General features: G+C 39.4%; 3 protein-coding genes across 6 annotated transcripts; 2 read left to right on the top strand and 1 right to left on the bottom strand.

The window, feature by feature from the left end:
* The first annotated feature begins 34,420 nt into the window (after positions 1–34,420).
* Positions 34,421–50,420, top strand: C2H2orf69 (chromosome 2 C2orf69 homolog). The gene is made up of 2 exons (XM_005895036.3): positions 34,421–34,877; positions 45,344–50,420. Exons 1-2 carry the CDS (start codon positions 34,533–34,535, stop codon positions 46,169–46,171), a joined length of 1,173 nt encoding a protein of 390 aa, XP_005895098.2. The 5' UTR covers positions 34,421–34,532; the 3' UTR covers positions 46,172–50,420.
* A 2,391-nt stretch (positions 50,421–52,811) lies between these two features.
* Positions 52,812–72,274, bottom strand: TYW5 (tRNA-yW synthesizing protein 5). The gene is given in 8 exon segments (XM_070388590.1): positions 52,812–53,223; positions 54,733–54,849; positions 55,246–55,333; positions 58,537–58,674; positions 59,272–59,316; positions 62,042–62,111; positions 66,527–66,681; positions 72,101–72,274. Coding segments are annotated over 8 exon segments (978 nt in total). The 5' UTR covers positions 72,179–72,274; the 3' UTR covers positions 52,812–52,936.
* Positions 72,275–72,353: 79 nt separating this feature from the next.
* Positions 72,354–84,028, top strand: MAIP1 (matrix AAA peptidase interacting protein 1). Of its 4 annotated transcripts, XM_070388571.1 has the most exons (6): positions 72,354–72,941; positions 79,706–79,777; positions 80,194–80,320; positions 81,833–81,980; positions 82,778–82,830; positions 83,720–84,028. In XM_070388571.1, the coding sequence occupies exons 1-5, from the start codon at positions 72,492–72,494 to the stop codon at positions 82,824–82,826; spliced, it is 846 nt and encodes a 281-aa protein (XP_070244672.1). In that variant the 5' UTR covers positions 72,354–72,491; the 3' UTR covers positions 82,827–82,830; positions 83,720–84,028. The 4 variants fall into 4 exon arrangements, 2 of the variants coding, with proteins under 2 accessions (XP_070244672.1, XP_005895096.1); XR_011467730.1 differs by lacking the exon at positions 82,778–82,830 and having other exon boundaries at positions 81,879–81,980; XR_011467731.1 differs by lacking the exon at positions 83,720–84,028 and having other exon boundaries at positions 81,879–81,980; positions 82,778–82,818.
* Positions 84,029–144,179: the final 60,151 nt, after the last annotated feature.

Below are 144,179 nucleotides of genomic sequence, written 5' to 3'. Positions count from 1 at the left end.
TGGCAAGACATGATGCTTCTAGATAGGTTTTCCAGTTTTTTTGTTTTTTTTTTTTATTGTATTTAATTATTTCTTTCTAGAAACAAGAACTCCTGACCTTTCTCTTTAACATGAGGATGACTGTTTGGTAGAGTACATGAACTACTTAAGTCCAATATTTAGGTACTATCAAAGATTCTGATATCTCCTGCTTACTGAAACTATCCCTGCAGGTAATTCAGAATTAAGGTAGTACAGGTAACTAACAACATGCCTGTGCGTGTGTGTTCAGTCAGTAAATTATGTCCAGCTCTCTGCGACCCCATGGACTGTAGCTCACCAGTCTCCTCTTTCCGTGGGATTTCCCAGGCAAGAATACTGGAGTAGGTTGCCATTTTCTCCTCCAGGGGATCTTCCGGACCCAGGGATCGAACCCGAGTCTCCTGCATTGGCAGGTGAATTCTTTACCACTGAGCCACCTGAGAAGCCCAAACTCAGAATATCTGAAACATATTTGGTGGGTTCCGTTGTGCTACCTTGTTCAAACATGGTTTTGGTAATGAAAATCCATGTCCGATATTCACTGCAATAAAAAGTACTTGGAGTGTGAGAATTTTTAAAGAATATACATACATACAGAAAAGTTACATATTTACGAGAACTAAGACCAGTTAAGGACTTGGAACCTGCCACAATAAGAAGTAAGAAGGGATAACATTTCTATTTAATGCTAATTTCCTACCCTAAACCCTAACCTACTGAAATAAGGTACTAACTTGGTGAAACCAGAATCCTGACCTGATTTATGTTGAGCATTAGGCAACAGTTGTAGCAAAGGTGATGAGTGAGTCAGTTAATCTCAAAGTCAGGCATGGTTTTAAATTTAACCTATAGACACATGATGATAAGCAGTGCTGGGGAAACTAACATAATTTATTGTCATTATACATGATGTTATATTATCAAGTATTTTGATTAAAATAACTAGTCAAAATATTTTTGGTAAATGAATTTCAAACCATTTCTATATCTTAATTAATGCCATAATATGGTCCCACATATTTTAGTTTCTTATGACAATTGTCATTGTGCTTATCATTAGTATCAAATCATTACTAATGCTAATTTTGCTTCTATTTAATATTTCAAGAAAAGATTCTTATAATGTTTTTCTCTTAAAGTTATACACATTCATATTATTTTTACCTTATTTACAAATTAAGCATACTTAAATTACTAATCTACTTATAATTTTAAATGAGAAATGCTTTTTTAAAAAAGCAACAGGAATTAGAGTGCCCAAAATATTGAAAACATAATCCCTTTAAAAATATCCACCATCCCGCTCCTCTTTCTCTTTCTAATTCAAACTAGTTTCCTTTGAAGACGTCTTTTGCCAATGTTTCTGCAAACTATTTTTGTTTGAAAATTTCAGGGTGGAATAGTTTTTAAGATGAAGGAAACTGTATTTGCAATTACAGCTTATAAAGAAAACCATAAACTCCTTTTGGCATCAATTTGACTGAAGGTCAAAATTAGATTTCCTCTTCCTATACTATTTGAATTATAAACCTCTCTTCTTGTAAGGAGATTTGAGGGATCAGCTGGAAACTGCAATATATTGTGTATTTGAATACTAGAGTTAAGGTACCATTTAAAGGGAACAGCTCACTTAATTTTGACCTTGTTCTGTTACAGTAATGATTTTTCACTTTTAGTACAGATGCCGTTGAGCGTGGGTGCTAAGTCACTTCAGATCAGATCAGATCAGATCAGTTGCTCAGTCGTGTCCGACTCTTTGCGACCCCATGAATTGCAGCACGCCAGGCCTCCCTGTCCATTGCGACCCTATAGACTTGTAGCCTACTAGGCTCCTCTGTCCATGGGATTCTCGGGGCAAGAATACTGGAGTGGATTGCCATTCCCTCCTCCAGGGGATCTTCTCAACCCAGAGACTGAACCCACGTCTCTTTAGTCTCCTGCATTGGCAGGCGAATTCTTTACCACTAGTGCCAGCTGGGAAGCCCATGCCATTGTATATTTTCTTAATTCAATAACAAGACTGGCTTTTAAAATTTCAGATTAATACTATTAAGGATTGGAATAATTTCATGTCAGGCTATATGTGATAGTGTTGGTAATAATTGCAAAGAAAGGTGTTGGGGTCTACCATTTAGCAGAATTATTTATTAAGTGCTATGAGAAAATGACAGAGAAGGCGATGGCAACCCACTCGAGTACTCTTGTCTGGCAAATCCCATGGACGGAGGAGCCTGGTAGGCTGCAGTCCATGGGGTCGCTAGGAGTCAGACACGACTGAGTGACTTCACTTTCACTTTTCACTTTCATGCATTGGAAAAGGAAATGGCAACCCACTCCAGTGTTCTTGCCTGGAGAATCCCAGGGAACAGGGAGCCTGGTGGGCTGCCATCTCTGGGGTCACACACAGTCGGACATGACTGAAGTAACTTAGCAGCAGCAGCACCAGCAGCATGAGAAAATGAAAAATGTACTTATGGAGAGATAATTCCTGCTCCTAGGAGTATGTAATATATAGCTGGGTTCTTTTTTCTTTTTTAACTTCTATGCCAAACACTTCAAATCAATCTTAGTGAAAATGTCCTTTGAGTAGGAAAAAAAGTCACCTAATTTCCTCTCATCAACTCTTATTTGAATGCATCACCTCACTTGTAATGGTGCCAAAAGATAAACTGAAAATTCAAACTTATTTTACCTTAATTACTTAATGTCTATTAGGTTGTTTGTTTATGAAGTCCTAAATCATTGAGGTGAATAGACATGAAAAAACCCTCTGAAGAGGCAGGAATATGCATGTGTCACTTGTTAAGGAGTTAGATTTTAAGAGAAATGGTAAATCACTGAAGGGTTTACTGTGGTCTGAATATTTGTGTCCCCCCAAAATTCATGGTTGAAAACCTAATGCGCAAGCTAATAGTATTAGGATGTGGGGCCTTTCAGAGGTGATTAGGTCTTGCGGATTGAGGCTCCTGAATAGGATTAGTGCTTTTATAAGAGGATACAGAGAGCAATCTGCAGTCTGGAAGAGGACCTTTCCTAGAATCCAAACATGCAGGCACTCCGATGTCAGACTTCCAGTCTCCAGAACTTCGAGAAATAAATTTCTGTTCTGTATAAACTACCCACTCTATAGTATTTTGTTGCAACAGCCTCAATGGCTTAAGACTGAATCCAGCACCTGATTCTCTTAGGCCACACCTAAGTCTTTTCTGCAGATGGCCAACAGCAGATGGGTTATCAAGGTTACCGTTATTTAGTTACTTTTCCAATAACTTAAGTTATTGGACTTCTTCAGCCCTCATCTAAGTGAATGTGAAGATGTGCTGAGGATGACTTGAAATTTGTGTAAAATAAGCCTATGCATAGCTCTTTAACTTTCCCCCATGATTATTAAAAATCTGATATTAGCAATATACAGAGGACGAGATAGCTGGATGGCATCGCTGACTCGATGGACGTGAGTCTCAGTGAACTCCAGGAGTTGGTGATGGACAGGGAGGCCTGGCATGCTGCGATTCATGGGGTCACAAAGAGTCGGACATGACTGAGCGGCTGATCTGATCTGATCTGATCTGAATGGGGCTTCCCTGGTGGCTCAGGCAGTAAACAATCTGCCTGCACATGCAGGAGACACAGGTCCAATCCCTGGGTTGGGAGGATCCCCTGGAGAAGGGAATGGCTACCCACTCCAGTATTCTAGACTGGAGAATCCCATGGACAGAGGAGCTTGGTGGACTACAGTACATGGGATCACAAACAGTCAGACACGACTAAGCCACTAACACACACATCTTTGCTTGTGCAGTGGAAGCATGGAATCCTCACACCTGGACCACCAGAGAATTCCCTTATCTATAATTTTAAGAGGAGGTTTTTGATGTCAGTAGATCACTGGTCTTTCCATTACTTACACCTGTTTTTCCCTCAGGAATCCCTGATCCCATTCATGGTTCTGTCTCTCAAATATTTTCAGTGTCTGTACTTTCTATCCCACTCACCGATCAGTGGGATTACCTTCAATTTACCCATGACTAATAATGTTAATTTGGTAATTTGACTTAAAAGATGTCCAAAGGGCATCTTCTATTCATCCATTCATTTACTCTTTTGTTCATTCAACAAATATTTGTTCTTCCAAACACCTGAATGGAAATGGCTACTCACTCCGATATTCTTGCCTGGAGAATCCCATGGACAGATGAGCCTGGTGGGCTACAGTCCATGGGGTTCCGAAAAGTCAGGCACAACTAAGCCACTTAGTGGAGTGGTACAGTACTGAGCAAATTAGACAAAGAACTGCTCTCTAAACTTATTTTCTAGAGTTTTGACAAAGAGGCAACCACTACTTGGAAGATTCCCTTTGTATGGGCATTGGTGTTCCTGATTCTACTTTCTTTGCCCTCTGGGAAACTCTTTACATCCTCACAACAAGCCCACGCCTTTCACATACAGGTCAACAAGCTTTACATGTGTTTATTGTCACCCACCCCCCAACTCCCACCCCTTGCCCTGCATATTGCTCCAGGAAGATCTGGAAAAAAATGTAAATGGTCACATTTTCATCTCAAGATAAAGTATTAATAGAAAAAAATAGAATAACCTGTGTCCAAAACTCATGGTTTTGAGAATACAGTTTCTAAATAATTATATGACAGAATTCAAAAAAAAGTATATCTTTACATAAAACTACTGTATAATTTAGTAACTATAATGTATTATTTTAAAATGAGTGATTATGCAAAATTAGTTCCCTTATATATCAATCTCCAATTTAAAACTTGTGTTTAAAGCTATAAAAGTTATCATAGCTTTTTGCAACATTGAATAGTATCTAATTTGAATCCCTTTAGAAAGCCATCTGTAGTATTTTGAGTTTTGGCTGTTTCAAAATGGACTTTCTTTCTCGACAGGTACTTGATAGAGAAAAACTCAATATTTAAGCACACAATCTATGTCTGTTGTGAAAAGAAGTAAAGTAATAAACTGTCACATAAAAGTTTTCTCCCTTTTTAAATTTAAATTAAACTGGCTTCAGCTATTTATTTTTATTTCCTCAATCAAAAAAATTAAATTGTAATATGTTACAGTATAAGGTACTTTCTCTTGTTGCTTTTTTGGAGAATGAGAATAGAAATGATTTCTAATTTTAAAGATTGAAAAGATTTAATAACTAGATGAATTATATTTTTTAATTCCCATTAATTTATTTTCAAATGAGGAAAACCCATAACTTTGAGAAACTGATTATTATGGGGAAAAAACCCTGATTTGCAATTGTACCCAAATATGAAAGCCTACATTTTGTAAGCATAAAGATTACATTCTCTTCAAAAGATTTGCAGTTCTCATAGGCCCATAACTTAGAGAATGAGAGGATTGTAATTTGAAAAATTACAGATTTCATTGTTTTTTTGATGTGTGAAACCTATAAACAAATATCAAGAGATTGTATTCCAAGACTGAAAATCCCTTGTTTAGTTTTATAAGGGACAGTGCCCTATGTGGCTTATAACCCTGACTTAAAAGAAAAATGCAGAGTAATGCAAAAGACACTCTAATCATTGCATCTAATTACAAAGAAGAATAACTCTGTAAAAAATATAAGTATCCTTGGGCAGGCATGTGGTCTGGTGGTCAGAGCATGGGATTTCAAGTCAGTAGTCTAAATTTCTATTTTAAACACCAGTTCTAAATTTCTCCATGATTTGGGAATGACACTAACTTTATTTTTAAATACAAATTTGAGATTTGTGCTTGATAATTACAAAGTAGCTTTTAATCCTCTATCAGAGGTATAAGTCTAATCCTGTAGAAAAATTGACAGGTGTTTTCATGACTTCTTGGTGGTAAGAAACTCACTTGACAAAAAGAAAGATCAGGTAAATATAAATGAATTCAGAATTTTTTTCTTTACCATTTGCCAGTAGCATTGCTATACCCATGTGCTATTTCAAAGTTAGCTCAGGTCATTATTTAACAATCAACCTACTTATAATGGGGGTATTTTGTATAGTTTTCCTCCAAATTGCTCCTTTGTTTTTGAGGAAATGGTAGTCCTCAGTGGAGCCAACATTGCTCTTTTTATACTAATTGTTATTGTCACTCTAAGGAACCTGTACTCCACAGTGAGGAGTCTGCTTTGTATTTTTGTTTATGTAGTGTTTTTTAAGTGTTCCTCCAAGTGTAGTAAGTACAGATAAATTACCATGTAAGTTTTATTTAAATTACTGATAGATTTCTAGGGATAAATGTAGGTAAGTAATTCAAATTCTAACACACCTCTATAAATCAATTACCACAGTAATTTTCACTGGGAATAATTAACATGTGAATTCAAGGAATGTGACCTGACTTACAGAGTTGTTCTATTTCTTTCTATTTCTATTTCTTTTCTGTTTTAAAGACAGAGTTTGAGTACTCTGTGCATTTTTTTGAGTATGATAATATTCTTCTATACTTTTTAGTCCTAAATTTAGCTAAAGATTATGCTTAATTGTTCGTGAATCCACCCAGTCTAATTTGCTAATAGTCAATGTACAAATTAGAAACAAAGAGCCAAATCAGATATATCGTGGAGTACTGCTACAGCAGGCAGGGAGGTTGCAAAACATGTGGCCAAAATCTCAACCCCAACAAGAACCTTCAGTGCCTGATCTATTGCACACTTTCCAGGCAAATGGTGATCTTTAAAAACAGCAATTTATCAAGATAATGCCTCATGAAAGGAAATGGAAACCATTATAAGGCAAAGTAAAACAGCTTAAGGACAGATCTTGTTTTATGTTTCTCTGATTAGAAATGCAGTGTAAGAATGCCTTGCTAAAGTACTTAAAGCACTATTAAATGGTCCAAATCTCAGGTAAGAAATCATGGAGTCAAAGGATCAAATCCCAACAGGGTCAGTTTGGTCTCCTGGTATTATACAGGAGGAAAATTAGAATTGAGCTTTCCTTAAATTTGTCCTCTAGGGGAGATCTCAGAATGGAATCCTTGTGTGGTGGTTTGCAGTAGCTCTAATAGCTTCATGGAGTGCCTGTATGTTCCAACTGAACTTATGTTAAATAAAAAAGGGAGAAATCCAACTTTTTTTTTTTTTTCCAACTTCTTAAGTTCATAAAATTAAAGTTATACCTATTTAAAAAAAAAAAAAAACTCGAACAAGTAGGGAAATAATAGTACTATCTATGCAAAATACCAACATTTAGTCCTGTAATAAGTCCACTAAAGTCCACTTCTCAATTCCCTACTTGGGTTGTTCAATGCATCTTACATTCAAAAATAATAGGAAGAAAGGGAAGATTCTTTGAAATTTGTCTTTAGTTATAAAACACTAAATTTCTCCTTTTTAAATCAAACTCTGAGTCTATGGGTTCCCAAATCAACCCCACTTTACTTCCCCATCGCCTAAAGATACAGTGGAAATAAGTTTAAAACAACAACATTTCCTATACATGTGATGCTGCACCTCTGAAAAGGGAAAAAAGAAAAAAAAAAAATTTAAACCATTGGATAAAAGTCTACCATAACAGAGTTAGATACAATAATTTGTCAATTTCTAGTATTGAAAATACAGGACTTTGACCTTCATTCCTCAAATATCCTTCATATCCAAAAAATAATGTTGGGAAGACATTTTTCTAAGTACCAATTATAATGATAAACTGTAATTCTTGACTAGTTTAGCTGTAATTCTTGACTAGTTTAGCTGACACTTGAACTTTCTCCAAGAGTTCAGATTTCCTCCCATTAGCACATTTTACCCAGTATTACAATGTAATTTTTGCATTCCAATCCTAAATCTGCTAGAGTACTTTATATGGATATGGGACATTTGGCTTGGTGTAACAGAGCCAGAAACCTGGTTGAAAACTTTGGAAAAAGAGAGAGTCCCTCTGTTGTCCCAATGTAGAACTCATCCTATAAAACTCAAGTTTTATTTCTGACATAGCAAAGCTGTCTCTAAAAGGTTAACATGGAATCAGAAACAATCATTTAACAATGGATTTATATCATTTTCATCTTGAGTTTATTTTAAACTGAAGTGTGCTATGAACAATTCTTATGTTGGATTGCTAATTACAAAACAGACTTTTAATGACTGTAACTGGGAACCTATAAAAATGGCAACGTGTATTAATCGCCATTAAAATACCACATTCTTATTGTTGGGTTAGACTTTTGAAATGGTATCAAATACAGCTGTACTGACTTTTACAATCATTATTTATCATGATAAAATAACTAACAGTTTTTCATGATAGAATTTTATAACAGAAGTAATTACTGTTTAGGATTAGGTTCAACTGTGAGACACAGAAACCCCAAATTACCAGGTTTAAATAAGAGAAAAATTTCTCTCTCTTATAAAATCCAGAAAGCAGTTCAGGGCTGGTATTATGGATGCACATTCAGACTCAGGCGCTTCATACCATCCTCAATATTCACTTTCCAAGTGATTCAAAGTGATTGCTCTACCTCATTATTACATTCATGGTCCAAGTGCTGCTACTGCTAAGTCGCTTCAGTCGTGTCCAACTCTGTGCGACCCCATAGACGGCAGCCCACCAGGCTCCCCCATCCCTGGGATTCTCCAGGCAAAAACACTGGAGTGGGTTGCCATTTCCTTCTCCAATGCATGAAAGTCAAAAGTGAAAGTGAAGTTGCTCACTAAAGCGACTTTAGAAAACACAGGCAGTAAGTTCCTTAACATCAGTCTTTATGATATTTTGTTTGGATTTGACAGTAAAAGCAAAGGCAACAAAAGCAAATACAAGTAAGTGGGACTATATCAAACTAAAAAGCTTCTGCTCAGCAAAGGACACCATCAACAAAATCAAAAGGCAACCTACTGTGTGGAAGAAAATATTTGCAAAACATTTTTCTGACAAGGGCTCAAAAGACAAAATATATAAAGAATTCACACAACTCAATAGCAAATAAATTCATTTGAAAAGTGGATCTGAATGAACATTATTCCAAAGAAGACAAACAGATGGCCAACTCGAACATAAAAACATGCTTAACATGACTAATGATCAAGGAAATGGAAATGAAAACCACAATGAGATATCACACTTGTTAGAATAACTATTATCAAAAAGATAAGAAATAATAAGTGTTGGGGAAGATATGGAGAAAAGGGAACCCTTGTGTACTGCTGGTAGGAATGTAAATTAGTGCAGCCATTATGGAAAGCAGTATAGTGGTGCCTCAAAAAACTAAAAACAGAACTACCATATGATCTAGCAACTCCACTTCTGTGTATTTATCTTAAGGAAATGAAAGCACTAACTCAAGAAAGATACACACACCTCCATATTCATTGCATCATTGTTTACAACAGCCAAGATATATGGAAAGAAAGTGAAAAGTGAAAGTGAAGTTGCTCAGTTGTGTCTGACTCTTTGCGACCCCATGGACTGCAGCCCACCAGGCTCCTCCCTCCATGGGATTCTCCCCAGGCAAGAGTACTGGAGTGGGGTGCCATTGCCTTCTCCAGGGGATCTTCCCAACCCAAGGATCGAACCCAGGTCTCCCTCATTCCAGGCAGACGCTTTAACCTCTGAGCCACCAACCTAAATATTCATCGATAGATGAATGCATAAAAAATGTGATATATGTAATATTCTATTATACAAATATATATGTATGAATATTATTCAACCATAAAAAAGAAAGTCTGCCATATATAGCAACATGAATGAACCTTGAGGTATGCTAAGTAAGTGAGACAGAGAAAAACTAATATCTTACTTGTATGTAGAATCTAAAAAACACGTTAAACTCATAGATACAGGGAACAGATTGGTGGTTGCCGGGGGGTTGGGGGGGATGTGGATGGGTGAGATGGGTGAAAGTGGTCAAAAGTTACAAAATTCTCATTATAAAGTAAATAAGTCCTGGGAATGTAATATATAGCATGGTGACTATAGTTAAGAATACTGTAATGTATATCTGAAAGCTGCTAAGACAGTAGAACTTAAAAGTTTTCATTATGAGAAAAAAAAATTTAACTGTGTGGTGATAGATGTTAACTAAACTTATTGTGATGGTCACTTTATAATATATACAAATTGCTTTCCTGGTGGCTCAGACAGTTAACAATCTGTCTGCAATGCGGGAGACCTGGGTTCAATCCCTGGGTGGGGAAGATCCCCTGGAGGAGGGCATGGCAACCCACTCCAGCGTTCTTGCCTGGAGAATCCTATGGACAGAGGAACCTGGCAGGTTACAGTCTATGGGGTCGCAAAGAGTCAGACATGACTGAGCAATCAAGCACACACAAATATTGAATCATTACATTGTATACCTGAAACTAATAAAGTTATATATCAACTATGTCTTAATGAAAAAACAAATTTGAATGTGCTTAATCAATTTGTCTGTTTTATTATTTGCTGCACACTATGAGATTAATACAATCCTATATACATATGGTAACATTTATTATATCTAATAGCTATTTATGCTAAATTCAAAACATGTGTCATGTCATAGCTCCTAAAATCCAGGGTAATGAAGTCAGATGTGGACTCTTCTAGACTGCCTCTTCCAGTTACCAGCTAAGTAGCCTTGGGCAGTTTTCCAACTCAAATCTCAGTTTCTCTCCTATAAAGTAGATATTAGAGAACCTACCTCAAAGGGTTTTTATAGGAGTAAATCAACTAATGGCATGTGTATGTAAAATTAGAGCATAGCATCAGACACACAGTATGTGCACAAAAATGATTAATTCCCTCACTATTTTTAGGAAGCAGAGCCAGAGTTGTGGCTTTTTAAAATTTTACCTTGCCTAAGAAGGACCTTGGGAGTTGTTAAAATGGAGATTCCTGGGCCATGTCTCCTCAGTCTGTGAATCCTCAGTTTGGAGAAGAGAAGCAACAAGAGTGCAGATGGTTCTTAGGTTCCCTCTTGAAAAAAGTATAAAGGTTCAGGTGATAAGGGCACCAGGTGGTAGATGTGGGGACAACTGGTCTCTAATCTAGTTTGGCTTTCTAACAGACTTAACACATGGTTTAAGGCAATATATTTTCCTTTCGCTCCTTCTTTTAGCCATTTGTAAAATGTGGATAATAATTACTTCTTCATGAGAAAATACTAAATGAGAACTTTGAGATCAAATCTATTGCTTTTATCCCAGGTGAAGCCTTTGTAAATAGTGACTAAGAAAAGGAGAATTAAAGTTTAAAAAGGAATAAAACCAGAAGAAAATGTGTTTGGTAAAGGGCATAAAATTATGTTTGGAATGAGGCTGGAGATGAAGAAACAAACTGAAAAGGGACTGGAGACAAGCAGCAGAAACATGGGGCAAATCAGCAACAAATACTAAGTCTTGTATGTTTCTTTGGGGAATTGGGAAATGAATAGTTACACTCTCAGAAAAGGGAAGGAGTTAAGAGGAAAAGCTACAAAAGAACAGAGAGAAAAGGAATGAACACACAGGGGAGGAAAACTGAAGGTCCAATGCAAGAAAAGGCAGGCAAAGTGGTTCTGGAATTTATATCTTGCCTAATTGTTCCCTTAAGATCCATGAGAAAAGAGAATTCTGCTGAAGGGAAAGAACTAAGCAGAATTTCTGAAGGCAAGAGCACAGAACCCATAACCTAAAGGCCAATTTGTAGTTGGGAGATTTTTCTTTTAAGCCAGCAAATACCCACACAAGGATTTCATTGAAGGAAATTTGATTATGAAGTCACTAGGGATGATTTAAGGCTTTTTCATTGACTCAGATGCCAGGATGGAAGACTGAATTTCAGGAATAGACCAATTTGAAATAAACTATCAAAAGTATTTGGGAGGGAAAAAAAAACTTCTGGCTATTAATGCTGTTTAAATAGGATATAGAGTTTTTAAATGAATATTATTTATAATAAACTGATGGGAAGGAATCAGTTTGGTTAAATATTCTGAAAAACATTAAATATGGAAAGAAAAATAATATAAAAATGTAATAGAACATCTATAACAAGGTAATCTGAGTTGTTAGTTTGCGCTTGTCCTCTTCATATTTCCCTATATTATTCTCTCCCTCCATTTCAAGCAGACAGCTATGCTTTAGATTCCCTTTGTCAGGGGAGTTTTGTAGCTGGTTTAGTTTAAAACCAAAAGTTGCTCTTTCCATCTTTTGTAAAAGCCAAGATTCATCAAGATATTACGTTAGGAATGCCATTGGAGAGGGGAGAAAGGGCAGCCAGAAAGAGAGGTTATCAACTATACCAGCTGAGTTTTGAAATGTTCTAAAGGACTTTGATGGTTGAAAAGTAATGCAGTACTTAACGTCTGTTGCACTTTCAATAGCATCCAATATATTCAAGTCGTAAGTATAAAACTAGTTTTTCTTAAGACTTGAAACACAACTTAGAAATCTAATAAATTCACTTTATTTTAATCTGCAGATTTTTTAAAATTATAAATTATCTCATATTTATAAAAGAATGTGTGCATATATGTATGTATACACACATACAATGAGACATAAAATAATATACATGGCTCAAAGAATAATAAAATACATATCCATGGAGCCACAACCCAGCTCAAGGAAAAGATTATCACCCTTGAAGCTTTCTGAACCTCTCCCTGATCAAATCCTCTTCCCCTACCATCTCTTCCAGAAACAACTACCTATTTTCTGTTTATAATCCTCTCACTTTCCATAACAGTTTTATCTACAAATGAGTGTGTATATGTTGAAATCATATTGTTTAGTTTTATGTTTTTGAACATAGATGACAGTATGCTTTATCTGTGATTTGCTTTTTTTCTTTATTTCAATTAATTTATTTTTAAATTGAAGAATAATTGCTTTATAGAATTGTGTTGGTATGATTTGCTTTTTTACTCAACACTATCTTTCTGAGATTTATTTTAGTTATTCCCACTCATTTTCACTGCTGTATAATATTCCATAATTTGAAAAACCAATAATTTACATATCCATTTGCTGTCAATGGACATTGGGTTGTTTTCAGTTGTTCTTCTGTTTTATTTTGATATTATGATCAAGGCTACTATGAACATTCTTGAAACATATCTCTTAGTGTATACATGTAAGAACCTTTCTAGGATAAATACCTAGGAATAGAATCATTGAGTTGTGAGGTCTGTCAAATTGTGTCTCAAAGGATTCCATCACTTTGCATTCCCTCAAGCAAAGAGATCTTCATCTTTCTAATACTTGATATGGTCAGACTTTTTCATCATTATCAATACTGTGGGACATAAAAATACATTATAAATCACTTTTATTCATTCCTTGCTTAATGTTCAATTAATTCATAAGTTCAACAGATTATGATTCCTTAAAAAGATAACTCCTCATTTACAAAAAAATTAAGTCTTTTAAACCATAATAACCCATTTAAGATATCTGATTATCTGAGCTACTTTACCCAACTGACAAGGCAGACAAACAATTCAACAGGCAAAACCTAAGATTTATAACTATTAAAAATCTAATGAATTAATAACAAGACAGACTCTATAGCCCAGGGAACTATACTCAATATTTTGTGATAACCTATATGGGAAAAGAATCTGAAAAAAAAAAAAATATATATATATATATATATGAATCACTTTGCTGTATACCTGAAACTAACACAACATTGTAAATCAACTATACCTCAATGAAAATGAATCACTATCAAAAAATCTAATGAATTAAACTCATACATGTGTTAAATTAAGGCTCTCAAACATTCAAGCACAATTCTTGTTCTTTTTACAATTGAAATTAGCACCTTAGGTCTAACATCTAACCTTCTTAACTTTTCTGATTTAGATGTTAGACCTAAGGTGTTAATTTCAACTGTAAAAAGAATAAGAATTGTGCTTGAATGTTTGAGAGCCCTAATTTAACACATGAATGAGTTTAATTCATTAGATTTTTTGATAGTGATTCATTTTCATTGAAGTATAGTTGATTTACAATGTTGTGTTAGTTTCAGGTATACAGCAAAGTGATTCATTTATATATATATATACTTAACTCCAGTACTTTGGCCACCTCATGAGAAGAGCTGACTCATTGGAAAAGACTCTGATGCTGGGAAGGATTGGGGGCAGGAGGAGAAGGGGACGACAGAGGATGAGACGGCTGGATGGCATCACTGATTCAACGGACGTGAGTCTGAGTGAACTCTGAGTTTGTGATGGACAGGGAGGCCTGGCGTGCTATGATTCATGGGGTCGCAAAGAGTCGGACACGACTGAGCGACTGAACTGAACTGAACTGAACTATATAGTATATATTTACACTCACAGGCAGACCAGATAAGAGATTCCAAACTGCTATATGGATCAGTGCATTGGGATACTCCAGTGTTCCAATGTTCACTCCAGTGTTCACTGCAGCACTATTTATAATAGCCAAGACAGAAGCAATCTGAATGTCCATCAACAAATGAATAGATAAAGATGTGGTATATACAGTTGAATATTATTCAGCCATAAAAAAGAATGAAATAATGCCATTTGTAGCAACATGAATGGACCTAGAGATGAACATACTAAGAGAAGTAAGTCCACCAAAGATAAATATCATAAGATGTCAATCATATGTGTAATCTAAAACAATGATGGAGAAGGCAATGGCACCCCACTCCAGTACTCTTGCCTGGAAACTCCCATAGACGGAGGAGCCTGGAAGGCTGCAGTCCATGGGGTTTTTAAGAGTCGGGCATGGCAGAGCGACTTCACTTTCACTTTTCACTTTCATGCATTGGAGAAAGAAATGGCAACCCACTCCAATGTACTTGCCTGGAGAATCCCAGGGACGGGGGAGCCTGGTGGGCTGCCGTCTATGGGGTCGCATACAAATGAATTTATTTTCAAAACAGAAACAGAATCACAGACATAGAAAACAAACTTATTTTTACCAAAGGAGATGGGGAGGAGGAGATAAACTAGGAGTTTGGGATTAACATATACACACTACTATATATAAAATATGTAAGCAACAAGGACCTGCTGTATAGCACATGGAACTATACTCAATGCCTTCAAATAAACTATAATGGAAAAGAATATGAAAAAGAGTGTATATATTATATATATATATATACATATACATATACCTGAATCACTTTGCTGTATGCCAGAAACTAATACAACATTGTAAATCAACTTATAAGTCAATAAATAAATAAATAAAACCCTTAAGGAGAAAAGGAAATATTCCTAACTTTCCACAATTTACTGCACAAAAGCCAAGTCAAATTTTAGAAATTACTACTTGTTTTGACCAACATAAAATTTTAGATGAAGGCCACCTTCCTTCTCAGGCTGTGACTTGTGGACAGCATCTTTGTTCCTCCAGTCCCATACATAAAGTCCAGAAGGATGGAGGTAGTTCATAATTTTTGAATGACAATTTGAGAAACTGATGAAGGTATATATACCCTCACCCCAGAAAAATGCACATGGTCTTTTTGTTTGTTTGGTTTCAGAGATTCACAGATTTCCTGAAGTCAACCATGGGCCCAGCTTTAAAATCCCAGTTTGAAATAGCAGTTATTAGAGATGGTTTAAAAGTTTCCTTTTTGTTCACCTTTATATTTTCCAAGATGAAAATGGATTATTTGTGTAAAACACACAAATGTTTTCTAGAAAATCACTTCGTGTCCTATGATAGTTAAAAGATCTAGCAAAATCAATTCATTTTGTGGTAAACTTGTCGAAGACTGACAGACTTTGAATTAGAAATGTTTGTCATATAAGGCACTCAGTTTTCTCATCTGGAAAATGGAGTAATTAATATTAGTCATCATGTTATATGTTAATACTTGCAAAATTCTGATAATTGTGATTTATCTTTGCTCCGTCGGAAAGTCTCTGTTATTTAGGTCGCAGTTCCCTTTCCTCTTGAAGCAGATAGAATGCCACAGCTGTTTCTTCAGCTATTCTGTTTTCTGTGAAGGAACACCTGCTTAGAATGTACCTAAGGAGTTATTTCTTTGTTTTTTGATAATTAAAGCACTGCCGTGGTGATGACTGACATCTGGATTCGCTTTTAAAGACTTCACTGTGTTTTTCTGGCTCCTAGGAGATTCATGAACCATAATGCATTAGATGGAAATGCGTTGATGTGCTTCATTTTGCAACAGCAATTTTTCTCTTGCTTTGTTACTTCCCCACTGCAATGAGTGAGAGCTGCCACTCTGTTACTGCTGCTAAGAGATTAAGGGAAATAAGTTGAGCTCCAGAAATTTAATATGCCATATAATGCCTGATTTATTTTGATTCTGGCTTTGACAGAATTGATGAACTCACCTGAGACTGCTTTGCAGAATCAGTATCCAGGGATTAAATTTTCTTTATAAACTGGTTCTGAAAGAATTTCTTTGAGGGACATGAAAGCCTAAGTTCTCTTAACTATTTCCAAGAGCTACAGAGAAAAACATTTGACAAAAGTATTCTAATATTATATGTAATTTCCTCAAAAGCTATATTCCTCAATCTCCAATTATAGTTCACAAAACTTTTCTGGGATATACTTTCCAGAATTATGTACTTTTATTTAAGGTGATTATAAATTACACTATTGCCTCTTCCTTGACATTCTGCTTAACCTGCTACTCAAAGGAAGCAATACTAATGATGAAATATGTATCAGTTAAGGCTCACTGTGGCAAGTAACATATGCTAATTCTTACTGAATGAGCAGAAAGGAAGTTTAACTGGCCCAATGAGGAAGTCAGAGTACTACATACTTCTGCAGCAACAAACACTAAAAGCAACTGCTGCCACTCCCACTCCCACCAAAGTGACTTCTGCCCTAGGAATTTAGCCTAACAAGCACTGCCACCCCCAAATGTCATATGCCTTTATCAGCAAATTGATTTCCAAACAGAATCTTGGCTTCCTCAAAGCTGCTAACTTCCAAATCAAAGTCTATGAAGGTGTGCTGAATGTTGAAGCCTAGGTCACATGTCTGTCCCTTTACTATGAGAGTCTGGAAATTTCGTTTTCAGAGCTTACCTTGGGGAAGCAGCACTTTAACATTAAGATTGGAAATTTCTCAAACATAAAAAATATATTCAAAATATCTTGGGAAGCTATAAAATATAAAAATAGGAGAGAATTAATATTGTTGAGAATATTTGCTAAGTGTCAGATACTTTAAATACATTATTCCCTAGGTGGCTCAAGGATAAAGAATCTGCCAGCAATACAGGAGACCTAGGTTTGATGCCTGGGTTGGGAAGATCCCAAGGAAAAGAAATGGCAATCTACTCCAGTATTCTTGCTGGGAAAATCCCATGGAAAGAGGAGTCTGGTGGAGTACAGTCCATAGGGTTGCAGAGAGTCAGACACGACTGAGCACAGAAAGTTTACATTATTTAATCCACAACAAAATAGGTATTTAAACCCTGTTTTAATAATGGGAAAACTGAAGCTCAGAGAAGTTGTTATCAGCCCAGATCATTTTGTTGGTGAAATGAAGAACATAAATTTATGTCCAAGTTTCTTTCCTTCAGTAATTTTCCCTGTCTCACAATGTATCTCTGATTTCCATTTCACAACTTCTAACTCAGATGTAGGCAGTGGTGTACTAACTGGGGCAGAGGGGAGAGAGGAAACTATCAGCTCTGAGAGCATATAATATGGGATGCATTAGCTGAAAGAAAAATTTAAAGACAATAATCAGATCAGATCAGATCAGTCGCTCAGTCGTGTTCGACAATAATAAAACCAACTAAAAATAGGTCTACTTTTTTATTACCATTGTCATTATGTGACAGCAGTTCTCAGGAATGTCAGCAATAAAATATTACTTCTTGGTGAGGTGAACCATTCCCTACTCCGTTATTCATCAGTATATATATAAGAAGACTTCAACCGAATTTGAAGTTTTTTTTAAAAGAGGAGGATGTTTAGAACTTGTCACCGAAGTGGCATAAACAGTTTTCATGTTCCTAGAGTAGACCATAAAAGGGACATTTAACACATGATATATCTAAGTACCTATCTTTCAACATTATTTCAAAAAAAGATAAGTTCTAATTTTCATTTTCGGAGTATATCTCGCTCAAGTTTGGCAATGTGAGCAGGAGCTCTTTTATCTACTAGAAGCGGACTCTGATAATAAGGCAGAACCTCCTCAGCAAGTTCCTTTGGCAATAGAGGCTCTTTTGGCCAGGAGGCTATTGGTGATGAGGAGGGAGATGGATTCTAGTAATTTATACAGTAGACTAGGAAGGAGTATCTCTTCAAAATATCAGGACAAAGATACTGCTTAGATGAATCCCCAGGTATAGAGAACTTGAGATCTTAAAGAATTACACTATCCCATCACCAAGTCTTATACATTCCACACTTGATCTTAGCCAAAAGGCCGAGAAGCAATATAAATTCTATCTCCTAAACATCTCTCAAATTAAGTCCTCTTTTCTCCTTGGACTGCTGCTGCTGCCTGCTAAGTCGCTTCAGTCGTGTCCGACTCTGTGCAACCCCATAGACAGCAGCCTACCAGGCTCCCCTGTCCTTGGGATTCTCCAGGCAAGAACACTGGAGTGGGTTGCCATTTCCTTCTCCAATGCATGAAAGTGAAAAGTGAAAGTGAAGTCGCTCAGTCGTGTCCGACTCTAGCAACCCCATGGACTGCAGCCCACCAGGCTCCTCCGTCCATGGGATTTTCCAGGCAAGAGTACTGGAGTGGGGTGCCATTGCCTTCTCCGCTCCTTGGACTATTCAGATCCAAATACTATACAGCCTAGACTACTGTAACATTCTGCTAGCTGGTCTTCCTTCCTCTCATTAGTCTCAGCCAATTCCGATTTATTACCCACATAACTGTCAGCATGATCCATCTGCATGAATGAGATCATGACAGATCCTTGTTTGAAACCTTATACTGAATTTCATGTCCTTCATGCTTCCTTTTTTGCAAGACTCAGACATTTCCTCAGCATGCAGCCCTTCTCTGCTTCTTTGGCGTCATTCTTTGCCATCCTTTAACTCAATCACTATGGTATAGCTAATCTGAACTACATGCACACCAAATGTGTTATGATCTCTTAGGCCTTTCTGCTATTCCATATATTGCTAGTCAAGATCCTAACTCTTATCTGTTGTCCTCTGATAAGTCTTCTCTCCTTTCCAAACTCAAACTGTATTAAGTACTCCACACTCCATACTCCATCCCACAGTATGAGAGGTTTACTTTCAAAACAGAACTTAAATTACAGAAAAGTAACTGCTTCCCTGGTGGCTCAGCTGGTAAAGAATCCACTTGCAATGCGGGAGACCTGGGCTTCCCTGGATTGGGAAGATCCCCTGGAGAAGGGAAAGGCTACGCACTCGAGTATTCTGGCCTGGAGAATACCATGGACTATAGTCCATGGGGTCACAAAGAGTTGGAAACAACTGAGCGACCTTCACTTTCAACTGCCTTCTGATCTAGCTTCTACTACTCTGTACTTTTTTTTTTTTTTCTTAAGGCAGTGGCCATGTCTTTTATCTGTGCCACTCCAGCATTCAGTGCGATTCTTGGTACAGATATTATATACTCAACGAATATTTTTAAATGAATGCCAGGTTCTATGTACTAGACAAGCTGTCGAGGAGGTGGTGGTCTAGTAGTAACAATAAATTAAATTCACATAACTAAACACAAGGCATATAGATGTGCCATAAGTGAGGTTTAAAAGAAATGCTTTGGTTATTTTAAGGAGAAAGTTCTCAATTCCAATTTTAGTGTGAAGTTGGGATACAAAATGGAGAAGGGTCAAGGGAGAAGAGTCATTTGAGATGAATTTTGACAAAAGGAATTTTAATACTTGGAGATGTAGCAAGTATAGGAATAGGTTAGGTCACATACTGACATATTAAAGCAGAGAGGGTAATATAAAATCATAGAGCAGTCCAACTGAGCAAGTAAGAATACTGGGGGAAAAAAGCTGGAGAAGTAGGTCAGGCTTTAAATGTTGGCTGAGAACTCAGTATTTAATTTAGAAGATAACTATAGTATAATTGGGCTTCCCAGTTAAAGGCAGTAATTAGCAGAAGAAAGACTATTAGAGCAATTGTAATAGTCCGAGTAAGGAGTAACAAGGTCCTCTTTGACAGATAATACAATATAGACAGGCAGAGTCTGGATCACTTATAAGTGGTATGATTTTGAACATGTTACTTAAACTGGCAAACCCCAAGTTTCCTCGTTTATTTCAAAAGACTGCTGTGGTTAAATTTATGTAAAGAGATTAGCACAGTGCTTGGCATGTACCAAGTGTTTGAATTAATCAGTGATATTTCAGCAGGAACTGATAAAAATTCAACTCAAATCAGCATAAGAAATTAAGGGAAATTATTAAAAAGCTATTGACAAGCTCAATAGAATGGGATGAAGAGCCCAGAAATAGAACAACACAAATATAGTCAAAATATTCTTTGACAAAGGATCAAGACAATACAATGGAGAAAAGATAATCTTTTCAACAAACGGTGCCCGCACAACTGTATATCCACATATTTAAAAAATGAATTTATACACAGATCTTATACCTGACACAAAAATTAACTCAAAAGATATCATAGTCATATATGTAAAATGTAAAACAGTAAAATTCCTTGAAGATAACATACAAGAAAGTCTAGGTGACCTTGGGTTTGGCAATGACTTTTAAGAAACAGTTCATGAAAGAAAAAATTAATAAGTTGGATTTCACTAAAATTTAAAACTTCTTCATTGTGAAAGACACTATTAACAGAATGAAAGACAATCCATAGGCTGGGAGAAAATCTTTGCCAAATACATATCTGGTAAAGGATTTGTATCCAAAATGTATATAGACCTCTTACAACTCAGCAATAAGAAAAAAAAAAAAAAAACATGGCAAGTAAGCATATGGAAAGACACTCAACATATGTCATCAGAGAATTGCAAAACGAAACAATGAGATGCCATTACACGTCTATTAGAATGGCTAAAAGCCAAAACACCGACGATACCAAATGCTGGTGAGAATGTCGAGCAACAGGAATTCTCATTCACTGCTAGTAGGAATGCAAAAATAGTAGTCATTTTGGAAGACAGTTGGCAGCTTCTTACAAAACTAAACATACTCTTAGCATATGATCCATCAACCCTATATGCCTTGGTATTTACCGAAATGACTTGGAAAATTGACGTCCACGCAAAAACCTCTACACAAGTATTTATAGTAGTTTTATTCATAATTGCCAAAACTTGGAAGCAATCAAGATGTTCTTCAATAAGTAAATGGATAAAGAATCTGTGGTACAGCAATACAATGGATTAGTCAGCAATAAAAAGAAATGAGCTATTAAGCCACAAAAAAAAAAAACATGGAGGAAACTTGAATACATATTGCTAAGTGAAAAAAGTTAATCTGAAAAGCCTACATACTAGATGATTTCAACTACATGACATACTGGAAAGGGCAAAACTATAGAGACAACAGAAAGAACAGAGATTTCCAATAGTTCTGGGGGAGGGAGGAAAGGAAGGATAAAATAACTGGAGTATAGGAGATATTTAGAGTAGTGAAACTATACAGTTTGTTACTACAATGGACACATGACATATATATCTGACAAAATCCACAAATATAAAAGACAAAAGTTGAACCATTATAAAACTACAAACAAGTAATTAACACTATTGGCTCATCAATTGTAACAAATATACCATTGTAATGGAAGATGTAATTACTACCATAATAAAACTAGAGTTGTGGGGAGGGGGAATATGGGAACTCTCTACACTTTCCATTCAGTTTTTCTGTAAATATAAAACTTTTCTAAAAATTAAGTTATAAATTTAAAAATTCACTAAGCAGGGACTTTCTTGGCAAGACTCCACACTCCCAATGTAGGGGGCAAGGGTTTGAGATCCCTGGTTGGGGAAGATCCTGCATGCCATGGAGTCAAAAAAAAGTAATATATATAAAATATAAATAATATATATAAAATTCATGCATTTTAATAAAATATGAAAAAGTTGTTCTTAAAAAAAGGCTAGTGAGGTAATTCCCAGAAACAAAGGTGGCCCAGGACCTCAGGGACTAAAACTAAGATGTGATTCTCTTTGCTTTCTTTTGCTTTCATTCTCTGGTAAGTAAGGACTTTCTTCACATAAGAGGAATAATGACATTTCCTTTCCTCTGCAAAAAAATGCCTAGATGGATTTCGGAGGCTGGTGGCAGTGTGGGGAATCCAGAATATTAATTCAATTACAATTAAATTGAACCCTTGAAATATGGTGACTTATGTTATGTGATAGCAAACAACTGGCAAAACTGTTGCCTGCAGTAAGATAAAAATTAGCCCAAAGAAATTTTTTTTTAAATTGAACTTATATCCAAGCAGTTGTAGAAGTAATAACAGAGAGATCCCATATATCATTTGCTCAAGTTCCCCTAAAAATAACTAAAGGTAACATCTTGTACAACTATTCTTTGTTCTGAAGTCTATTTTACTTGATATTCATATTGCCTTTATTGCTTTAACACCCCAAAAAGATGTCCTTTCATTATAAGAGAGTCATTTCCTAGGCAAGTTGATAAGAAGTCTAGGGGTCCCCAAGGAGAGAGGGGTCTGGAATTCTCAAGGAGGAAGAAAGGACAAACTTTTTTTCCTTCTATATTCTTTACGATTATATAACAATAATGTATCCTGCCTGAGGACAGTCTCTGGATTAAACCTTCTGGCTAATCCTGTTAACTTAAAATGTAAATTATGGGAGTAGCTCTGGTGAGGTCTTTCAGTCAGTTCAGTTCAGTTCAGTCGCTCAGTCCTGTCCAACTCTTTCCAACCTCATGCATGGCAGGCCTCCCTGTCCATCACCAACTCCCAGAGTTCACTCAAACTCATGTCCATCGAGTCAGTGATGCCATCGACTCGGAGAAACCCTCTCAAGTCGAGATCCAGCCATCTCATTCTCTGTCATCCCATTTTCCTCCTGCCCCCAATCCCTCCCAGCATCAGAGTCTTTTCCAATGAGTCAACTCTTCGCGTGAGGTGGCCAAAGTACTGGAGTTTCAGCTTTAGCATCATTCCTTCCAAGGAAATCCCAGGGCTGATCTCCTTCAGAATGGACTGGTTGGATCTCCTTGCAGTCCAAGGGATTCTCAAGAGTCTTCTCCAACACCACAGTTCAAAAGCATCAATTCTTCAATGCTCAGCTTTCTTCACAGTCCAACTCTCACATCCATACATGACCACTGGAAAAACCATAGCCTTGACTAGACAGACCTTTGTTGGCAAAGTAATGTCTCTGCTTTTCAATATGCTATCTACTACTACTACTACTACTACTAAGTCGCTTCAGTCGTGTCTGACTCTGTGCGACCCCATGGACTGCAGCACACCAGGTTTCTCCATCTATAGGATTCTCTAGGCAAGAACACTGGAGTGGGTTGCCATTTCCTTCTCCAAATATGCTATCTAGGTTGGTCATAACTATTCTTCCAAGGAGTAAGCATCTTTTAATTTCATGGCTGCAGTCACCATCTGCAGTGATTTTGGAGCCCCCAAAAATAAAGTCTGACACTGTTTCCACTGTTTCCCCATCTATTTCCCATGAAGTGATGGGACCAGATGCCATGATCTTCGTTTTCTGAATGTTGAGATTTAAGCCAACTTTTTCACTCTCCTCTTTCACCTTCATCAAGAGGCTTTTTAGTTCCTCTTCACTTTCTGCCATAAGGGTGGTGTCATCTGCATATCTGAGGTTATTGATATTTCTCCCGGCATTCTTGATTCCAGCTTGTGCTTCTTCCAGTCCAGCGTTTCTCATGATGTACTCTGCATAGAAGTTAAATAAGCAGGGTGACAATATACAGCCTTGACGTACTCCTTGTCCTATTTGGAACCAGTCTGTTGTTCCATGTCCAGTTCTAACTGTTGCTTCCTGACCTGCATATAGGTTTCTCAAGAAGCAGGTCAAGTGCTCTGGTATTCCCATCTCTTCCAGAATTTTCCACATTTATTGTGATCCACACAGTCAAAGGCTTTGGCATAGTCAATAAAGCAGAAATAGATGTTTTTCTGGAACTCTCTTGCTTTTTCCATGATCCAGTGGATGTTGGCAATTTGATCTCTGGTTCCTCTGCCTTTTCTAAAATCAGCTTGAACATCTGGAAGTTCACGGTTCACGTACTGCTGAAGCCTGGCTTGGAGAATTTTGAGCATTACTTTACTAGTGTGTGAGATGAGTGCAATTGTACGGTAGTTTGAGCATTCTTTGGCATTGCCTTTCTTTGGGATTGGAATGAAAACTGACCTTTTCCAGTCCTGTGGCCACTCTGAGTTTTCCAAATTTGCTGGCATATTGAGTGCAGCACTTTCACAGCATCATCTTTTAGGAGTTGAAATAGCTCCACTGGAATTCCATCACCTCCACTAGCTTTGTTCGTAGTGATGCTTTCTAAGGCCCACTTGACTTCACATTCCAGGATGTCTGGGTCTAGATGAGTGATTACACCATCGTGATTATCTCAGTCGTAAAGATCTTTTTTGTACAGTTCTTCTGTGTATTCCTGCCACCTCTTCTTAATATCTTCTGCTTCTGTTAGGTCCATACCATTTCTGTCGTTTATCAAGCCCATTGTTGCATGAAATGTTCCCTTGGTATCTCTAATTTTCTTGAAGAGATCTCTAGTCTTTCCCATTCTGTCGTTTTCCTCTATTTCTTTGCATTGATCACTGAGGAAGGCTTTCTTATCTCTTCTTGCTATTCTTTGGAACTCTGCATTCAGATGTGTATATCTGTCCTTTTCTCCTTTGCTTTTTGCTTCTCTTCTTTTCACAGCTATTTGTAAGGCCTCCTGAGACAGCCATTTTGCTTTTTTGCATTTCTTTTCCGTGGGGATGGTCTTGATCCCTGTCTCCTGTACAATGTCATGAACATCTCTCCATAGTTCATCAGGCACTCTATCAGATCTCGTCCCTTAAATCTATTTCTCACTTTCACTGTATAATTATAAGGTATTTGATTTAGGTCATACCTGAATGGTCTAGTGGTTTTCCTTACTTTCTTCAATTTCAGTGTGAATTTGGCAATAAGGCGTTCATGATCTGAGCCACAGTCAGTTCCTGGTCTTGTTTTTGTTGACTGTATAGAGCTCCTCAATCTTTGGCTGCAAAGAATATAATCAGTCTGATTTCGGTGTTGACCATCTGGTGATGTCCATGTGTACCATCTTCTCTTGTGTTGTTGGAAGAGGGTGTTTGCTATGACCAGTGCATATAATCATTAGTACAGAGCTTAAGGAAAAACAAAGATGGTAAAGCATTTGCCTACAATGCGGGAAACCCGGGTTCAATCCCTGGGTCGGGAAGATACTCTGGAAAAGGAAATGGCAACCCACTCCAGTACTCTTGCCTGGAAAATGCCATGGACGGAGAAGCCTGGTAGGCTACAGTCCATGGGGTCACAAAGAGTTGGACATGACTGAGCAACTGCACTTCACTTAAGGAAAAACATACCTTTGAGCAAAATGAGCTGTTTTCTTGTATAATCATTAACTCTGGGCTTAAAGAAAGTTAGTCTTGAAGATGGTTGTCATAACAACTCAGCGTTTAAGAAAAAACGTCTGATGTGACTAAGCTAGGACAAAGCAATATAGAAAAAACGTTTGTCCCTTTTACCTTGAGAACCCTGGACCCCTTTTTCTTTTCCTTGAGGGCCCTGAACTCCTTATCAACCTACCTAAGAATTAGCTCTCTCAATGGTAGCTATCACTTTCCTGGGGCTGGAGATGGAGAGGCTAGAAACAGAGCCATGTGTAAGTTGGGGATTGTCCTATGCTCAGTGGGTGTCACTACCTATTGGGGCAGTATAGGGTCCCAATGTGTAGAAGCCCTGAGGATTAGGTCTGAGCTGATTTTGTTCCTTCTAAGCATAAGATCTCTCGCCCCCTGGTAACAGCACCTTTGTCTCAGAGGGAAGGAGAGCTGAAGCAAGATGGGCCAGAGTGAATACCTAGTGCTATGTAGGTCTTTAATCTCTTTCAGCAATGTTTTATAGCTTTCAGTATACAAGTTTTTACTTTATTTATTAAGTTCAGTTCAGTTCAGTTGCTCAGTCGTGTCTGACTCTTTGCAACCCCATGAATTGCAGCACGCCAGGCCTCCCTGTCCATCACCAACTCCTGGAGTTCACTCAGACTCACGTCCATCGAGTTAGTGCTGCCATCCAGCCATCTCATCCTCTGTCATCCCCTTCTCCTGCCCCCAATCCCTAAATATTTTATTCTTTTTGATGCTATTATAAGTGGAATTATTTTTTTAATTTCATTTTTAGATTATTCATTGCTAGTGTAGAGCAATACAATTAATTGTTGTATATTGATCTTACATCTTGCAACCTTGCTGAACTTTATTATTTCTATTATTTTTTAGTGTATTCCTTAGGACTTTTGATATACAAGATCACATCATCTGCATGGTATTACTTCTTCCCTTCCAATATGGATGGCTTTTACCTCTTTTTCTTATCTGTCTCTGCTTAAGCCTCTAGTACAATGTTGATTGTTGTGTGTTAGTACCTCAGTCATGTCCAGCTCTTTGCAATCTCATGGTCTGTAGCCCAGCAGGCTTCTCTGTCCATGGAACTCTCCAGGCAAGAATACTGGAGTGAGTAGGCATTTCCTTCTCCAGGGGATCTCCCTGACCCAGGGATGAAACCCAGGTCTCCTACACTGCAGGCAGATTCTTTGTCGTCTGATCCACAAGGGAAGCACAATGTCAGTTAGAAATGGTAAAAGACATCTTTACCATGCTTGTGTTCGTAGGGGGCAAATATTCAGTCTTTCCATTAAAAATGATGTTAGTTATGGGTTTTTCACAGATGTCCTTTATCAGGTGGAAGAACCTATTGAGCTTCTATTTTGTTGAGTTCTTTCAAATGCTGTCTCTGGGTCTATTAATATGATCAAGTAATTTTTGCTTTTTATTCTATTGATATGGATTATAATGTTAACTGAACTTCTGTGACAAAGATTGAGAAATGCTGCATAGGAATGCTCTGATGTATTCAGCTTATAATGATTCAAGTGTTAATTTATATTTCCTTTTGATTTTATTACTAAGGTAAAGCAGAATAGAAATTTAATAAAGATTGTAACCTTGCTGAAAAAAAAAATGTGAAAACAATCTTGCATTGCTGGGACAAATTCTACTTTGTCAAGGTGTTTAATTCTTTATTGTATGTTGCTGGATTTGGCTTCCAAGTATTTTGTGGAGGATTTATTATGTTTCTAACTGATATTTCCCATCCTCTTCATAGTGGGTAAAGTACAATGCATGCAAATATGGTCAGCCAAATCATTGCATTTGAGAGTTCACTGAGTGTTAAAGATAATTCTTAAGGTCCTGACATGTAGCAATTTGTATTTCGCTAAAGCTTGGATTTTGCCATGCACATGTTTAAATCATATGCTATAAGTGTCACTTAACTAGCAAGATTAGTCAAAAAATAAGCTTTCAAATTCCCAAATAGCTTTCTCCTCTAATCTTGTTTTATCGGGCATTTGGCAGGCAAAATTATATGCTAGAGTTCCATACCTCATGTGAAGTTCATTCCTCTCAATGTCCAGTTTTGGTAGAAGCTTATTAAAACACACCAAAAAACACCTGTCCAAAACCAAGAAAAATTGAAAATAATTAAAATATTTATTGGAATCTCTCAAAAAATATCAGATGGGATCCAATTCAAATCCCAACAACAAAAAAACTTGTTAAAATCATCACCCCTCTCCCATTCCTTTCCATTAAATTCCTCACAGGAACCAATTTTAAGATTTCCAGTATCCATTCATTTTACCTTTTAGTAAAGAAATAGCACGTATGTGGCCCACAGCCCAAATTTGGCCTATGCATACATTTAATTTGATACATGTTTTAAAAATAAATTTAATTTGTTGTCAACATTGGTAAATTGAGAAATGATACATAAAAATCTGATATATCTGATGTCCCTTGAAAAATCTGAAAGTTTGGCTAAATGTTGCCTTCATTTTATAACTGGTGGGTGGTAAACAGTGACTGCCTCCTTCAAATATGACATGTCCTTTCAATCTGCTACTGTCTTTACCACTCCCTATTATATTACAGAGGGTCAGTTTTATTATTTATGATGTAGGCCTATCCTCTGTAGACAATGGAGTTTGTGACCTTTTAATGCTGTCATTTTCAATGTAAATTAGTTTTTCTAGGATTCCTTTCAATTTTGCAACTTTTTCTATTTATTATATTAAGTTATAAAACAAAAGTTCTGAGAGCCCAAAGGACTGCTTGAGAACTGTCAAGAGTCCAGAGATGAGCCATGGCCTTCTGGGCACTATAAGCATAATAAAATCCTTGTAGAGATCTCTATCTGTTAGAAAGGAGGGGTAAACTCAAACAACTGGTTACAGTAGCTTTGTATATGTAAGACATCTAGCGAAAAAGGAAAGTGCAGCTCTCAGAAAGAGTAAAGAGAAAGTAGGGCTGTCTGTGCCCATGATTGTTAGAAAAGTTGGTGCTGTTTAGTCACTAAGTTGTGACCAACTCTTTTGAGATCCCATAGACTGTTGCCTGCCAGGGTCCTCTGTGCCACAGGATTTCCTAGGCAAGAATACTGGAATGGGTTGCCATTTCCCTCTCCAGGGGATCTTCCCAACCCAGGGATTGAGCCACATCTCCTGCATTGGTAGGTAGATTCTTTTTTTTTTTTAATTTTATTTTATTTTTAAACTTTACATAATTGTATTAGTTTTGCCAAATATCAAAATGAATCCGCCACAGGTATACATGTGTTCCGCATCTTGAACCCTCCTCCCTCCTCCCTCCCCATACCATCCCTCTGGGTCGTCCCAGTGCACTAGCCCCAAGCATCCAGTACCATGCATCGAACCTGGACTGGTAGGTAGATTCTTGACTACTGAGCCACCTGGGAACCCCCTGTTAGAAAAGCACATGTGTGCTAAGTCACTTCAATTGTGTCCAACTCTTTGTGACCCCATGGACTGTAGCCTGCCAGGCTCCTCTATCCATGGGATTTTCCAGGCAAGAATACTGGAGTGGGTTCCCATTTCCTAGACCCAGGGTTCTAGGGATCAACTCAAGACTCTTATGTCTCCTGCAACAGCAGATAGGTTCCTTATAACTAGTACTACCTGGTTAGAAAAGTAGTGATTTACAAAATACGAAAAAAGAAGAGGGGATGGAGAAAGAAAATAGGTATTACAGTAATATTAATGGGACCTATGAGAAGGAATTACAATGTTAATGACTTACCTTAAATGACACAATTCATACAGACATATGATGGAGAGTTATTACTTTTTCCAGAAGTGGCTCCTGTAGGGTTGTGTAAATTTTTGACTGTGGGGGGAAAATCTTGTGCTTACTTTAGTTTGTTTCTTTATTCTGCCCTTTAAATCTTTATTTGTATTTCTCATAGACTTTAATTACCATAGAGTTATTGAAACAACTGTATATTTAATGGTTACTACAATTAATATTATTTCTAAAACATAAGAACTCCCCATCCCTATCAAGAGTGACAAGACAATTAAAAGGTCAATCTAAAAATAAGAGCAAAAAAGTTAAAATTTGCATTTGGAGAACATGAACATGTTTGGGCTTTTGGATTATATTTCAGTACCTACTACCTAACAAGAGATAGTAACGTAATTCACAGAATAGGATGGATGCTGATGGCCAAAATATGGTTCAGTTCAGTTCAGTCGCTCAGTCGTGTCCGACTCTTTGCGACCCCATGAATCGCAGCACGCCAGACCTCCCTGTCCATCACCAACTCCCGGAGTTCACTCAAACTCATGTCCAATGAGTCAGTGATGCCATCCAGCCATCTCATCTTCTGTCGTCCCCTTCTCCTCCTGCTCCAAATCCCTCCCAACATCAGAGTCTTTTCCAATGAGTCAACTCTTCGCATGAGGTGGCCAAAGTATTGCAGTTTCAGCTTTAGCCTCAGTCTGTTCAAAGAACACCCAGGACTGATCTCCTTTAGAATGGACTAGTTGGATCTCCTTGCAGTCCAAGGGACTCTCAAGAATCTTCTCCAACACCACAGTTCAAAAGCATCAATTCTTCAACGCTCAGCTTTCTTCACAGTCCAACTCTCACATCCATACATGACCACTGGAAAAACCATAGCCTTGACTAGATGGACCTTTGTTGGCAAAGTAATGTCTCTGCTTTTGAATATGCTATCTAGGTTGGTCATAACTTTCCTTCCAAGGAGTAAGCGTCTTTTAATTTCATGGCTGTAGTCACCATCTGCAGTGATTTTGGAGCCCCCCAAAATAAAGTCTGACACTGTTTCCACTGTTTCCCCATCTAATTCCCATGAAGTAATAGGACCAGATGCCATGATCTTCGTTTTCTGAATGTTGAGTTTTAAGCCAACTTTTTCATTCTGCTCTTTCACCTTCATCAAGAGGCTTTTTAGTTCCTCTTCACTTTCTGCCATAAGGGTGGTGTCATCTGCATATCTGAGGTTATTGATATTTCTCCCGGCATTCTTGATTCCAGCTTGTGCTTCTTCCAGTCCAGCGTTTCTCATGATGTACTCTGCAGAGAAGTTAAATAAGCAGGGTGACAATATACAGCCTTGACGTACTCCTTTTCCTATTTGGAACCAGTCTGTTGTTCCATGTCCAGTTCTAACTGTTGCTTCCTGACCTGCATATAGGTTTCTCAAGAAGCAGGTCAGGTGCTCTGGTCAGGTCAGGAAAATCTCTTTCAGAATTTTCCACATTTATTGTGATCCACACAGTCAAAGGCTTTGGCATAGTCAATAAAGCAGAAATGGATGTTTTTCTGGAACTTTCTTGCTTTTTCCATGATCCAGCGGATGTTGGCAATTTGATCTCTGGTTCCTCTGCCTTTTCTAAAACCAGCTTGAAATATGGTTATATATTCATTATTATATAATTAGCCTCTGCTTCATTTTAACAAGCAATAGATAGATTTATTTAGTAATAATAAATACTTTTGATTGGTCACACTATTATGATGTCTTGTGGAACTCAATAATTTAGAGTAGGCTAGCATATTACACTGCTATGAAGTTACTTACATGTGGAAGTATATATAAGAAAATTACATTTTATCATTTGCTCATTTGTGCTATTTCAAGGCTTTTAATACTTGATATATAGAGTAAAGAAAACAGTATGTGTGCTCAAGCATACACATATATAGACTCAGAACAGTTAATATATGAAATGACTAGTTCAATCCCTGGTCTATAGTATGCCTCAATAAGTGTTGGCTGTAATATTTTAAATTCTCACTAATATTCTCTCCCACAAGATTTTTTAGAGTTCCTTGCCTCACAAGCACTTGAGTTTAGAATACTGGATTCTCCCTTCCCTTCTCTGTCTTTAGCATACATTTGGCCAAACCTTATTCATACATAGAGCTTTCCTGGTGGCTCAGTAGTAAAGAATCCACCTGCCAACGCAAGAGACTCCGGTTCGATCCCTGAGTCAGGAAGATCACCTGAAGAAGAAAATGGCAAACAACCCCAGGATTCTTGTCTGGAAAACCCCATGGGCAGAGGAGGCTGGTAGGTTACAGTCAATGGTGTCCCAAAGAGTTGGACACAACTTAGTGACTAAACAACAATAGCAATTTATTTATACACAACTGGCCACAGATTAATATATCCCCATGGAAAAGAAATGCAAAAAAGCAAAATGGCTGTCTCAGGAGGCCTTACAAATAGCTGTGAAAAGAAGAGACGTAAAAAGCAAAGGAGAAAAGAAAAGATATAAGCATCTGAATGCAGAGTTAAAAAGAATAGCAAGAAGAGATAACAAAGCCTTCCTCAGCGATCAATGCAAAGAAATAGAGGAAAACAACAGAATGGGAAAGACTAGAGATCTCTTCAAGAAAATTAGAGATACCAAGGGAACATTTCATGCAAAAATGGGCTCAATAAAGGACAGAAATGGTATGGACCTAACAGAAGCAGAAGATATTAAGAAGAGGTGGCAAGAATACACAGAAGAACAGTACAAAAAAGATCTTCACGACCCAGATAATCAGGATGGTGTGATCACTGACCTAGAGCCAGACATCCTGGAATGTGAAGTCAAGTGGGCCTTAGAAAGCATCACTACGAACAAAGCTAGTGGAGGTGATGGAATTCCAGTGGAGCTATTTCAACTCCTGAAAGATGATGCTGTGAAAGTGCTGCACTCAATATGCCAGCAAATTTGGAAAACTCAGAGTGGCCACAGGACTGGAAAAGGTCAGTTTTCATTCCAATCCCAAAGAAAGGCAATGCCAAAGAATGCTCAAACTACTGCACAATTGCACTCATCTCACACACTACTAAGTAATGCTCAAAATTCCCCAAGCCAGGCTTCAGCAATACGTGAACCGTGAACTTCCAGATGTTCAAGCTGATTTTAGAAAAGGCAGAGGAACCAGAGACCAAATTGCCAACATCCACTGGATCATGGAAAAAGCAAGAGAGTTCCAGAAAAACATCCATTTCTGCTTTATTGACTATGCCAAAGCCTTTGACTGTGTGGATCACAATAAATGTGGAAAATTCTGAAAGAGATGGGAATACCAGAGCACCTGACCTGCTTCTTGAGAAACCTATATGCAGGTCAGGAAGCAACAGTTAGAACTAGACATGGAACAACAGACTGGTTCCAAATAGGAAAAGGAGTACGTCAAGGCTGTATATTGTCACCCTGCTTATTTAACTTCTCTGCAGAGTACATCATGAGAAACGCTGGACTGGAAGAAGCACAAGCTGGAATCAAGAATGCCGGGAGAAATATCAATAACCTCAGATATGCAGATGACACCACCCTTATGGCAGAAAGTGAAGAGGAACTAAAAAGCCTCTTGATGAAGGTGAAAGAGCAGAATGAAAAAGTTGGCTTAAAACTCAACATTCAGAAAACGAAGATCATGGCATCTGGTCCTATTACTTCATGGGAATTAGATGGGGAAACAGTGGAAACAGTGTCAGACTTTATTTTGGGGGGCTCCAAAATCACTGCAGATGGTGACTACAGCCATGAAATTAAAAGACGCTTACTCCTTGGAAGGAAAGTTATGACCAACCTAGATAGCATATTCAAAAGCAGAGACATTACTTTGCCAACAAAGGTCCATCTAATCAAGGCTATGGTTTTTCCAGTAGTCATGTATGGATGTGAGAGTTGGGACTGTGAAGAAAGCTGAGCGTTGAAGAATTGATGCTTTTGAACTGTGGTGTTGGAGAAGACTCTTGAGAGTCCCTTGGACTGCAAGGAGATCCAACCAGTCCATCCTAAAGATCAGTCCTGGGTGTTCTTTGGAAGGAATGATGCTAAAGCTGAAACTCAAGTACTTTGGCCACCTCATGCGAAGAGTTGACTCATTGGAAAAGACTCTGATGCTGGGAGGGATTGGGGGCAGGAGAAGGGGACGACAGAGGATGAGATGCCTGGATGGCATCATTGACTCGATGGATATTGAGTCTGAGTCAACTTGGGGAGTTGGTGATGGACAGGGAGGCCTGGGGTGCTGCAATTCATAGGGTCACAAAGAGTCGGACATGACTGAGTGACTGAACTGAACTGAACTGGCCACAGATTGTTGTTGGACATCTACCGCATTCCTATTGTTCAAGCTGGTTTTTGAAAATCCTAAAAAGCAAATCTCGTTGGTGGCAAACACCAATGACAGGAAATATGTAACAACTAACGCTTTTTCTGTGTCCTGCTGCCTGATGCCAATCAGAGATGCATTAGACTTCATATCTAAATTCCCAAGAACCTAGAAATCTTTGTGTACCTACAAAAAAACTCAAGGGTGTGAGAAAAGGGCATGTAGAAGGGGATGACAGAAGATGAGCTGATTGGATGGCATCACCAACTCAATCAACATGAGTTTGAGCAAACTCCAGCCGATGGTGAAGGATGGGAAAACCTGGAGTGCTACAGTCCATGGGGTCACAAAGAGTGGACACGACTGAGCGACTGAACAACAACAACAAGACTTCCCACAGATTTCTCTAAGAGAACAGAATTACTCTAATATCTTTGGGGTTGTGTCTCTTTTAAGGCTTCAAGGACTAGAAAAACCTCACCTGAAATTTGAGCCTAGAGAAAGGGAAGCATGGTTAACTCCAAACTCTACCCCATTACTGGACGCGACCCTCTGCTGCAGCGCTGGTATCACAACTGTTACCCTTTTTGCCGGGGATTCTGGGCTCATTCCCTCTCCTTTCCTCTTCTCAGGGCTCTCCCCAGACTTCCGTTCAAACGTCCCGGCCAGAACAGAATCCACCAATCACAAACGTCCTTCCTCGGACCACGCCCCCTCATGGCCCCCTCAGGGAACCCGAGTCATATTTCGCGCACACCCCTCCTTCCCTTACGCACGCAGCGCGCGGACGTCGGCCTCTGACGCAGTCGTTGCCCCTGGGCCGGCTGCCGCCCAGGCCGCTCCCGCCGACCGTTGGCGCCAGGCTGAAGTTCCTCCCTCAGGCCCACCCTCCACCCTCCGAACCGCTACGGCGGCGGCGACCCATGTGGGGGTTCAGGCTCCTGCGGTCGCCGCCGCTGCTTCTTCTGCTGCCGCAGCTCGGAATCGGAATCGCCGCGTCCAGCTCTCACGCCGGAACCATGAACCTGGGCAGCAACAGCAGCGGCGGCGCGCCCTGCTCCCCCTCGGCCGAGCGGCGCCGGCAGCAGTGCGTGCAGCTGTCCACGGTGCCGGGAGCCGACCCTCAGCGCAGCAACGAATTGCTTCTGCTGGCGGCGGCGACGGCCGGGGAGGGACCAGGACGGCGGGACCTCTCTGAGGACCCGGCGAAGGAGGAGGTGCAACCGCCGCCCCAGCATCACGTTCTCTACTTCCCCGGGGATGTGCAGGTAACCCGCGGCCTGCCTGGGCACCTGTTCCTTCCTCTTGTGCATATGCGAATTCTCTAGATTCTTCTCTCCTACCTGGTGCCCGGTTCCTTGCCTCGCCTGAACACACCCACACATATGCTTCGCGATCTGGCTCCGCGCAATCCAAAACCGCCTCTTCCACGCCCCGACCCCCTCCTCAAAGAGCCCTAGAGGGTAGGTGTCCTTGGAGGGCCGCGACCTCGGAAGAGCCAGCTGTCAGTCCAGGTTTCGAGGGAGTGGTATTCAAGACATAGATATGAGACAGTGTATTTATTCTAAAACCTCGTTTCTCAGAAGGGTGTTGGGGGAGCAGGAGACAGAGAAATGGCTTTTAAATTAGTATGTAGTGTTCAAAAAACGCTGGCAGTTCTTAAAAAGCAAACAGAAAAACTAGTACTATGGTGTGACACTCTTAGTAACACTAAGAAAGGGAGAGTGGGTGGCAGAAAAGGGACAGTAATTGCTAAGCATGGCAATACTTTGATGCTCACCTAAATTCTGTGCTTTTGTTTTTGTGTGAGATTCTGTTTTTATTATTAATTTTGCGGCTGCACGTAAATATTCATGGATAGGTTGTGTCTTAATCTAGATCTTTATCTAGAACTGCTTTGTCTTGAGTGGGTAGCCATTATATGTAACTGACTACATGCACTTCAAGATTTCTAATTTGAACAACTCAGCAGGAAGAGCTTCCATTAGTTGAGAGACAAGATGATGAAGACTACAGGGAGAGCAAGTTTAGTGGCAAAGATCAGAGATTTTAGATTTGCGGTGTCTATTAAATGTTCAAAAGGAAATGCATATGTGTAACTAGCAAGTATAAAGTTGCAGGAATAGGTCTAGACTAGAACCCAAATGTTGAAGGTTGTCAGAATGGGTAGTATGTGAAGCCAAGAGACCAAGAAAGAGATCACAAAGGGAGTAAAGGTAGTCAGGAAAGGTCTAAGAACTGAGTGCTACAGTATTCCCCAGTCATTAAATTTATCAGAAAGATAAGAAAGGAGTGTAACTCATTGGGTATTCACATATTTAATCCTCATTGATATTATACAGCATTATTCCCATTTTGTAGTTGAGCTGGCTGCAATACAGATTTAACAACTGGCCAGATATTTCATAGCTAAAATGTGCAGAATCAGGGATTAAACCTAGGCGATCTGGCCTCAGAGCTTTTGATGCATTATTCTCTATTTCTTCCCTAAGATACCTGCGTTTTTGGAGGACTTCATACTCTGCATAAATCAACAGTATATCACTGTCCAAAAAGCTAATGGAATCTCAGGCTATGTAAAGAAATGGATGAGGTCAAAATGAAAGGAGGTATTAGACTAACTATATTTAGCACTTTATAGACTTCATCTGAAGATATGTGCTATATTCTGATTGGCACTCTTTAAAAACATTTAGTGGGCATGCAGTGAAGGTTAGTTACCATTATTATCATCGTCATTATTATAGATGCACGCTGCAGCTGGCCCACAAAACTCTGGAAGTCACTGTCAGCAGTGCCATGCTGATTTGCCAAACTGAGCAAAAGGGCATCAACTGAGTAAATTAAGTTCCTTCTCTTAAACTGAAATACTCGATTTTTTTCATAGTTTTGATTAGCAGCCAACTAGACCAGTCAGTTATTTGGAGGGCAAGAGAAAAAACTACATACACCTTCATCATTATCTGACTCCGGGAATAGTTTGTTAGCATATGTTTTAAAGCATTAATTTCAAAAACAATAAACTAATTGTTACACGGTTTAAGAAACACATCCAACTTTATTTTAGCTTTACCTGTGTATACTAGCACTACCCAAGAGAACTTTCTGTGATGGTGGGAATGTTCCATGGAAATGCTCTGTATTTGCACCATGACAGCATGCAAAAACCTTAGGGGCTACTGAGGACTTGAAATGCAGCTACTGCAATTCAAAAACTGGACTTTTTAATTCTAAATTTAATAATAGCCACATATAGTTATCCTTTTGTCCACTCGATACATCAGCATATAAAGTGTCTTTACCTTCTAAATGTATCTAGAAGTGACAATAATTATTTAGAAATCTTAAGTCAAATCATACCACACCTCTACTGAAAACTCTCCACAGCTTCCCATGGCACTTAGAGTAAAAACCAGAGTCCTCTTGATGGCCTGCAAGGTACTTCACTATATTTACCTTTCCCACCCTGTAGCTTCTGTTTTTTTAGGCGCCTCACTTAGGCATGCAAGATCTAAGTTCCTTGACCAGAGCTCCAACCTGTGGGTCCCCTGCAGTGGAAACGTGAAGTCCTAACCACTGAACTGCCAGGGGATTCCCATCCCTTGGCTTTTTTGACTGTCTCCCCAGAAGGCTCAGCCACACTGACCTTATTGCTCATGTTAGGCACACTTGACCCCAAATGCTTTGCCCATACTGCCTGGAACACTCTTTCTGCAGATGTCTGGAAGGATTCATTACTTCCCCTTTCAGTTGCTCAAAAGCTGCCTTCACAGTGAGGCCTTTTCTGACCATCCTATTTAATAATCATACATGTGCACAGGATCTCTGTGAACTTTCTCTTTTTTGTTTTTATCCATTTCATTTACTATATTAGTTATTCATCTTGTTTTTCGTCTGTCTTCCACTAGTATGATGAAAGCTTCATGTATGTTTTCTTTACTGTTACATCTGTGATGCTTAGAGAGTGTTATGAAGTAGGTGTTCAGTAGATAGCTTCCTGAATGAATAAATGTATATAAGTTCCTTTGAGCAATGCCTTAAGTGCTACTTGGTTGTTATTATATGAAGTGCTTTTAGGTTCAGATTTCCTTATCTGTGCACTTGATTCTTTTAAGTCTAATGTTTATCCTTATGAAATTTACCCTGTTCATACAGCTCATCTTTTTAGTGTATGGATCCTTTCAGAACTCTTATTTCCATTTATATCATATATAGATTAAGTAAGCATTCTTTCTATGTCTTTATTTTTAATTTGGATAAATATTGAACGGATTAGGGCCAACAGAACTTTGTAGGATACCTTTAGAAGTTTTGCCTTATCTTAACACAAGATTCATAATTTGGTGTTAATTGGATCTGGTTGACAGTGTAATTTTAAATCCTAATTACCATTACCTTTTTGATGTTCTTGTAGTCATCTTTTATTGTATATCCTTTTTTATGCCACACTTGTCCTTTTATCATTTGAATTACAGGAAAGTTGAGGCCACAGTAATTAACTTTTCTTTAGGTACTTCTTGATGTGTTTCTTATGATTTTGGAGGGGGATCAGAATTTTTTTAAGTAGGTATTTTCCAATTTTCTTGTGTTTCTTGCTTTTTAAATCCTCAGGATATAGAATTGTACTACCTCTTTTTTTAAGTTTACAATTTGATGAATTTTGACAAGTACAATTATGTAACCATCAAAACAAACATATAACCCAACATCTCCATTACCCCTAAAGAGAGAGACCCCTGTGCCCTACTCCAGTTTTCTCAGCCACAGGCAATCACTGATCTGCTTTCTTTCACTATAGTTTTGCCTTTCTAGATCTTCATTAGTTAGGAATCATGTAGTATGTAGTCTTGTCTTTCTGGCTTCTTTCACTTAGTAGTCTGGCCTCTTTCACTTAGTCTAATGCTTCTGAAGTTCATTCTCTGTGGTCTCTATCAGGAGATTATTTCTTTTTAATGCCAAGTAGTTTTCTGTGTGTGGGTATATGATATAGTTACCCATTCGGTAGTTCATAAACATTTGGGTCATTTCCAATGTTAGCTTTTAAAAACTTGTGCTTTCCTAAACAGTAGGATATATAGATGAGCATGTCCTAAGTGTATGTCTTGGTGAGTGGGAAAAGACTCACTTCTCCTGTGTGACTCTCCTTTACTTCTTACACTGTTACCACACTCAGGACATTTCTAACAATAGACCCCCCACACCAAACAATTCTCTACACCACCAGTTAGGTATCCTATAATTCAGTTCAATTCTAGAGTTATCCAGTCTCCACTATCTACCTGCAGTTAATGTCAGATTCCACATCTTAAGGCTTCAGTCCCACAGGTCTGTTCCCCTCCCTACTTCATATGCCAGTCACAAGTCTCAGGTTGTCGCCTGAACTCATGACTGACCAGCTATAGATTGGGGTTTAAACAGTCCCCTCCTTGGGTTCAATTAGTTGCTAGAATGGCTCACAGAACTTTGGAAAACAATTTACACTGTTTACCTATTTATTCTAGAAGGATATGATAAAGGATACAGGTGAACATTCAGGTGCAAGAGATGCATAGGGAAAGGTACGTGAGAAGAGGTGCAGAGCTTCCGTGCTCTCTCTGAGTGCACCGCTCTCCCAGCACCTTCACGTGTCACCAGCCTGGAAGCTTCCCGAACCTGTACTTTGGAGATTTTTATGGAGGCTTCACTGCATATGTATGACCAGTCATTAACTTTATTTCCAGCCCCTCTTGGGAGAATGGAAAGTGGAGCTGAAAGTTTCAAACTTCTAATCATGTCTTGGTCTTTCTGGTGACCATCCTCTGTCACGCATGAAGTTTCAAGGGTTTTAGGAGCTCTGTGCCAGGAACCATGGGCAGACACACATACGCATGCATTCTACTATTTCTCATCTGATTGATGAGAAACCCTGGGGTTTCATGTGCTTGTCAAGCAGCCTTCTCAGGCTGGTTCCTGTTAATGGTCCTTCTAGCTTGCTTGAACACGGGATGTCCGCTTTATGCTCAGTGAAGATAACCCCTTGACCCATCTTTTTATGTAAGTACAGCTTGTAGCTTATATAGCTTTCCTCACACTGGTATAAGAGTGGTCCACCTAATTAAGTCTTTATCATGGAGATACATGTCAAGTTTTCCTGAAAATCTTTGGAAGCAGTACTTCAGTACCAGTATGGGGTGGGCCTTTACATTTTTGCAGGTCAGCCAGCATCATTCTTTGGAGTAAGCACCGGGTAATCTCTCCTCCAGGAGATTCTCTGGCCACCCGCCTCACTGGGGATGAAGAGAATCAAGCCGCCTACCCTTTAACCCCTACAAGGAGAGTAAGTGCATTCTATTCCCAACTGGGATGAAAGCTCTCTCAGAAGAATCTTCCTGCATTCTTCCACCTCTTCTGTAGACTGGCCTTGAGTAGTAGCCTGGGTTGCAGAACTGGTTTTGACAACCTGTTAGCAAGTCCTTAGGGGCTGTCTGGTCTCTCTTTTTAGAAGTGCTTATCCATTGTTCTTCTGGGCTTCTTAGACACAAGAGTAACAATTTTATTTTTACATTTTAATACACACAGTTACGAAGTATGAGCATTTTCCTCCTCTGATCATGTAATGTGGGGTAATCAAAGAAAACACGAAGTTTTTAGGTTTACCATCTCCTGTGTGGTAGAGACTAAACAAAGTCATAGAATCTTGTTCATTTTAGCTCATTTACTAAACAACTATATGTAATAAAAACAGCTGTGTGGTTGGTAGGGCCTCATTTTCCTTAGCTGTAAAAAGAGTTTAGGTATTTGTGCTTTCTTTTGTATTTGACATTTATATCTAATTATGAATCCATAGAATAATTCAGTGTTGGCTCTGTTCTTCCCAACTAATATTTGGGTATCTTTATGAAGACTTGACTAATATTCCTCCTACTTCAGACATAATAGGAATTCCACTTCATAATTCTGGAATTTCTAACTAATACTGCAAAACTAAACTCAGATATTTATGGAGCTTTCCCTAATTTCCCAGAACATGGGTTAGAGTCTCCCTTCCTCTATGTCCTCCCACAGATATCCCTGTTTTACAGCAATAACCATATTACCTTGTAATTGTTTATCTGTCTCTCCCACTGGACTTTGTTCTTGAGGGACTATGCCTTTCTTATCTTTGCATTCCCAGAACTGTGCTTAGTGCCCCCCAAATGTCAGTTGATGAATATATGAAGAAATGGAAATCAAAGTTTAATAGGCAAAGTTTTTAGTTTGTATTGGAAACATGTTGCTTCCCTTTCTGATGATACCCATGTGTGTACATGCATGCCCACCTACACTCCTCCCCGAGGGATATTTCCTTTCATGTCCATCCCTCTCTTCTTTACATTGGTGCCTGAATTGCAGATTGTTTAATTATTTGCAAGATAGGGTTCTGTATAGAAAAAGAGGGTAGATTTCTTATAGGTAGGGACAAGGGAAAGGGCCCAAATTTGCTTTCTCACTGAAATAAAATAAGTATTTATCCAAAAAACAGGATTTAGATGAGCCCTTTCAGATCTAAGCTCCTATGATAATTTTATATCTCACAAATCTGGATATGCAGAAGGCAGTAGCAGAATCCATAAAAAATGATAGCCTTCTGGGAATAGATATTTTTTTAACATATATGACAAGCTTAATATTAATGAGATACAAACTGTTAAGAAGAACTTGAGCATCCTGTTGGGAAAGTTACTAAAGAATATGAACAGAGAATTAACAAAAAAATGAAAATTGCCAGCAAGCATAGAAAAATATTCAACCTAATTAGGAATGAAAATATGCAAATTAAATCAAAAGACAGACATCATTTTATCTTAGTAGCAGAGATTTTTTTTAAAAAATTAATGCTAATAGCCAGTGTAGGTAAGGATATGAGAAAATAAGCTCTTGTATACTTCTAGGGGAGTAGAAATTGGTATTAATCTTCCTGACAGGAAGTCTAGAAATTATACAAATCTATACTTATTGATGAGGAATTGTGCCTATAACATTTTAAAGTGAAAAGTCTATGTATAATTTTGTTGAGGGAAGAAATAAACATAAACATTCTTGTATATGTGTATGTATACTAAAGAACACTGGAATTCTAGACACCAAAATTGTAATAGTGATTGTTTCTAATGAAGGTTTTATGGATCGGTGGTTTTTCTATTTTCCTTATACTTTTATATATAGACTTTATAAATTTTTGTAGTATTACTTTTATTAGACTTAATTTTTTAAGAGAAAAATGTGCGTATTGCTAAAAATTCAGTTTATTCAAGATCATACATTGAAAAGTCAGTCTCCTTTTCATCCCTTTGAATGACTGAAGGCAGTTTCTGATTTTCCATTCCTGTGGCTAACCACTGTTGGGGAATTCCCTGGTGGTCCATTGGTTAGGACTGTATGCTTTCACAGCCAGGGGCCTTTGTTCTATATCTGGTCATGGAACTAAGATCCCACAAGACTTCCCAGGTGGCGCTAGTGGTAAAGAACCTGCCTGCCAATGCAGGAGATGTAAGAGACTTGGATTTGATCCCTCGGTTGGAAAGATCCCCTGGAGAAGGAAATGGCAGTCTACTCCAGTAATTCTTGCCTGGAGAATCCCATGGACAGAGGAACCTGGCAGACTACAGTCCATGGGGTCACAAAGAGCCAGCCATACATGACTGAAGTGACTTAGCACACATGGAGGGCTGACTATTGTTTCTGATTTATATGTCCTTCCAGAGACAGTCTATGCTGATGCAAACTTTTTTTCTTTAAACACAAATGATAGCTTATCAGTACAGGGGGTTTTTAGCCTTTATATTACAAAACATATGAGTACTTATAGAGCTGCCTCATTCTTCTAGAGCAGGAATAAATGTCCTTATACATATTTATTTATGCATATGTGCAAGTATAGCCCTGAGATAAATTCCTAGAATGAGAATAACTAGGTCAAAAGAGAAGTGCATTTAAAAATGTTTGGTGTATGATTATTATAAATAAGGAAAAGTTACAGTTCTTTTTCTCTTTTTTATACCCCCATATCCAGTCCATTAGCAAATGCTGTTGCTGACTTGAAAAAAGGCACATGAGTTGCAAGTTAAGTTTTATTAGGGGCAAAATGAGGACTACAGCCCAGGAAACAGCATTTCAGATAGCTCTGAGGCACTGCTCCAAAGAGGTAGAGGGAAGGTCAGTATAAATGTGGTTTTAGTGAAAGGGAAGTACATGCAATCAATCACATATTTTCTGCAGAAGGTTTCTGCTAGTCACTAGGATCAGTCATCACCATGAAGGGTTTTAGTGCTTTTGTAGATATGAGGAGATGCAAGAATTGGGCTCATAAAATCAGCTCCTAAAAATACCTAACTATCTGAAGATCCATTCTGCCAGTTTTTCCCAAAGCACAGAGTGTCTCATTTCCGCTTTCCATCCTGAACTCTTTCCAGGGAGTGTTAAAGTCAGCAGCTGCAGTGGCACCTGAGTTAATCCTTATAGAGGCAGATGACAAGTGCCAATTTGTAGTTGACACTGTGATTCTGCCTTCAATATACATTCAGAATCTGACTGGTTCTTGCCACCTTTTACTTCTAATACCACTCTGGTTCAAGCCACATTCTCTAATTGGGCTTATACTTCAGTAGCCACCCACTGCTCTCCCTGCTTCAGACTGTTGCCCCTTCGCACATAGGAGTCAGATTATTCCTTGCAAGGCAGATTATATCAGCCATTTACCTCACACCCTATCAGACTAAAGACCTCAGGGTATCTTACAAGGCATGATTAGCACCTCCCCTCTTCCCCACCAGGGGCTTTCCTGATAGCTTAGTTGGTAAAGAATCCACCTGCAATGCAGGAGACTGCAGTTCAATTCATGGGTCAGGAAGATCTGCTGGAGAAGGGATAGGCTACCCACCCCAGTATTTGGGGGCTGCCCTTGTGCCTCATCTGGTAAAGAATCTGCCTGCAATGCAGGAGACCTGGGTTCGATCCCTGGGTTGGGAAGATCCCTTGGAGAAGGGAAAGGTTACCCACTCCAGTATTCTGGCCTGGAGAATCCCATGGTCCATATAGTCCATTGGGTCACAAAGAGTCAGACACGACTGAGCGACTTTCTCTTCTTCCCCAACAATCTCTGTGACCCTCGTGATCACTTTTGCACCTTCACTTCACTGGTGGAACACTGGTCTCATTGCTGTATCTTAGTTATGTCAACCATGGTTCCACTTCAGGTCATTAGGTCCTTTTGCAGTTCCTTATGCCTGAAATAATCATGACTCACTCCCTCAGCTCCTTCAGGTCCTTCTCAACTGTTGCCTTAGTGGAGACTACCCTGTGTTTTAAATAATAATCTTTCACCCTCTCCAAAACTCTGCAGTCCTTTTCCTCTACTTTTGTTACATTCCATTGCACTTAACCACCTTAAAATATCTTGTGCTGTCTAGCTAGTAACTACTTGTAGCTGTTGTCCATTTGAAATTTACTCTAATCAAAGAAATATATTTTAAATTGCATTTAACTTTAAATTTAAATCTAAAAACTGTTAGTTCAGTTCCTAGAAAACTTTTTTAAGTGTATTTGAGCAACTTGGGTATGTGAATCTACTTTTGCAGCTGTAAATCTTATGAAATCTAAATTCAGATCAAGTATTTCCGATGAAAATTTAGCACCCAAATTGAGATGTTATAAGTGTAAAATATACACTAGATTTCAGAAACTTAGAAAAAGAAATGTAGTAATTTCAGTACTTTTTATGTTGGTTACATGTGGAAATAATATGTTACACGTGGATGTATGGGGCTCGATAAAATATATTATTTAAAAATAATTTGGGATTTTCCTAGCAGTCCAGAGGTTAAGACTCCATGCTTCCACTGCAGGGAGTATGGATTTGATCCCTGGCTAGAAACTAAGATCCCGCATGCCGGAGGGCACAGCCCCCCCAAAAAGAAAAAAATTCATCTGTTAATGTCTTACTTTTTAATGTAGCTACTAGAAAATTTTACGTGTGGCTCACTGTATTTCCATTGGAGGGTGCTGTTCTGTTGACTTACGGAGTTGTTTATTACGTATCTCTATATTAGAATGTGCACTCTCTGTGGGCAGGGGTTTTATCTGTTCTGATCCATGACTGTCCAGGAGGTATCCAGTACATTTTATAGAATAAATGAATTTGAGTGAATTTCCCTTTTTTAAGGATATTATGAATAAAAGTTAAAAGGAAAACCAAATTTACATACATGTCCTAGAATGTATAGGACATTATTAATATATCAAGTACTTATAAATAAATAGGATGCAAATTTAAAAAGGCAAAACAGGCACAGTAGAAATCTAGATAACTAATAAATATATGAACAAAATTCATTTAAATTTTTAATAAATTCAAATTAGAATAAGTTATCCTGTGCCAATGAAATTTAACAAAGATAAAAGAAAAACTATACATACTTCTTTGGAAGACAGTATTGTAGTCTATATAATCAATCTTAAACTACGAATATTCTTGAACCTAGTTTTTCCACATCTAGGAATTTATTTTTAAGGATGTAATCACAGTAATGTTCACTGTAGCTCTGTAATACTAAAATCTTACAACCAGGAAGTAATAAATAGATTTATAGTTTTCATTTTGAGTACATTAACCATAGGTCATTATAATGTACCAACTTCCTCCACAATAAAAATGGGAAACTAATTTTGTGGAAATAATTTATTTAAATGTGTAATGTTTATCTTTTTTACTTTTCAGAATTACCATGAAATTATGACTCGTCATCCTGAGAATTATCAGTGGGAAAACTGGAGTCTAGAAAATGTTGCCACCATCTTAGCCCACCGGTTCCCCAATAGTTATATTTGGGTGATAAAGTGTTCCCGAATGCATTTGCACAAATTCAGCTGCTATGACAATTTTGTGAAAAGCAATATGTTTGGTGCTCCAGAACACAGTACTGACTTTGGAGCTTTTAAGCACCTTTACATGTTATTAGTTAATGCTTTTAACTTAAGTCAGAAGAGTTTGCTATCAAAGAAGAATGTGAAAGATTCGAGTAAGGACTCCAAAGCATCTAATTGTCAATCCACTTCTTCTCATACTACCAATGGTTGCCAGGGAGAAAAAGAGAGGACCTGTGAAAAATCTGATGAGTCTGCTATGAGTTTTTTTCCACCATCATTAAATGGTGCTTCTTTTACTTTGATTGGATTCAGTAAAGGTTGTGTTGTTTTGAATCAGTTGCTTTTTGAATTGAAAGAAGCCAAGAAAGACAAGAACATCGATGCTTTTATCAAAAACATAAAAACAATGTACTGGTTGGATGGTGGTCATTCTGGAGGAAGCAACACTTGGATTACTTATCCAGAAGTCTTGAAAGAATTTGCACAAACAGGGATAATTGTTCACACCCATGTAACACCTTACCAAGTACATGATCCAATGAGATCTTGGATTGGAAAGGAGCACAAGAAATTTGTTCAGATACTTGGAGATTTTGGTATGCAGGTGACTAGCCAAATTCATTTTGCAAACGATGCTCCTTCCATAGAGAATCACTTCAGGGTTCATGAAGTATTTTAGACTATAATATTATTAATGTAGAAGAGCAGAAGCACTTTCAGAAAGTGTTATGAATTCAGATAATGAGGATGTAAATTCATAGATGCAGTGTCAGTTTTTTTTCCTGGGCATGGGGGAAGGAAGCACACATTCCTAAAATATGGGTGTAATGTGCAATAATGTTCCTTGTTTGTCAATGTATTTAATTGGGACTGGGTTGGAATTACTTCATTTGAAATTTAAAAGGTGATTTGTGATAATCCTACAAGGAGATATAAGACCCTTAAAAATGAAAAGTTACAATACAGTCCTTATAAAAGGCAGTGAAGATTGTTATTGTTGGAAATAGTTTATTTTCTGAGTAATGTTTGAAACTAATTTTGGTGATACTTTAACAGTAAATAGCTCTTTCGGACTCAAAACTTTTGAGTGGAAATACTCTCTCTTCAAACAAAGTGAAGGCACACTGATGTTTTCCATCATTTTGCAATAACTATACCCTGCCTCTTATGTTTATAAACTCATGAAGTTATTCTTCAATGTGCCATCAATTGTTTTTTCTTAAGAGTCAAAATGTATTTGTTTCCACATATCCAAGAATGTGCAGTAGTAAAGAGTTGGTTTTAAAAATATTACACTTAAGCACTGTGGCTTACTTTTTAATTGACAGCTTTTGGATAAGACATTTTGGAGTTTCTTAAAATTTGGCAACAGTTCTTTTAGAAAATTGTTTCAGATTGAACATAATTGTGTATATTGGGTAAAAATACAGATTTAAAATCATTTCATCCTATCAGTCTTTTGAAAGAGATCAGCTTAGGTAAAATGTAATCCTCTACTTTGGTACAGCTCTATTAAAAAGGAGACAGATTCTATAGATTGAAGTCACTGTTTCTCCTGCAGCATGATTTTGTCTGCCAAAAGAAAGCAGTTCTCCTTGGCCAAAATGCAAAATTATATTGCTAAAAGAAAAGTTAAAAGGGAAAGTTTGAAGATACAAATGATTTTATTTTGGCTGAAAAACTGAATTTGCTTAACACTGCTACATAAATTGGGTGAGGTTTCCTTCTGCCCATTTTTCTTGACCTAGATAAATATATTTTGAGAAACCAAGATCTAATAAATGTCAACCAACATTGAAACATAGCTGTGTGATTATAATAAAAAGTTAATGGTCTTTTAAAAAATTGTTTATTAATAATTAGCTTTTATGGGTCGTGAAATAATTAAGCAGGGAAGTAACATGCTGTTTTCAGATTGAAAAAACAGACTGAAGCTTAATATCTTAATAAGCCAGAGGGTCTCAATATATAAAACAATAATTAAAATGTTAATTTCTTGGTTTCTTCCCAGAATTATATTTTAATAACTTGGTAAGTACATTCCAAATATTCAGACTTATAAGAAAGGATTTTTACTTAACAGATACTTAAAATTAATATCCCTATTCTATGAATTGCAGAATAGTATCTTTCAATGGTTTTCTAAACGGATAAAGTACAATAGTTTTATGTTGCTTTGGTTTCTTTTAAATACCTGCTGTTTCTTTTGAGACCAAAAATTCCCAGCAAGGAAACAAGTCAGTCTGATTCTAGCATTTTATTTATTACCTTGTCTTAAAACACCATTATTGATTGGATAGCTCCTTTCAATATGTTTTAATAATCCTTGGTTAAATTTATGTATATCTAATGTAAATAGCTAAGTTACTAAGTATTTTAATGCAGGAGGAAGGAAAGGCATTTCTTTTTACGAATTAACTAAAATGGAAAAGTATGACTTTCAGCAGAAGGAAGGATTCATTTAAAAATCTGAGGTATTTAAAGATCTGGTCCTTGTAGCTATCTCATCTTAACTATAATTATTATATGTTGAATGGATATTAAGAATTACTCTCTGGGACACCTGGAATTGCCATTGCATCAAAATGAGACAGTGTTGAAAGGTAGAATTATTTTCTTGAATGAAAATATATTCAAGTTGATCTATACTCAAATATTTTAATACTTAAAAATTTGTTCTTTTTCCACATTTGTTTAAAACTGTTACAAATGTTAGTGTTTCCTTTTGGATTGTGCTTTTGTGTTTGTGTCATGAGTCAATTGAGAAAAGTAGTCAAATAATGTTAAAGTTGTTACCACCACAGCATGAATGTACAATTGTATTAAATTTAATCCACAGAAGTGTATTTGGATGTGTGCTGTATGTTAACTAGATTTGTTTAAAACTTTAGATTGTTACTTAGAAAGCAGCTATTTCTCTCCACTTTGCCAGTTTGGATTTGTTAATGTTTTCATTAATGTCCCTAAGTTTTCGTACAAGCGACTTTGAAACCTTTCCTATATAAATACATCTTTCCTTTAAATTGCTCTACAAAAATTAGCATTATTTCCTTCTGTTGGATTTCCTAGAGAACAAAATCTCTCAAAAATAAGTACTTCCTTTTTTGAGCTAATCACCCAAGGTCTGTATTTCTTTAGTTGTCATCAAGGGACCTGGTTAAAATAAGGTGTGATCTGTTTTTCATTTCATTCGTGCAATATCTAAGCCCCATCGAGGGTAAAGAAGGTTTAGGCACAGGATACAGTGTAGACAAAACAGTCCCAGCATGTGAGTATGGAAATGTATAACATATTAAGATTGAAGAGTAATGTATGAAACAAAAGATACTATTCTTAAAAGAGCTATTATTCTGTTACACATCATTTAAGGGCTTTTAAGAGAAACCTGCTTTAGAGGATAAGACCTCTGTGAATCCAGGTTGCTCTTTATAAAAGCATAGAGGCCAAGGATCTCTTAGTGGTACAGACAGCCAGAGTCACTTAGGATGCCATTTTAGTATTCCATTTAATGGAACTTGAAAAAATAAAATATAACTTCGGTGTATTTAAGACACCCAAATAACCGTGGCCTGTATGTGTCAAAAAAGACTTAGGTAACCCCGGTAGAGACATGTATGAGTGCCAATCTGTGTTAGCTCCTCCTGACTATCTGTTTTTCAGCATGGGGCAGGAGTCAGAACAGCACAGTTCCAACTCCATCTAGACGTGAATCGCTGCTTTCTGCATTTTGGGGGGTGGTCAGCTTATAGATAGATTCAACCTTGATGTCTGTTGGTAAATTTAGATCGGTGAGGAAAGCCTCATTACTAAGGTTCTTTTCAAATGTTCACATAGCTGCGGTTCAGAAGGAAGGAAAGATAGGGAAAAAGCCGTGTTGACCTATAGTTTCCCTTGTTCTGATATTTCATCAGTGACAAGTTTGAAGTTACTGAATAATTAGAATTCAGATATAATTATGTGCCAAGACAAATTCTATTGTTTGTGAAAAGATGATAATTACAATCTTCACCGGGGGCATTTTTAAATTTTATTTTGAAATAGTAATATACACCAGGGCAACAACAAAAAAATCAGATAATAGGTAACTGCGAATTCCAGTCTGCCTATCTGCTTGTATAACCTCAGAGGTGAGCACTAGTTTCCTATGTATCCTTGCAGACTTGGGGCCTCCCAGGTGGCTCAGCGGTAAAGAACCTGTCTGCTAGTGCAGGAGACACAGGTTCCACCCTCCTCCCCCTCCGCCCCCCCAGAGAAGGAAATAGCAACCCAACTCCAGTATTCTTGCCTGGGAAATCCCATGAACAGAGGAGCCTGGCTGTTACAGTCCATGGGGTTGAAAAAGAGTTGGACTTGATTTAGCAACTAAATATACACAGTGTTTACTTAGAGCACGTTTCTTTTATACAAATGCTCGCATACTGTACCCATCACTTCAAACTTTTTTTCTCATTTAATTACCTTGGGAAAATACCTTGCCAGTACATACATACAGTGTCATTCTTTGACTGCACAGTATTTCTTTGACTGCATACTTAGTCTTTCTTTGTATTCCTTGCCTAGGTAGCAAGCAATGCAGTGAGAAGTTTTGCTAGCAGAGGAAAAAATTCCTATGTGCCCCTTGAACTGTAACCAAAGAATAACTATATAATGTATTCCTAAGTATTTGAGATGAGCTGCACCTAAGGGAGAAAGAATGGAGAATTACTAATCTGGTCACCACAACTATAATTTCAGTTTCTATCACCCAGCTGTGTGAGCCAGAAAATGATTTAAGCAATCTGCATCGACTAGATGATTTCTAAGATCCCTTTCAGCAACAAAATTCTGAGATTTGGAATTCCTGAGAAGTTGTAATATACCATGTAATAGTTTACATATTAAAAACATCTCATTTGGTATCAACCAGGTAGGCAAGAAAGATTAAAATACTTTGCATTTAAAATAAAAGACACATTAAAAATTATGACCAGGAAAATAATTTTAAAGCATCCTAAAGGATTCATCTCTAGATATTACAATTTAATGCTACAATAGGAACCACCTCAATTCTCTAAGCAAAGGAATATAATTAAATGGGAGCCAGCACCAGCCATCAACTATGTGCCTGCCCTTGAGCTATCCCCTTTATTTTTGTAGCAACCCTATAAAGTTCAAGTTTTACTTTAAAGATGAGGAAAGCTTCTTAAAGGATTATATAATTTGCCTAAGGTCATCCAGTTTACTTTCCAAGTAAAGTGAATTAAAATGATTATTCATTAGGCAAATTGTAATCTCACATTTACTTCCTAGTGTTCTACATGATTCTGGACATAGGTATTTTGTTGATTCTCTTATTGGCTAACAAAAACGGGGGGGGGGGGATGGTTATTAAAGAGTGGACATAAATACTGTTCAAACTAAATCGTTTTATTTTCCTTCCTCAGGGAAAAGAGTTCTTTGCTTATCCTAAGAAATAACCAAAGATCAAAATCTGGTAATTAGCTATAAAACAATTTCTTTTCTGACACACTAACTCTGTTGACCTGAGTAACTTCCATCTTTCTTCCCAAAGATGCCTAGGAAGTTTAGAATAATTTTCTTTGTATTTTTCCTATTTGTCATGCTGCTGCTGCTGCTGCTAAGTCGCTTCAGTCATGTCCGACTATGTGCGACCCCATAGATGGCAGCCCACTAGGTTCCTCTGTCCCTGGGATTCTCCAGGCAAGAACACTGGAGTCGGTTGCCATTTCCTTCTCCAATGCATGAAAGTGAAAAGTGAAAGTGAAGTGGCTCAGTCGTGTCCGCCTCTTAGCGACCCCATGGACTGCAGCCCACCAGGCTGCTCTGTCCGTGGGATTTTCCAGGCAAGAGTACTGGAGTGGGCTGCCATATAATTTACTGTTTATAGGCTTCCCTGGTGGCTCAGACAGTAAAGAATTGGCCTCCAATGCAGGAGACCTGGGTTCAATCCCTGGGTCTGGAAGATTCCCTGAAAAAGGGAATGGCTACTCCAGTAGTCTTGCCCGGAGAACTCCACGGACAGAGGAACCTGACAGACTATATAGCCCATGGGATCACAGAGTCGGACACAACTGAGTGACTAACTTTCACTTTTTAAAGCTGAAATTAATCCATTCCAAATACAGGGTATGAGTGAATGTATAATTTTTATTAGAGAAAATTTTCTCCATATTTGAAATGCACTAAATCGATGTAATCAGATTGCTTTGTATCAGCACATTTGTGTTCAGTAAATACATGTGGTCTCTCTTCAATGAGATTGCAATATAATTACTAGGTGCAAAACAAAGAATGGCATAGATCCACATACAAACGCTCATTGTCTTCAGTGATGACAACATTATTGAGATCTCTCATATATTCGTTCTTTTTAGTTTTGTTTTTCTTTTTTTTAAAGAAACTTTCTTTAAAAAGGGGATACGAGAAAACATCTCATGGGGAAAACTTAAAGTTTAGCCATAAGTATAAATTAAAACAGATTTGAGTATTCAAAAACTGAAAAAAAAGGGCAGGCATGACTTTTACTGGGTACCAAGAAAACCACGATCAGGACCACAATCAGATTAAACAGTTGCTTTGGACAAATCACAAAACTAAGTCCAAATTACTATTATGTAATCCAGGTGTTCTCGATCCTAATGACGCATCAAAAAAAAACCCACAAATCTTTTAGATACCTATGCCAAACTCCCAAAGTACTGCTCTACAAAGATGAGGCCTATGTATCTGTATGTTATAAAAAGCTCAAAAGATTAATGTAGTACACATATTGTTGATTGCCCACGTTTTTTTCCTTATCTAAACATATTCTAAAAATGACCCATTCTGCCCTCATAAATACCTCCTGTGTCTCAGAGGAAACAAATTCCACTTCCAGCTACAGTAGACCCAACTGACCTAAGAGTTATTCCATATCCTTTACCAGTGACTGGCCTGCGGGTGGACAGGTCTAAGCCACTTCAGATCAGTGAGACCCAAGCATCTGGTGGCAAATTCTGGGAAAGCTTTTGCATGTAAGAGAGGGCCCCTGAAATCCTCCCCGATTCCTGCACTGCATGTAGATGAAGATGCACACAGTCCCAACTGCTACTGGCAAACATCCCGTGACCACAAGGGTAGCCAGCACTAGATGATGCCAATGCTGCAGTTGAAAACAGCGGGGAGAAAAAAAGCCCAGAGGTGACCCTCCTAGGAATCACTGGAATAGAAATACTGAAGCCCTTTTCATCAGCTAACTTCATGTATAATGATTCAATAGATTTTCTAATTGTTTAGGTCATTTTAAGTTGGATTTTTTAGTTATTTGCATCTGAAGATTGATTTATCTTTCCTATTGTAACAAAGATTAAATCTTTAAAAAACTAATTTACATCTTGTTACACTTTTCCAATATTTGGGCTGAACTGTATTTAAAAGTTTATGCTCACTGCATTCATTTCATTATTCATTCAAAGTTTTTGCTATAGGCTTTGTCTTGAATGTGCAAGACCATTCGCCGTGCATAGAAGTCCCTGTATTCCTCTGGTAATTCACCTAGTGTTTTTAAGGCTCTGTCCAAAATTTGTACAGCTCTTGATGCTGCTGTCAGATCTTTGTTTCCATAGGTATCCGTTTTATCATAGCATTCAGATGGAAGGTGCTTCCAAAAGACATTCACTCCCACTCCAAACTCTTCAGAAATTACAAAAAATAAATCCTATGTTTAATTACAATCATTTTCCTTTATGTTTGCTCCTTTATATATATATATATATAAGTAAAGCAAATATTTTGGTTGTGGAAAAGATAAGTTCATTTTTATAAACATTTCAATTATTTGAGGGTATCTAATTAATATTTTACTTTGGTTCTCTAACTTAAAAATTTACTAGCCTCCCTTTGTTTTCAATTGAGAATAAATATTTTATATAAGCAAAATATTTTAGTTGTGAAAAGAAAGAAACACTAAAACCAATACAATTGAGAATAAAACAAAGATGAAGATCAATACTAGTCACATCTAAAAAGTGTTTAATCTTGTGACAGAAAGGAAGATTTATAAGATGCTAAATTTTAGAAATAAACTCCTTCTAAGAGTGCTCTAGAAAAAACAAAAGCTTAAAATATTTTGATTTACAAAACCAGGTTCCAAACATGGTTTTAATCTTAACTACTCCTTCTTTCAGAACCTTTTTTTCCTTATTCAGTGTTAACGGAAAAAAAGCTAACCATCCTGTTAAATTTAAATCCAGAGATGGGACTTCTGCTCCTATTTCAAAATATCTGCAAACGTTCAGTATTTTTTCTCTTTTAAAGTTGTATACAGAATAAGGCAGAACTGCATCACCCTTAACCATGCTCTCAAGATATAAAACCCCCAAATTTAAGTAACGGCAATGGATTTAAAACACAGTGTGCTGTGACTGTTTTCAGTGAGGATTGAGAAGTCAAGGTATTGAACTTTTATACACAATTATGTAAAGTTAACTAAACAGGACAACACAAAGATTAACAAACTATGGTTCTTTGTCCTCAAGGAATTTATAATCTAGTCCCAAATAAGATATTATTATTAATACTTTTAACTAAATTTTATCACTCAAGAGGTATTATTATAAACATATTAACATATATGAAAAGTAAAACTATAAGCCAAATTTGTTAATGCACCCCTTAATATTTTGATTTTTATAATTTTCTGGTATTCAGTTTTGTATAATTACAGATGTTAACTGTATCACTGGTTACTAACAACTAATGCCTATATACTGTTCAAAGAAATTAAGTGACACTAATTCAGACTGTAGAAAAATAGTGCCCAATAGTGTACATCATAGGTATTGCATTATAACATTTGATATTTAATAAAATATTCTGTTTGGCTTTGAAATGTATTTATAATTTCTTCATAATTACTTAAGTGACAGTTCTAAAACATGTAAATATTTTAGAAACAAAATGATTTTAAAAGTACCATGAAGTATAATTTTTTTGCAGATATAAAGTGTCTTGCTTAGTATCCTTTAATAAGAGAACTTAAGAGTATAATAATATATTTATAGGTTGTCTTTGAAAAATAAGACAATACTGTAAGAACCTGTCTTAGCATACTTTAAACACACACACATTTGTATATAAAAATTCATCTTGTATAGGATAGGATACAGTTAACAAACTTTTGTATTAAAAAAAAAAATCACATAATGGTCAAGTGAGTATAAATAGTATAAAAAGCAAGTTACTGAAGTCTAGAAATCTTACCAGGAATGAATAACACATCTCCAGCTTTAAGGGAACATTCATACCTTCTAGCCTTGGAAAACAGTGGATATTTAGCTAAGTCTGGGTTATCTATGTTCAGTACTTCTGATTTAGAACCTGAAAAGTTACAAAACAGGATGATATAGATTGAACAGTTAGCATTTTTTTTTAAATAACCACAAATATAAATTTGAAAATTTGTTTTTTCTTAACAACTACTTTACTGTATCACACTGTGAGAACAATTACTGTTCTCCTGAAGACAATTTTCAGTGACCTACCCTTTATTTATAACCACTGACATTCATGTAACATAATCAAGATAATCTAAAAATTTCATTCTTCATATAACCTATCATCTCATGTATACACGTACACAATGAAGAACACAATACAAGACACAAATACAACACAAGAATCATAATTAGGAAGAAGCCCTACAAAGTTTTTCTATGAGAATGAAGACATTAAAAAAAAAACTTGAGAAATTTATTCTTTAAAAAAAAATAGTACCTGATAAATATAAATATTGGGCATCTCGAGGACTGAACAGAACAACACGCTTTTTTCCTGTCACTTGTATTAAGAAGTTATCCATTACCTGAAGGCAAATAAGAACTTATGAAAAAGCATAAAATTCTAATATACAGAATCAATGGTATTCCAGTTAACCATAAATCCTGTCTTTTAATAAAGCTTGACTCAGATTACCTAAAACTCTTATAGTAATATTCTAATTTAACAGTGAAAACAGATGTGTTACACAACTGTGTCACTATTTCTCCAACACTGCCTTAAAATGGGAAGGACTGGCAGGCCATTAGAAAATCTGCTCAGAACACTGTTTGCCTTTGCTTCATCATTATGACAGCAAGTGCAGTTACATCTATTTGAGGCTCCCTTTGGTAAGTATGACCAACTCCCCTGGGGGCTCAGATGGTAAAGTGTCTGCCTACAATGTGGGAGATCTGGGTTCAATCCCCGTATCAGGAAGATCCCCTGGAGAAGGGAATGGCAAGCCACTCCAGTACCCTTGCCTGGAAAATCCCAGGGACAGAGGAGCCTGGTAGGCTACACAGTCCATGGGGTCACAAACAGTCAGACACAACTCAGCGACTTCACTTTCACTTTTCACTTTCCTTTGCTAAGTATGGGTTTCCCAGATGGTACCAGTGGTAAAGAACCTGCCTGCCAGAACAGGACATGTAAGAAATGCTGGTTCTATCCATGGGTCGGGAAGATCCCCTGGAGGAGGGCATGAAGCCCACTTTAGTATTCTTGCCTGGAGAATCCCATAGCCAGAGGAGCCTGGAGGGCTACAGTCCATAGGGTCGCAAAGAGCTGGACCCAACTGAAGCGACTTAGCACACACACGTGCACGTTGGTAAGTATCTATTTTACTTATCTATCCAGGAATACTGTAAGGCCAACATTAGATGATAGGATGAGAGCACTTAGAAAACCAGGTGCTGAGGAAACACAAGGTAGTGCTGCAACCACGGACAGGCTCTTACGAGATGGCCAACCAGAATTTGGTTACAGGAAAATATACTGATTTCCAAAGTATTTCGACAGGACCGTACTTGGCAAATAATTTTGACGAACTTAGTAATAATGGAGCAGTGTTGACTTTTATCGTGTTTGTAAGGGTACACTGCATTAGTACAAATTTTGAAAAATCCTAAAAGCAGAGCTACAAGGACTTCCCTGGCAATCCAGTTATCAAGACTACGTGTTTCCAATGCAGGGGGTGTGGGTTCAATCCCTGGTTGGGGAACTAAGATCCCAAATGCCTCACAGTGCAGCCAAAAATAGAAAAAGGAAAAAAAAAAAAGGCAGAGCTACATTAATTCCCAGCTAAGGAATTAAAATATATACTAAGCAAGACATGTTCATGATTATTTACATATCACTTCAACCTAAGCATTTCTCCCTTAACAATGACTTATGTAAGCTGTAACTACATAACTAGCATTCCTTTGACTTATTTTTAAGAAAAACTTCATATTTAAGATAAAATGGATACTACACAAAATTTGTGAATACAGTTAAAAGTATGAGTTATCATTTTCTCATCATACTATTCATGTAACTAAAACCTTAAACTGTGGTGTTGGAGAAGACTCTTGAGAGTCCCTTGGACTGCAAGGAGATCCAACCAGTCCATTCTAAAGGAGATCAGTTCTGGGTGTTCATTGGAAGGACTGATGCTAAAGCTGAAACTCCAGTACTTTGGCCACCTCATGCGAAGAGTTGACTCATTGGAAAAGACCCTGATGCTGGGAGGGATTGGGGACAGGAGGAGAACGGGACAACAGAGGATGAGATAGCTGGATGGCATCACCAAGTCAATGGACATGAGTTTGAGTAAACTCCGGGAGTTGGTGATGGACAGGGAGGCCTTGGCATACTGCGATTCATGGGGTCGCAAAGAGTCAGACATGACTGAGCAACTGAACTGAACTGAAAACCTTAAAACATGTTAAGATCTTATATCTATCTCATTTAATTAGACTATATCAAAATCCTCCCAAGAGGTCCTCAGCTATAAAACACTATAAAGTATACTTCTAAAACTTTTATTCTATCTTTGGAAACCTATCAAGGGGTCACAGAGTCAGACACAACTGTGCAACTAATGTACACACAAGATATTGCTTTAAATTTTCTAAATTTCTCTATCCAACACCAAACTAAATACAAACCTAGACTTTTAATGTTTTTTAGCTATTTATTTGCATGTGTTTGCATGTGCGTGTGCATGCTCAGTTGTGTCCGACTCTGTGACCCCACGGACTGTAGCCCACCAGGCTCCACTGCATATGGAATATTCCAGGCAAGAATCCTGGAGTGGGTTGCCATCTCCTACTCCAGGAGATCCTCCCAGGGATTGAGTCCACATCATTTGTGTCTCCTGCATTAGCAGGTGGATTATTTACCGCTGCGACACCTGGGAAGCCCATGCATATGTTTAAGCAAGTAAAATTGTAACACCATAGAATAAATGGTCAAGATCAATATCTGCGCATCTTACTGCTCAATAAATACAGTAGACACTTGACATTCTCAAGGGGTATATACCCTAAGACCTCCAGTTATCTCCAAATTTTTACAGTTGGAAATGACTCTCCACAAACTTCTGCCTTTCTCCCAAACAACGGTTCCATCTAGTCACATATATAACTTCAACATTTTTTCCACTTTCAGTTTCCCCCACCTCATCTGGTGTCCATTTTCCACATGTTAAAAAAACAAAAAACACTTGAAAAAACTCAGTATATATATTTATAATGATGAATAGAGAAATGCAAATGTAAGAAACTAACTAGGCTCTGCTGCTGCTGCTAAGTCGCTTCAGTCATGTCCGACTCTATGTGACCCCATAGATGGCAGCCCACCAGGCTCCCCTGTCCCTGGGATTCTCCAGGCAAGAACACTGGAGTATGGTGCCATTTCCTTCTCCAATGCATGAAAGTGAAAAGTGAAAGTGAAGTCGCTCAGTCGTGTCCGACTCTTAGCGACCCCATGGACTGCAGCCACCAGGCTCCTCCGTCCATGGGATTTTCCAGGCAAGAGTACTGGAGTGGGGTGCCATTGCCTTCTCCAAACTAGGCTCTCGCATTAACTAAATAATTTACTCCATTACCACTGCCTGGCAGAGCACCTGTTTTTAAACCTCATGTTTCAGCAAATTACATGTCAGAGAACTTCAGGGTAGCCTCCCAAAAGTTAATACTGTGAATGTTCAGTCTATAAATTCTAAAGGCTACTGTAGTTTTAGATTTCGCATTTTATGTAGCATACATCATAGTGTGTCCAAAGTTGTAACCCTGGTGAGCTGATTCGAAAAACACTGGAAAAGAACTGCTCTTCTTTGAAGAATTTTGGAAACTTAATATCTCCTTCCAATAAAGGAAACTGCTTTCTGATATCTGCAACATCCTGCATTGAGAGAAATACAATGAGAATTTTATTTCACAATATTGGAGTAATGCTTATTTTATCTAAGGCTGCCATCAAAGCCCATGATATCATGGAGGAATGGTGCAAAATTCTGCTCACTGTTTTAAAATACTAGGATGTGACCACAGCCAACACATGACCTTTTAAGTGAAAGAATGACAGACTGTAATAATACATTCAATGATACTACTATTGTTAACCTTTATATACTTCATTAATAGGAAAGTTCATCTTACTCTAAGCAAGAATCATACAACCTACTTAAATGTAAGAGTCATTAACTTGAATGTTATCAACTATGTAAAACCTGGGGCTTCTCCTAAGAGAGAAAACTAAAAGAAGGTGAAGAAATAATGTGCCATAAAGAGAAAAGACAGAATCTGACTTGATCATTTTAGGGACTGCTCCTTAACTGTGTGCATATTAATTTGATCCTAAATACATATATATGAATTATCCAGGTTTTTTATATCATTTTAGATTATATTTTATTAACTGAATGGCCGTCTGCAAAATAAGTAGAATAGATTCCTTAACTGTGGAAAGATTAGATAACTTCACATTCAGAATTCTTACCTTTCTAGGGTCTTCTCCAAGTGATCGGAGGTAGTACTTCTCATCCTTAAACAAGCCAAAGAAAAACAACATCAGTATTCACTTAAAAATATCAGAAAGTAAAGACAAAAGGGAATAAATGTGAAAATCTAACCCAATTAAGTCATTTTTAAAAAAAGTTCCATTTTCTTCCCTTTCTACTAATGCTCTCTGGTGGCCATATGAAGAAATGTCTCTCTACGTGCTTGTAACAATGACAGGATCCACAAAACATCAGGTAAAATAAATTCTTTATAAAGGCAACACATGCATATCACATCTAAAGCTTAATTTAGACTTTATATTCTAAATTATTTACAATCTTAATTAGCATCTTCAGACTTTACAGAAATCCCATTTTTATAACACATGATCTCAGAGTATCATTGAAGGCCAACAACAAACTTTATTAATATAATGCAAATATAGAAGATAATATAGAATACTTTATACTTTTAAAACTAATTTTTTAAAAAATCTGAAACATTGTATTTTACAAAGCTAAGCTTATCCTTAATCATAATTCTCAACCCAAATCATCAAGAGTCAGCTCAGGTATGAATTAGAACTATGTCAGCTTATAGTAATAAACTTAAGTTGATGCTTTAAAAAACTGTCAACTATAACTTTATTAAGTAGCTCTGCTGCTGCTGCTGCTAAGTCGCTTCAGTCGTGTCTGACTCTGTGTGACCCCATAGATGGCAGCCCACCAGGCTCCCCTGTCCCTAGGATTCTCTAGGCAAGAATACTGGAGTGGGTTGCCATTTCCTTCTCCATTAAGTAGCTCTAATAGGGAATTATTTGAATTATGAAGTATACATCGCCTGTATTTTCTGTAATAACTAGTAAACTGAGCCACATCAGGTCAAACACAGGGGCAACACAACACAAGAATTCTGCCTTTTATACTTAAATTGACCATTATAGCACAAACTTCAAAATATATCTCATTTATCATAACAATATATTATACATCTGTGTTCACAAATTTTACTTAAATCCAAGATTTACTGATTTTAAAATTTTAACTAGTACCATATCAGATAAGTTTCATAAATTTATTACTAGCTAAACAGGTTCAGGGCTTGCCTGCTGGCTCAGACAGCAAAGAATCTGCCTGCAATTTGGATATCCACGTTCGATCCCTGGGTTGGGAAGATCCTCTGAAGAAGGGAATGGCAACCCACTTCAGTATTCTTGCTTGGAGAATTCCATGGACAGAGGCTAAGTCCATGGGGTTGCAAAGAGTGGGACAAGACTAAGTGACTAACACTTTCACTTTCACAGGTTTCAAAGTCTGTTCTTCAAAATTCTAAGAGTTTTCTACCAGTTCTAATGTTTCAGGATTTAAAATATATATTTATGTGGCAGATACAGAGATACACCACACAACCCTCTTCAAGAAAAGATTCATTAATTGCAAGGAGTGTGATAAACATACAGCTGCCAGCTGTTAACTCCTTCAGGTCCGCCTCACCCTTTGAACTGTCGTGCTCTTTCTAGGGTAGCCTCAACCAATGACTAAGCAAGATGGTAAAAGGCCTAGACACTGCCACCCTGGACAGGATTCCTCTAGGAAGTAGTCTTTGCTCAGGAGTTCCACATGGAGCTGGCAGAGAGTTTGTCAGCTTTGGATCATTGCCTGATGGCACCCTCTACCCAAATCTTCTCCTTTTCTTTCACAGGTATTTTCCCCAATAAGTCTTTTGTAGTCCTAGTTTCATCGCAGAATGTGTCTCCCAGAGAACTGAACTGACAGTCCAATTCATCTTACACATCGCCCTAACTTTTAGGCTTTACCATTACCTTGTCCCTATTTCCTTTATTTCACTTGACATTTCATGGCTATTTAAATCTGTGCCACTCATTACCCTTGGACAGGAAAGTACCAAAGTGCAGCTGAACATACATGTTAAAGCATGACTGTAAAGCTAAAACACATTTTTCAGATATAGCTAATGGAATCAGTTTTGCAGATATTCTAGTCATACAATTAGAATCAGACATCTGGGATTTCTGTAGGGATAAAACATCATGTGATGAAAGAACAGAGAAAATGTAATACCTTTTACCACCAAACTGACCATCACCCAGCTGGCTCAGATGCAGACAACAGCTTTCTTCAAAGCTTAAAAAGCAGTTTATTTTTCAAATGTGCTTTTGAGATAACACAATAAACTTTTTTTTAATGTATTTATAAATGCCTCAATGTCTCATCTCAAGATATTTAAATTCTATTTTGCATTATTTTAAGCTGGATTATTATGTAAATAAGTAGAATTCTTCTGCATATAATCCTGAACAAATGTTATAGCAAATACACACAACAGAAATCACATTAATAACAATAAAAAATATAGAAATAGTCTTTTGTCTTTGTTAACAGAGTTAACAAAGTTCTCCTTTTTATCATCTGAACTTGGCATATCAGACCAAAGCATTTTCAGAGGATATAGTATTAATAACTAACATTCAGTAATTCCTACCTATCAGGCACTGTGCTGAGTACAGATTTTATAGAGCTAACTGTCACAAAAAACTTATGAAATAAGTACTATTACTGTTCCTATTTTACAGATGAGAATACCAAAGCACAGAAAGGTAATGAGGACAAGGTTTGAGATCTAATAAATAGCACAGCTAGGATATATGGAAAGCTATAGTTCTCATATATCTAACATTCTTTTATAAGAAAATAATTTAGTGATTACATATTAATGTTTTCTTAAGAAATTGTGTTAAAAACAATTACCTCTGAAATAAAGAATTCTGTATGCTTTTCTTCAGCTGCCCTTAGTACCAACTTGTCAAAAGGTAAAGTTCTGAAATAAACACAAAAGAATCCTTGGACTTAGTAAAAATAAACTAGTAATACTCTAGCCACTATACACACACATACTGTTTGCTGGAGTTTGATATAATCTTCTGTTTTACAACACAGTATCCATAATTTTTATTATAACCTATTATGTGGAATTCTAAGCTTTCAAACTTCATTTAGAGTTGAGCTTATTTGACTTAGGTTGTCTGAAATTTTGCTTTCAAAAAATTAAAGATTTTTAGATCTACAGTACAGATGGATCCTTCTCATATGTCAATATACTCCTATTCCAAGTTTTTGTTAGAAAAATGTTTCTGGTTTTATGGTATATATGGAAATATACAAACTTGCAAGCTTTTAGTGCTACTAATTTTCAAGTTCCGTGGCAAAACAAGTCTCGGGATGAACAAGGCAAACTACTAGTGCTACTGCAGAAGAGAAAACAAGCAAACAGCCCATGAAGACAAAGCCCCTCCCCTTCTCACCAACCTACCTGCCTGCCTTCTGGCACAACCAAACAAAACTGCTCTCCCCCTTCTACACCACATTCTATCACTTCAGGCTTCTGAGTAATAGCTCAAGGATTCCAGTGAAATGATCAAATTTTATTCTTAAATATTTCTTCCCAAAGGCCCATCTCCTTCCATCCTGGTAAACAGGATTGAACACTGTAGAAGCAAGGTTTGTTTCCTTTACCTCACTCTTTTGAGTCTGAGGATTACCTTTTCTGAGTCATATCCTATCTGTTCAATCTTCTAGAATCAAAAGTACTACCCACTACCTGAAGATGATACCTTATCAGAAACATCAAACAGAAAATGACATCATCAAAGGCATCTGGGTCACTACACTCTAGCCTCCACACCTCTCATTAGGAGTTGTAATCTTTCGCTCTTACTAACAAATATTTCTCCACTCGAACTCTGTAACAGGGAGGTAAGATTTCCTTGTAAGAAGATGACCATGCAATGTTTTCCAAGAAACATAGTGGGTTAACATAAATGTGGAATGTCAGCTATTAGAACAGATAACACCGTTTACTGAAAAGAAAAAGACCCTCTGGGAATTCCCTGGAGGTCTAGTGGTTCAGACTGTGCTCCCAATGCAGGGGGCATAGGTTTGATCCTTGGTTAGGGAACTAAGATTCCACATGCCACGCATCTCGGCAAAGTGAAAGTGAGTCGCTCAGTCGTGTCCAACTCTTTGTGACTCCATGGACTATATATAGCCCATGAAATTCTCCAGGCCAGAATACTAGAGTGGGTAGGCTTTCCCTTCTCCAGGGGATCTTCCCAACCGGGTTCAGGGACTGAACCCATGTCTCCCGCATTGCAGGCAGATTCTTTACCAGCTGAGCCACAAGGGAAGCAAATCTCAGCAAAAAAACAATTATTTATTATGTCTCGACTAGAAGGATGGTGACTGAACTCTTAAATTGTTGGGAAGCAGAGGATGTGGCTTCCCTGTGTGCAGTATAACTCAGTAACTGAGCATGTCCCTTGGAGAAACTGAGAAACTAAGATCATAGTCATCTTATGCTACAGGTTTCTGTGGACTATGTAGCTTAACTAAACTAGGGTATCTCTGTATCTACCTCTAGTCTTGTTCCCTTACAAGGAAGTTATCACTTAGTGAGCCAAAAATGGCTTTTGGATTGGTATAAGGACTCTACTGATACTATCCTGCTAGGATGCTGTTTCCTGCCTTGTACCCCTTTGCAAAGCGAAGCGAATCTGATGCCAGATTCTGGACTAGCAGGTGTCAATCTGAATTTGAGGACACTACTGATAATTATGTACAGTGGACACTGCAGGAGAGAAGAAAGAGGGCTGTCACTCAGACCAATCTACTACTATAGTTTCTGGCTAATAATATCAACAAATTTATTTGTTCAATGTTTTCCATCTCTGATCTCACTGTACACCCTTCATTTCTACCAAAGCACCTTTTGAAGAGTTTGGAAATAATACAGAAGCCTCTGCAGGCCAGAGCTACCTCTGTAATTGGTGCAGTTGCTAAGGTCTTAAAGAGAACCTAAGACTTTTACAAGAACAGGCCAGGTAGAGTAGTTCAGTCCAAAGCAGAACTTGGGTGGCCTCAGCAACCTTCTCCTTTAGTAGTACCATCCAAGCTTCTACAGAAGCAAAGCTGAGAGAGGGGGGAAACAGGCATATCAACTGGGAAGTTCCTTGGCCTTCAGGTCTATCCTACACACGTTTCAGTAAGAAGAGCACCTGCTATACGATGCTCCACTTGTCTGGACTGACGTAGACCAGCAAGTGAGGTAGTATCCAAGAGGGATTAGAACTGTTAGGACTCTGTGGAGTCAGGCAAATGTGGGAATAAGTCTTGGTTCCATCATTTCAAGCTATATTTACAATCTTGAGTAAATTTTTTAACATTTTTAAGCTTCCATTTTCTCATCTGTATAATTATCGGTTAAAAAATCTACCTCATAGACATTTAAATGAGTAATATAATCTAGGATGCACAGTACCTGATATATAAGAAATGTTCGATAAAAGATAGATGGTGGGGTTAACAATAATGGCAACATAGCAGCAAGCAGTTAACAACATTCAGAAAAAGAAAAAAAAAATCCTTACTGTTCTGTTCCCCATTTTGGAAAGGTTTCTTTCCAAGATCAGGAATGAGGAAAGTGTAACAAACAATAAGAGCAGGATGGCAGGAGTTAGACGATGTGGATGTGATGGGCAGAAGCAGCAAAGCAAAGCTCATGTAAGACTCAGACTTGGGGAAAAAAAACCTATGGAGAGAATACCAACAGTATCCTTTCAAGACTCTTCATTTTTATGTATATGGATTCTGGAAGAACAGTAAGAGCTACCATGAGGAAAGAAGTAAAAGCCAAGACTTGGGAATATATTTATCTTCAAGTGTTTAAAAAGCAGAAATGAAACCTTAATCTAAAGTGTTAATAATGAGATACGTGTGTAGGTTCTCTTACTTTCCAGCCTCTCTCTGTGGCCTAGATGCCTCCCTTCTTTCCTGTTCCCCAATAACTGCAAAAATGACTACATCTGTTTTCCTTCTGTCTCTAAGCAAATAACCTTGCAACTCTTTAGCAGCTCTAGTGAAAGGCTTAGAGGAGCTGGAATAGGAACTATTACATAATATACGTGCTTCAAAAACATGTTTTGAAAAGTTTATAGGACATGACATAACATTAAGGCAATTCAAGATGAAGTTTCAATACCCATTTGTTACAGCACTGGGCTTCCCTGGAAAATAAACATCATTAACTGCAGGCTGAGAAACACTCATCATTCCAGCACTTTCTTCCACTTTCTTGTTTAATAAAAAATGAAAAGTTCTTACACTTGGAAAAATTTATGGCAATTAAATTCAATTCATGGCCTATTAAAAACCAAAACTGTAACAGCAAATATTCAAAGAATCAAATACCAAGAAACGGTTTGGCAAGCTACTATACGAACTTGGAAAACTCTAATGAGAAAAGTATGACCCTGGACACTGGAAGCTCTGTTTAGCTCATCTCTAAACTCTGGAAGGAACAGTGAGAGCCACCTTTCTTTAAAAAATCAGTCTTTTGTGAACATGGTTTTTCAATAGACTGGATTTACTGGAAACTACACGTGCTCAGAATTTGAAAATCGTTTTTAAATTTAACATTTTTAGTAAAACTCAAGGGAATAAACTCATGGGAATAAACAGCATAGTAAAACTATAAGATTACAGCATTTAAAGCTTTCAAGTTCAGACATACCACAGCTTTCAACTATCTTTTAAGACATCCCAAAACATAAAACGACAACCATGAGGGAAATTTAACATATTTAAGATTATTTTGTCAAAAAAGAAAATTAAGTCATATTTATCCAAGTTGACAAAAGATTATACCAAACATAGCAACCACCTGTCTTATATTTCTGGAGAGGGCAGAAAGAAAAAAAAAAAACAGGAGCTTATACTTAACTAAAAACAATCTGGAAGTAGAAAATCTTCCAAAAATAGGGCATTTAAAATTAAAACAGGTTATGAAGGAAAAGTTTAGAATTTACAACTCTAGATAACAATTACTGATGTGGGAAGATCAACTAATCAATGAAGCACTAAATGAATACTGCACATCCAGCTTTAGATGTAATCTAACTCTAGTTACAGAAATTCTCTGCTCTTTCCATAACTCCAGAGGGTATTGGGTATACACTCTATTTTTAAAATAGTCTTTGGAAACGTCTTTGTATAATTATGTAAGCTGAGAATTCTTGTCTTTTAAAAGCCATTCTTTAAAAATTAGTAAGCTATTCTATAATTATATCAAACAAGCCAAGAGAGAAAATGCCATATGGTCTTTGTATAACAATGCAAAAATATTTTACAGGTTTAAAAAAAGTTACGTGTATCCCCAGAGTAAACCTCAGAAGAAAATACCTATATACAAAGTTTTTACTAATGAAGTCCATCTGGGCAACTGCAGCAACATGAATTTTCACCTCTTTCCTCCCTCCGACTTGGCTGAGGTAATCCACTGTCCATTTGCTTGTACATGCTCCCAAATCAATTCCTTCTAGCACTAGAGGTTTTCTCTGTGTGGGAAAAATCAACAAAAATTACGGAAAACCAACAATATATCAAGAGTTATATTGGGTAATAAAGGGCTAAAAACAAATAAAAAATGACTATTGATCCCAAGATGCTCAAAATCAGATCTTCTGACAATTCATGCTGTAACTAAAGCAGGAAGAGGAAACTATGTAATATACTTAGAACACAATTTCAGCATTAGGAAAACAAAACCAAACCAAACAGCAATACTATCATAAGCTTAGAAACAAGAGAAGTCCGAATATTATTTAAAGCATTTTTATGAGTGTTATATATAACAAAAAATACAACTGATTAAAATTTGTACTTTATAGTCAAATATTGTTTGCAACTTTTTACTTTGATAACCATTCTAAACTTATGGAAAAGTTACAAGAACATTACAAAGAACTCCCATATACCATTTACTCTGAGTCACGAGTTGCTAATTTAACACTTTGCCCCACTTACTTTACCATCTGCTCTCACTCTTGCAATGTGTGTATGGAGACATATTAAAAATAATTTAATTTTTTCTAAACTATTTCAGAGTAGTTTTCCAAACTGTCTCTATCATGCTCCTTTATCTCTAAAACTTGAGCATATTTTCTGAGAACAAAGACATTCTTTTGTATAACCACAGAATAATTATCAAAATTATATTTAACAGCTACAATACTTTTATCTAATCCAGCTTGTATCCAAATTTTGCTAATTGTCTCTGTATTTTTTCCCAACTTCTGAGATTCCACACTGCATTTAATTCCTGCTGCTAAGTCGCTTCAGTCGTGTCCAACTCTGTGCGACCCCATAGACGACAGCCCACCAGGCTCCCCGGTCCCTGGGATTCTCCAGGCAAGAACACTAGAGTGGGTTGCCATTTCCTTCTCCAATGCATGAAAGTGAAAAGTGAAAGTGAAGTCCCTCAGTCGTGTCCGACTCTGTGCGACCCCATGGACTGCAGCCTACCAGGCTCCTCCACCCATGGGATTTTCCAGGCAAGAGTACTGGAGTGGGCTGCCATTGCCTCCTCCGACACCTCTTTTAATCTGGAACAGTTTCTCAGACTTGTTCTTCTATGACCTGGACATTTTTTGAAGAGCACAGGCTAGTTATCTTACAGAATGTCCTTCAATAGGAATTTACATGATGCTTCTCCATGATTAGATTCAGCTTATGCGTTTCTGCAAAGAATGTACCACTCAGTATTGCTGAGTGCAGAAACCGTGATTAAAAAAAAAATCACCTTCTACACGTACTAGTTAGTATTCTAATGTAAGAATTAGCTCTAACTTCTCCATTCATTCTTTTTTTTTCCATTGAGTTATAATCCACTGATATAATTTTGAAGCTCAAGTTATCCCAGAGTTGGCCAGTAAGAATACCTTCAAGCTGACTCTTATGACTTTCTGCCTGAGCAAGTCTTACTTTATAATCCAGTATTCTTTTACCTCTCTGTCCCAGCCCTACAGTTATTTCTTCAAGTAGCTCTGGTTTCTTCTAGTGGGGAATGCTGTTTAGAAACAATGATCTGGGTGCTGAATGTGTTCATGACTATTGATGTGTCATTACATATAGGCCTTCTCAGGGACCAGAGCTAGGAAACACATGAAGGTGTGTATATACTCACTCCCTCCACCCCCCCCCCAATATACACCTCCTCCCACACACTACATATGCATATGGTTATATTTCTCTCTCTCAATATGTACTATACACACACACACACACACAGTCTTAACGGATATATGATGAATCATGATACTTCCAATATGGTTACCTAATTCCAAACTTATACCACAACATTTATTTCAAAATTTCTTGTTCATATATTTGTAAACTACCTGCTGTCTTCCTGAGAAACCTGGTTCCAATCATCTTCAATGTTTAATCAGTTGCACAATCCCAGAATTCACACTAAGTACCTCTACAACTGCTAAGTTATACCACTGTAAAAAAGTATACAAACTAGAATTCAGCATTGTTTATAGTTCTTTTTGTTTTTAGACTGCCATACAATCAAAGTATGGGCTTCCCTGGTGGCTCAGATGGTAAAGTGTCTACCTGCAATGCAAGAGACCCATGTTTGATCCCTGGGTCAGGAAGATCCCCTGGAGAAGGAAATGGCAATGCACTCCAGTATTCTTGCCTGGGAAATTCCAAAGAGGAGCCTGGCAGGCTCCAGTCCCTGGGGTTGCAGAGTTGGACATGACTGGGCAACTAACACATTCCAAATTCATAATCAAAGTACTGTGTTCAAAAGTGACTTAGGTTACTTCTCCTCTCTCCCTTAATTAGGTTCACTTGTTATTTTTAATATTCTATACTAGAGTTTGGCTTTTTTAAAATTATTCCTTATCCATGTTAATTTTATTATTACTATTATTTCAGAATATAAAACATTAACGTGATCTCCAAAGTCAAAATTATATAAAAAAGGTCACTGCATCTATACTCACCCATGTTGTAATCACTCAACCCCTATAGATAACCAGTCTCATTAACATCTGGCTTATCATCCCCATGTTTCTTTTTTGCAAAGTGATCAAAAACCATATAAATTTCCTTACTTTTTTATACAAAATTATTTATAAATTATCTTTTGTAATTTTTTCTTTTTAATTTAAAATTATATCCTGAAAATCACTGCTATCAGTTTAGATTTTCTCATTGTTCTTTTACAACTTAGCACACTATAGTGTAAATGGAAAATTTAATCTGTCTCCTATAGTAGGTTTTTTAGGTTATTTGTAATCATTCTCAAACATAATAAATACTAGATATTTTCATTCTGTTGAAGTACATCCCCAAAGTAAACTCCTGAAGAGGAACTCAGTTCAGTTCAGTTCAGTCGCTCAGTCATGTCCGACTCTTCTCGACACCATGAATCGAAGCACGCCAGGCCTCCCTGTCCATCACCAACTCCCGGAGTTCACTCAGACTCACGTCCATCAAGTCAGTGATGCCATCCAGCCATCTCATCCTCTGTCGTCCCCTTCTCCTCCTGCCCCCAATCCTTCCCAGCATCAGTCTTTTCGAATGAGTCAACTCTTCGCATGAGGTGGCCAAAGTACTGGAGTTTCAGCTTTAGCATCATTCCCTCCAAAGAAATCCCAGGGCTGATCTCCTTCAGAATGGACTGGCTGGATCTCCTTGCAGTCCAAGGGACTCTCAAGAGTCTTCTCCAACACCACAGTTCAAAAAGTAAACATATCAACAACTTTGTTAGATATGCCAAATTCCCCTCCATTAGGCTTGTACTGCTGCTACTGCTGCTAAGTCCCTTCAGTCGTGTCCGACTCTGTGCGACCCCATAGACGGCAGCCCATCAGGCTCCACCACCCCCGGGATTCTCCAGGCAAGAACACTGGAGTGGGTTGCCATTTCCTTCTCCAATGCATGAAAGGACTTGGCATAAAATGTGAGTGCCAGTTTCCTCACAGACTCACAAAGAGTGTATTATTAAAGCCTTTTGATTTTTGCCAATATGATACATAAATGGTATCTATTTTTTAAATTCTCTTATGAGTAAAGCTGAATGTCTTTTCATGTGTTTAGAGGCCATTTTTATCTTTCTGTCAACTGTTCACTTTTTAATCAGATTTTTGCCTGCTTCCTCATTAATTTTTAAAAGTTCTTTACATACATGTGCTTTCGCTGACATTTAATAAAATATATATTGTAATATTTCCCTCCCAGTTTGAATTTGATGTACTCAAATTTTAATGTTCTTTTACTACACTTGAGTCATAAGGAAACCCTTCCATAGACCTAGATTACAAAGAAATTTATCCATGCTTTCCTCTAGTACTTATGTAATTTCTTTTTTTATTTAGATCTCTGATCCTTTTGGAGATTACTTTTGTGTACGGTGTCAGATATAAATCTAATTTTATCATCTTATAAATGACTGTGACTATCCAGTTGTCCAAGCACCATTTATTTAAAAGTTCATCTTTGCCCTAGTGATTTAATGTCATGTTCATCACACGCTAAATTTCTATATGAATGAAAATTTATCCAGACTCTGGAGATATATATATAAAGTCACTCAGACTTTCTTCTCTATTCATCTGGTCTGTCTATCCATGCAACTGTACCACACTGTTGGTTATTAAAACATTTTTAAAAATCTGATAGGACTATATCCCTTAACAGCTTTTCTTAGGAGTTTCTTAATTAGAAAAGTCTTGTTTTGCAAATTAGTTATTGATTTCTAGTTTTATTACACCGTGATCAGTGTTATTTGCAATTTTCCACTTTACAATGTTTAGTGATGCTTTCTTTGTAACAGTATGTCTTGTCTAGGAAGGCTAAATTACAAAACACTTTTTGCTAGCTAGCCGTCTTATAAAGCATTTCCACATTCATATATTATTTGATGGTCACAATTCTGTCCTGAAGGCATCTATACACTAATGTGTTCCGTGGTGGGGAAAGACAACCACCCATCGAGCCTACTGCTGCTGCAGACTTGAATCCTCCCCATAGGTTTCTAATTCCTAAATGAAAACTTCATCCCTGACTTTTTTAACACTCAGAACTGTAGCTCTATAACCATCCTCAGAGATATAAATATCAAGTAAAATTACTGGGGGAGGGGGTTCTTTATCATGAGCAGGCTAACTGTAATCTTATGGTTTTGTTTTTTTTTTTTAATATCTGTTCCTCTCTTTATTCTCAGTTTTTCTGATGCCTAGATTCCCTTGCAAAAGCACTGCAAGTAAAAAGTTTCTCCCCCATTAACATTTTTCTGAGTTTTGTTTTAAAGAACTAAGGTTCGAATTACAGATACAAAACAATCGAACGTCTGATCTACAACCCATGTTAGTTAGAATCCAGTGGAAGTTTCTCGTGGGATTCCCATTGCTTCCCTTTTTGGATCAGTGCAGTGAAAAACTGCTCCTTCAAATCCAGTAATTCGTGAAGAATAACTGGCGCCATTCAAGCTACTGGGGGGTGGGGGTCGGAGATGGGGCGCGAAACTGCCCCTAGACTATAAGAAATTCGACGAAAGACTTGAAGACCTGGGGGAGGCGGGGGAGGGGAGTGGGAGGGGGGGAGGGGGAGTGGGGGGCGGGGGAGTATTTCCCTAGGGTGCCATGGTAATGGTATTAGACTCCTTGATCGAACTCCCCCAAGGCAGCTAGCTGGGCTTATTAAGCAAAATATTTCTCGTAGTCAGCGCTCTGACGTCCAACTGCTTCCCAGAAACGTGGAAGGGTACTCGCCGAAAAATTTAATAGGTGAGACCGTCAACATACCCCACGTGCTCCCTTGGCCGCAGGGCCAACCAGCCACTTTCAACTGACAACCTTCTCGCCACAACCTGGATACCAAGAAACCAGTTCGGAGCAGCTCAACTGGTAGGAACGGGTATCCACCGACACCCCGTGGTTCCGCCCCGCGAGAGGGCCTCACCTGCGGATACAGGTGCTCTATGAACTGCTCCTGCGAAACGCCCTCGAATCGGGGTACTGGGAAGCCGTGCCCGGCCATGGTTGTTCACGCCAATCCTCTTCCAAGTCCCGGGACCCTCTGCACTAACACGTTCCTCAGCGCGCGATTCGCCCGGAAACAGGACCCGGAGAGAAAAGGTCCGGGAGGCAGGCTGAGTCGCGAGAACTGCCAGTTCCTAGTGTGGGGCTCGGGGCCAACAGGTGTATGATGGAGAGCAGAGAAGGGGCGAATTCACTAGAGGTGGCAGCAACAGGCCAACTCGACTCTCCAGTCTCCTTCTCCGAACCTCGCTGAGGTGGTTTCACACCGACTTACTTTCCATGATGCACAGGCAAGCACAAAGGTCACAAAAATGGCGCTGGCCGTCCGTCTTTTACCGCGCTTGCTACTTTCTCGGCCTCTACCGGGCTGGGCCGCCCGGCTCCGGACTCTCAGTTCGGCCGAGGTGAAGCGCCCATTGTCTGGACTTTGCTACTTATGCCGCCGCCGCCTCGGCTCGGGAGCAGCCCCATTTCCTCGAGTCTCTTGGGCCTCCGCGGCCTTGGCCCTGTCTGCTCGGGGTCCTCAGCGTCCCTTGCTCAGCCCCCTGGAAGTCGCCTCAACCCTCCCCACTTTCCCTTCTTGCCCCCGGCGAACCTACAGCACCGAGGAGCAACCGCAGCAGCGTCAGAAAACCAAAATGATCATTCTGGGGTTCTCCAACCCCATCAACTGGGTTCGGACTCGAATTTACTCCTTCCTTATCTGGGCCTATTTCGACCAAGAGTTCAGCATCACAGAGTTCTCAGAAGGAGCGAAGCAGGTTGGTTTATTTCTCTAGGAGTAACCTCTCCACCTCTCATGAATTCAGCAGTTAAGATTCGCAAAAGTGTTTAGCGATGAGGTTTCAACTGGGTCTCAAATGATCAAATGTGGGTAGTGACTCAAATACAGAGCCCTCTGGCCACTTGCTGTAAATTAAGCTGCTGCTTCTGTTTGCACGGTCTCCGAGGAATAGGGGATTGATGGAGACACCAATTTGAATCCCTTAATTACTTTTTCTGTCCTCCGCAGGTTTTGAATCAGATAGAAATGGATTCAAAGCCTATTTCGGTCACTTAAAAGCTCCATGGCTTTATTTCTTCTGAAATGTGATTTTTCTGAATGAAAAAAGAATGAAAAAGCCAATACTGATTATATGCTGGCACTGATATATTTACTTCTAGTTTTTTTAGTTTATTTCTATAAACACAGCCATTTATACTTATTTATGTGATCTGTCAGTTATAAATTGAATGTTTTCAACTTTATATAATCAGTGTCAATATTAACTCGTGCTTTTTGCTTTCCTGAGTCAATTCTTGACTAATCTGTGTTTTTACAAGAAAATTTAAAAGCAAAGAGCAAGCATAGTTAATAGCATTATAAGGGATAAACCTCAGTTCCTGTCAGTTCTCAAAATCTTTTGTTTGTGCAGAGGAAATGAGCATGATGCTACTGTCCTTCAGGATTCCTGCAGATGACTTGTGAGCTTGTCTACCTCCTGCTCATTTATGTGTCAATAAGGAATGGAAGTCATCCTCCCATGGACAGGACAGCAATCAAGCCTAACTCCCTACTTCCTTTGACCACAAAGGAGCATGGAACACTTTTTAGTCACTCTTTGATCCTAAAGGTCCTCCAGCTGTGAGCTATTTTAGCCCCCATCCTTGCTATTAAGTAGTATTTGCACCCATTCATCAGCCAGTCTGTATGCATCTTGCCTCATCTAAGTCAATTTTTGTGCATTTAGCCATTCTGATTTCCAAAAAGAATGTTAGGTCATCCATGGCAAATATTTAGAGATTCCATTAAACCAGTGGTTGCTTAACATGACCTTTCAGATCAAGCAAACCAGTTTTTTAACACCTAGAGTTTAAAACGACGTGGCTGAAAAGTCTTTCTACCTAGATCTCATAAGGCAACTCTTCCTTCTTTTGCATAGATGTAATTTTAGGGCTTGGGAATAATCTGGTGCATAAACATTGGCTAGATTATCTACTCTCATGGGCTCAACTTGCCCTTTAAACTAACCTCCCAACTCTAGAATATTATCTTCGGATGTGAGTATCAAGCTGTAAGTTAGATCATGCTGCTCTTGCTGCTGCTAAGTCGCTTCAGTCGTGTCCAACTCTGTGCAATCCCAGAGACTGCAGCCCACCAGGCTCCCCCGTCCCTGGAATTCTCCAGGCAAGAACACTGGAGTGGGTTGCCATTTCCTTCTCCAATGCATGAAAGTAAAAAGTGAAAGTGAAGTCGCTCAGTCATGTCCAACTCCTAGCGACCCCATGGACTGCAGCCTACCAGGCTCCTCCGTCCATGGGATTTTCCAGGCAAGAGTACTGGAGTGGGGTGCCATTGCCTTCTCCGATTCATTAACATGTTTCTTTTTCAGTCATGGAACATGAAAGACACCTTCATGCTCATTATTCTAGTCTAATTCCCTTTTACAGATGATAAAAATCAAGTCTAGAAAGGTCAAATGATTAACTCAAGAATGCATAGCTAGCAATTGCTGAGGTGCATTGTTCTGTGACTCATTCTACAAGCATTCTTCGTTCTCCAGAGTTACTAGAAATTGACATAGTTAAGTATAACCTAGGCAAGCTTTCTAAAAACATTTTATAATTTAAAACTTTTTTCTCTAAGTATAATTGTAATATTGTTACAGATATACAGTGTAACAGATATACAATGTAGTGATTCACAAGTTTTAAAGATTACACTCCATTTATAGTTAAAAATATTGGCTATATTCCCTGTGTTATACAGTATAGCCTGTAGCTTATTTTAAACCAATCTAGGCAAGCTTTTATTCATCATGTGAGCCAGAGGAATAGGTGGTCCATTGATAGACAGTCCTTGCTTCTACTGCTGCTGCTAAGTCACTTCAGTCGTGTCCGACTCTGTGTGACCCCATAGATGGCAGCCCACCAGGCTCCCCCGTCCCTGGGATTCTCCAGGCAAGAACACTGGAGTGGGTTGCCATTTCCTTCTCCAATGCGTGGAAGTGAGAAGGGAAAGTGAAGTCGCTCAGTCGTGTCCAACTCTTAGAGACCCCATGGACTGCAGCCCACCAGGCTCCTCCGTCCATGGGATTTTCCAGGCAAGAGTACTGGAGTGGGGTACCATCACCTTCTCCTTAAACAGCTTTATTAGCCCCACAAACTTTACTTCCATTGATAAGTACATATGATATTATCCCTGTTACTGCCATCAAACCACATTAACCATTTACTGTTTGTTTTCCAATATCTTTACATATTTTGGCCTTTACTATGAAAGAAAAAGCTATTTCCCAGAAGCCTGTTTAGGTTGCGTGTCTGCGTGCTAAGTCACTTCAGTCGTGTGTGACTCTTTGTGACCCATGAACTGTAACTCACCAGGCTTCTCTGTCCATGGGGATTCTACAGGCAAGATTACTGGAGTGGGTTGCCATGCCCTACTCCAGGAATCTTCCTGACCCAGGGATCAAACCCATACCTCTTATGGCTCCTGCATTACAGGTGGATTCTTTACCACTAAGCCAGCAGGGAAGCCCCTTGTTAGGTTAAGAAATCTTATATCATCAAAGCTTTATCAGGGCAGCCTCTTAATGGGACATTATTACCTTACAGGATAATTTGCTCAGGTTTGATTATTGGCCACAGAAACTAGAGTATCGTGGTTGGATTTCAACATGATTGTGATGTCTGTTCAGTTCAGTTCAGTTTATTCGCTCAGCCGTGTCCGACTCTTTGCGACCCCATGAATTGCAGCACGCCAGGCCTCCCTGTCCATCACCAACTCCCGGAGTTCACTCAAACTCATGTCCATCGAGTCGGTGATGCCATCCAGCCATCTCATCCTCTGTTGTCCTCTTCTCCTCCTGCCCCCAATCTCTCCCAGCATCAGAGTCTCTTCCAATGAGTCAACTCTTCGCATGAGGTGGCCAAAGTATTGGAGTTTCAGCTTCAGCATCAGTTCTTCCAATGAACACCCAGGACTGATGTCCTTTAGGATGGACTGGTTGAATCTCCTTGCAGTCCAAGGGACTCTCAAGAGTCTTCTCCAACACCACACTTCAAACATCAATTCTTCAGCCCTCATCTCTCTTCACAGTTCAACTCTCACATCCATACATGACCACTGGAAAAACCATATTCTTGACTAGACAGATCTTTGTTGGCAAAGTAATGTCTCTGCTTTTGAATATGCTATCTAGGTTGGTCATAACTTTCCTTCCAAGGAATAAGTGTCTTTTAATTTCATGGCTGCAGTCACCATCTGCAGTGATTTTGGAGCCCCAAAAAATAAAGTCTGACACTGTTTCCACTGTTTCCCCATCTATTTCCCATGAAGTGATGGGACCGGATGCCATGATCTTAGTTTTCTGAATGTTGAGTTTTAAGCCAACTTTTTCACTCTCCTCCTTCACTTCCATCAAGAGGCTTTTTAGTTCCTCTTCACTTTCTGCCATAAGGGTGGTGTCATCTGAATATCTGAGGTTATTGATATTTCTCCCGGCAATCTTGATTCCAGCTTGTGCTTCATCCAGCCCAGCATATCTCATGATATACTCTGCATATAAGTTAGATAAGCAGGATGACATTATACAGCCTTGCTACTACTACTACTACTACTACTACTACTACTACTACTACGCGCCTCAGTCGTGTCCGACTCTGTGAACCCATAGACGGCAGCCCACCAGGCTCCCCCGTCCCTGGGATTCTTCATGCAAGAACGCTGGAGTGAGTTGCCATTTCCTTCTCCAGTGCATGAAAGTGAAAAGGGAAAGTGAAGTCGCTCGGTCGTGTCCAACTCTCAGCGACCCCATGGACTGCAGCCTACCAGGCCCCTCCTTCCATGGGATTTTCCAGGCAAGAGTACTGCAGTAGGGTGCCATATACAGCCTTGACATACTCCTTTTCCGTGATGTCTGTTACTTCTAACCAAATTTCACCCATCTTCCACACACAAAAGCTTAGTATAATACATAGGTTGTTTCTAAACCCTGAGAGCATCTAAAATGTTTGCAAGGGATCATTGAGTCCATTTGGAAGTGTGCTTTTTCTCAAAATTCAACTCCATTATTATTCAGTTCAGTTCAGTTGCTCCGACTCTTTGTGACCCTGTGGACTGTAGCATGCCAGGCCTCCCTGTCCATCACCAACTCCTGGAGTTTATTCAAACTCATGTTCATTGAGTCGGTGATGCCATCCAACCGTCTCATTGTCTGTCGTCCCCTTCTCCTCCTGCCTTCAGTCTTTCCCAACATCAAGGTTTTTTCCATTGAGTCAGTTCTTCATATCAGGTGGCCAAAGTATTGGAGTTTCAGCTTCAGCATCAGTCCTTCCAATGAATATTCAGGACTTATTTCCTTTAGAATGGACTGATTGAATCTCCTTGCAGTCAAAGGGACCCCCAAGAGTCTTCTCCAACACCACAGTTCAAAAGCATCAATTCTTTGGTGCTCAGCTTTCTTTATAGTCCAACTCTCACATCCATACATGACTAGTGGAAAAACCATAGCTTTGACTAGATGGACCTTTGTTAGTAAAGGAATGTCTCTGCTTTTTAATACGCTGTCTAGGTTGGTCATAACTTTACTTCTGAGGAGCAAGCCTTTTAATTTCACGGCTGCAGTCACCATCTGCAGTGATTTTGGAGCAAAATAAAGGCCTCACTGTTTTCATTGTTTCCCCATCTATTTGCCATGAAGTGATGGGACCAGTTGCCATGATCTTAGTTTTCTGAATGTTGAATTTTAAGTCAACTTTTTCACTCTCCTCTTTCACTTTCGTCCAGAGGCTCTTTAGTTCTTCACTTTCTGCTATAAGGGTAGTGTCATCTCCATATCTGAGGTTATTGAAATTTCTCCAGGCAATCTTAACTCCAGCTTGTGCTTCATCCAGCCCAGCATTTCACATGATGTACTCTGCATATAAGTTGAATAAGCAGGGTGACAATATACAGCCTTGACGTATTCCTTTTCCTATTTGGAAACAGTCTGTTGTTTTAACTCCAGTTCTAACTGTTGCTTCCTGACCATTGTTGTTAGGGCTTCCATAACAAAATATATCAGTGTGGGTTGCTTAAACCATACTTCATTTTGTTGCATTTCTGGAAGCTGGAAGTCCGAGAACAAGGTGTTGGCAAGTTTGGTTTCTTCTGTGGCCTCTGTCCTTTGCTTGTAGATGATCATTTTATTTCTGTGTCCTCACATGTTTTTTTTTCCCTCTGTGCTCATGTGTCCCTGGTATCTCCATGTGTGTCCACTATTCCTCTTGTAAGCGCACCAAATTGGACTAGGGCCCACCCTCATTTGACGTCATCACCTCTTTAAAAGCCCTGTCTCCAAATGTAGTTACCTTCTGAGGTACTGGGACTTAGGGCTTCAATTTGGAAAACCCAATCCAGCCCATAACAGTTATGAGAGTTGTCTATCTGACACACCTTTGCATCCTCTTTCTCTCATTAGTTCTTCAAATTTCTTCTTAGATGGTTCTTCCTTTAGGAAGCCCCCTTATTGTCCACCCAGATAGTGTAAGTTCTCACCTGTATTCTCCGAAAATCATCTTGTTCTTATTCCTGTCATAATTCTTGGATTTGTCCATTTTCTTGGCTCTCTCCTCAAGTAGATAGGAAGCTCCTTGAAAACAGGTAGAGTCTTAATGCACAGCTCCATTCCTCATTGCTAGTAGTGTGGAGGATTGCAGTTGACTGTTTCCCACTTCAAAGTGGGATCTTGTACTTCAAAGTTGAGTTCTACTGCATTAGACTATGCAAACTCATTATCTTTTCTCCCACTTTACCAATGCCATATCTGTTTTAGACCTGTCTGAAGAGTTAGCTCAGACTATAAAGAATCTGCCCGCAATGCGGGAGACCCGCATTCAGTCCCTGAGTCAGGTGATCCCCTGGAGAAGGGAATGGCAGTCCACTCCAGTATTCTTGCCTGGAGAATTCTACAGACAGAGGAGCCTGGCAGCCTACAGTCCATGAAATCACAGAGTTGGATAGGACTGAGTGGCTAACACTTTCTCTATCTATCTTAATGAGGGTCAGCTGCAGTCCAGATCTCCAGACTCACAGTACTTAGATTGTACTGCTTAGTACTTAGTACAGACTTAGGTTGTGCTTAGTACAGACTTAGGTTGTGCTGCTATGTATTCAGGATTCAGAGGGGGATCATATGACAGTCAGGATGGCTGATTACTTCATCGTTATTTAAAAGGAACTATATAGAAGATGTTTTTATTGGGAACCTAGTATGTACACCACACACTATCTTTTCTTGGGTCCTTGGAGTGGATACATCATTAGCAATCTGCCCACTTACTACTGTGCGTGTGGAAAGGCCGCATAAGAAAAGTCAACCAACTTTGAAGGAGTCATGCCTAACCATCGATATCTTAGTGTTGACCATGTTTATTGCCTTTATCATAAAACAGTCTTTGTTGTACTTAGCCATTGAAGTATAAGCATTGTACATTGTATGGTATTTCACGTGGTATCTTAAAATAATAATCACCACCCTTCCCCCACTTTTCTTTTGTTTTCAAGGCTTTTGCTCATGTGTCCAAATTGCTGTCACAGTGTAAGTTCGATCTATTGGAAGAACTTGTGGCCAAAGAGGTAAAGTATACTTTAATTTTCCTTTAAAAGTAATTATTAATGTGTATTATTTTCTTTCATTAGAATGATATGCATTGTCCTTATTTATGCTTTAAAGTAACATGTATGCCATCACCCAAAGTAGAGTCCCTCTGTCTTGCCTTTGGAGTACTCAGGGTCTTAAAAAGCATAGAATCACTTGCTACTTAAGGCATGACTGAATATGATGTCTTTCAATTCTTACATAGAATGTTCTATTAGGAGTTATCTAACTGAAGAATCAGATGCCTCTCAGCCTTGCTTTTGAAAGTGAATACATATGGCTGTAAATTTAAAAATAGTTTTACAAAATACATTCCATGAAGAATTCACTCTACTTTTTGAAAAGCTTTTGACAGTTCAACAAGTGAACTCTGATTTGCTTTTTCCATACTTAGACTCTACGTGTATTGAAAGAAAAGGTTACTTCACTACCTGACAACCATAAAAATGCTCTTGCTGCTGACATAGATGAAATTGTGTACACATCAACAGGAGACATCTCCATTTACTATGATGAGAAAGGTAATCCTGGAGCATAGTCAATTTTAAATGGCCCACAGTTGTCCAGATAAGCTAAACTAGTGAAAGATCCTGGGATAGTGGCATTTTGTTGGTACAAGTGGATATTTATAGAACTACAGAGAAAATAATTTATTCATTCTTTAAAAAGTCTCTGGAAGACTTGGGGTATGGTAATTGTTTTGAATGCCTTTCTGTCTAGAAGTTTGGGATGGTCATGTACACATTGCTGTTTTTAAAATGGGATAACCAACAAGGTCCTAGTGTATAGCACCTGGAACTCTACTCAGTGTTATGTGGCAGCCTGGATGGGAGGAGGGTTTGGGGGAGAATGGATACATGTATAGGCGTGGGTGAGTCCCTTTGCTGTTCACCTGAAACTGTCACAACATTGTTTGTCAATCAGCTATACCCCATTACAAAGTAAAAAGATAAATTTTAAAAAAAGAACTTTTCCCTAATGCTGTTTAATTCATAGAAGAGAACATTGTCACTTAAGTTAATGAAAATTGCCCAAGACAAGCTGCTCCTACGTCAAAATGAAAATATTTGTGTTTCAGATTTCCTAACTTAAAGGAAACAATTCAGTATTTTAAGTGTCCAGCTGTATGTTCAGTAGAAGTAAAAAGTAAAAGAAAAAGTAAATACTGTTAGCTAAAGACTGTTTTAAGAGTAACATTAACTCAGAACTCCCAATTGGATTTATTTGGAGACAGTGAAAATAATTGAAAGGAACTTTGGCATTTATCTTGTTCTTTTCCTTGTCCTGAACAATAGCATTCCTGAAAACTCAGTGACTTTCTTATTCCTTCTACAAATATACACATATGTATTATGTGCTAGGCACATAGGAAATCTAGCCTTTGCTCACACACTTGCCAAGGCAGTTCTGATTGAGAACTCTTTAACAGTGAAAATATTTTCACATACATGTTAATTTGAAACATTCAGAAAGGTACTTTTAATGATAAATATTTTCTTCTCCCTAGTATTTCAAATTGCATCTTAGCATCATGGTCACTGCCTGGTTTTTGCACAGGACATTCTCATAATCACTGGGCATATAAAGTGAATTAGAGTAGAAGAGAAGTGTTTTTTCTTTCTGGCAGTTGGGGTTAAGTTAGCACCAAAAAATGTGTTTTTCCCCCTACTGTTTTTTGGCTTGACAATAGATACCTGTTATCATAATTTTATTTGTTTTTGTTTTTTGTTATCATAATTTTAGAAAATCCCACAAATGGAGAAGAATCCACATAGTACAGTTGGGCAATAAGTACCTGCTCAGTAAATAGTAGCTCTTATACTGTGTTACAGAGAGGGAGGCAAATACGTCGTAAACCCCAAGAGAATTTTCTAAAAATAAAAGGTGTCAATACAGGTACCTTAAGTTAGAATGAGCACAAAATTTGATGTGTAACAACTGTATAATTACTGCCAATTGCTGATTTCATTTTGGATATAAGGATGATAGATTATTGTCATTGTATCTGTATGTGTGTATGTTTTTTCTCTAAGGAAGGAAGTTTGTTAACATCCTGATGTGCTTTTGGTATCTAACCAGTGCCAACATCCCCAGTGAAGCCATAAGTGGAGCCCGTGTGTTCCAGGTTAAGTTGGGGGATCAGAACGTGGAAACTAAACAACTTCTTAGTGCAAGCTATGAGTAAGTCTAATCACATTTATTGTTTCCTTTCTTTAGGAAATGGAAGGTAGTATGCAGACATGAAAACTAAAGGGAGCTTTAGGAAGAAAAAATTGAAATTTGACAAGTATCTATGAAGAGAGATAGTTATAAAGACATACTGGCCACAAAATAGGAGCGTTCAGAAATTAGGAAGCGATAATATTGCTGAACTTAAACAGTGTTTCAGCTGTCTATTGCTACATTACAAACCATTCCAAAACTCGGTGACAACAAACAGCCATTCATTTTGCTTGCTTTTCTACTGCTCTGGAATTTTGGAAAGGCTCAGCTGTGGGGTTTCCTCTGCTTTACCTGGCATCAACTGGGATGGTAGGAGCCAGGGATTCATTTCCACAATGGGCTTCCTCACTCATAGGGCAGCACCAGGATGCTCCTTGGCTTCTCCACATAATGTCTCATTCCCCAAGGCCTCTCTTTATAGCTTGGGCTTGTGGAGGTGTTAAGATAGTCACGTGTTTTACATGGTGGTTGGCTTCCAAAAGACAGAAGATGCTAGACGTAGCCCTCCAGTAAAGGGCTATGCCCAGGATTGGAACAGCATCACTTCTGCATGGTTTGCTGGTCCAAACAGTCACAGGATCTGCACAGTGAAGGACATGGAGATACTCCACGTCTTCATGGGGCAGCAGCAAGGTCACATTGCAGAAGAGCATGTGAAATGTAGTTATGACCATCTTTGGAAAATAAAATATGCTGTAATTGGCACATGGACCATCCACTCACTAGATAATTATTGACCATCTCCTCTTTACCAGGTACTCTGGTGGGAGTTCAGACACAGAATTGAAGGGTTCCTGCCCTTAAGGAGGTACTGTCTAATGGGAGGTTAGCAACTTATTCAAATGAGACACTGTAGTGTATTATTGTGTGAATAAAATTTGGAACAGTGAACAATTCAAGAGAGTCAGTGGAGATATACTTCAATATCTGTTTAAAAGAATACTTTTACGTCATCAAAGTTATACAAATTTGCTTTAAAACAATGAACAAAACCCCAAAATGACCTAAGAAAGAAAATGTATCCTGTTTCACTAAGGTAAAGAGAATTATATCTTCATTTTTTTCACTTCTTGGAGGAAATGTGCTTTTTTTTTTTTTTTCGTTTCTTTTTTCCTGTGTGGAATTTTGCTTTATTTGTAATTGCCCAAAATATTCTATATATTTAAGTACTTATTTAATTTAAATCTACTGAATTGTCTCTTTTTAAAGACATCATTTAGAACACTATAATCAACACTACCTTTGGTTGTTCTGATAGTCACTACTAAGATCACAGGCAGGTCCTAAAGACTGCTATTTTCAAGAATGAACTTAGTGCCAGCTGTGAGTAAATCTAATCACATAACCAACCTCCATGGAAGTGCTGTTTTATCACCATAGTCCAGTTTTTTTCTCCTCATATTAGGCATATATTATAGCTAGTACTTAGCAGAAAAACACGTTTCTCTCACGGACTGGCAGATATTGCAGTGTATATAGATCTGTCTATTAAAAATACTCAGTTGAGAATGCACTTCTCATTTTTGTGGGGATATTTTTTGTGATCAAATTAGTAGGTTAAACTTTTGATTTTTATTTACCATTATCTGTTAGCTTTTTGCTAAAAACTGCCTCAGCTATGTACTTGCAAATTACATAGTGATCCAGGAAATTTTTGAACTGATACAGGATACACATTGTTTATAATGTTTCCTTAGATTTCAGAGAGAGTTTACACAAGGAGTAAAGCCTGACTGGACCATTGCACGGATTGAACACCCAAAGTTATTAGAATAATTGTTCTTGGAAAAAGCAGCTTATTGAACTTTTGGCAATTACTGTGAAAGACTAAGGAAGAAAAAATTTTCAGATCAATTGATCTTCACTTTAATCAAGTTTGTGGATTACTTTTGTATTATTATAAAATGTTTCTTGTAGTAAATAAGCATGATACAATAAAGCATTTTCCATAGATTGTCATCACTTTCTGTAAAAGTCAAAGTAAAAAAAATTACAACAGCCCGTCACTGGTGTCGTATTCAGTGTCATTTCTCATGTTACATGTATATGTATATATACACAAACTAATTTTACAGGCAGTAAAGAAAATTTACTTTTCTAAATTCATAGTCCTGAAATACTTTATTTGTGGTTAATACACTTATACCAATAATTCAAGTATGAGAAAGATTTACTTTTAAAAAGTCACTGCTGCTATTTGATTACTTCTTTGTTCACTAGCTAGGTGAGAAAGAACAGATGAAATTACAGCAGATGGGTCACTGCAGAACTAAAAATCAGTGAACCTGACTAAAGCACAAAGAGAAAAAGAAAATAGAACAGTGCCTTAGTCCCCTATGAAATAACATCAAGTCTTTCTAACATACTTGTATTTAGACTCCTAGAAGATGGGATAAGGGAGACAAAAACAATGTAAAAACAATGTCTGAAAGTTTTCCTAATTATGAAAATTATAAACCCAGAGATCCAAGAAATTCAACCATCAGGGACACACATAAAGAAAACTAAAGTACATCATAATCAAAGTGTTGAAAACTAGAGAAAATTAGAAAAGCAGTTGGAGAAGAAAAAACAACCACATTCCATACAGAGAGTGACTATATTTCTTTTCTTAAACTCTGCAAGTTAGAGGCCTTGGCATGGTATCTTTGAAAGAAAGAAATATACCTGTTGACCTGGAATTCCATATTCAGGAAATATGTCCTTCAGAAAAGGTGAGAAAAGACTTTCAGACAAGGAAAAGATCATAGAATTTGTTGCCGGAAGACCTGTTTTATAAGAAATGTTAGGGGCTAGCAGACAGAATAGTTTGAAAATGGACCCATGCATATTACACAATTGATTTTGACAAAGGTGCCATGGTTATTTAATGAGAAAAGTCTTAACATAGAATAACTATATATTCACATAGTAAATAACCTCATCTTTTGCCTTACACAATACATAATTTTAGTACAAAATTTAGATTGTGAAATGGATCATAGATTTAACAAAAGCTAATACTCTAGAAATTCTGGAAAGAAATAGAAATTACTGTCTTGGGATAGAGAAAGATTTTTTAGACAGTGAATTGTGAAAAAATTATTAATTGGAATTAATTAAAATTAATACTTCTGCTCTTTGAAAGAGAGCAGCAAGGAAATGAAAAGTCAGGTCACAGGTTGGGGAAAACTATTTGTAATACATATTATCTGACAGAGGGCCTATATTTGGAATATATAAATAATGCTTATAGCTCAATAATGGAAAATTAGCTTTATACAGCTATCATGACTCATCAAACTGTGGACTTAAAATGGGTACATTTTATTATATGTAAATTATATTTTTAATGCAAATTATACCTAAACAAAGCTTGCTAAAATATTTAGCAAGAAGAGTAATTTGCAGAAAAATAAATGCTTAAATTTTTATATAATATAAAGCAGCTTATAGAAAATAAGATCAATAAGGCACATAATTGGCAGCCTGGATGGGAGAGGAGTTTGTGGGAGAATGGATACATGTGTTTGTATGACTAAGTCCCTTTGCCATTCACCTGAAACAATTATAACATTATTAATCAGCTATATCCCAATGCAAAATAAAAAAATTTTTAAAGGCACATATTACTAAAAAAGAAAAATGCAACCAGTTACACTGTTCACTTTCCAGTTACACTATCTGTTATAAGATACATCTCCAATGGTTTTAAAAATAGATGGGGAATGTTTGACTTAGAATCAATGAAATAGTGTTATTTATTGTTTGTGAAAATATAAATTGTAAAACTTCTAAAATGCAAGAGATGAATAAGGCACTAAATGCATGATAGTGGCAACTATCTGGGGAGGAAGGGAGTGGAAGGTGACTGTAATGTTTGATTTCTTCAAAAAAAAAATCTTGATACTTAAACTGTGGTCTTTGTGTATGTTTTCTCAATAAAAGGAGCCGGGCGTTGGGGGCAATTCCAGTTCTATACAGAAGACAAGAGTATCCTGAAACATATTCTTAGGGCAGAATGCAAGGACATTCTCAAAGCTGACTGAAGTAATGCTAAAAGTTATTTGTTACCATTTAACAAACCCAAAATTGAGTCACTTAAAAATAACAACAGTTACTTTCTTTACTCATACACTTGGGCGGGGTTTGGCTTGGTTTGTCTGCTCCATGTAGTGTTGACTGAAGTCAGTTGGGGATATTTAGCTGAAGGCCAAGTTGATACAACATTGCTTTACTTGTGTGTCTGGCTTCTTGGAGATGTTTGGAAGGCTGGATGCACTGGGTCACTTTTGGTCTGAGCAATCTTTAAATTTTTCGTTACAAATTATGTTAGATACAGATGAAGTAAATTGGCAGATCTGCTATCCCAGTAAATTCTGTTGGTGTTACTGAATATAGCTGATCTATCCCTATTGTGTTGGGTTGTTTAATCGAAGATTTTGGTCATTTAAGGTTGTATGGTAGGGATTCTAGGTTTTTGTCTTAATCTCACTAGCTTTTATCCTTACGGATGCTACAATCCAGTTCCCGGTGAGCTCAACGTGTTTTTGGGGGTGGAGAGCGGGATGGGTGTGATGGAATTCTACATATCACTGATACCAGGAAGTATTTGTCTTTCTTTGGCTTATTTCACATAGCATAATATTCATTCAGGTTGTAGCACATGACAGGATTTCCTTCTTTTTTTAAGGCTGAACAATATTCCATTATATAAATATACTACACACACACATATATATATACACACCACATCTTCATTTATCTGTTAACAGACATTTAATTCATTTCCATATTTTGATTACTGTGAATAATGCTGCAATGAACATGGAAGTACAGATATCATTTTGAATAATGATTTCATTTTCATCTTCCTTGGATATATGTATCCAGAGGTGGATTGCTCCATCATATGTTAGTTCTATTTTTAATTTCTTGAGGAACCTCTATTCTGTTTTCTGTAATGGCTGTACCCCAATTTATATTCCCACCAGCAGTGCACAAGAGTTCTCTTTTCTTCACATTCTCGCCAGTTTGTTTACCTTTTGACTTTCTGATAAACATCCTCACAAGTGTTAGGCTTTTATTTTTGAGTTTACCTGATGATTAGTGATACTGAGCACTTTTTCTAGTACATGTTGGCCATTTATGTATCTTTTCTTGAAAAAATGTCTATTCAGATCCTTTGCCCAGTTTTAAATTGAGTTATTTGGGTTTGTTTTGTTTTTGCTGTTGAGCTGGTATGGATTCTGTATATCTTGAATATTAAACCCTTATCAGATGTGTGGTTGACAAATATTTTCTCCTATTCCACAAGTTGCACTTTGGTGATTGTTTCCTTTACTGTGCAGAAGCATTTTTGTTGTAGTCCCACTTAATTTTTGCTTTTGATGCCTTTGCTTTAGTGTCAAATCCAAAAAAAAACTTTCCCAACACCAATGTCAAGGAGATTACCCCCTATGATTCCTCTAGGAGTTTATGATGCACAACTATATACTTTTGCCTTAGATTCATCAAACATTAACATTTTGTCATCTCTTTTTCCTTTTCTCTTTTTTACACACACACATACATAGTTTTTATCTAAACCATTTGAAAGTAAGCTTCAGACTTCAAATACTTTTTCAACATGCATTTCCCCCAAATAAGAACATTAGCAATAATTCCATATCATCCAATATTTAAAACAAAATTTAAAATTCTACCAATTGTCTTAAAATTATCCTTTTGAACTGAGAGTCAATCAAGATTCACACATTGTATTTGATTATTATGTCTTTTAAGTCTTTTTAAAATTTTTAGGAATCACCCTTTTTATGACATTTCAATTTTGAAGAGTCTAGGATAGTAGACATATACCATATGCCATATCCTGAATGTGTTTGATTAACTTATAGTGTCATTTCTATAACTTGGAATTAGGGCTAAAGACTTAATTAGATTCTTATGTTTGTAAGTGATCACATATTTATAAGTGGTTGTACTTCATAATATAATACATATATAATATATATATTGGAAAACTCGGCAGTGCCCACAGGACTGGAAAAGGTCACTTTCATTCCAATCCCAAAGAAAAGCAATGCCAAAGAATGTTCAAAGTACTGCACAATTGCACTCATCTCACACTCTAGCAAAGTAATGCTCAAAATTCTCCAAGCCAGGCTTCAACAGTATGTGAACTGTGAACTTCCAGGTGTTCAATCTGGTTTTAGAAAAGGCAGAGGAACCAGAGATTAAATTGCCAACATCCATTGGATCATCAAAAAAGCAAGAGAGTTCTAGAAAAACATTTGCTTTATTGACTATGCCAAAGCCTTTGACTGTGTGGATCACAACAAACTGGAAAATTCTGAAAGAGATGGGACTGCCAGACCACCTGACCTGCCTCCTGAGAAACCTATATGCAAATCAGGAAGCAACAGTTAGAACTGGACATGAAACAACAGACTGGTTCCAAATAGGAAAAGGAGTACGTCAAGGCTGTATATTGTCACCCTGCTTATTTAACTTATATGCAGAGTACATCATGAGAAACACTGGGCTGGATGAATCACAAGCTGGAATCAAGATTGTCAGGACAAATATCAATAACCTCAGATATGCAGATGACACCATTCTTATAGCAGAAAGCGAAGAACTAAAGAGCCTCTTGATGCAAGTGAAAGAAGAGAGTGAAAAAGTTGGCTTAAAATTCAACATTCAGAAAACTTAAGATCATGGCATTTGGTCCCATCCCTTCATGGTAAATAGTTGGGGAAACAATGAAAACAGTGAGAGACTTTTTTATTTTGGGGCTCCAAAATCACTGCAGATGGTGACTGCAGCCATGAAATTAAAAGACAGTTGCTCCTTGGAAGAAAAGCTATGACCAACCTAGATAGCATATTCAAAAGCAGAGACATTACTTTGCCAACAAAGGTCCATCTAATCAAAGCTATGGTTTTTCCAGTAGTCATGTATGGATGTGAGAGTTGGGCTATAAAGAAATCTGAGCACTGAAGAATTAATGCTTTTGAACTGTGGTGTTGGAGAAGACTCTTGAGAATCCCTTGGACTGTAAAGAGATCCAACCAGTCAATCCTAAAGGAAATCAGTCCTGAATATTCATTGCAAGGACTGATGCTAAAGCTGAAACTCCAATACTTCAGCCACCTAATGCGAAGAACTGACTCACTGGAAAAGACACTGATGCTGGGAAAGGTTGAAGATGGACGGAGAAGGGGACGACAGAGGATGAGATGGTTGTATGGTATCACTGAGTCAATGGACATGAGTTTGAGTAAGCTCTGGGAGTTGGTGATGGATAGGCAAGCCTGGCGTGCTGCAGTCCATGAGGTCACAAAGAGTCAGACACGACTGAGTGACTGAAATGATCTAAATGAACTTTGGGAGAGCTAAATGTGAATTGTTTGTCTTTATTTCTGTCAACCTTATTTAAAGGAACCCCACAGCATCACTTTATATGCCCTAACTCATATTTATTTTGGTTTATAGCTCTTATCACATCCAACATTGTGGTAAATATTACTTTGTTGACTTGTTCCATTGTCTGCCTTTCCAACTAAGGCAGTAACTTCTATCTTGTCCACCGCTATATCTCCAGAGCCCATAATAAATTATGGTACATAGTAGAGCTCAGTAAATATTATTTACATAATTGAATAACAAATGATCAAGCCTCACTCCCTACTGCTGCATTTCCTGTTTCACGTGACAGAAACATTTTTCCCCTTACTTTTGACTTAATGCCCTAGTAAGCTGGATGTAATTTTTTTTATCATGTGCAGTCCCCACTCAAGGCATACATGGTATTATTGGATACGTGACCTTGCTTTTACAATCCTATAATGTTATTTCTTCTGAATACCACATGGTGGAGCCAGTTATGTGGGGAATGTAAATGCAGAACTTGCAGTAAGTTTGATAGGGCCTGAAAAGAAAGAAAGTGAAGTCTTTCAGTCGTGTCCGACTCTGCGACGCCATGGACTCTAGCCTACCAGGCTTCTCCGTCCATGGGATTCTCCAGGCAAGAATACTGGAGTGGATTACTATTTCCTTCTCCAGGAGATCTTCCCGACCCAAGGATCAAACCCCGGTCTCCTGCATTGGAGGCAGACGCTTTAACCTCTGAGCCACCAGGTGATAGGGCCTGAAGTCACTGAAAAATAGGATTGCTTGGTTTCAGTTCAGTTCAGTTCAGTCGCTCAGTTGTGTCCGACTCTTTTCGATTCCATGGACTGCAGCATGCCAGGCTTCCCTGTCCATCACCAACTCCTGGAATCTACCCAAACTCGTGTCCATTGAGTCGGTGATGCCATCCAACCATCTCATCTTTTGTCGTCCCCTTCTCCTCCTACCTTCATTCTTTCCCAGCATCAGGGTTTTTTCAAATGAGTCAGCTTTTCACATTAGGTGGCCAAAGTATTGGAGTTTGAGCTTCAGCATCAGTCCTTCCAAAGAACACCCAGGACTGATCTCCTTTAGAATGGACTGGCTGGATCTCCTTGCAGTCCAAGGGACTCTCAAGAGTCTTCTCCAACACCACAGTTCAAAAGCATCAGTTCTTTGGCGCTCAACTTCCTTCACAGTCCAATTCTCACATCCATACATGACTACTGGAAAAAACCATAGCCTTGACTAGACGGACCTTTGCTGGCAAAGTAATGTCTCTACTTTTCAATATGCTATCTAGTTTGGTCATAACTTTCCTTCCAAAGAGTAAGCGTCTTTTAATTTCATGGCTGCAGTTACCATCTGCAGTGATTTTGGAGCCCCAAAAAATAAAGTCTGACACTGTTTCCACTGTTTCCCCATCTATTTCCCATGAAGTGATGGGACCAGATGCCATGATCTTCATTTTCTGAATGTTGAGCTTTAAGCCAACTTTTTCACTCTCCTCTTTCACCTTCATCAAGAGGCTTTTTAGTTCCTCTTCACTTTCTGCCATAAGGGTGGTGTCATCTGCATATCTGAGGTTATTGATATTTCTCCTGGCAATCTTGATTCCAGCTTGTGCTTCATCCAGCCCAGTGTTTCTCATGATGTACTCTGCATATAAGTTAAATAAGCAGGGTGACAATATACAGCCTTGACGTACTCCTTTTCCTATTTGGAACCAATCTGTTGTTTCATGTCCAGTTCTAACTGTTGCTTCCTGACCTGCATACAGGTTTCTCAAGAGGCAGGTCAGGTGGTCTGATATTCCCATCTCTTCCAGAATTTTCCACATTTATTGTGATCCACACAGTCAAAGGCTTTGGCATAGTCAATAAAGCAGAAATAGATGTTTTTCTGGAACTCTCTTGCTTTTTCAGTGATCCAGCAAATGTTGGCAATTTGATCTCTGGTTCCTCTGCCTTTTCTAAAACCAGCTTGAACCTCTGGAAGTTCACGGTTCACGCACTGTTGAAGCCTGCCTTGGAGAATTTTGAGCATTACTTTACTAGTGTGTGAGATGAGTGCAGTTGTGCAGTAGTTTGAGCATTCTTTGGCACTGCCTTTCTTTGGGATTGCTTGGTTTTGATGGATTTTTGTAGCTAGATATGTTAAGGCAACTTCTCAACAAAAAAGTTTTTTGAACTTGTTGATGTTAAAAGGGTTAAATGTATGAGTCAACTCAGAGGGAACTGTTGCTCACATGTCTTCTCTGATGGCTGGAACCATAGATAATTTCATTCAATTCCTCTGTGATTACTACCATCCTCAGAATCTTTTTCTGGATGGTGTAATGCAATAAATAGAATATAGATTATGCTCCAGAAACAATCCAGATCTCAATGGATTGAAACACAAAAGGGTATATTTCTTGTTCAAACTACATGTGCAACAAGAGAGCCTTTGGGGACACTGCTCAGCGGTTGGCATTGCCTGCCCTCCTGGACACAGCTGATGGGCAGCCACTAGTTGATACTATGGCAAAAGTGAAAAATACAACTGTGAAGAGTCTCACATGAGCAATATATGCCAAACTTGGAAGTGATACAATTCACTGGCGGGAACTCAGACATACTCAACCACAGAGAGCTAGGAAGTACATCTGTATCACATGGCTGGAAGGCAGAGTGTGAGATGTATTTGGTGAGCAGCAATAACAATTACAATTGGCTTTGAGGAACTACTCTTGTTTTAGCCCCAGAGAGGGCTACTGTAAAGCCTTCAGCACATACTGTTACATCAGAGATCAGGAGGCTTAAGAGATAGAGAGACATCCCAGATGTTTTGATGATACTAACTGAGAATCAGTGATATGCTGCTATAGGACCCATAAGGTGAGGTACTCTCTCTGTTACTGTGCACCAATGATTTCAGATGTCTTAGACCAGTTTTAAATGAAAAAAAGCCACCAACACCTGGATTCCATTCTCTTCATTTGATGAGATCTGCCAAGGTGCATTAAAGTACCCCTTAGATTAAATCTAAATTGGTCAGCTAAAACTTTACATAATGTCAATCTCATTATATATTGCTTATTGTTTCAAAATGATAATTTTAAGATGCTTAGATAAAATACATCTTTATGAAAGTATTAATCTTGTTCATTCAGTCTCACAATGTGGGTACATTATGCAAATATTGGTGGGCCATTTAGGATTAATTCTGACTGCATTAAATGAAAACTTTAAAGTCCTATAAAAAATAAGTAATATAGAAGCAGCTTTCTCTTACACATAACAGAAGTCCAGAGACAGGATATTTTGGGCTAGTATGCCAACCCCACAAAGTCCTTGGAGATCTAGACTCTTTCTAGTCACCATGGTTTCCTTAGAGTATGACTCTGTCCTCATAGCACACAATGGCTGGTAGAGCTCCAGCCATCATATCCACATTCCAGGTGGCAGAATGAGGGGAAAGAATGATCAAAGTGTATACATCACCTGTATTTTAAGATGCTTTCCAAGAGGTTACACAAAACACTGCCACTTCATTTCATTGGCTAGGAGTTAGTCATATGGCCAAACAGAAGTCATATGACTTCTGGGAAATACATAGTCTTTTAGCTGGGTATCATTTATTGCCCTGAATAAGACTAGGGGTCCTAAGATTAAGGAAGAGGAAAAGACAATCAGCAATTTGTCTGAATTGGGTTACTTGAGTCGTAAACCAGTGCTGACTCTGGTAATTAGCTGACTGGCTTGCTTTGCCAGCTTCACTGAGAACCAGCTTTAAGAGCCCATGTGCTTTCTAACTGGGGTCTGGTAAAAAATCCTAAACATGGCCAGCAAGTTTGAAACTAAATGTAACAGAGCACAGGAAAAGACTTGTGAGTCCAGAGCTGTTTAAGGATGCTCCAAACAATAAGTCCAGACATTGGGGGGCTCAATCCCTGCGATTTACACCAAACACAAACATTCCTGCCCTGAGGATCCCGGGTATAGTTTATCCCATCTTCAAAAATAGAAGCCTCCTCTTGCCTACTCCTCCCCCTTCCTTTTTATAAACCAATCAGTCTATTAGACATTCTATCAAAATTTACTTCCTTTACTTGCTTAATAAACTACAACTGTGGCTTAGCAATACCTGAGAAATCCACCAGAAACAGAGGACAAATTAGATAATTGACTCCTTTTACAGGCCTTTCCTTAGACTCTGATGTTGTGAGGACAGAAGAGCTATGGACAAGGCTAGCAAGATGACTAGCACTTCTCCCTGCCTCCTCTCCTGGCCTTGTTGATTCTCAAACTATGCTTTGCAGTATTGCATTCTGCTCGGGCCCACTGACAGGCTCCAAGGGAGCAGAATGGAACTGTGTCCTGGTCTCCCTCCTCTGAAACTTCCTCTTAAGACACTGCATCTCAACAAGCCCCAAGTGACAGAGAACAGGAAGACACAACATGGTTTCTCTCAAACCGGAAGTAACCGAATCCGATAACTGACCTTGTTAACTACTTTGTTGCTAGGGAAAAGACTCCCCGTTATTGCTTCCTAAAAGAAAGAACAACAGTTTAAAAACCAACTTAAAATTTATATCCATAGCAAATCACATATTTTAGTTATTGTCACATACTTGGAGGCAATATTTTTCCTAGGGAGTAAGCATATCAGGAAGTAGGACTATCCAAAGGAAATCATCTGTGGTCTCTTACTGGAATTTTATTTGACTCTCTACTTCTCTCCCCACCACTACTCTCTAACTTCCCATTCTTTCTGTCCTCAGTCACATCACAGTTGTCGCTGCCTTGATAATTTTGCAAGAACTTTCCTTTGCCAGCCAGGCTCTTTGCTTAGATCTTTGATGTCTGGTCACTTCCTGTCATTCAAGTCCAGTTTAAATGCCACCTCATCTAAGAAAACGTTTTCTCATCCACTTTTAGGAGCTCAACCCCATCACTCTCTGCCACTGTCTTACTTCTATCACAACATTTATTGTCATCTAATAGTTTCCTGTTTATGTACTTGGTTATTGCCTGGCCCTCCTCCAGTAGGATGGGGGCTTCCAACTCCCGAGTTCACTCAGACTCACGTCCATCAAGTCAGTGATGCCATCCAGCCATCTCATCCTCTGTCGTCCCCTTCTCCTCCTGCCCCCAATCCCTCCCAACATCAGAGTTTTTTCCAATGAGTCAACTCTTCGCATGAGGTGGCCAAAGTACTGGAGTTTTCAGCTTTAGCATCATTCCTTCCAAAGAAATCCCAGGGCTGATCTCCTTCAGAATGGACTGGTTGGATCTCCTGTCCAAGGGACTCTCAAGAGTCTTCTCCAACACCACAGTTCAAAAGCATCAATTCTTTGGTGCTCAGCTTTCTTCACAGTCCAACTCTCACATCCATACTTGACCACAGGAAAAACCATAGCCTTGACTAGATGGACCTTTGTTGGCAAGTAATGTCTCTGCTGGTTCCTCTGCCTTTTCTAAAACCAGCTTGAACCTCTGGAAGTTCACGGTTCACGCACTGTTGAAGCCTGCCTTGGAGAATTTTGAGCATTACTTTACTAGTGTGTGAGATGAGTGCAGTTGTGCAGTAGTTTGAGCATTCTTTGGCACTGCCTTTCTTTGGGATTGCTTGGTTTTGATGGATTTTTGTAGCTAGATATGTTAAGGCAACTTCTCAACAAAAAAGTTTTTTGAACTTGTTGATGTTAAAAGGGTTAAATGTATGAGTCAACTCAGAGGGAACTGTTGCTCACATGTCTTCTCTGATGGCTGGAACCATAGATAATTTCATTCAATTCCTCTGTGATTACTACCATCCTCAGAATCTTTTTCTGGATGGTGTAATGCAATAAATAGAATATAGATTATGCTCCAGAAACAATCCAGATCTCAATGGATTGAAACACAAAAGGGTATATTTCTTGTTCAAACTACATGTGCAACAAGAGAGCCTTTGGGGACACTGCTCAGCGGTTGGCATTGCCTGCCCTCCTGGACACAGCTGATGGGCAGCCACTAGTTGATACTATGGCAAGTGAAAAATACAACTGTGAAGAGTCTCACATGAGCAATATATGCCAAACTTGGAAGTGATACAATTCACTGGCGGGAACTCAGACATACTCAACCACAGAGAGCTAGGAAGTACATCTGTATCACATGGCTGGAAGGCAGAGTGTGAGATGTATTTGGTGAGCAGCAATAACAATTACAATTGGCTTTGAGGAACTACTCTTGTTTTAGCCCCAGAGAGGGCTACTGTAAAGCCTTCAGCACATACTGTTACATCAGAGAGATCAGGAGGCTTAAGAGATAGAGAGACATCCCAGATGTTTTGATGATACTAACTGAGAATCAGTGATATGCTGCTATAGGACCCATAAGGTGAGGTACTCTCTCTGTTACTGTGCACCAATGATTTCAGATGTCTTAGACCAGTTTTAAATGAAAAAAAGCCACCAACACCTGGATTCCATTCTCTTCATTTGATGAGATCTGCCAAGGTGCATTAAAGTACCCCTTAGATTAAATCTAAATTGGTCAGCTAAAACTTTATATAATGTCAATCTCATTATATATTGCTTATTGTTTCAAAATGATAATTTTAAGATGCTTAGATAAAATACATCTTTATGAAAGTATTAATCTTGTTCATTCAGTCTCACAATGTGGGTACATTATGCAAATATTGGTGGGCCATTTAGGATTAATTCTGACTGCATTAAATGAAAACTTTAAAGTCCTATAAAAAATAAGTAATATAGAAGCAGCTTTCTCTTACACATAACAGAAGTCCAGAGACAGGATATTTTGGGCTAGTATGCCAACCCCACAAAGTCCTTGGAGATCTAGACTCTTTCTAGTCACCATGGTTTCCTTAGAGTATGACTCTGTCCTCATAGCACACAATGGCTGGTAGAGCTCCAGCCATCATATCCACATTCCAGGTGGCAGAATGAGGGGAAAGAATGATCAAAGTGTATACATCACCTGTATTTTAAGATGCTTTCCAAGAGGTTACACAAAACACTGCCACTTCATTTCATTGGCTAGGAGTTAGTCATATGGCCAAACAGAAGTCATATGACTTCTGGGAAATACATAGTCTTTTAGCTGGGTATCATTTATTGCCCTGAATAAGACTAGGGGTCCTAAGATTAAGGAAGAGGAAAAGACAATCAGCAATTTGTCCGAATTGGGTTACTTGAGTCGTAAACCAGTGCTGACTCTGGTAATTAGCTGACTGGCTTGCTTTGCCAGCTTCACTGAGAACCAGCTTTAAGAGCCCATGTGCTTTCTAACTGGGGTCTGGTAAAAAAATCCTAAACATGGCCAGCAAGTTTGAAACTAAATGTAACAGAGCACAGGAAAAGACTTGTGAGTCCAGAGCTGTTTAAGGATGCTCCAAACAATAAGTCCAGACATTGGGGGGCTCAATCCCTGCGATTTACACCGAACACAAACATTCCTGCCCTGAGGATCCCGGGTATAGTTTATCCCATCTTCAAAAATAGAAGCCTCCTCTTGCCTACTCCTCCCCCTTCCTTTTTATAAACCAATCAGTCTATTAGACATTCTATCAAAATTTACTTCCTTTACTTGCTTAATAAACTACAACTGTGGCTTAGCAATACCTGAGAAATCCACCAGAAACAGAGGACAAATTAGATAATTGACTCCTTTTACAGGCCTTTCCTTAGACTCTGATGTTGTGAGGACAGAAGAGCTATGGACAAGGCTAGCAAGATGACTAGCACTTCTCCCTGCCTCCTCTCCTGGCCTTGTTGATTCTCAAACTATGCTTTGCAGTATTGCATTCTGCTCGGGCCCACTGACAGGCTCCAAGGGAGCAGAATGGAACTGTGTCCTGGTCTCCCTCCTCTGAAACTTCCTCTTAAGACACTGCATCTCAACAAGCCCCAAGTGACAGAGAACAGGAAGACACAACATGGTTTCTCTCAAACCGGAAGTAACCGAATCCGATAACTGACCTTGTTAACTACTTTGTTGCTAGGGAAAAGACTCCCCGTTATTGCTTCCTAAAAGAAAGAACAACAGTTTAAAAACCAACTTAAAATTTATATCCCATAGCAAATCACATATTTTAGTTATTGTCACATACTTGGAGGCAATATTTTTTCCTAGGGAGTAAGCATATCAGGAAGTAGGACTATCCAAAGGAAATCATCTGTGGTCTCTTACTGGAATTTTATTTGACTCTCTACTTCTCTCCCCACCACTACTCTCTAACTTCCCATTCTTTCTGTCCTCAGTCACATCACAGTTGTCGCTGCCTTGATAACTTTGCAAGAACTTTCCCTTTGCCAGCCAGGCTCTTTGCTTAGATCTTTGATGTCTGGTCACTTCCTGTCATTCAAGTCCAGTTTAAATGCCACCTCATCTAAGAAAACGTTTTCTCATCCACTTTTAGGAGCTCAACCCCATCACTCTCTGCCACTGTCTTACTTCTATCACAACATTTATTGTCATCTAATAGTTTCCTGTTTATGTACTTGGTTATTGCCTGGCCCTCCTCCAGTAGGATGGGGGCTTCCAGTTTCCACCTAGCATCTCATCATATCTGGTAAACTATTCTTCACCTCACTGGTGTTCAGAGTAGGGCAGATTTTCTCAGCCTTGACAATATTAACATCTGAGGCCACTTGATTTTTTGTTGAGGGACCTGTCCTGTGTATTGTGGGATGTTTAACAATATTGCCGGCCTCTATCTATTCAGTTCAGTTCAGTCGCTCAGTCGTGTCCGACTCTTTGCGACCCCTCGAATGGAAGCATGCCAGGCCTCCCTGTCCATCACCAACTCCCGGAGTTCACTCAGACTCACGTCCATCAAGTCAGTGATGCCATCCAGCCATCTCATCCTCTGTCGTCCCCTTCTCCTCCTGCCCCCAATCCCTCCCAACATCAGAGTTTTTTCCAATGAGTCAACTCTTCGCATGAGGTGGCCAAAGTACTGGAGTTTCAGCTTTAGCATCATTCCATCCAAAGAAATCCCAGGGCTGATCTCCTTCAGAATGGACTGGTTGGATCTCCTTGCAGTCCAAGGGACCCTCAAGAGTCTTCTCCAACACCACAGTTCAAAAGCATCAATTCTTCGGCGCTCAGCTTTCTTCATAGTCCAACTCTCACATCCATACTTGACCACAGGAAAAACCATAGCCTTGACTAGACGAACCTTTGTTGGCAAAGTAATGTCTCTGCTTTTGAATATGCTATCTAGGTTGGTCATAACTTTTCTTCCAAGGAGTAAGCGTCTTTTAATTTCATGGCTGCAGTTACCATCTGCAGTGATTTTGGAGCCCAGAATAATAAAGTCTGACACTGTTTCCACTGTTTCCCCATCTATTTCCCATGAAGTGATGGGACCGGATGCCATGATCTTCATTTTCTGAATGTTGAGCTTTAAGCCAACTTTTTCACTCTCCTCTTTCACTTTCATCAAGAGGCTTTTTAGTTCCTCTTCACTTTCTGCCATAAGGGTGGTGTCATCTGCATATCTGAGGTTATTGATATTTCTCCCGGCAATCTTGAGTCCAGCTTGTGCTTCTTCCAGCCCAACATTTCTCATGATGTACTCTGCATATAAGTTAAATAAGCAGGGTGACAATATACAGCCTTGACGTACTCCTTTTCCTATTTGGAACCAATCTGTTGTTCCATGTCCAGTTCTAACTGTTGCTTCCTGACCTGTATACAGGTTTCTCAAGAGGCGGGTCAGGTGGTCTGATATCCCCATCTCTTCCAGAATTTTCCACATTTATTGTGATCCACACAGTCAAAGGCTTTGGCATAGTCAATAAAGCAGAAATAGATGTTTTTCTGGAACTCTCTTGCTTTTTCCATGATCCAGTGGATGTTGGCAATTTGGTCTCTGGTTCCTCTGCCTTTTCTAAAACCAGCTTGAACAACTGGAAGTTCACGGTTCACGTATTGCTGAAACCTGGCTTGGAGAATTTTGAGCATTACTTTACTAGCGTGTGAGATGAGTACAATTGTGCGGTAGTTTGAGCATTCTTTGGCATTGCCTTTCTTTGGGATTGGAATAAAAACTGACCTTTTCCAGTTCTGTGGCCACTGCTGAGTTTTCCAAATTTGCTGGCATATTGAGTGCAGCACTTTCACAGCATCATCTTTCAGGATTTGAAATAGCTCCACTGGAATTCCATCACCTCCACTAGCTTTGTTCGTAGTGATGCTTTCTAAGGCCCACTTGACTTCACATTCCAGGATGTCTGGCTCTAGGTCAGTGATCACACCATCGTGATTATCTGGATCATGAAGATCTTTTTTGTACAGTTCTGTGTATTCTTGCCACCTCTTCTTAATATCTTCTGCTTCTGTTAGGTCCATACCATTTCTGTCCTTTATCGAGCCCATCTTTGCATGAAATATTCCCTTGATATCTCTGATCTTCTTGAAGAGATCTCTAGTCTTTCCCATTCTGTTGTTTTCCTCTATTTATTTGCATTGATCGCTGAGGAAGGCTTTCTTATCTCTTCTTGCTATTCTTTGGAACTCTGCATTCAGATGCTTATATCTTTCCTTTTCTCCTTTGCTTTTCGCTTCTCTTCTTTTCACAGCTGTTTTTAAGGCCTCTCCAGACAGCCATTTTGCTTTTTTGCATTTCTTTTCCATGGGGATGGTCTTGATCCCTGTCTCCTGTACAATAGATGGTCCCTAGTTGTGAGAACCAAAAATGTCTCCAGACTTGGCCAAAACTTCTGGGGAACAAAATTGCCTTTAATTGAGGAATGATGGTTTAGGCTGCTGGCTGTGTTGTTGCTTTAGTATTCAGGAGGCAACATTTTCTCAGAGTGATAATCGCTGTCATTTATTGAATATCTACAGATATCGGGCACTGTTCTGTGGGTTTACATTTGATCTTTACAACAACTCTTGTAATAGGTACTGTTACTATCCTCCTTTCCCAGATAGGGAAAATGAGGCACAGATGATTGATAAACTGGTCTAAGTTCATGCTGTTAGTGTGAAGTCCAGGACTCAAACCTAACACCAGGCTCCAGAACTCTGTGCTAACTGTAGTGGGTACCCCGGGGTGGGACCCTCCTTGCCTCAGGCTGCAGAAACTGGGCGTCAGATGGGCTACGCATCCCCCCAAAACCATATAGCCATTCATTCAGAGTGACCATGAGTAAGTGACAGCTTTCCTCTCCAAGCCTCTGTAAATAATAATAGTAACTTCATGCAGGATTGCTTTAGGAATTGACAGAATAGCACTCGTGAAAATTCTTATCCTGGTTTCTGGTACATCCTAAGTCCTGCATTCCTATCTCCTCTCCTTCCTTTGCCCTTGGCTCCAAGCACTGAAACCAGGCTTTAAATACTCTGGTCAGACAAGCCCCTGGGGAAATCTAGCCTTTAAGCAATCTGCAGGGTTTGTTGTTGACCGGGAGAGGAGAAAGACCCCGCCTTAGAAACAGCGGTCCAGGCCGGCATCTCCACTTCGGCTAATGACCAACAGCATAAACCATCAGCACTTTCCCATTAAGCCAGATGGGACTTTTAAATCTGTACTGATTAGATACCCCGGGGCCTGGCTGACAAGTAGTCTTCCGAGCTCCATTTCTTGATGTGAGTTAGTGAATTAATTGCCTGACCTATTGTTTTCTAACACGGCCAATTGAGTTTTCGGATGGATGGCAGCCGCGTTTTGGCCAGCAGGGGGCCTCCTTTGCTAACGTAACTGAATTGGTGCTGGCGCTTGCTGGCAGAGCCCCACCACAATTTGGGTACCTTTGAAGTTTGCTCAGAATAGAGGTTCGAAAAATGGGGTCCACCAACTCCTAGGAAGAGAATTCTGTGAACTTGGATAAGAAAAAAAAAAAAAAAAACTATGTGTGTATTTCCACTTACCCCCAACTGAAAGTTAGCATTTCTTCAATTATGAACGTAGACAATAAACCACTGAAATTTGTCAAACTCTCTATAGTTGCTGCAGAGATCTTGAAATATTGGTTAAATTCCTCCTAACTTCAAAAAATTATAGTAGCTATAAGACCTGTTTCTAGAACTTGTGATTAACACATTGAGAAAAAAGCACACTTCATAAACTGATTGTTTTGTTGGTATTTTAATAACTGTCTTTTGATATCATTGTTTGCTTTGTACTTTTTTGTTATTTTATTTAAAACATTATTCTGAGAAGTAGCCCATGGACTCAGACCATCAAAGTGTTCATGCTACAAAAAAGCAAACAATGGCTGACAGTCTACGAGGCTCGTCTCTGGAGGGAAGAAGTTAGTCTTCAAGAGAATCTTTATACTTAATAATTTTGTGGTCATGACTCACCTTCGATCTCTTCCAGTGACATAAACATGTACCACAGTTCTAGCAAAACCATTAGCTACAATGCTTGGTGGTGGTTTAGTCGCTCAGTCGTGTCCAACTTTTGCAACCCCATGGACTGTAGCCCGCCAAGCTCCTCTGTTCATGGGATTCTCCAGGCAAGAATACTGGAGTTGGTTGCCATTTCCTTCTTCAGGGGATCTTCCTGACCCAGGAATCTGACCCAAGCTACAGTACTTGGTGGTGTATAATTTATATCAGGGGGAAACTTTGGTGTCTTCAGAATTGCATTGACTAAATTTTAGAGCTTCCAGGATGCCCATCATTCTGGCCTTGGGGAGGAAGGGGCCTAGCTTTTCCAGCTGCCTTTGACTTCATGTGTTTGTTATGCTTGGTTCATTTCCAGGGCTCAGGAATCTTCTGAAATAACAGGAGTTTCTCTCCACACTTAGCATTGAGATCCACTTGCTTTTCAGGGAGGAGGCCTCTACATTCTGTGATTCTTGCTTCCAGAATCAGTTCTTCTACTCCCACTGGAAAAATTCTGAAGTACCTGCACCAGAGGGGCTTCCCAGGGGGCTCAGTGGTAAAGAATAAGCTGCCTGCCAATGCAGGAGACACAGGAGACGAGGGTTCATTCCTTGGGTCAGGAAGATCCCCTGGAGTAGGAAATGGCAAACCTGCTCCAGTATTCTTGCCTAGAAAATTCCATGGACAGAGGAGCCTGGTGGGCTATAGTCCATGGGTTCACAAGAGTCAGACATGTCTGAACAAGCAGGCATCTGTACCAGAAGGACAAGAAGAAGTGAGCATGTAGAGAATTTTCCCCCCAGATTCTTCAGTTTCTTTTCCCTCAGGGCAGTGAGACCACAATGGGGAGATGGCCAGGCTGGGTCAGGCCCAGGTATCCAGTTTTCCTGCCTCACGCCCAGTGTATCCGGGCCCTGGCCTTAGAGTGAGTGAGTGAAAGTCGCTGAGTAGTATCTGATTCTTTGTGACCCCATGGACTATACAGACCATAGAATTCTCCAGGCCAGAATACTGGAGTGGGTAGCCTTTCCCTTCTCCAGGGAATCTTCCCAACCCAGGGATCAAACCTAGGTCTCCCGCATTGCAGGTGGATTCTTTACCAGCTGAGCCACAAGGGAAGCCCTTGTGGGCACTGGAACAACCCAGGTAATGAGTGTCCCCTCAGCACTCTCTCCTTCCGCTTTCCAAACCTCCTACTTTTTCTCCGCTGCCCCTTTCCTTGGTACTCCTCAGACCTGTCCTTTCATTCTCAAATCAATCCTTTTTCTTTATTGCCTAGAAGGCAATGATGAGACCAGCTGCAGCCGTAATAACAAAAAATAAAAATTGTCCCTGTATTTATTAAAGACCTATAACATGCAGGTATTAAATGAGGTGCTTTAACTGCATCCTTCTCATTCAATCCCCTAAACAGTTATCATCTGTTGGTAGTGCCCCCTCAAGAATTTATGTCCATCTGGCCTTCAGAATTTGATCTTATTTGGTAATAGGGTCTTTTGTGGATGTAATTAGTTAAGGATCAAGATGAGATCATCCCAGGTTAGCCTTGACCCTAAATCTAATGACTCATGTCCTTATAAGAAGAGGGGAGAACACAGACACAGAGAGATGTGAAGAGATGGCAGGGGTTGGAGTGATCCTGCCATCACCAAGAAATGTCAGGGGCTGAGGCAAGGAAGGATTCTTCCCTAGACTCTTCAGAGAGAACTTAGCCTCTTTGATATCTTGATTTCAGTCTCCTGGCCTCCAGAACTATAAGAGAAAAAGTGTCTGTTATTGTGAGCCCCCTAGTTTGTGGTACTTGTTACGAAAGCCATTGAAAACTGACACACCAGCCAATGAAATGGGTATTATGACCCTGATTTATCAAATGAACAAACTTAGGCTCAAAAATGCTTGCAAAGATTTGCAGTCAGTGGAGGACCTGGGATTTGAACCCCAGGTAACAAAGCGCCGAAGCCTCCCAACCTCCCTCCAGTAGCGTTGGATTCGATCAGCTGTTGACCTTGATGGTTGATTGGTCATTCATTTTCAGTTTGGAGGCAGCCCTGGGGCACCAGTTGTGGGGGGTGTGCTGTAACTGGGAGTAGAGGATTCCCAGGGGACTTCTGCCCCATCTGGGGAGGGAAGGTGAGAAGCAGGAGCAGCTCTCCATCCTCTTTTTGCTTAACTATTCTTGGAGTAAACCACATGAAACCTGCATTCCAGGACCATCCCTCACAGAGGTTTTCTCTCCTTGCATCATTTTCATTTCTATCTAAACTATTTTAGAGGGTTCTACAGATGTTCAAATAAGGAATCAAATCTCTCTCTGAGGCAGACCTCTTGTTACGGCAGGAAACCCTCATTTCCCAGAAGATTAGGGTCCAAAAGACTGTTAGGAATTTTTTTTTTTTTAATATTAAAAGTGGCACCATACAAGGGTTGGCTAAAGTCATCTGTTGGTGAGCAGAGGTGGCTTGGTTTTGCCCACATGCACAACTTTTTTCATAGGAACATTTCTAAGAAGATAGGTATCTTCCCTTATTAAAAAAATCACTGAATTCCTGAGGTTCTTAAAGATCTTGCCATATTCTGCACACCAGGCTCTGTAGTGTGGTGTGAAGTTCCTAGGGACATTAGATACCTGTGGACCCTGGATGGTGTCAGCATGGTCCGTGGCTGGTCTGTGACTTGCTACAGTGATGCTGACAGGGATTCACTGAGGTCAGGTCACTCAGCTGACTCAGCTGGGAGTTTATCAATGTCCATCCCTTGGCTTGTCAAGAGTTACAAGGTTATATACACTGACAGGAAAGTTTTTATTTTAAAAAAAGTAGGATTTTGAAGACAAGGTTGATTTCAGTCTTAACAGTCCTGATACTGTCACTTTAGGTAAAACTCATCACAAGTTCAAATCCCAGTTCAGTTCTAACCAGGTGGGTGTCCTCAGGCAAGCTTCCCTGGGTTCTGAACCTTTCCGCTGTGAAAATACTAACCTTTCTCAAAGGCTTGTGGTGGACTGAAAGTCTAAAAGTCAAACAGAATATTAAAAAATGAGGAAAAGAAAAGTAATAAAAAGTGTGTGTCATCCCTTTCCCAGTTTAACACAGTTAGATGTGTATATGATCTTGGAGCTAATTGCTGAAAGCAAGCAATGTGTTATCCTAAATGATTTTTGATTCCCTTCCTTTTATTTCCCATCTAATTCCTAGAGAATAGATGATGGAGAATAATAAGCTGCGTTGAGTTGGCAATTTTTGTACTTGTGTACATGAGTGTGCTATTATTAAACTTGTGAGATCAGGGGGTCTGCAAATGTGTAAAATGAGGTTTTCTAGTTGGGTTTTAGCCAGAACCCTTGAGCTCATTAATTACAGAATCCCAGTGTCTGCAGAAACTGAGATCAATGTCAGCTGATCCAACCTACCCATTTGACAGACAGAGAAATGGAGGCCAGAGAGCCCCCTGGATTCATTATTCTCATATGTAAATTGAGGGTGACAGTCCTTACTTCAGAAGATTTTTCTCTATTTTAAGAATGTAGAATTGTGTCTGGCATGTAATATAAATGTTTGAGAGGCAGCAATGCTTGTTAATAGAGAGAAAATTTGTATATCAGGCTGCTGGGTTCAATCTCTGGTCTTTTCCTCACTATTTTGTGACCTTGGGTGAAGTAACTAAAGTCCCTTTTCTCACAGAACTGTTGCAAGGATTAAATTAATTAATATACATAAAACAGTGCCTGACACATGGTGAGCACCATTCAGGAATTAATTTTTATTATTGTTATTTTTAAAGAGATTATGTGGTTTATATAAGACTGCCCACTCAGTAGCAGAGCCAAAAAAAGAATTTAAAAAATGTTGGCTCCTAGCTGTGTGTGCTCTACCAAACTAATGTTCCTCTCCAAGGAAACTAGTTTTGTGTAAGCAGAGGGTCCATTTATTACCTCTTTGAGGCCATTTCTGACTCCCATGATTATGATAGAGCTGAATTGTTTATTTCATCCCCCAGGATCAGAGTTTGCAGCACAGCTTAATCGATAAACTGTAAATAGGTTCATTAATAAGCTAGGCACATGCCCTGAGACTGAGAAAGAATCTCTGCCACTTGTCTCCATGAGGGGGCGCCAAAGGGAGACAGAAAGGTGGAAGGAAGAGGAAGAACTAGCTGCTTCCTGTTTGCCTCCTGTTCCTGCGGGTGTTGCCCAGCAGTGGCCCTTCACCGGAACCCCTCCGCAGAGGCAGTTGATTCCAGTTTGCACTTTTCCCAGTCTTTGCAGATACCCACTTGTCAGAGATCTGACTCTGTCTTCTGTGGTCCTGAGGCAGTAGCACCAGCTAAACTCCCTTCCAAACTCCTAAAACCTAACAATCCCAACCTCCTCTCCGTTCCCCAGCCCTAGGTGCTGGCTGCTTTGTACAACTATTACTCCTGTGATATTTCAGGGTCCCCCTTTTACTTTTTCCATTCTTTAATACCTAGTTTAAATTCTCACTGTTAGGATAATTGGGGTGATTTAGTTCTGACTGAGACTCTGGCTGATACACACATGAATATGCACATTCATATTTATGAATATGAATATAAAAATAATCCACAAATAGAGTCAATTCAAACGTCCTTAAACATCTCCTCTCTTTCTCTTTTCACACCCCATTCTGGATGTGGTGACATAAATTAGATCTACTTCAGGTTTACTCAATCACTTAGTTACTTCATTCCCTAGAGGAAAATACAATTATTAACAGGTGTCTGTGGCTCTAGAACTTTAAAAAATGCATTTACGTGTATGTATAGATATATATACATACACATACACACACACTCATCTATTGTAGAGTACGATCACTTAATGAAAGCATAATGAAATAATATAGCATAAATATAACCATATATTAACATTTAAAAGTCCTTTATTTTCTAAGAAAATTGATCTCTTCCATTTTAAAATCTTTATTAGGATTAGATCCCAATTCTCTAATTTTAATCTGTTCATGCTTCTTTTCATCACTCAAAATTACATACTCACCTTTCAGTTCTTTCATTTTTTTCTTTGACATAACTTATGTCAAGTATATAGTAATGGGACAGTAGATGAATGTGAAAGACATGGTGGAAGAGTTCAGAACAGGAAAAAATCACTTTAAATGAAGAAGCCAGCAAAGGCTTTCCAGAGAAGATGGAATTTGGGCTGAATCTTGGCAGAGCACTTGGACTTGAAATAACAGAAGCAAAAAGCCAGAAAGGACATTGAGAGGTCTGAGCTATGTGACCCAGATTCTCTATTACAGGTAAACAAGTTGCTTTCTGTATCGTAGAGCAGGATTATACAAAATTCACTTATGAGGTAGGTCCATGAGGGGAAGTTTAAAACTAAGGGTGGACTCAAGGAGAAAAATGTTTGTTTCTCTAGTTTATACTGTCATTTACAAGATACTGTAAAATTCATGCTCTTCTTTCTTTATCCTTTCCACAGCTCTGACATTTTCTCTTTCCCATTCAATATTCCTCAAGACTCCTCTACCCTCCTCAAAAACCCCAAACCCGCCCCCAACAAACAAACAAGAAAAATATTTTTAATTTCTTTTTTTTATTGACCTGAATTTGCAGACCCTGGTCTTACATTCAAAGTTAAACAGCCCTGTTGCATTATTATTGGTAATCCCTTTAGATTTTTCCTTAACATCTCAATGAAATTCTCTCATAAATCCCCTTCTTTGCTGACCAAGTGCTGTGCAGTTGCTGATTTTGCAAGATACGTGCTAATGTAAAGAATGCCTCCTTTGAGTCTCTTTATCATTTGGTTGCTCCCTGCTCCACCTTCTCCATATTTATGTCCTTATCAGAGCTGCACACAGTATTTCAATGAGCCTCAGTGTTCTTCCTGCCATGCCAAAATATTGACTGTAATCCGATAGTTGATTTCAAAATTGGTTTGGGAGCTTCTTTTTCTCCTTGTGGTCAAAATAGCTTGCCTTGTAAATGCCAGAATATATTTTTTGCAGATTAGGATTTTTTTTTCTTAAACAAGGAACGACGTCGAATGCTTTCCGGAAAGGTGTTTGAATTCTTTGGATAGCCTGCTTCAGCCATTAACATTTTCCTTTGCAGTTTAACCTCACAGATTTGCAGGACAGTTTCCCTGCTGAAAATTTCTGCTGATTTCTTTATAATTAAACATAACTTTCTTAGCAATTCTTACATTCAAGCTATGGCTTAGAGCTTCAAAACACTTTTCCCTCGCTGTTGAAATCATGAAGTCTGTGGTCTCCCACATCTTTTCTAAAAGCCTCTCTTAACAGAGAAGAAGCCTTCACAGCTTCTATCCTATTCAGCTGTTGCCACTGATAATTTCAAAGACATATTCACAGACTCGGCTCTGCATCAGGCAGCTGTTATGTGGTTACTGCGTGTTTGTGTGAGAACTGGTGGCTCCGTATCTCCTTTCAAGTTTCCACTTGCATGTAGAATTGTCTGTTTGAGAAAGGGTTTCTGCTTTCTCTCCAGCACAGCATGTTTCCTGTTTTCCTTGGGAGGGCTCTGTATTGTAATCATTTTTCCATTCTAGCTCCTTCTAGGCTGATTTACTTAACTGTTTTGCTGCCTTCTCTGTGTCAAAATTTGCATTTCTGCAGTAAGACTTGGGGTGTTTATTTCAAGTAAGTATAGCATGTTTCACTTCTGTCTCATTCCTATCATTTCTCTGTACTCCATTTATCTCTACACACGTCACATCATTCCAGACCTACGACCTGAAATCTTAGTTCTGCTTTTCTAAGTGCTCGGATTGACATCAAGATGATTTATAAAGCGCTTTCATCCCAGTACCACAGGCCAGTGATACCATCAGGTTGGCAGCTTCTGAACTGTTTACCTGGACTTGCCTATTGATGAAGGCCACTGTCCAATGCTGCTCATTCCCTGTGTGCCATCCAGGAAGCTCTGGTTTATAAGCCAGTCATTTACGATGAGCATCATTTCAGTCATCATTGCATGATGTGCCTTTGGCACATTTTGGATTCACGTTCATAGACTGCAGTCACCCGTAATTAAATCCTACCTCTGTTGCATGAATTATTTTATCTAGTCATATTTAATTCACCTCCTTCTTCTTTTGGAAATCTCTGGTGAGCTTCAGGCTTCATCCTGTGGATCTTTTGTCTGTTTCTGAAGCTGAAGCTAGATTGATTACACATTGTAGCCTTTGAATACTTTGTGCTAGTCCTCACACCAGAAATAAAAAGCAAACTACTACCAGTCTACTCTTCTAGTTTCTTTCTTTTGTGGTACCCAAGATTTGATGGTAATTCTCTTGAAGATGGCTAACTGTTCCTCTAGACTGGTTGTTCTCAACCAGGATGATTTTATTCCCTGGGGACATTTAGCAATTTCTGGAGACATTTTTTTATCGTTTATCACTGATGATGGGGTGATATTGACGTCTAATGTGTGGAAGCCACAAATGCTACTAAATGTCCAACAAAGCACATGACAGCTCCTCATGACAATGGCTGTTCAGCCCCAAATTTCAATAGTATGGAGGCTGAGAAACACTGCACTAGACCATATGATTCTAGATGTACTTAAAATGTGGTGGTGATGTATCTTGACACGTCCCTTCCTAAACCCCTGATGCCTGTTCTCTGGGTTCAGGCACCATCAGGCTCTCCTTTGATAACACGTGTATGTGTTCAACTCCAGATAAAATTTGGATTATGCACCTGAATGATTGAGGTTACATGTGCAGAGCCCAGATTTGCTATTAATCATTGCTACTTTCTTAATTTAGGTACATATGATTCTTTTAATGGGAAGAGAAATGATGCAGTCAGCCAGTGTAAATTTCATTCATTCATCCCCAAATATTTCTGGGGTGACTATGATGACAAGCACTGTGCGAGGTGCTGGGAATAGCAATGAACAACAGTTGCAGCAAGCAGAATCTTTGTTACCGCGTGTGGGATCTTTTTTTTTTAAGTTGCTGTATCTAACAACTATTAGTTGTTGTTGTTGTGCAGCCGCTCAGTCTACTTTGTGGCTCCATGGACTGCAGTATGCCAGGCTTCTCTGTCCTTCACTATCTCCCAGAGTTTACTCAGACTCATGTCCGTTGATGCCATCCAATCGTCTCATCCTCTGTCACCCTCTTCTTTCATCTTCAGTCTTTCCCAGCAGATTGGGAAAGGGTCTAATCTAATGAGCCAGCTTTTCACATCAGGTGGCTAGAGTATTGAAGCTTCAGCTTCAGCCATCAGTCCTTCCAATGAATACTCTTAGCTGTGGCGTGTGGGATCTAGTTCCCTGCCCAGGGACTGGACCTGGGCTCCCTGCATTGGGAGCACCGATGGACTGGACCACCAGGGAAGTTCCTGGGAGCTGGCTAGACAAGGGGGCGGAGAAGACCTCTCCAGTGAGGTGACATGCTGGCTTTGGAGGAGCCAGTCCTGCGGAAGCAGAGGTGGAGGGGAGGCCTGTGGGAAAGACAGGACAGGGTTAGAGCTAGCTGGATTTGTGGGAAAGACTGTCAAGCAGAGGGACAATGGGACCACCTGAGGGCAGAAAGAAAGAAAAGAGCTATCCCGTGCAAGCCCTTGAATGCCACTGAATAGAGTGGATTTTATTCAGAGTGGATTTATTCAGAATGCCACTGAATAGAGTGGATTTTATTCAGATTACCAAACCATGCCTGGTAATCTCCATCAACCCTTCCTGCCCTCATTCTTTAATTGCTGTTTCCACAATACTAGTTAAATGACATACAACCTATAATAGACATTCTGAAGCTGCCTTCACACTGGAGACCTTTAGAAGGGCAGTGATATCATCCAACCAGCATTTTAAAACATCATTCCAGCTGGTGTGTGGAGAACAGGAAGAGAAGAGAATAAGGTAAAGGAAGAGCATGAAACTAGCTGATGCAGAAGTCTAGGTCTGGGCAAGGCTGATGGCAGTTGAGGTGGAAGGAAGGAGCAGGTTTTGAGCCATGTACTGACAAGTCTACAAATCTGTTGGGTTGAATTTGGAGGGAGTTGAGGAAAGGGAGGAGCCATAGCAATGCTGGGACCACAGAACTACTCAGTAAAGGGGATACAAGGACTCTGGGTCCTCTATTGGCCACAAACATTGGCCAAAAAAACCCCTCCCCCTCATCCTCACTCTGAGTTATGCCTGAAGGTGAGGAGAAGAACAGGAGCAGTTCATTCAGTCAGTCATTAGCCCTGACTCACCTGGCCTAGCAAGGTGGTGCTAGAGAAGGCCAGAGGCAGAGAAGAGGGAGAAGGACAGTGGGCAGGAGAAGTCATTCAGAGAGCAAGAGTGTGGTACATGGGGGAGGTGCTATGTCTGGTCCCAACACGTGGGCCATAGCTTCCTTCAAAGACAAAGACTCCATTTCTGTGTCTCTTGCTTTTTCAGACAATTGCCAAAGGGGATAGGTTGGGGAAAGACAGTGACTGGGGGTGAGGACTGGCCCGATCTGCCCTCCTTGGGGAAGAAGAGAGCATGGAATAGGAACAACAGAACTACCGCTCTTTCTCCCCCTTGCTGGGGATGGTGGGACAGTCCTACTTCCATCCTCTTTAGACTATTTGGCACGTATGTCACTCAGTAACCCACACAAAAATGAATGCAAATCATTTCATTTATGGCCCCATTCCCCATAGTTTACTTCCCTGGTGGCTCAGATGGTAAACAGTCTGCTTTCTATGCGGGAGACCCAGGTTTGACCCCTGGGTCGGGAAGATCCCCTGGAGAAGGAAGTGGCAACCCAATCCAGTACTCTTGCCTGAAGAATCCCATGGACAGAGGAGCCCGGTGGGCAGTAGTGTATGGGGTCAAGAAGAGTCAGACACAACTGAGCGACTAACACTTTCACTTTCTCCTTAATTTAAGGAAGCTAGCAGTGGGTCAGAGGTATCCCTCAAAGTATAAATTATTCTGTATTTAGAGACCAAGTTTGAGGGGCCTGAATGGTTTAGAATATATCAACTTGAACTTAGAACAAAAGGTAATGTACTTCAATCACAGGCTGAAGTCTGAGAGTATCCTTGACTCTGGCTCTGGGGAGTCAGCTATCATGTTTCTTGGGTAATCTACACATGACCTTTTCAGTTGTTTTCATCTAGAGAAAATGGTTTCAATCTCTTTCACCAGAGGAACATAGTCTTTTTATTATTTTCTTTATTGTTTCTGAGATGTGTGAGATTTCCTATGTGCTCAGAGTGGTTCTTTGGAAATCAAGTGAGACCATTCCCATCAATGTTCCACACTTTACATCCAAATGAGGATTTTACTCTTCCTCAGCCCTGATCGTAACTGGAGCCTTTCCCCAGACTACTCTACCAGCTCAGTTACTTTGTCAACCTGAGTCAAGGTGTAACGGGTATCAGTGTGAAGGGATGGAGGTGAGATAACTATAGGTCCAGTCAAGGGGAATCATTGCCCAGATTCCAAAACCATGACTGTTAGAGAGTCAAGTTCACTGAATTCTGGCTTGTCTACAAGAATTCTTTGGAAAACAACCCAAAAAATTGCCCCAAATCTCTCTTGCTGTGTCTGTCTCTCTCTCTCTGTTTCTGTCCCTGTCTCTCTCTATATATGCGTGCGTGTGTGCTGTCTCTTTAGTTGTGTCCGACTCTTTGTGACCCTGTGGACCATAGCCCACCAGGCTCCTCTGTCCATGGGATTCTCTGGGCAAGAATACTGGAGTGGGTTGCATGTCCTCCTTCAGGAGACCTTCCCGACCTAGGGATCAAACTCAAGTCTCTTGCATTTCCTGCATTGGCAGGCAGGGTCTTTACCACTAGTGCCACCTGGGAAGGCCCCCTGTCTCCATATGTATACCTATTATATCACTATTATATCTATCAATCTATATATCACTATTAAGGTAGGCACATATGGCAATAAATATGCTTCTCTTAGTGCACAGAATGTGTAGGTAAAGTAGTTTGGTTTGTTTTTTTTTTTTAAGGTGCTTTTTAAAACTACAGTTACCTAAAGCCAATGTTTATAAGAGACTGAACAATTTCTCTGAAGTAGATTGCCCTCTGTTTATCTGAAAGACAAGTGTCCCTTTTCTCTTCCCATCCTGCCCCCTCTCACCTCTGGTCTGAAAGAACAGGAAAAGAGCATGAAGCTACTTTCCAAAAGAAATGAGGTGAAGAGCAAAGGCGAGAAGAGGGACTGAGAAATGGCCCAAGTGAAAAATCAGCGATGTCAGGGTGGCGGCAGTGGTGGTGACGCTGGTATGGTTGTGCTGAGGACAGAAGGACTCTTAAGGGAGGAAAATTTAACACTGAAATGTAAAGCCTTTTGTTTTCTAGTGCTGTAGGGGAAACACTCCGTTGCTTTTCTGGCTGCCTCTTTTCCATCCTGACTTGAGCTCCAACAAATCAACAAAGTCTGCTCTGTCCTCAGATGCCTGGTTATGTGGTGTTTGAGGCCAAGAGGACGAGGAAGCTGAGTTTCTCATATGGGTCACGTTGGAGCAGAAAGCTAAGAACAGCTGCATGGGACTGAGAATTTATAGGAGCAGAAAATTTAAAGCAGAAGTGCTCTTAAGAACCTAAGACATCAGGAATTCAGAAAAATCCTGACAAGGGCATTGGACTTGTGCAGGAAAGGGAGTTCCTCTTAACTATATATACATCTGAAAGAATGGGTCCTTCAGCGGATATCTGAGTTACTTAACATTCAAATGAGTGTGAAGGTAGAACCAGCTATCTCAGGAATGCACATGTAACTTGAGAGGTAAAGCACATCGGAGTCATGTATTCATTATTCAATAAATGTAGGAGTAAATGCTACAAACCAGACCCAGTGGCATATGATGGAAACAGGTCAGACACAGTCCCTAACTTTACAGAGTTTCCTTTAGTGAGGGATGAGTAAAAGAAAACATAGGGAGAGATGATAAACATTTAACCCAATGAATGGTTCAAATAATGATAGGTTCTATTCAATGTTAATAATGAAAGTGAAAGTCATTCAGTCATATCCAATTCTTTGCAACCCCATGGACTGTACAGTCAATGTAATTCTCCAGGCCAAAATACTGGAGTGGGTAGCCTTTCCCTTCTCCAGGGGATCTTCCTAACCCAGGGATCGAACCTAGGTCTTCCCATTGCAGGCAGATTCTTTACCAGCTGAGCCACAAGGGAAGCCCAGTGTTAATAATGGGAGTACTGTGATAAAAAATGCCAAGGTGGGATATTTTGGATGGGGTAGTCAATGAGGTCTCCTCAGGAAGTAATATTTAAGCTGAAACCTAAAGGCTGAGAAACAGCCCTCCATACAGCGAGCAATGGGAAAAATACTCTAGGAAAAGAAGCAGCAAGTGTCTGAGGTGGAAAGAGATCAGAAATTTCCAGGAATTCATAGAAGACCAATGACCAAAATTAATGAGAAAATTTGAAACAGTTGTGCAATGAAGTTGAAGAATTAGACTATGATCATTCAAAGCTTTGTAGGCCAAATAATGGAGTTCATATTTCCTTTTAAGCCCAATGGGAAGTCCCTGAAGGATTTTAAGGGACTGATATGATATCCTCTGATGCTGTAAAGAGAACAGATTGACAAAGAGCAAAAATGGAAACAGCAAGACCAAAAAAAAAAAAAAGGCTATTTCAGACATCTAAATAGGAGATGAGCAGAATGGTGGGCATACGATGAAGATGTGAGGGTGGTGGGGGGTATAGTTTGGAAGTAGTATAATTAATCAGACTTGATGGATTGGATGTGAAGCATGAGAAAAATTGAGGGAATCGCTCGTTCAACAATAAGTGCTGAGTCAATATGTGTCCATCACTTCTCTCTTTGTTTGGGACCATCAACCATGAAAAAATAGACAAAGATCCTTTCCCTTGTGGAGTTTACATTTAACCAGGATCACTGGCTTGAGCAACTAACTGGATAGAGTTGTTATGTCTTTTCCTTGGTCGAGGAAGGCTGAGGAAGAAAGAGGAGTTTCGGTAATTAAAAGTTCTTTTTTGGCCATTTTGAAAATATCTGTGAGACACCCAATGAAGAATTCCAGCAGTGAGTGGAGTCTGGATTTTAGAAGAGAGTTCGGAGGAATACTTGTGGATTGAGGAGTAATCAGCATATAAATGGCATTTAGAGAGCTCTAAACCCTTGAGAATGGATGTTGCCCTTGAAGACAGGCTGTAAAAAAGGAGAAAATAAGGCTGTGGCTGAGAAGTGAGCAACTCCAGCATTTAATGCTTGGCTAGAAGAGGGTGTGCCACAAAGGAGCCAAAGAGACTGTGATTAGTGAGTAAAGAGGAAAACCAGGAAACTGTTGGGATTAGGGATCAAGAGAGGAGGCTTCCATGGTGGCTCAGGATTGCTGTGAAGCTGAAGTAAGGTAATTCGCATAAACTCCTAGATCACTTCTGGTCCATTCGGTGACCCAAGTTATAATTTCCTTCCACCTTTTCTCCTCCCCCACTGGAAACATTGAGGCACATGTGGAGACCACCCTGGAAAACTTGCTGTGTCTAATAATCCTTGCCCCCGACCTCTGCGCCCAGCAACAAATCCCCCACCTTGCTCTCCCTGTCGGTTTGGGCCCTCCTCCGATCTGGTTCTTGGCTCACCTGCAATGTAGGAGACGCTGATTTGATCCCTGGGTTGGGAAGATCCCCTGGAGGAGGGCATGGCAACCCATTCTAGTACTCTTGCCTGGAGAATCTCCATAAACAGAGGAGCCTGGGGGTGTTGCAAAAAGTCAGACTCGACTGAAGTGATTGAGCACATCAAGAGAGAAAAAGGCCCATTTCACTGAAAACTGATGCTCAGTCAAGGGAGATGAAGAAAAAAAGCGTTCCTCTGGGTTTGTCAACACGGAGATGGTTGGAGGTCTTTTTCTTGATAACTACAGAGACAGCAGAGAGGAGGTTGAATTGTGTTCTGCAGGGAACAGGCATGAGGCAGGGAGACAACTCTCCTAAGAGGATCTGGAAGTGGGAGAACGCTTGCCGGGTGATGGAGGGTGAGGAGAAAGTCTTTTGTTTTGTTTGCTTATTAAAGGAGAGATGACCAAATCTGATTGTATGGTGAGGGGAGTGAGTCCATCCAGAGGGCAGCATTGACAGTGCAGGGGAAAGGATGACCGAGGGTGATGGCATGAAGGGCGGGGACCCGTGCCCCAGCAGAGGGCTGGCTGAGGGGCTCCCTGCATTATGAGGAGGGGGAAACAGATGAGGCATGTACAGGTCTCATGGGATGTGTCTCACTGAGGAAGCAAGTGGTTCAGGAGGGAGTTCTCTTATTCCTACCACTCTAAGGCCTCCAATGCTAACTGACTCCAATGAGGCCAGGCAGGCAGAGGAGAAGGAGAGAATAAGAGGTTTGAATTGCAAATGGCACACCAGCCAAGAAGGAAGATTCTGGGGTTCCAGTCTCCATTTAGACCTGCATCTTGCTCTGATCCAAGAGAAGATTTCAGCCACCGTGGGGGGTTCCAGAGGGCCCTGGGCATCAGGGGACTTTCAGCCAGTGGGACTGCATGTTTTCACAGCTGTGGATTTCCTGACACCATGGACCAGCCAGGCCCCCGTCATCTGGGCTGACGTATGGCTTAGCTAACAAGCAGTTTTTGTGGTCAGAGAAATTAAAGACTTCCTCCCTAAGCCTCTCTGGGGCAGAGAGAACTTGATGGGGCCAGGCAGCTGTTGAAAAAGGACAGTCCATGACCAGTGAGCCAAGAACCGGATCGGAGGAGGGCCCAAACCGACAGGGAGAGCAAGGTGGGGGATTTGTTGCTGGGCGCAGAGGTCGGGGGCAAGGATTATTAGACACAGCAAGTTTTCCAGGGTGGTCTCCACATGTGCCTCAATGTTTCCAGTGGGGGAGGAGAAAAGGTGGAAGGAAATTATAACTTGGGTCACCGAATGGACCAGAAGTGATCTAGGAGTTTATGCGAATTACCTTACTTCAGCTTCACAGCAATCCTGTGAGGATGTCCTCTCCCCATCATTTTACAGGTAGGCAAATTGAGGCTTAAGGTAGCCACACTTAAGACTATGTAACTATTAATAGTAAACAGCAGAACTGGAATTTTAATCTGTGGCGCCAAACCCCATGCATTTGCCAGAATGGTGCCCCCTGTCCTGCCCTTCAGTGAGTGGCAACTGGTAGGAAAGTGAAAGTGTTAGTCATTCAGTCATTTCTGACTCTTTGTGACCCCATGGTCTGCAGCCCACCAGGCTCTTCTGTCCATGGAATTCTCCAGGCAAGAATACTGGAGTGGGTAGCCATTCCCTTCTCAGGGAATCTTCCTGACCCATGAATCAAACCCGGGTCTTGTGCATTGCAAGCAGATTCTTTACCATCTGAAAGCCTACTGGTGAGAAGGACAGATCAATGAGAGCTGTTCTGGGAAAAGTGTTACCAGGCGAGGCCCATGAATGCTAGGATTCAGCCTGAGTGGCAAATTTGCTTGTACTCCAAGGAATCAGTCGTGCCATCCTTCTTCCCCTAGACTGCTGTGTGACCAAGTCTTTTCCCAATGGGCTCCCCAGGAAGTCCTTGTCTTTAAGGGACTCATCAGGAAGGAAGACAACAGACTATCATAGGAAAAACTCATCCTTAGAATATAAATCCATGCTTCTTATTTTCCCCCTTAGCCCCCTTTCAACACCCCCTCCCCTTCCCCAACTTTGCTGATAGGATTTAGAGCCGCCCCTCTCTCCTTTAATCCATGGACTGAGCTAAAGCCCTCCGAGGATGCATTTAGCCAAACCAAACTTCGTGGGAGTTACCCATGCAGAGCACATCCTCAGTGTTTACATGTTGAATAGTTTATGATTTGCTCTACATCTGATCAGGCAGAGTCAACTACCAAAACTGCTGATCCGTGGAAACTTCACAGCCTTTCTGGGCATAATAACGGCTACAGCTACAGCTCATTCAAAGAGAGAAATAGCCTTTGATGAGCAGAGCAAGGACAAATTAAGACGTGACTCTGGCCCAGTATCTAGATAGTAGCCTGCTGCAGGAGGCTTTATTTGAAAAGAAATGGAGCGAGGAGCTGGGGAGGCTTCTGCTACACCCTCCTAAACAGTAGGAGAGGGACCAGGACATGAAGCAGGGCATACTCCCAGGACTTTGGTGGCTCAGATGGTAAAGAATCTACCAGCAGTGTGGGAGACCAGAGTTCAATCCCTGGGTTTGGAAGATCGCCTGGAGAAGGGATTGGCTATGCACTTCAGTATTCTTGACTGGAGAATCCCATGGACAGAGGAGCCTGGTGGGCTACAGTCCATAGGGTTACAAAGAGTCAGACATGACTGAGTGACTAATACTTTTCACTTCTTTCAGTGTATCAGAAACAAAAAGAGGCTATTGCTAAAGTAATTCTTTCTGTTATCTCTTTTCCAACCTGTGGCAGAGTCAGCTAAACTGTCTCTAAGTTTCCATTATCTATTTCTTCTTTAGTAATGGAAGCCCTAATTTTTAGGAGGGAGAGATCTTGGCTCACTGAAATAAACTGTGTATTTCCCAAATCTCTTGTAGTTGGATGTGATCATGTGTCTAAGTTCTGGTAAAGAACTACTCTACTCTTCTTTCCTGCTGACTGGAATGTGGACATGGTGACTGGAGCTTGAGCAGCAATCTTAAACCATGAGGTGGAAACTATTATTCAGGATGCAGACAGAAGAAGCTTGGAAATCTGAAGATTGTGGCACAAGATTGCAGCCTGGACAGCTACTGTGCAGGTAATGGATATTTTTTGGCACTTGTAGTCCAAACTCATTTATCTCAGGATAATTTCAGCTGCCCCTAATGGTCACTGGACAATCCCATATCTCACTGAAACAGCCTTTGCAAGAGATGGAGAGACAACCACCTCTGTGCTGTTAGGAGCAATGATTTCAGGGTCATCGCAAGCCTCTGCTGACAACTTTCTACCATCTCTCAGCTTGTGTGGGAAATCCCACTTCATTTCCTTTCTTAATATTCAAGTTTATTTATTTGTTCTTTGATCAAACTTTACATCCACATTTCTAATGGTCTGTAGGACATCTACATGTGGATTTCTCATCAGCTTCTCAAACTTGACTCATCTTCAAGCTTTAAGGGGCCTCATTCCCACCTTCACCAGCTGTGCCAGTCCCTGGGTCAGAGAGATGTCCCCCTAAAGCCCACCCTCCTTTGTCAACAACATCCACTTGGGTATCTAGGGCCTCAGAACTCCATCCAGAGAGCCCAGGTCTGCTTCCTGCTTCCAAAGCCCATTCAGGCATCTTGACTGAATGGACATAATTTTGTAGTGTTGTTTTTTGTCGCTACCAGTGGCCAACACAATCCCTTCATGGCTTGTGGCTTGCTTTTGAAGTTGGAGGGTAGAAGGTTGTGAACCTGAGAGTTGACAACCTCCAGGATTTTAGTAAGTACAGCTTGAGGAGTCTGCAGGCCCAAGGGACCACAGCTTCTAGAGCCCACAGGTCCCCTCCTAGACCACACCCGCGTGTCCAGGACCCTGGAAATCCCTGCTCAAGTGGCCCCTAGCCCATTTTCAGGGGCTGTGCAGACCTTGACCCCAGCCTGCCCTTCTGAGTGTGGACTGTGCTTCCCCAGTGCACATCTCGGGTCTACCAGTGGCCCAAAAGGTTGACATTTGTGAGGAGTGTGAGTGGAGCTTGGACACAGGGATTGCAGTGTCCACATGTGTGATCACTAGGTCCCTCAGAATGCAGGATGGAAGAGAAAGGGTGGGGGTTGGGGGGAGGTGGCCCACCATGTCGTAGGAAGGAAATCTGAAAAGTCTAAGTTTGAATTTAGGGGAAATTTACATTTGAAACTAACTTTCAAGGTTAAAATGTAAAGATATATTTGTCAGGATATGAGAATGTATTTTATTTAACCCCTTTATTAGCTTCCTTGATACTCGAAACATTTCTCAGGATGTATCAATTTCCATTTATCCCACAAATGTTAGGGGCTATGCGTAAAATGCGTGTGGAAACTTTTTTGGTAGAATTGAATCCTGCAGGTATAAAAATGGTCTAATGATCTAATCTAATAAATCAATGCAATACACACTACAGAGACCTTCTATAGCAGGTGAGAGGGCAGTTCTGAAAAGAAGGTGGAGATCACTCCCAGGAGGGGCCAAGTCCACCTTCCCAGCAATCAGTGCGACAAGGCTTGGGATGCTTCAAAGAGGTGGTGCTTCAGATGGTCTGTTCTGTTCGGTAAGAGCTGCAGTTACTGCTTCACTGACACCTTCCTGTTACAAGCTAAACTGTATCATGAGAGGAAACATTGCAAAGCAAGGGCTCTGTGGGACAGAAAGTAACAGCACCTGTTACCACTGACCTATGCTACTGTGTAGACCATCTCACAGTTTCCAAAATCCCTTTCAAAGCATCCTCGTGTTTAATCCTCCCACGTAGGCAGGCAGGGCAGGTAAGGATAGGTTTTATCATTCCCAGCAGCAGATGGGAAAAACTGAGGCTTAGTGAGATTAAATAACTCCGAGAGTTTCTAACAAATAGAGGGAAGGGTCTAAACTGGAAGCCAGGCTTTGTAACTCCTAGGTTAGTACCCTTTTCACCTCACACAGTCCTAATCAAATTCAGAAACAGAAACGCCAAAAAAAAACTCCAGCATTTCTTTTCTGAAAGAGCCTATGGACCATATTTGGTGAAAGGTTGGTGTGTCTATTTATGAAACTTCTTTAGTTCTGTTTGGTTAATGGTATTTAATCATATGTACCTTGCAGTAAGCTGGGACAATGGGGAGAGATGCATGGGGTCAAATAACAACTAGTAATTTGATAAAATCCCAAAGTTTTTAAGGAGCACAACTGATCCATTAAATAAAATTTCATAAGCCAAAGGTAAAATTAAAGTTAGAGGAACTGCCTAGAAATGTCAGGAGGGTGTACTGGACCCCGAAGTTTCTTTTTCTCAGGCAGTTTCAGGATCTGATAACTTAGCAAGATTGAAAACTTTGTGTGTGGAAGTTGAATATATAAAACAAGTCAGTAATCAGAGAGGCCAGTGTCCCTTTTGATAAGCGGGTATCTTACATGTTTCCAGTGAGCGAGATAATGAAGTCTTCTGAAGTAGTAGCCAGGGAACACAAGCTGTTCATGATGCTGAGGTTCTCGTCATTAGGTGCTGTAGAGTTACTGTACCAGTTAATCTGTGCTGCATAACAAATCATCCCCACAACTTTGTACATTGAAACAATGATCATTGATTAGCTCATGATTCTATAAGTTGGCCTCTTGGGCTGGACTCACATAGGCAGTTCTGCTGGTCTGACTCAGGCTTACTCATGTGGTTGTGGTCAGCTCGTGAATGGGTAGAGGGACTGGGGCCTATTTCCACTTGCTTCAAGCTTTGGCTTCCACAAGCTCAAGTTTGCCTACATAATTTTCAAGCAAATATTTCAAACCCAGCATGCAAGAACAATTTCAAGCTTCTCTTTGCTTTCTGTTTGCTAAGGTCCCATTGGTGAAGGTGAGTTATAGGACCAAGTGTTAATGGGAGGAAATTCAAAGAAATTATTACTTTTTTTTTCTTTCCAAATCTACTGAAGTCTTTACATGCTTTTCAAAATGTCATGCTATTATGGCATTAAACTTGAAGTCTGGGATTTCAAGATTGAAATCAGGTCCAACTGCTGACAAGGTCCTTCAGATATACTACTCTAGGACAGTGATTCTTGGTATCTGGAGACTCATGAACTAAAAACACAAGTTATCTCCATCCCCTCCCTCACTCACACACACCCTACTTCACTGGTGAGACAGGGAAAGGATACAGCAAACACTCTCATTTATAAAGGGGGAGAATGGAAGTTACAGTCACTGGTCATAGCAATTCTGAAATTGCAGTGAAATCCAGCTGGGCTCATGCTGCCAGACCCCTTTTGCTGGAGACTGTAAATGTTCTTGATTAGCACCTCTCTGGGAGCTGTTCTTCCCATTTCTCCCTGGAATTGTTCACCAGTCTGTCATTTTGTACCAGTTCTTGTGAGGAAGCACAAGAAACAATAGAAAAGATTCCTGCCCTCAAAGTGCTTAACATTTCAATTATGCAAAAGTCACAGATGGTTGACATCACATGTTTAAGCTGCAGATGCAAAGTATCTAAAAGGTCAGAAGCATAGGACAGATTAGGGATCCAATGCCCTGTTAGTGATCTTGAAGTTAGATGAGGACCCAAAAATGGGTGAAGACTTTCCATTCTGGCCTTTTGATTAAAACTTGGGAGGTTTGACCTGTAGAGGTTGGTACATGATTTTGGTTTTCAACAATAATATTTTTTTGGATCAAATGTCTCATTTTTAGAGTATTCTTATTTGCTCTCTAGTTAAGTGATATGAGGGATCTTCAAGTGGTCCTTTGTCTCCTTATTCCTAGATTCCAGTCTTATTGCTTGAAATTTTCACTCATCAAAAGCATGATGATAACACAAGGGGCCAATTCATTGATCCTTATATTTTAAATGGTTTTTCATACTGAGATGCCCTAATGTAGTGGCTCTCAGGGATGCCTTCCCCTAAGGACCATTTGGAAACATGGAGGAAATGTTCTACCATCACAGTGAATGGCACTGGGTACGTGTCAGGGATTCTGTGCATTGTGCAATATACATTGTGCAATATACAGGACAGTCCTGCATAGTGAACAACGGATGCATGAGCGGCACAGTTTTTAAATGTCCCAGAAGACATCAATGTAGGAGAAAAATCTGTTTCTAATGATCCAAGCCTGAAGCCTAACTCTATTTTTATATATAAACAGACTATTTTGGATACAGTTTAAATATATACTGAATTTTCCATGAGTACGACAACCATTCAAATGGGGGAATAATGACACTTTACTTTCTTGGGAACGAAACAAAAGTTGTTGGCCACTTCAGAAAACTGATACACTGGAGTTGCCAGTGTGGCACCTGTATCAGCTGGCAGTTGGCATTTTTAGCTGTGGAAACCGTAATATTTCTACATACAGGTGCAAACATCTGGCTTTTTCATTCCGTCTTCTAAAACAGTCATTTCTGAACTCTTTTTACATATTGAAATATGTGTTATCCTATGAAAAATTACTTTCCTTTTATTTCTTCTTAAAATTACAACTATGACTTTATATAGTTTTTTTGAAAATTATGTGTGAAGGTAAGATATATTATCTGTGATTATAATCTCAAGATAGGAAATAAGATGCTATAAAATATTTTCTCTAAAAGGAGACACGTTGGATCTGATAGGGTTTAGAAACACTACCCCAGTAAAAACTTATCAGGATAGAATATCTCTCAGAGGGCTCAATGGCACCATTTAAATACGAGAAAGGCCAATCATTCTATGAAATCATACACAGGGTCATGGGTAAACAGAAAGATAAATTTCACACTGGAAATACTTAGAAACTAGATGAGACTCTGCCAGGTTTCCTTAGCACACTAGTAAAGAATTTGATTTTCTTTTTTATAGGTTTAGAAAGATATTTTTTTATTAATTTTTATTTCAGTATGTTCCAGAATTTAGTCATATATTTGTGACCTTCTCAGAGTTTTTTCAATTGATGGCCTTGGTTCAGCATATATGGAAGCATCTGTCCTGCACTCAGGTCCTTGTCCTCCTCCTTCTGACCCAGACTTGGTTGTAAGAGTTGATGTAGCTCTTGCCCCAGGCCAGGAGGACCTCCAGTTCCTACCCAGCCATTTGCTTCTCACATTGTTCAGAGAGAGGATGAATCAATCTGATGCTTGGACAAGACATCTCTAACTCTGAAACTGGCTTGCCTCCAATGCTGGCCAACATTTTATTTTCTGGGTTTGACCCATATTTTGGCCCTACCAGCTCTATTGATGCCAACCTTCACCAAGTTTCAGCTTCTTTCTGGACCTTTTGGTATCTCCTACTCCTGAAAGGTCCATACAGTCAAAACTATGGTTTTTCTAGTAGTTATGTCCAGATGTGAGAGTTGGACCATAAAGAAGTCTAGTGCCAAAGAATTGATGCTTTCGAACTTTGGTGCTGGAGAAGACTCTAGAGAGTCCATTGAACAGAAAGGAAATCAAACAAGTCAATCCTAAAGAAAATCAAACCTGAATATTCATTGAAAGGACTGATGTTGAAGCTGAAGCTCCAATACTTTGGCCACCTGGTGGGAAGAGCTGACTCATTGGAAAAGACCCTGATGCTGGGAAAGATTGAGGGCAGGAGGAGAAGGAAGTGACATAGGATGAGATGGGTTGGATAGCATCACCAACTCAATGGACATGAGATTGAGCAAATTCCAGGAGATGGTGAAGGTCAGGGAAGCCTGGCATGCTGCAGTCCATGGAGTCACAGGAAGTCAGATACAATGAGTGAATGAACACTAGCAACTCCCAAGAGGGAGACCTGAGAAAATCTTCAGAGGAGACTGATGGCCTTCATTTAGATAAGAACTAGATATTCTTCATTTAGATAAGAACTAGAAATGTGGTTATTCTTTTAGTTCCAGACTCCTTTGTTTGTCTCAATTTGCGAAAATAAATACTAATTCATCTGGATTCCCAAACACCTTCCTAAATTGACCAGACAGGATCCTCATGGATGGCAGTTTCTCCCCACAGTGGAGAGAAGTTGGTTGATCAGTTCACCTAACCCCTTTTCATCAGTGTGGACCCAACAGGAACATTTTACTCTGCCCTACTTCTAGGCTTGCCGTGGCCTGGCAAAGCTGTTCATCTTTTATAGATAGTAAATCAGCTTTTTCTTTTTTACACCTTCCTTTTCCATCTCTGCAGCACTGATAGAGGCTGTAAACTAACTGGCTGGCATTTTAAAAGCACCCTCCTTTCTTCTATCCTAAATTATGCCTTTGGGGAGGTGGATGTATCTTATTTGGCTATAGAAGTTTTTTTTTTTTTTTTTAATTTGGTCTGATCGCACTCAGTAGGTACAGTATTATCGGCTGCTAGTTTTGCACTCTCCACACCACACCAGAGTGAGCCAAATGATGTTCTCAAAGCCTTGGAAACATATGAAGGTAAGAATGTGTCATTCTTTGAGGAGGAAGAGACCATACTTGGATCGAATGTTGGAAGTATCATGCAAAGTACTGAAGAAATGCTTGGTTCTATTCAAAGCAATAAACAAAAGCTTCCTGCCTTCAGTGCCTCTGGGTATCACCTCTCAGTTTACTACCTTTTCCCCTTACCTGGAGGGAAACTGTTTTGGATAGACAAGTTGTAGACAAGCTTTCTCCTCTGGCTAGAACTGATGGATACAGCAATGGACAATCAACCTAAGCTAAGCAAATCAGGTTCTCTCTGGAATCTCCAGAGTTGCATGACAACATGCAGGGATACATCACTTGAAACTGATGCCCGTCGGTGGCAGCACTATGCGGGAAAGGTTCTCTGCTGCCGAGGTTTCCATCAGACTTGGCTGTTTCCATCATCCTCGGTTTGGAGAGCCGCCTCCGCATCCTTTCAATACATTGCATCTTTTTACTTAACTTAGCCAGAAACTGTTTCTCTCACTGGCAATCAAAGGAATGTTAACTAACATACAGACTATGGCAGAGAATACCAATACAGAAAAATGTCTGCCCCACTTAATGACAAGGAATGAAGACAGACAGTGGTCACGACATGGTGCAGTGTTTCATCCTAGGCATACTGGTGACCTTGATTTCCAAACTAAAAAATAGGAAGCATGATCTGACTGGTATGAGTATGCATTAGGGAAAAGAACATAATCTATTTGAAAGCTGAATTATCTAGAAATATGTAAGACATTTGATTCCTTGATGTCTAAATATACATATAAGACAAAGAAAAACAATGGACCATAGAGAGGAAGAGAATAATTTAGGATTTGGCAAGTCACTCTGAAATTAAAAAAAAAAAAACAACCCTCTTTGCTTCACCCTGGGATGGCCCAGCTTTCTGGTGGTAACCCCAAATTCAACTTCCTCTCAGGAGGAAAGCAGGACCAGCATATTAATGAGAGTTCAACTTTACACTTCTATGATCAGTGAGAACCGCCTAAGAGTCTCTTAATCACCTTGGGTCACCTTCCTGTGCTGTTTGTTTTAAATGCAAAAGAAAAGCTGCTTTGTCTACAGCTCTGGAGGTCACCGACTCCAGCAGAGAAAGGACAGGGAGTCTGAAGGAGACTCTTTGTCATGTATTTCTTGGAAGGGTGTCTTTTCAGATGTGAAGGGCAGTTTGATTTCCTCAACCTGATTCTTTGGGGTTATCTCTAGGAGAGCCCAGCTGCTCTGCTCCTGGTCCCCTGAAAGAGTTAACATTCCTCCCAAGTCCTGACTCAAGCCATTAGAGTTCCGATATGGAGATGACATGGCCGTATTTATGATTTGCCAGGGGCTCCATTTGGCTTTGTAAGTTTAATGTGTTCAGTTCAATAGGTGATAACTCTGATTGGACTTATGCATCCAATAATCAACTGGGAAATATTTCTGATTCAATAAGATACATTATATGGCTGTATCCATTTCAGTAAGTAATGTCTCTGGATTCCTGTACCAAGTAGGGGATTTTTTTTTTTTTCAAGAGAGCTATATCAGATTGTTAGGACTGTGTATTTATCTCAGAACAAGACAAACTATTGCTGGTAATATAAGTTGGCTAAATTAATCTAGTTTATAGTAACAGTCATTTTGAGATCAAATTCATGCACACCACAGGTAAAATCTGAAGTGAAATGAATATGTTCGTAGCTTTTGATCAAATGAAGGGGGACCCAATAAGAGGGGATGCACTGTTCAACATTCCACGATATCCTGACTAGTTACAGTTTATGTAATTTGGAGTAAACAGGCAGACATAGCTACAGCCTCAGTTAGTAGGATGTTGACTTTTGATAATGTAACAGTCTTTGATGTGGGAAAAAATGTTTTTAATCCCCAAAGCTCCTTTACCACCAGACTTTGGTAGGCAACATGGTGAAATCTTGACTAGAATTCATAGCCTCGCTATTCCCTGCAAACAGCTGTATCAAGTTCAGAACTGCCTCTTCTCTGAACGGAAACATTCACTGCTGGATGCCCACAAAAGTGCCAATGACATTTTCAGAGAAATACACAGGCAGATAAAAATTTTCAAAGGCCTTTTTATCTTTTTCTACTTAGATATGTTAAAACTTGCCCAGTAGTCAGTCCATGCCTGAGAATCCACTTTAGAGTTCTTGCTTCCTTTTCTAAGAAAGATATGTAAGAGTCTAACATTTATCAAGCACTTCTTATATGCCAAAAACTTTTGAAGAGCTTTGCATGTGTGAGTCATCAAATCCTTATAGTGGTCCCACCAAATGGCTGCTATTATCATCGTCATTTTACAGCTGAGAGGTTAACTTGTCTGCTGCTACTGCTGTTAAGTCGCTTCAGTCGTGTCCGACTCTGTGCGACCCCTTAGATTGCAGAGTACCAGGCACCCCCGTCCCTGGGATTCTCCAGGCAAGAATACTGGAGTGGGTTGCCATTTCCTTCTCCAAAGCATAAAAGTGAAAAGTGAAAGTGAAGTCGCTCAGTCGTGTCCGACTCTTAGCGACCCCATGGACTGCAGCCTACCAGGCTCCTCCGTCCATGGGATTTTCCAGGCAAGAGTACTGGAGTGGGTTGCCATTATAGTAACAGAGCTGGGGATCTCCTGCCAATACAGGAGATGCAAAAGATGCAGGTTTGATCCCTGGGTTGGGAAGATCCCCTACAGAAGGAAATGGCAACCTAGTATTCTTGCCTAGAAAATTCCATGGACAGAGAAGCCTGGTGGACTACAATCCATGGTGTAGCATAGAGTCAGAACCCTGCATTTGGGAGCTGGGGACTGTACTCCTTTGCTGCATGTCATGTCCTCAAAAGTATTACTGCCGATACACATGAAAATTTTCTGACTTTTCATGTATGCTTGAATTTCATGGTATCTATTATCAAGGCCTCCGGGGGAAGCAGACATGCCAGGAACTTGAAGCTCAACAATAAGCCAGAGGCTGTTTCCTTGGAAGGTGTTCCCATCTGTGCTCCTGCTTTACTTGCTCTTAACAGCTTTTTGTCCTCTTATATTTCTTTTGGTCTGGGGCTTCCCTGATAGCCCAGTTGGTAAAGAGTCTGCCTGCAATGCAGGAAATCCTGGTTTGATTCCTGCATCAGGAAGATCACTGGGGAAGGGATAGGCTACCCACTCCAGTATTCTTGGGCTTCCCTTATGGCTCAGCTGGTAAAGAATCCACCTGCAATGTGGGACACCTGGGTTTGATCCCTGGGTTGGGAAGAGAAGGGAAGGGGAAGATCCCCGTAGAAGGGAAAGGCTACCCACTGCAATATAAATAATATCTTTACTTTCCCCTCACAGTAACACTCCCCTGGTGAATCAGCTGGTAAAGAACCCGCCTGCCAATACAGGAGATGCAAAAGATGCAGATTTGATCCCTGGGTTGGGAAGATCCCCTACAGAAGGAAATGGCAACCTGTTCTAGTATTCTTGCCTAGAAAATTCCATGGACAGAGGAACCTGGTGGACTACAATCCATGGTGTAGCATAGAGTCAGATATAAGTCAAGTATTTTCCCAAAGTGATTATATCATTAACTATTCTATCAACCATGTATGAAAGATCCAATTGCTCCACATAATCCCTATACTTGGAATTACCACCACTTATAGGAAGATAATTTTAAAAAATTGGCCACTTCTTACAGTATCCCTAGTGTTATAATCATGCTTCTAATTTGGGTAAGTTGACTATGGACCATATAAAAATAAGGTTCACCCACTGGTTCCCTAAACTGATATGAGATACAAACCAAGAGTAAAGCAATGGTATTTCTGATATCAGATTGCTTGCTTCTCTCTGAAATTCTGGCAGAACAATGTAAGCTATTGCCATCTTTAGAAGTCTTGAAAATCAACACGGTTTCTTATGCGTGGTTAGCAAGAAGAAATTCACTTAAGCTGGGCTAATTAAAGAAAGATTTATTGTAAGGATACAAACACATCTCAAGGTGCCCAATTTAGCAAGTCTATCGAATTTCACAGAACCAGAGAGAGATCAGTAAGATTCTGTCTTTTGTTCTCGCTTTCTTATGAATGTCCCTAGAACAGTAGCTTCCATCTCTGATTACTAATGGCATTCTAACCTGCACTTCTATGACCAGTAGAGAGACCTGGATGGGCTCAGCTTTAGGGAGATTTCAACCTTAGTCCAATCAGCTCACATGGTCTGACAGGCAAGGACACATTGATTTAATGTCCCTTCCAGTCACAACCAGGCATCCTCTCTAAGAAAGAGAAGTGAAGAGTAAGAAAAGGAGAGGTAAATAGAATGACAGTCGTCTCCAATGTAAGGTTTTACAAACACGTATCCATCTAATTTCTCAGTTGCTATTACCAAGTATCAATAGCCATCTTACCTTTAGCCTTATACTTTGGGACAGATTCACCAAAGAATAAGCTTCCCTGGTGGCTCAGATGGTAAAAGAATCTACTTGCAATGCAGGAGACTCATGTTCCATCCCTGGGTCAGGAAGATGCCCTGGAGAAGGGAATAGCTACCCATTACAGGATTCTTGCCTGGGAAATCCCATCGACAAAGGAGACTGGCAGGCTAGGGTCCAAGGGGTCACAATGAGTCAGACACAATTGAGTGACTCCACTTTCACTTTTTTTCAGCTTCACCAAAGAACAGACTACCCACCTATTCCCACCTGCCAAGCAAATGTTATTGTGTATGCATTTTGATTATACTGATTTCTTCTAATTTATTATATTTATACATGCTATGGGAAAATATAGAAATGCTTATATCCTTCAGTAATAATTGCATATGTCTTAATAATTGTTCTTGGTAGCTCACAAAGGTACTTGGTGAAGCCAGAAAGATACTAAATTATGTTTATTTTTGTTGACAATGCTAATGTGAGACTTTGATAAAAACCCTGGAAATGATCATTCTTGATAAAATCAGTTAAAAGATGCCTCATATTTAGTAAATATCTTCTCTTTTTGGCATGTGACATTACAATCATTTACTTAAAGATTACCATTAAACATTTTCCTTTAAAAATAAAACCCTCACATTTTCAAGGCTAGAAAGTAGCTACAGAGAATTACTTCAATTCCTAAAAGCAGGACCTCAGTAGTTGCCTTTTAGTGTTAAAGGATTACCACAACATTACCATAAACTCCTTCGTTTCTCTCACACACACACAGAATCACAGATGTCATAGAAATTTTACTGTTGGCACATAACAAATATATATATTTAAGAATTCAAGGGACTTCCCTGGTGGCCTAATGGTTAGTATTTCAGGTTTTCAGTGCTGGGGTCTGAGTTCAATCCCTGTTCGGGAACTGAGATTTATGAGCTGTGCGGTGTGGTCAAAAGGGAAAAAAAAGAGCTCTCAAATTTCTGGTTGTGAATTACTCATTTGTAATTATCTGTGCATTCATCTCAGTTGTGTCCTCTTTGTAGCTCCATGGACTGTAGCCCACCAGGCTCCTCCGTCCGTGGGATTCTCCAGGCAAGAATAGTTGAGTGGGTTGCCATTTCCTCAGATCTTCCAACCCAGGGATTGAACCCATGTCTCTCCTGCATTGCAGGCGGATTCTTTTCTGCTGAGCCATTGGGGAAGCCCATAATTATCTGTGGCAACTGGCTAATCCTAGGCTCATGTACCACTGCCAACCAGCATATCTTGGCCATTCTTCCCTTTATAAATTAGTGTGTGGTCAGGGATAGCAAATGACTTTGAACATTAACCTAGGTAATATGCAATTAGAAAGAGCTAGCTGCAGAAAGAGAAAGCAATTGGTTGTGCTCCCGAACTAAAGAGTAGTGTGTTTTGAACCATCTACTGTTGGGATTATCTCCATTTTGTCTTGTCTCCACTGATGCAGGTGATTGAAGGGGAGAGCATCCATGGCAACAGCTCCTAAAACCAGGCAAATCCATCTTCCATGGCCTGCTTCTCCACATATCCTATGCACTATAGAATCAGGACTTATATTTCCTTAAAAATGTAGGTATTAACATCTTAAATTTATAAAACTGATTTATTACTCTAAAAAAAGAAAATTTCTCTCACAGGAGAAAATGTTCTCATAGTTGGCAGTTCCCAGATCTTAACTCTTCCTGGGGTAGAGTGGGATACCATGCACAGAAAGAAAGGAGAGGAGAAGAGATATGCTAGCAAAGGCTCTGCAATTGCACGGACTCTGGCTTTTCTTGGATTCTCGGTAAAAGAATTCACTTTGATCCAGTTCTTCAAAGCTTCCAATTACCTACAGGATAAGGATCGTGGAGACCAATTTACACTGATCATAATTTAGAGACTCTAAGTATTTAAACATAATACTATAGAATGAATGAGAATAATTAATATTAATATTACACATTTATAGCCCCTCAATATTCAGTATGCTTTCATATCCCTTACTGAATTCAATTCCCAAGCATTTCTTTGTGATCGTCTAGGAACATAAAGATAACAGGAGAGTGTTGTACTGATTCATCACAAGTAAGCAGTCACTTGGACCTGCTTTGCAAACACTCCATTTCTTCTTCAGCCAGCCCTGCACACTGTAGCCTGCCTCATCTTCCTAAAAGATCACCGTTCATCACTTCTGTCTTCTGCTCCTTTTTGCCTTGCCTGGAGGTTAAAACTAGACTTCTTTACCTGGCATTCAACCTGCTCTATCTTTCTAGTCTGCCTTCTGCCTCTCCTTCTGCCTCCTCCAGTGACCCTCGGTTTTAGTGGAGGTGCTGTTGCTATTGCTTAACTATAACTACCGCTGGGTGATTCCTTTTTACCAAAGCCTCTCCCTCCCTTTTCAACCCCCTGAATCAATTCAAATCCTGGGATTCCTAATTGTTTTGGATTAATATGTTTTGATATTATTCTGAGGCTCATAAGTGGATATTTCCAAGGCCTTTAATAGTTGATAGCTCTTACCATCTTAAGATAATTCTTTTTCTTTTATTTATTACTTTTCAAGTTTAATAATAATATTGCCATTTCCCCTTTGTTTGTCTGTCTTGTTTTGGTAGAATTTTCCTAGATTCTTATCTCCACAACTTTAACTAATTTTGTTTAAGGTATTGTTTCCTCTCTTGCTTTCATCTTCTCCACGCTTGCCTCCTTGCCTTAACACAACTTAAGGCACAAGAATCTCTTTTAATGAAGGAATTTAATCCATTCACATTTATGGAGATAACTGAATGCTTGATTGTTTGACTATCAATTAATACTTGTAAACAACTTAGAGCAGACTCTAGGATAAAGCAAGTGCTTCTTGTGCTTGTTCAGGCAATCAATCTATCCTATTCTCGCCTTCTTGGGTTGTATTTTCTATTTGAAAGACTTTCTTGTCTTTGGTTTTGCTTATTTTATGTTTTTGTTTTGTTTTTGCCTGTGTTGTTTTAGGTCCTTGTTTTTCACTTTTACTAATAAGGTTTTCTTTTTTTCCTGCTATGGTATTTGAAAGTTCTAAGTCAGCCATGAAATTAAAAGATGCTTACTCCTTGGAAGGAAAGTTATGACCAACCTAGATAGCATATTGAAAAGCAGAGACATTACTTTGCCAACAAAGGTCCGTCTAGTCAAGGCTATGGTTTTTCCTGTGGTCATGTATGGATGTGAGAGCTGGACTGTGAAGAAGGCTGAGCACCGAAGAATTGATGCTTTTGAACTGTGGTGTTGGAGAAGACTCTTGAGAGTCCCTTGGACTGCAAGGAGATCCAACCAGTCCATTCTGAAGGATATCAGCCCTGGGATTTCTTGGGAGGGAATGATGCTAAAGCTGAAACTCCAATACTTTGGCCACCTCATGCGAAGAGTTGACTTATTGGAAAAGACCCTGATGCTGGGAGGGATTGGGGGCAGGAGGAGAAGGGGACGACAGAGGATGAGATGGCTGGATGGCATCACCAACTCAATGGACATGAGTTTGGGTGAACTCCGGGAGTTGGTGATGGACAGGGAGGCCTAGCGTGCTGCAACTCATGGTGTCGCAAAGAGTCGGACATGACTGAGCGACTGAACTGAACTGAACTGAAGTCTTATTTTTATTGTCTCAGTATTCTTAGATTTTTAATAACTATGTTTAAACTTACATTCTCTCTTGAAATTGATATTTAATCTATATCTAAACTCTCACTTTCCTCAAAACAAGGCAAATCTTTTCACTTAATTTCTGTATCTCTTTCCCTTGCCTAGGTTTTATTCAAATTACTCCGAATTTTAAATTCTAATTATTATGAATCATTTTACATTATGCTTATCTTTTCTTAAAAATTGTAGTGTGTATTTTTTGTAGTGTGTTTTAGAGCCATCTATCAACAACTACTTATTTTTAAATTAAACTCTTATTAGCATGTCTTTTTTCCTTGAACTGCACTTCTTTTTTAAAATCAGTTTTTTCATTTGCCTTATCTCCCAATAATTGTTCTAGAAAGTATTCTTAAGTTGTAAACTGAGACCTTAAATATCTAAACTTACCCTCCCTTGTGGATATGTGAATGATGTTCTGATGAAGAAAGAATTCTAGGCTCAAAATAATTTCTTTTAAAACTTTGAAGGCATCACTCCATTGTTTTCTATTAATAGCACCTTGTACTTTAGAGAATATGCAATTATGATTCCTGATCTTTTGTAGGTAATTTGGTTTTTCTTTCTTGTGGTTTTTTACGATTGTCTTTTAATCTTAGAGTTCAGAAAATTGATCATGGTGTGTCTAGGTCTATTTTAAAATTATTTCTGCTTAGCACTCAATGAATTATTTAAGAAATTTTGCATAATTTTTCTTTTTAAAATGTCTAAATTATTTATTTAAATGCAAACACAATATGTAATATATTTGTTTTCCTTTCTTTTTTTATTGTGTTAAAATGTATATAACATAAAATATACCTTTTAAACTATTTTTAAAATGCACAATCCAGAGGTCTTAAGTACCTTCACATTATGGTGTAACCATCACTACTATCCATCTCCAGACCTTTCTCATCATCCCAAAATGAAACTCTGGAACCATTCAACAATATCTTTTTATTCCCTGCTTCCTCTAGCCCCTGGTAACTACCATTTTACTTTCTGGCTCTATGAATTTGACTACTATAATACCTCATATAAGTGGAATCATACTGTATTTGTCCTTTTGTTTCTGGCTTGTTTCATTTAAGCATGTTTACAAGGGTTTTCCATGTTGTAGATGTATCAGGATTTTATTCCTTTGTAAGGCTGAGTAATATTGTATTATGTGAATATACCACATTTAGTTTATCCATTCATCCACTGATGGATATTTGGATTGTTTCCACCTTTTAGGCTATTGTAATGCTGCTATGAATATTGGTATATATCTGTTAGAGTTCTTGCCTTCAATTCTTTTGGATATATATCTAAAAGAGGAATTTCTTGATCATATAATTCTATGTTTAACTTTTTTGAGGAGCCACCATACTGTTTTCCATAGCAGCTGTATCATTTACATTTCTACTAGCAATGCATGAGGGTTCCAATTTCTCCACATCCTCGCCAACATTTGTTGTTTCTGTTTTGTTTTGTGTTTTTAATAATAGCCATCCTAATTGATGTGAAGTGGTATCTCACTGTGGTTTTGATTTGCATTTCTCTAATGGTTAGTGATGTTGAGCGTTTTTTCATGTGCTTCTATAATTGCTTATTTGGTTATTCTTTCTTGGTCTTTCTTCCCTTTTAGAACTCCAATTAGATGAATGTTGCATCTCCTGTAACTCTCTTTCCTGTCTTAATTTTGTACCTATTTTCATCTTATTTTTTACTACACACTCAGAGATTTCATTGGCCAGATATTTTCATTTACTAACTCTGTCTTTGGCTATGTAAATTCCGTTATTTGGGCCATCTGTTGTTTATTATGGTGATCATATTTTTAATTTCCAAGGATTCTGATAGATTCTTTTTCACAGCCATCTGTTCTTCTTTTGGGTATGACATGCTCCTAACTCTCTTTTGTTTCTTCTATTAACTCTGCTTCTTTAGGAATTAGTTCTTCCACTCTCTGAGCTTGCTCTCTCTCTTTCATAGTATTCATTTCCTTCAAATGATTGGTGGTTGTTGGCTGTATATTCATATTTATGAATGACCTGGATTGGTAGCTGGAGTGCATTTCCCCAGCCTGAATGAAAATCCCTGTTTCTCTGGCAGTGATAGGTTCTAAATAGAACCCCCTTTCCTTTGATAACTCATAAAGGAAGCAGAGGGAAAGATGTGCAAGGTGTTACTTTTCCCAAGGGAATTGCACAGTGATCGTATATTACCTAGAGGGCTTCCTGCTTTTCTGGTCCCAACAACCACCTTGGAAAAGCTCTGTATCAGATTTTTCATTTATTTGGCCAGTGGAAGACTATATCCCAGGTCAAACAACAGAGCCTGCAACTCTGAGAGTAGGAGACTGGTGCAGCTGTTCTGTAAGTCTTTAATTATTCACCTAGCCTACCACCCCATTGCCAGTTTCTTCCTTTACTTCTTACTGTCTTTGATCTTAGAATTTCAAGATTCTTCTGTAAAATCTACTTTTTCTTCTTCTTTTCCTCTTAAAAAAATTTTTTTTTCTCCTTTTTTTCTCATGGGGGGCATTCCTTTCTTTCAAATACTTGGGGTTGCAGGTTCTTCACCTTTGGGGGCATTTTCTGTTTGCTTGTTTTAAAATTTCTTTTAATTTTTTTTTAACTTGACATTTTATTCAGTTTAAGAAATTTTCTTTTTCTTTTTTTTTGGCCATGTGGCATGTGGGATCTTAGATCCCCAACGAGGGATCAAAATCTTACTTCCTGCAATGAAAGCACAGTCTTAACCACTGGACTGTCAGGGAAGTCCATTCACTTCATATCTTCTAGAAGTTCTTTACTTACCTGAAGGTACCACTCTTGGTTTTTCCTCACTGCAGGAGGTTTGTTCTTCTTTTGATATTACTTATGACAAGTAGATGGAACTTGGAAAGAGAGATAATATATGACTTCCCTGGTGGCTCAGATGGTAAAGCGCCTGCCTACAATGCGGGAGACCTGGGTTCAATCCCTGGGTTGGGAAGATCTTCTGGAGAAGGAAATGGCAACCCTCTCCAGTATTCTTGCCTGGAAAATCCCATGGATGGAGGAACCTGGTAGGCTACAGTCCATGGGGTTGCAAAGAGTCGGACACAGCTGAGCAACTTAACTTTAAGAAAAATTTAATATGAAGTTTTCAGTTTAAACTTCATTGCTGCATTTTTAAGTCATAGTCATGAGTTCAATTCTTAGTCTTTCCTTCAAAACCCTTCCTTACCACTTGGGCCCCTTCCTTACCACTTGGGCTCTCAAACGTCTCTCACTTGTGGGCCTTCATAGAGTAATTGTAACAGAAAGAAAAATGTTATTTAAAGTCCAAACTAATTATAACCATTTCTGCTCCCACTACCAACTCTCAAGGATGGGTTGCAAGATTAATATCCCTGGAGAAAAAATATTTCTTCTGGTCTATTTCTCTTGTATATTCCAGTGAAGAAGTAGATAAGCCATTGTCTAACAGCTTGGGATGTGTCAACTGGGGACTGGGGCTGAATTAAGGAGAGCTGAATTGCTTGGCATAGTAACATGAGACAAATTACTGACAAAGAATGAGAGAAGGAGAGAGCTAAAATACATAACAGGCTGCTGGGGCTCTTAATTATTGGAAGAGTCCCAAGGACTATTAAAAATATAGAAATAGAATACTTTTTAACCTATTAGCTCTTTTGTGATATGTCTTCTTTTCTCCAAAGTTTGAGTGAAATTTGCAATACTCAAATATGCCCTTTTTTATAGTGAAGAATGGGGACAGGGAAGCCTGGCACGCTGCAGTTCATGGTGTCACAAAGGGTTGGACACAACTTAGTGACTGAACAAGTTTCTGATTTGGTACAGAACAGAGAAAGGAACCAATTGTAGGGCAGAAATAAAAGTGAAAATAAGATTCCAGGGGTGGCAGACACTGAGATTCAAAAGTGACCTTGAGTACACAAGCCTCTGGGATTCTTCAGGAAACTTTAGAGGAAAGGAATGTGGAATTTCCGCTGACATCTGGGCTACATATTTGTTATTTGAACTTTCACTAAATTGTCTGTGCATATGCTCATTGTAAACTCCTTAGGTATAGGCAGTTCTCCTTTTTGTTGTGTGTATCTTTTTACTGCCCAGGAATCTAGCACTGCAGTAATACACTTTGCACATAGTATACTTTCATTGGGGATTTTCCTGGTGGTCCAGTGGTTAAGATTCCATGCTTCCACTGCAGAGAGTGTGGATTTGATCCCTGATCTGGGAACTAAGATCCTGGATGCTGCATGGTAGAACTGAAAAAAGAGAAAAAATGCTTTCATTAAGTAGTTTTTAGATCACTCAACATACTGAGTTTTCACTAGTCCATTCTTATACCTACTTCCTTGTGAAAAAAGTAAAAAAGACCCATTCTTGCAGTTGGAGTAAGAGGTAAGGCTTAAAGGCAGATTGACCCATTTGAATTCAATGCATAACAAGTCTATTCTACAACTGGCTATTGAAGCATTGAAAATGCTTCATTTTTGGTAAAATGAGAAAGTATATACACAAGCAGAAATGGTAAAACACAAAGAACCATAAATGAGTTAAAGTATGATTTACCTCTTTCATTTGATAATCATTGATTTTCTAATTCATATAAGATAATAAAATATCTCTAGAAATGAATATCTGTTTTTGTTTCATTGTGCTTGCTCAGAATTCCTTTTCCTACCTTAGGGTGAAAAGTCATTTGATTTTCTTTTGAGAAATTTTCCCTAAATGTTGCAAATTGGGTAGAGTGTTTAGTCAATGTGTCCCCTTCCCTTAGCCAAGTCTTAAGATGTGCCAGACAGACTCTTCCTGGAATATGAATATTATGCCAGTGACTGAAGTTCAGTTCAGTCACTGAACTCCAGTTCAGTTCAGTTGCTCAGTTGTGTCCACCTCTTTGCGACCCCATGGACTGCAGCACTCCAGGCTTCCCTGTCCATCAACAACTCCCAGAGAGTGCTCAAACTCATGTCCATCAAGGCGGTTATGCCATCCAACTATCTCATCCTCTGTTGTCCCCTTCTCCTCCTGCCTTCAATCTTTCCAAGCATCAGAGTCTTTGCCAATGAGTCAATTCTTCTCATCAGGTGACCAAAGTGTTGGAGTTTGATCTTCAGTATCACTCATTCCAATGAATATTCAGGACCGATTTCTTTTAGAATTGACTGGTTTGATCTCCTTGTAGTCCAAGGGACTCTCAAGAATCTTCTCCAACACCACAGTTCAAAAGCATCAGTTCTCTGGCACTCAGCTTTCTTTATGGTCCAACTCTCACATCCACACATGACTACTGGAAAAACCGTGGCTTTGACTAGATGGACATTTGTCAGCAATGTCTCTGCTTTTTAATCTGTTGTCTAGGTTGGTCGGAGAAGGCAATGGCAACCCACTCCAGTACTCTTGCCTGGAAAATCCCGTGGACGGAGGGGCCTGGTGGGCTGCAGCCCATGGGGTCGCTAGGAGTCAGACACAACTGAACGACTTCACTTTCACTTTTCACTTTCATGCATTGGAGAAGGAAATGGCAACCCACTCCAGTGTTCTTGCCTGGAGAATCCCAGGGATGGGGGAGCCTGGTGGGCTGCCATCTATGGGGTCGCACAGAGTCGGACACGACTGAAGTGATTTAGCAGCAGCAGCAGCAGCTAGGTTGGTCATGGCTGTTTTTTGAAGGAGCAAGTGTCTTTTAATTTTATGGTTGCAGTCACCATCTGCAGTGATTTTGGAGCCCAAGAAAATATGGTCTCTCACTGTTTCCATTGTTTCCCCATCTATTTGCCATGAAGTAATGGGACAAGTTGCCATGATCTTAGTTTTCTGAATGTTGAGCTTTAAGCCAGCTTTTCCACTCTCCTCTTTCACTTTCATCAAGAGGCTCTTTAGTTCTTCTTCACTTTCTGACATAAAGGTGGTGTCATCTGTGTATCTGATGTTATTGATATCTCTGCCAGAGATCTTGATTCAAGCTTGTGCTTCATCCAGCCTGGCATTTTGCATGATGTACTCTGCATATAGGTTAAATAGCAAGGTGATAATATACAGACTTGACGTACTCCTTTTGGAGTACGAGTTTGGAATGAGTTTGTTGTTCCATGTCCAGTTCTAACTGTTGCTTCTTGAGCTGCATACAGGTTTCTCAGGATACAGGTGAGGTGGTCTGGTATTCCCATCTCTTGAAGATTTTTCCACAGTTTGTTGTGATCCACACAAAGTCTTTGTCATAGTCAATAAAGCAGAAGTAGATATTTTTTTGGAACTCTCTTGCTTTTTCAATGATTCAATGGATGTTGGCAATTTAATCTCTGGTTCCTCTGCCTTTTCTAAATCCAGCTTGAACATCATAGTTCATGTACTATTGAAGCCTGGCTTGGAGAATTTTGAGCATGACTTGGTTAGCATGTGAGATCAGTGCAATTGTGCAGTAGTTTGAACATTCTCTGGCATTGCCGTTCTTTGGAATTGGAATGAAAACTGGCCTTTTCCAGTCCTGTGGCCACTACTGTTTTCCAAATTTGCTGGCATATTGAGTGCAGTTCACTTTCACAGCATCAGCTTTTAGGATTTGAAATAGCTCAGCAGGAATTCCATCACCTCCACTAGCTCTGTTCTTAATGATGCTTCCTAAGGTCCACTTGACCTCGCATTCCAGGATGTCTGGCTCTAGGGGAGTGATCACACCATCGCGATTATCTGGGTCATGAAGATCTTTTTTGTATAGTTCTTTTGTGTATTCTTGCCACCTCTTCTTAATATCTTCTGCTTCTGTTAGGTCCATACAGTTTCAGTCCTTTATTGTGCCCATCTTTGCATGAAATGTTCCTTTGGTATCTCTAATTTTCTTGAAGAGATCTCTAATCTTTCCATTCTATTGTTTTCCTCTATTTCTTTGTATTGATCACTGAGGAAGCCTTTCTTATCTCTCCGTGCTATTCTTTGGAACTCTACATTCAAATGGGTATATCTTTCTTTTGCTCCTTTGCCTTTCACTTCTCTTCTTTTCTCAGCTATTGTAAGGCTTCCTCAGACAACCATTTTGCCTTTTTGCATTTCTTTTTCTTGGGGATGGTCTTGATCCCTGCCTCCTGTACAATGTCACAAACCTCCATCCATAGTTCTTCAGGCACTCTGTCTATCAAATCAAATCCCTTGAATCTATTTCTCACTTCCACTGTATAATTGTAAGGGATTTGATTTAGTCATACCTGAATTATCTAGTGGTTTTCTTCTTTTCTTCTTTCTTCTTTTCTTCTAGTGGTTTTCTACTTTCTTCAATTTAAGTCTGAATTTGGCAATAAGGAGTTCATAAACTGAGCCACAGTCAGCTCCCGGTCTTGTTTTTGCCAATTGTATAGAGCTTCTCCATCTTTGGCTGCAAAGAATATAATCAATCTGATTTCAGTTGTTGACCATCTGGTGATGTCCATGTGTAGAGTCTTCTCTTATGTTGTTGGAAGAGGGTGTTTGCTATGACCAGTGCATTCTCTTGGCAAAACCCTGTTAGCCTTTGCCCTGCTTCATTCTGTACTCCAAGGCCAAACTTGCCTGCTACTCCAGGTATCTCTTGACTTCCTACTTTTGCATTCCAGTCCCCTATGATGAAAAGGCCATCTGTTTTTTTAATTTTATTTTGGTGTTAGTTCTAAAAGGTCTTGTAGGTCAGCATAGAACTTCAGCTTCTTCAGCATTACTGGTTGGGGCATAGACTTGGATTCCTGTGATATTGAATAGCTTCCTTGGAGATGAGCAGAGGTCATTCTGTCTTTTTTGAGATTGCAGTACTACATTTCAGACACTTTTGTTGACTATGAGAGCTATTCCATTTCTTCTAAGGGATTCTTGCCAACAGTAATAGATACGATGGTCATCTGAATTAAATTTATCCATTCCGGTCCATTTTAGTTCACTGATTCCTAAAATATGGATGTTCACTCTTGCCATCTCCTGTTTGACTAGTTCCAATTTACCTTGATTGGAGGTTCCTATGCAGTATTGCTCTTTACAACATTGAACTTTACTTCCATCACCAGTCACATCCAAGGTGTTGTTTCTGCTTTGGCTCAGTCTCTTTTTTCTTTCTGGAGTTATTTCTCAACTCTTCTCCAGTAGCACATTGTGCACCTACTGATCTAGGATGTTCATCTTTCAGTATCATATCTTTTTGTGTTTTCATACTGTTCATGGGGTTTTCAAGGCAAGAATACTGAAGTAGTTTTGCCATTTCCTTCTCCATGAACCATGTTTTGTCAGAACTGTCCACCTTACCCCGTCTTGGGTGGCCCTACATGGTATGGTTCATAGTTAAATTGAGTTACACAAGGCTGTGATCCATGTGATCAGTTTGGTTAGTTTTCTGTGATTGGATAGGTAGGATAAAGATAAGGGACTAGAAGGTCACAAGCTCATCTTCTCCTGTGAGAACTCCAAAATTGCAACTCAATGCTGAACAACCATTGACAGGAGAATGTTGCAGCTCACCAAAAAAAGATACCCCATGTCTGAGGGCAAAGGAGAAGTCCCAACAATATGGTAGGAGGGACAAAATCACGTTTAGAATCAAACCCCCTCCCACCAGAGATGTTTGGAGGGCTCGAAAAAAACCCTGTGTGCACCAGGACCCAGAGGCCCCACAGAGAACGAGCCTCAGTAACTGGATTCCTGATCAGTGTTATTGTTTGAAGAGGTGTTTTTATTTGAATAAATTTTGGTGTCCAAGTTTTTTTTTTTTTTTAATTAATTTACCAAATAGGTCTCTACTTAGAGTTTCTATAACTATTTGGTAAATCAATAAAAACTTGGACACCAACATTTGATCAAATAAAAACACTTTTTCAAACAATAACACCGATCAGATGTCCAGTTACTGAGGTGTTCCATCAAAAATGACAAACTGTTTTCCAGTGCTTCATGGAGGGGAAAAAATGGGGAGGGACAGGTATGTACTTTACTTCAAGGGCATGTGAATTGAATAAGGAAGGACATACACAAACCAAAACTTGTATAGTCCTTCTCTGTTTTTGTTTATTCCATTAAGAATGTGTCCTATTGTGATATAAGGCCTGACAGATGCATCTTGACATCCAAGGGAAACAAAGAGAGCCTCTAAGGGGCTGACCACAAGTTCCCTCCCCAGTTCTCTTCCCATGGATAAGGTCTTCTAGCCTTATCATGGGAAAGAGGCACAGAGGCACTCATCCCTGAGAAGCAAGTTGTAGTTCCCTTCCTGCCTATGAAATTATTCAAATAAGCCAATAACATGCTCTGATGGAAATCAGGGGGCCTGTCACTCTTTTAATACTATTAAAGCAGCTTCCCATACCCCCAGATCATTCACTCTGTCCCCATATGACCATATGTGGTGTGTGGTGTCCTCCTCTCCTGGGCTGGGAGTATATCAGTTCAGTTCAGCTGCTCAGTCATGTCTGACTCTTTGAGACCCCACAGACTGCAGCATGCCAGGGTTCCCTGTCCATCACCAACTCCTAGAGCTTACTCAAATCCATGTCCATCAAGTCGGTGATGCCATGCAACCATCTCATCCTGTCATCCCCTTCTCTTCCCTCCTTCAATCATTCCCAGCATCAGGGTCTTTTCCAATGAGTCAGTTCTTCACATTAGGTGGCCAAAGTATTGGAGTTTCATCTTCAGCATCAGTTTTTCCAATGAATATTCAGGACTGATTTCCTTTAGAACTGACTGGTTGGATCTCCTTGCAGTCCAAGGGAGTATATATGACTGATAAAATGCTGTGTGGTGTTAGGTAAAGGAAAGTTACATGGCTCAAAATAGCCTGGAGTTAAAACTCCCCTCCAGGTCCTCCCCACCATTCTATGCAAAACAAAGAACTCTCTCACCCAAAGAAAAAAATGGACATTAAAGCTGATTACGCCCAGCTCCCAGCCAGTCCAGCCTCTGGCCGATCTCCAAAATTCCTTGCCGCAGCTGTTTAAGAGATAACTACTCTGAACAACCTTGGAGAAGTACAGGCCCCCTTAAGACAGTAGCTTTCCACATATATGCCTATATATACTTACTCTTTTCTTGGGTTAGTGCTGCTGCTGCTAAGTCACTTCAATTGTGTCTGATTCTGTGGTACTCCATAGACGGCAGCCCACCAGGCTCTGCCGTCCCTGGGATTCTCCAGGCAACAACATTGGAGTCGGTTGCCATTTCCTTCTCCAATGCATGAAAGTGAAAAGTGAAAGTGAAGTCACTCAGTCATGTCCGACTCTTCATGACCCCATGGAGAGCCTACCAGGCTCCTCCTTCCATGGGATTTTCCAGGCAAGAGTACTGGAGTGGGTTGCCATTGCCTTCTCCGTGGCTTAGTGCAGCAGCTCACTAATCTGACTGCTGCCCCTTCTTGCCTCATTAAAGGTGATCTGTTCCTGTAAAGTGCCGGTCTCGTTCTTTTTCTGAACTTCGCCCTCCCTAACTCCCTCACCCTACATTAGGTGTCATGCATTTGACCATCTCCAAAGTCCATGATACAAATCCCTTTTTCACCCATAGGGTTAACAAGGAATGATTAAACACTTACCTGAAGAGAAGAACAAAGCTTTCTTTCTCAAGCCAAGAGATATGCACTTGGGAATAAGACAAGGACATAATTTGGCTGCTTTCTTGTACATCTTTTCCTTCATTTAGAAAGTAATGCTAAGGACTAAAGGGAAAACTCCAAGGAGAGATGTGAAATCTACAAACTCTCACTTTTGGCAGACAGCCAGGAAAGACTGGTTTGTAACAGGCAATGGGAAGGCCTAAGACTATCTCCTGCTTGGTTTTTATTATAAGGTCAACTGGGAGCCAGGCTCATGGTGGCCTATCCCCCCTCACCAAGAGAACACATTGGGCTTTGGGGCCCCAACCATCATAGTAATAAGACATATAACTTTATTTAGAATGTAGCCTGCACATGTCCACCTCTCAGGTAAGGATTTGAGGATTTAAAATCCAGGCCATCTTTCTGTTAGTTGGTCATGACTAGCATGTGCTATTTTCAACCACACCAGTCAAGTGACTCTCAAGGCATTTGGTTGGCTGATTTTTCTTTAACATCACTTTCGCTACCTTTCCCTGCTCAAGGCCAATCCAATCTTCTTTAATGTCCTGACTATAAGAACCACATGAGGTACCATCTCCCTTTCTGCTCTCCTTTGAATATTGTTTTAATTTTAATATGGGATTCATTTCAAAGATATTTATTTTATAGTTCATTTGCTTTATCTTGTAGTGACTGAAAAATGGAAATTGGAGTCTAGAAGATCTGTGCTTGGTCTCTTACTAAACTGGGTAGTCTCTGGTTGTTGGTTTAGAACTTGAACTTTGGTAAAGATTTGAATCCTAGATTCATCACTTAGTAGCTATGAAATCGTAAGCAAGTCACTTGTACTCTCTAA

Source organism: Bos mutus, chromosome 2, assembly GCF_027580195.1.
Source record: "Bos mutus isolate GX-2022 chromosome 2, NWIPB_WYAK_1.1, whole genome shotgun sequence".
Lineage (NCBI taxonomy): Eukaryota > Metazoa > Chordata > Mammalia > Artiodactyla > Bovidae > Bos > Bos mutus.
This window is presented reverse-complemented; position numbering and strand designations above follow the sequence as displayed.

Bases quoted from the DNA above. Each gene is read 5' to 3' on its own strand.
- C2H2orf69 (XM_005895036.3), top strand. From the start codon at position 34,533: ATGTGGGGGTTCAGGCTCCTGCGGTCGCCGCCGCTGCTTCTTCTGCTG. The intron at 34,878-45,343 runs GTAACCCGCGGC...TTTACTTTTCAG, and splicing joins ACTTCCCCGGGGATGTGCAG to AATTACCATGAAATTATGAC.
- MAIP1 (XM_005895034.3), top strand. From the start codon at position 72,492: ATGGCGCTGGCCGTCCGTCTTTTACCGCGCTTGCTACTTTCTCGGCCT. The intron at 72,942-79,705 runs GTTGGTTTATTT...TTTGTTTTCAAG, and splicing joins TCTCAGAAGGAGCGAAGCAG to GCTTTTGCTCATGTGTCCAA. The intron at 79,778-80,193 runs GTAAAGTATACT...TTCCATACTTAG, and splicing joins AAGAACTTGTGGCCAAAGAG to ACTCTACGTGTATTGAAAGA.